General features: G+C 45.8%; 1 protein-coding gene across 1 annotated transcript; it reads right to left on the minus strand.

Moving 5' to 3' along the window:
* Window positions 1-2310: 2310 nt before the first annotated feature.
* On the minus strand, window positions 2311-116284 carry NYAP2 (neuronal tyrosine-phosphorylated phosphoinositide-3-kinase adaptor 2). The gene is made up of 6 exons (XM_086754794.1): window positions 116070-116284; window positions 66558-66856; window positions 46475-47572; window positions 31040-31252; window positions 22625-22728; window positions 2311-2914 (listed from the first exon to the last, which is right to left on the minus strand). The coding sequence occupies exons 1-6, from the start codon at window positions 116273-116275 to the stop codon at window positions 2687-2689; spliced, it is 2148 nt and encodes a 715-aa protein (XP_086610920.1). The 5' UTR covers window positions 116276-116284; the 3' UTR covers window positions 2311-2686.
* Between the last annotated feature and the right edge of the window lie 27895 nt (window positions 116285-144179).

Below are 144179 nucleotides of genomic sequence, written 5' to 3' on the forward strand. Positions count from 1 at the left end.
TTTTTTCAGGTACTGTCGCGCTTTAAAACAAAAAGCCATTGTTTCCACGGGATCCAATGGAGGTCTGGAAGCACATGGGCGATTATTTTGGAACGACAACATGAAGAGCGTTGAGCGATAAAAGCAAAACAAGGAGCGGCTTCACGGTGGGCTGAGTGTACAAGCAAGCCTGCTTAGGCCAAGAATGCTTCAATTCCCTGATCGTTATTCCTACGGTGCATCGATATGGAAAGGACACAGCATGAACAAACACTATCCAACGCGGAACTGTCGACACGAACTTTGCCATCCCCCAACGGGCCCAGCGCCCGCATGCACCCACAGGTCTGGACCGCAGAATGGATGCCTCGGTAGGGTTCCTGGAGAGACTGCTCCACAAAGAGACCAGCGCAGAGAAGGGGTTTTTGTTTCGTCACCAGAGACTTGGTGCGGCTGGGGGAAAGGGCTGAGCCAAGTATTTCACACACAGGTACGAGAACTTCTCTTGCTACACAACAAGGAAGACAAAGTGTAAATGCTTTCTGAAAAACGAACCTGTTATCTCGACCAACAAGTCATCTTCTTTCCAGCAGATTCTGGAACTTTGCAAGATCTCTGGAGTTTTTCTTCTGCCACTTTCTTTCTTTTTTAAAAAAAAAAGAGAATAAGCAGAACATACACTTGGTGTCTTTTGGATGTAACACGCCTTCAAAGATTCCTTCACAGCCTTTGGGTTTTTTCCTGTCTTCTGTTTTTTTTTGGCTGTGAGGGGCTCTTCAAATCTGCGTTTCACTTGCGTACCCCTTCCAGCCACTGTAAATTCGTAACACGCACCAGTATTTAATGTCTGTGGGTAGATACGTATGCACATCTATGAGTATAGAGAGATACATGCATATATACATATATATGTGTGTACACATATGCATATATACATATACAATAATGCCAATATACATACACACATATAAACACACACTTCATCTTTTACAGAAATCTCAGCTTGGACATCAAAATATACATCAGTTAATTGGATATAAAATATTTAAAAACTTTATTTTGGAGGCTGAAAAGAAAGTACTACTGATAAAGCCTTACTCAAACTCAAATTTTAGCAATATAGATTACAAAAACCTTCTAAAATTTGTCATTTTTGGTTTTTTTTTCTGACCAGCAATTACAGCTGTGGCAACGCTGCCGATATAATTTCAAAGAAAAGCCAATACAACAAGAAGTTCCAAACCACACGCCTTTTCCTCTCGGCGAATGTAATATTAAAATGATTGTTTTAAAGAGGGACTTCTGTGCTACCAAACTGTGTAGATAGAAATTTAAATATACAAAATATATGCCATAGATATTTTTTTTTCCCTACTCCACAGCAGGACAAGTTTCCCTCGCTCTGGACAGATCCTTTTGGAAGATATTTCACTGCATGGATTTCACCCTCATAATCAGGATAAGCCTTCTCTTTCTCCTGTTAAAACCAGGAGGTCGTAATTCTTTGGTCATGACATAATATTCTGTTAAACCGGGTGTAACATAATACAGGATCGTGAGCCAATTACGGAAGCAGCCAGGAAGAAGAAACGGCAGAGCCAGGAGAACGCGTTTACGTGGGCCTCTGCTTGGAAACCACGTGAAATCGAGAGGGATTTCCCTACGGGCATTCACCGGGGCGGAATTCCAGCCTTGAAAAACAACACAAGGAGAGCTGACGCAGCGCAAAGTAAGGATGTGCGGCTGGATTCCAAAATGATAAACATGTAAACAGAGTTTGCTGCCTTTATTTTCCGGACCAAAGAGGAAAGTGGGCAGGAACGGTGGGTGCGGTGCCTTGACCTGCTCGGCGAGCGGGTCTCTCCGCCGCGGGCTGTACGATGCTTTGTCACAGTGAACCATGGTCTCCGCTAGTCAGCTCAGGATACCGAAGGAAGAGTTCCTGTCGCAGGCTTTCTGCAGAAAATTTCGTTTCTTGGCCAAATAATTTTAGTAATCGATTAATATAAACGCACGGGCAATTTATCTGATTGACTCTATGAGAAAAATTCCTATTTTAAATGCAACTTGGGCATCCACATGAAGCACGTTGATTCGCATTGCTCGCAGTTTTGGTGTTTCCAACCAAATCTCTCTCCTTTGCCCAGCCCCCTGCCCCGCTCCGAAGCGCAGGACCCCTAAGGAGTACGGCTCCAGGAAACGCCCCCAGCCCTAGCACCGAGACGGTTCGCACACCGTCCCGTTCCACAGAACAGGCAACCGCACGGGAGGCCACGTCCAGGCAGGCAAGAGAAACAAAATGGTGGCGAGGGGAGGGGAGACATTGGAATACCACATAGAAAATACGTAATAAAACAGTGTAACAGTAACATTATATAGTAAAATTCTTCATAAATTTTTGAATTTATATATATATATATATATTTAAACAGTGTACTCGTTTGGGTGTTTTCAATATATTGGCGAAATATTTACATTTTGATATCTTCCGGATCCAAAAAAATCCTGGATAAATACATACGCCTTAATCCAGTCGGAAACTCAGCTCTCCCTGTGGAAGGACAGGCGAGCACTGCGTCCGGGTGGTTTATTCTTAGGAAGTTCACCACCCGCAGGGAAGCCTTAGGCCAGAGCCTCCGCCTTGCTAAGCACGCAGGCTACCTGCGCTCGGTGCAACGCGGTGGAGAGGGCGTCCTCCCCGCGCCTGTCAGATCGCCGTGTCCCAGAAAACAGTCTGCTGTTTGGAATACGGAGGAGGGCTGTATTTCTTGGTGCCGGTATTCTTTTTCCAGCTCGGCAGAATAGGCATGCTGTCCTGTTTGCAGAGTCCCTTCTCCGATTTCTGCCGAGCTTTTATCTCCTTGCAGAGGCACCGTTTTTTCTCAATCATATCCAGCATCGTATGGTCCCCTTGCAACCACTGCATACACGTCACCTATTGCGGGGAGCGGGGGGAAGAAATAAAGGAAGGAAAAAGAAAAGAAGACAAAAAGCACACAAATAATTATTTAGTCACAGATTGAAGATGCTGTTTCTTTGCAAGGTTAGTATTAGTCTCGTTTGAAACACTCTAATTTGTTTGATGAACAAAAAATCTCTATGCCAACGACAGAAACAAAGCCAGTCTTCACGTCTAACTGGTACCTTAAGAAAAAAAACGGGCAATAAAAGGTCCCCTTTTTAACTTCTCCAGGGCGCTGAAAGCTAATAAAGATAAATGGTTCTGGCAAACTGGTTGGATTTGAAGTGATGGAATAGATCTTAAAAGGCACACGGATCTTAACAACGTCCTTCAGTTGTGGAAATAAAAAATTCTATACGCTGAACTCCGTGTTTTATACTGCTTTCCAAATGCAACCTGTCACATTAAAATCATGGGGCTACCACTTCTGAGTATCAAGCTGAATACAACTCTGTTTAATTGTTTAAAAATTATTTAGTGAACTCTGTGCAAATTATATGGATTGCCCTACCCTACTCTGTGACAGCGTTTCGTTAACAGGAAGGCACCAAGAGCTTCGGAACGCCACGTTTTCATGCACATAGAGCATTTGAAAACCTGATCCTGCTCCAAAAAGGGAGGTGAGCGTGTGTTTAGTCCTAAGTCCATGTCCCAGCCCCTCCAAAGCCCGAGAATGTGGATGTGGCTTCATCCGAGCTCGGTGGGGCGCCGACAGGACTGAAAACGCCTGCGTCTTCCGAGGCCTTCGATGGAACCGAAATCCCTCACACCGAACGACCCCGAAAGGGCTCGCTGTGCTCGTGTGACACACCGTGTACCTGCAACTCAGGAACCGTCCTCCCAGCGCTTACTCTGCCAATCTGAAACGACGCCTCGACTCTCCCAACATTTATTTTCCACGTTAGTCACAAATTCAGGATTTGGGTGTCCGTAAACGCGTGCCATACGCTCGCAGGGGCTGTCCAAGCACATTTTTGATCTCGTCAGGAAAACACACGTGTATGGCAATACTTTGGCAGCGTTTTACGATCCATGAGGGAAATGTATGTTTATTATTATTATCTGAGTACATTTAATAACGCCTGCACCTTTCATTCACAAATCTCAGGATGCCAAGCGTGGGCAAACACCAGGTTCCTAGAACTGGGGACCAGTCTTCTTAGAAACTCCCATGGTTCTTGGCTGTTTTTGTGGTTGGCTTGAGGCGTATTTTGCATTTATTGATAAAAAGATAGAGAAAATGTTCAGATTCATAGCAGGAAACAAAGCAAAAGGAATAAACATGAGTAAGCCTACCAGAAGAAGTAATAATAAACAATGTATTCAAACAGAAAAAAATAAACAGAATGCAGAAATTTGCATATTTGTTCAGACATCTTTGTAAAAAAAAGGTTTTTAAGGGATGACAGAGGATAAAAGAACTTCAGGTAGAATTATCTTTCTTTATACCAAACCAAAGCCCTGCTTACCTTATACATTAGACAGTTGAGTAGAACAAGTTTAAAACACAATATTTATTTTGTTCTTCAATATTCTTACAAATTTAGAATTTCAGAGGTAACGGATCTGCAGGGCGTCCTGGGCTAAAAGTCTCCCGGAAGCCTGCCGAGCCTGCTCTTCCTAATCCAATATTTATTTTCCATTTCAGGAGTGATCTACTGCTTACTGCGGTGCAGGGAGGTACGAGGCCACCGCCGTGGGACTTTCTTTGGGTGCCCAGGTCTGGTCAAAAATCCGCAGCTAACCCGGAGATGCTCCCCCCGCTCCCCCGGCTCGACTCCGTGGGTTTTTGGAAGAGGCTCCACCTAGGGAGCCACTCTACTCATCATGGATGGGTCAGTACTTACACAGCAACGTCTTCGTTTTGGCTGGGTCCTCCTACGTGGGGCAGGAGAGGGACACAGCCCGCACACAATTCATTACACAAAATACCCACAACACACAGCCACACCCCAGCCTCTGGGCTGGATTTGACGACAGTGGTGCCTGAGTGTGGGTTTCCTCCTCTGGGTTTGTTATAAACCACCACGTAGGTGAGCAGAGCACGTGCCAGTACCAAATCCCGATGGCACGCCATGCGCTCCAGTTACCATGCATCACAAGCACCATCCGCGGCACGCACAACGCTGTCGCACCCAAGTCATTCCCCCCCCCGGTACTACATGCAGTGCCGCTGCCAACGCAGTGTCCTCTGGGAGCCGATCTCCTTCCCGGGATCCAGGGGGACGGAAGCAGGATTTTGAGATGCTAAGCTCTAAAACACCCTTTGCCGCTTCCCAAACTGGTGTTGCGGGATTTATCAGTGACACAGACACTGCCACCCCCTGCAAAACGACCCCTAAAATAAACCCGTGTGTCAGCACCTCCAAAACCCCTTTTGGTACTGGCCACTGTGTTGTGCTGCAGTCAGTGAATCATTTATCATGGAGAACTGGAATTTTTCCACTTTCCCAGGCACGGATTTTCAAGACTATGGGTGATTTTTCTTTAACGTTATTTTTGTCTGCTGGCTAAGTCCTTCACAGCAGCATCACCTCAGACGTACTGGCCACGCGGGACATTCCTCCCCTGCAACCGCGTCCCGGTAACGGCGCATGCAGCACGAACGCGCGGAACTGGTGTGTGCAAAGTCGTGGGCTAAAATAGTCTGAGTGAACACACGTAATGCTGAAGGGCTTGGGGAAAAAGCTTAAAAGTGAGAACAAATGTCCAAGGGTTCTATTTGACAGTTCTAGTGTTCAGGTGCAAGAAAATAAAAACGCACGGAACAAGGGTGCGTGCCACTTGAAGCTGCGAGAGAGAGTTAAGAGGAGATCTCCAGGTTGTAGATCGATGACCTACAGACATGACAATAACCATGTCGCCAATACAAACGCTGCAGACTTAGGCCTAATCTTTCCTGCGCCTCACGCTTAGTTCCAGTACTAAATTTTTTCACATCCTCCCTCCTTGCTGGCTTCAGCCCGCTCGTCTGGTCATGCACCGGGTTGTTAATATCCCCGCTGTATCACAGCAAGGGATTTGTTCAGTGGGAAAGGCACAAAACCAACGATGTTCCAACTTAATTTACAGCATTCATAACATTATACAGCTCTCCTGTTCCCGAAAGATCCAGTAGCGCATGAGGAATGGTACGCGTACTGCAGATGTGGATGCAGGCAGACGGGCACAAAACGCAGCAGCGCTGGAGATGCAGGAGAAGCCAAGTTGGTTTTGACCAATGAGTCTTGGCCCAGAGCTGGTTCTTACCGAACAGGGAAGGAAGAGCCAGCAGCTCATGTTAGGACTGCAAGGAGGGATCTCCTGGAGATCCCAGGATGTGTATCAGGTATGACGTCACATAATCTCCTTTGGATTGTGAAATTTGCTGATTGTACTCCAATTTTTGTTCTGATGGAATGTTCACTCATTAAATGATCCAGGGTCCAAGACAATCTTTTTTTCAAGGTCAGACCGAGCAAGAGAGTGAAGGCAAACACCAGGCAAAGGCCCAGTTTGGAGGCTCACCCAGGAACTGCTGGAGGCAAGTGCAAACCCTCGCTCCTAAGCAGGCAGCAGAAGCCGCGTGAGAACCTGGCGTGTGGGAACCGCACAGGAACGCGGAGTGTTTGGAGAAATCCTCTCCCCTGGACAGGACTGAGTGCAAGTGTACATGAGGCTGTCTCATGAGTTCCTGCTAAACGCGCTGACCCTTTGAATATGCATTATTCTATAGTTTTTTTTTTCAAAAATCTTCTTTAAAGCAAATGCTCATTCCAAACTTGACATCAACAACAAAAAGTAAGATATTTCTTCCGCTATACAAAGCTGAATTCTTCCACACCGTTTTAATCTCAGCTTTCTTGAAGGCCTTCAGAGAAACCAGTCTAGGTTGCCACTTTACTTTTACTATCTGCCCTTATTTTTCTGATGTTTTTATTCCCAAAAGACTGGAAGTGCGTTTTATTACGACATTACATACTCTCAGGTTCTCCGTTGGCAGTGCCACGGAACAAGAAGCAATATTACAAAACCATCTTGCAACTAGGAAAAAACAACAGCTTTACACATCCTCAAAACAACGCAAAATGTTTTGTCTAAGGAAATTTTCTGAGTAAAAAAAGATCACTTCTGATGAGTGTTTTAATGCTTTATGAAGATCTGAGGAATAAACTAGGCGGTTGTACTTTTGTGTGCAGGTGCCTCCATTAGCGGTGGGCCCGCCTTTGTTTCCTCTCACCTCTCACCTCACAGGACTGACATTTTGAATTATTCCAGAAAGATAAGGAGCAGGCCCGATGGTTTAACAAATATTTGTACTGCTGAAATGAGATTGCCCTGAGGTGGATCACAGAACTGACTCGGAGCAGAGGTCTGGCCAGCAGAACATCTACGGTTCAATCGCCCTTGGAGGACCTGGAGCCAGAGGTCAGTACACGCCGTAGCTCTCCACCACCTCAGAATTTACTGGGAAAATCTCCTAATCCCAGGGAAAATTCCCAACAGGCTTTGGGTAACAATGACTCACGCTGCCAGGAACTCCCTGATGTCCCAGCAGATGATTTCTCTTTTCTCTGCCCTGGCTCGGGCTCTACGCCCACCCCCGGCACCCCTGCTGCTGCCCGCAGAACGATGCCAGCGCAGCTCTTGCTTGTTCAAAGCGAGAAGAAGAAATGTACATGAGCACAGCGCTTCCCCTGTTCTTCACTAAGCAGGATGGTTTGGTTGGACAAAGAGAGGAACAGATGGGAAAAGGGAGAAGAAAATATTCTCCAGTAACCCCATGAAGCAGTGAGTGACGGACAGAACTTTGCACCCTGGCTAGCTCCTGCCTGCGCCACGGCGGGAGGAGAGCACGGTGCTGGGAGCGATGCTGGGGCAGAGTCGGGGCAGAGCAGTGAAGGGTAGGCAGGACAAAGGCATGCCAATTCCTGGTGCTGAGGAGCGTTTCGGGAAACCTGTCATTGAAAGGTGCACTACAACTTTTCACACAAGTGCCCGTGAAAATATGCGCTGCTAAAAATGCCATGGGGGAGAAGAAACGTTTGAAACATTGCAGGCAGCTCTATCACCAGGCACCACCAAGTCAGAAAACGCTGCCAATTTTCATCCGTTTTTGAGGAAGCCTTTCTAACATTTGAACTGACCACCTGGTATTTCATGCTCTGGACACTTCTAAGGCTGGGGAGGGTTTTTGTGCTGTATGAACTTTTAATGACCTGAAAAAATGTTTTCCACTATAGCTTACAGGAGGTCTTTAGACAACACCACATCCCATTGAGCTGTTTCTCCTCAACACATCTTGGCTGCTAAGTTCTTGGTTTACCTTTTTTTTTAATGCTGCTGGTTCGTTTGAGGTGAAATCAGAGTGGCGCTTCCATAATTTTTTCCTGGTACTCTAGGTTCCCACCCACTGTGCTGAAATGGCAGAGGCTACGGGTTTGAGGAAGGTGCTTTTCTCCTCTGGCCCTGGTGAGTCTTCCGTCTCCTGGATGGGCAGAGGGGCTGACTCCTCACTTACAGGAAGGACGGGGAAAACCACGTCACACGCATGCGATCACAGATGCCATGCCCTGACCACTGCCTATCACAGATAAAATGAAAGCCCAGCAGATGATGTGAGGCCACAACGAAGTGATCTGAAACCAATGCAAAATATGATGAAGTGAAAAACACCGGCGGAGGTGTTTATTGTGGAGGAGATTATTAGCAAGGTCTCCGGGATCTGGAAACGACGCGATCTCGAACAGTGCGATCTGTGAGCGGTGCTGGCAGCATTCAGCAGAGCCAAACGTGCTGTTTTGTTTTGGCAGGCTGCAGTGAGTGAAGAAGCAAGGCTTTCCGAGAGCCACTTACCATCCTCCGGGAGGAAAAGGTTCTCCCTCCCTCTTCCCTGTTCTCAGACAGGAGCTCCCAAACTCTTTCCCACCGCAACTCTCGACGGCACTTTCTGGTGCAGACGGATCCCAGCCAGCCGGCCGGGTATAGCATCTCCGCTTGGGAGAGTGCGAAATCCCACTCGTAGAAGGCAGTCGTGTGCCACGGGTGCAAGCAGCGGAGGGCTGTCTTAAGTAGGAACCGACCTGCTATCTGACACTCTCAGCTTGACGTGGAGGTCCTCTTAGCCCATGTTTGCCAAGGTGGGGTGGTCCAAGGCAGGAGTTCAGCTGGAATCGGGTTTCAGAAAATCTGAGTGGCGAGATCCACACCCGTTTGAAGCCAAGAGGAACGTACCAGCTGGCTTCACGGGTCCCAGGATTTGACTACAGTTTGTTCAAACAAGTAGTAAAAAAAAACCTTCAAATTATTTAAAAAGCCTTTGGAAGAGCACTTGGAAAATGACATTGGACAAGATTTCTTTTGCTAACCGTTCGCTCTGCCCATTGCACTGCAGCTGAATGTTTTTATTTCCAAAGGCTGCAGAAGTTGGTGAGGGAGGGCAGAACTACGGGCCAAACCTGCAGTCGTTTCTTTCATTTCAGAAGAGGGATTCTGGAATAATACTGACGTGACAGCGTAATTTGTTAGTCGTTCATACAGCTCTGTCCTGCTAACCCATTCTCCTGTGACTGTTAAATTCAAAACACAATTGGTTATTAGCGCCAAGGTGATGGGATGTAACGGCACACTCAGGACACGCGGGGTGTGCAAGGTGAGCTGTGAAAGCAGACGCTCCCCGTGCCACGTGTACAGCGTGGTCCCGCTCCCCGGGGGAGCCGTCAGCCCTTCCCTAGCAGTGTCCGGGTGCTTTCCTGAAGGTGTCCTGCGATGCCGGCAGCCACGTGAAAACGATCCTGTGCAGTCCCGCACTCGCATCACGAGCGTGCACGCGGTGCTGAGCACTACACAAACGACCCTTTCCGGCCTCCCACAACTTCCTATTTTGAAGGGACAGAAGTAACATCTCCGTTTTCCCTCTAAAGACTTGGGAAGGAATCCTCCCGGCATGCTGCTCTGAATTCTAACAAAGTAGTTGGGTGGGAAGGAGGGAAGGAGCGCAGTGTAATCTTACCCTGTATGTGTGACATAAAGAACTCACCGACACCTGCACTTCAGCTTACGAAACTGCATTTGCATCACATTTCAGGGCTATGGTTACATTCGAATTGCTGCCTTTAATGTTTGGATTTGCATTATTCCAAATTTCTAAACTTCTGGAAATCTGTTTTCTTATAAATGAGACTTCCACAGAAAATAAAGAAAGCCAGAGTCCCTGTAAAAATTGTTCTTAATGTAATTCTATATCATAAAAATATCTGTATCATAAAAAAACTCTGGGCACCTTTTTTTAAACACAGGACTCACTAGAAGACTCATTACATCATCTTGCGCTCTATGGCCTCGCTATTCCACCACTTAAAAACAACTGGCAAGATCTCTGGAGCTCGAGGAACTCCCAAAGATTCCAGATTATGAGCAATTAATACTTATCCTAAAATTAAATTAGCAAATGGTTGGTAAACCTTCCACACCTCTGATTCCAGACCTCCAGTTTCATGATTCATTGCTTCCCATTAGGAAATGTCACAGTTACTTTGCGCAGAGCCAGCCTTGCACACACTCCTGTGCCTCCAGTTCTCCGGTAACCCTCGGATTACTGCTGAGGCTATCAATAAAGCCATTTTAAAACGATAAATTCACCACCCTGCTTCCCATTTTTACGCTGGTAATCAGTTTAGCTATAGATCTTCCTGACCTTGCATTATTATCTTATCTGGAAACATGGACAAAACTCAAGCCACTCACCAGACGTCCCGTCGTTCACTGTAAAACAGAAAGGAGAGTTCAATATTGCGTCAGGTCAATCGCAAGAGGGACAAAGGGCAGAAGACTTCCCCAGCGTTCAGGGGTGCAGAGATCTCCTGCCAACTGCATTTTGCAGGGGAGCGCTCTCCTGGCCTAGAGCAGGGCTCTAGATGATCGCCTCTGGTGACTCTGGAGGCCAAGAAGGACCGAGAAACGGACTATGGAAGAATGAAAATGAGTGGAGACAAGAGCAAGGCTTTGGAAGAACTGAGCGCTATGAGAAAGCGGACATCAAGGCCAATCCTGAAGCTATAAAAATGTGACGTTAACTTGCCCATTTTATCGGACTTCATGTTTTGCACGCTAAAAACTTGCACATGAGCTTCGGCGCTCTTCCTACTGAAGTCAGGACCAGAACATGGGATCTAACCAACCTTTGCTGCTGCGACAGCTGGAGAACCTCACCACATCGGTTTGCCAGCAAAGCCCCCAAGTCATTATACTTCTCTAGCATTTTCAAGAAAATGGCCACAAGAATAATTTTAAAATAATCTATGGAGGGAGAATGCCTTAGCGCCGAAAAGCCTGGTGTCTCCAATCCCTCTTGTTTTGGATTAGGTGATCTCAATACACAAATATCTTGGTTACAGGCTGTGAAGTTGCTTCATAGATGAGAAATTTTGAAATGTGCTCTCACATTTCTCCTTTCTTGATGGTGAAATTGAGTCAGTGATCATTTTCTTAGATTAAATGCCACTTCTCAAGCATTGCACTGATGGTATGGGAGGAAAAATGTTTAGGGAAGCATGACTGAAAACCACACTGAATGTACAGAGATGTAGGTGGTCACATCTTCCTTTTAAAAAATGCATAAAAACATGGAAACATCCCAGGCCAGGTTGGCTGGGGCTCTGAGCAATCTGATCTGGTTGGAGATGTCCCTGCTCCTGGCAGGGGGGTTGGACTGGAGGAGCTTTGAAGATCCCTTCCAACCCAAACCACTGTATGATTAGAAGACAGAGATCTCCATTTATGATTAATTCCTAACTCCAATTTGACATGCAGTCGGTAATTTTAAAAATGCATATCGCTATTGTCTTGTTTCCTTTTTCGTCTTTTCCATGGTGAACTATACAACTGTGATTGTAAACCCCAGACAGTCAACGTGCTTTTCCAGACTAAAAAAAAGAGGTGGCCCAACCCAACCCAAGGGGCCGCTAATTGCCACTGAATTGCAAAGGCGTAAGGTCAGGCTGCTGGCCCACGAGCAGCAAGCTCCATTAGCAGAACGTGGCCTTTCCCCATCCTATTTTTTGTTGAGAAAAAGCATTCCTTGGACATTCCCGTTATAGCTTATGAGTGAAATGGGAATTTGCTGTTGACGTGAGTGAGGTCAGAATTTCACCCTGTCACTTTACATTTAAAAAAATGGAAAGGATGATCTATTTGTGCAATTTTGGTTGGAGTGAAGGCACTTCACAGCAGTGGCTCTGCGATCCCACAAGTTCCTTAGTATTTCTTGCATAAAGATCTGCCGTTCGAGAATTTTCTGAGCAGCTGCTGCCACTCTGCTGCAGGAACTTACTACGCGCTGAGGCTGGTCTGGCCAGACAAGGTAATACAATGATAAAATTAACTGTAAAGGAAGCAAATTTATCACTCCTAGGTCTCAAAGAAACACGTATGCTCATCATTGCACCTTCAATTCAGTGAAGACCTTAAACACGTACTCAACTGGACAACATCCCCTCGATTTACGGGGATAGTTTGCTGTTTAAGACGAACCAGTGCTTTGCTGCGCCAAGGCCAGGTAACTGAGCTACATACAGTTGTGTGGTGATCAAGAATAATTTTTAAAATGATTGTTAGCTGTTTTAATAAATGCCTAACCAATTGGCAATGACATGTTGCAGTGGACTGCGAACCGTAAAAGGTCTGACAAATAGCGCCTGTAACGTTCCCGTAAAATTGACTGATGAAGTATGATAATTTCACCCGTTCCTAAGGCTCACCTGCACTGGAGAAACTTTTCTTTCCAGCCTAAGGCCCTTCTAGATCCAGGATTTCTATGTGCAAGACGTTACAGACATGGGTCACCCTCTAGATTTACTGCAGGTCCCTCAGGTGAATGGAGCTGGGATTAGCAGCACGAGAATCCAGCTGGTTAAGGGCATTTGGGGTAACGGTTTCAAAACAGAGGGAGGTAGATTCAGATTAGATATTAGGAAAAAATTTTTACACTGACGGCAGTGGAACCCTGGCCCAGGTTGCCCAGAGAGGCGGTGGATGCCCCATCCCTGGAAACATTCCAGGCCAGGTTGGCCGGGGCTCTGAGCAACCTGATCTGGTTGGAGATGTCCCTGCTCCTTGCAGGGGGTTGGACTGGACGACCTTTGAAGGTCCCCTCCAACCCAAACCTTTCTGTGATTCAGAAATCTAGGAGCGCTTGACCAGTGTAAGATACAGAGAACAAAAACTACAGAGCGTGGGCTGTTACCAAACATTTGACAATGAGAAACACAAATATGGATTGCAACTTTGGACCTCTTCAAGTGATTTTTCTGAAGAACCCTTTAAACCATCAAAAATAATAATCTTTTGAAGATCTCATTTAAAATACATGGCATTTTTATTTTCATTGTTTAACAAGACAAAATGGGAATAAAAGTAGGTTATCAAAAGTGGGCGCTGGCATTCGTCCCTCTTCATCGTTGGCATACATGTAGTGTCTATGAATAGCCACACAATTCTAGCGAGAGACCGTGAACAAAGACACGTACATATACAGGGACATATAAACATACTGTACATCCGTACATGGGTGGAGATACATATTTCTGTGCATACAGTATACAGACATGTACTATACAGGGACAGGGAGCGCAATACGCTGCGGAGGGCTCTACACACACCAAAACACCCTGGTGAAACGGTGACGAGTGTGAGAACGATGCCGGGATGGTCCGCCACTCAACGCAGACAGCGGGGAGAACCCCCATCGGCACGCATGGTGCGGACAGAAACGTGGTGCGATGCGTTGCGTTCGGACACAAACCCGGTATGATGCGTGGGAGCGCGTGGAGGGACCTGAGATGCGGGTGAGCGGACAGATAAGGTGGTTCTACCTAGAACACAGAACGTTCGGTTCATGTACAGAGAACGCCTATATATAAACCCATGCTTCCATGAACGCATGCCATTTTTATTTCTATTTTTTCCTTTAAGATATTATAAAATTCTTGCCCTGAGTTAAACATAAATACACACAGAAAAGGGGGGGGGGGAGGAAATTGCATGCTTCTGGGGTTTTTTAAAATATTTTTTTAACCAAGGCACAATGTCTTCAGTAGTGGTTGCGAGACCATTTGACATAAACTCAGCAGTTGCTATTGTTCTGGTACTCCATCCTTCTTCATGTGGCTAAACTCATTGTTTGCACGCAAAAGTCTCAGAACAAGTTTTGAAGTGAATTTACAAGTTTTAGAAGGGAATTGATTTATTCTATGAATAAATAAATTTAGGAGAAATGCCTTAAACAGACATTCCCTGAAGAGGAAGGAATGTTACAAAATGAAATTCCTTTATAGCCAACTTGGCCATGCTTGGACTGAAGTAATTTCACATAAATTTCTCGATATATTTGTTTAGGATTACTGTAAATTGTTACCTCTTTTTAGCAGAACCATGTACAACGCTGTAAGAGCAGCTAAAAATGAGATGGAGAACTTCCAAACAACTCTTAGTTTCTTGCTGTAGGCAGGCCAGGACAGCAACCGCACTGATTCGGTGTTTTATCAGCTGAAGAGTAACAGCTTAGTGACGCTTGTTCAACCAGACCATAAGATCTCCCCAACTCCCTGACCTGCGTAAGTCTCTTATTTGGAATATCAGTTATTAGTTTACATGGTGGGACACTGTCCCAGGTTGCCCAGAGAGGTGGTGGATGCCCCATCCCTGGAAACGTTCCAGGCCAGGTTGGCTGGGGCTCTGACCAACCTGATCTGGTTGGAGATGTCCCTGCTCCTTGCAGAAGGGTTGGACTGGATGGGCTTTGAAGCTTCCTTCCCACCCAAACCCACAGATCAGATCTTCTCACGCCTGTCCTATGCCTTTTAAAGAAACTGCCACTCCCAGTCTGAGGCAGGCGTCAAAAGATGTTGAGCATGAACTGAAAACCCTCACAAATGCCGTATTTCATTGTTTGTCAGAATATTGCTGTAATTGAAGAGTTTCAACAACTCCTGTGAGGGAACAGGCCTCCCTCTGTACTCTGCTGGCAAGCTGACAAAGGCTGCGCAAGGACAAAAAAAGATCAGAGTAAGGGGACAGAATATTCTCCCTCCAACTCCCTTCCATCATGGCTGGAACAGTGGCAGCCAAGGATGAGGAAAGTTCTGGGCCTGGTGCTCAGGGACTGCTCACCCTGTTCCCATCCTCGATGTCGTCTTTCTGTGGCGCTACTTTTCCTACAGTCGACCCACTCTCACCCCTCATGGCCTCCCCCACCACACGGTTTTGGTGCCCCAAGCTCATGCTGTTGAGTGGTACGGAGGAGAGCCGCCAAAGCCATGCCCAGGCCTCAGGACCCACCACACGGCAGTGCGTGCTCAGATCCACCTCTGCCTGCCCGACTTCCCCTGCGCCGTGAAGCAGAGGCCGCTTTAGTGGCGCGGGGGCTGTCAAGCACGCACTCTTCTCATGCTCTTAAATCAGCCTTGGCGCAGCAGGACCCAGCAATGCAGTGACCTGCTTCTGCTGCACGACTGGCCTGGCTGAACGCCGAAGAAGAGATGTTGGGACAGCAAGAGCAGGGCCGTCTGCCAACAGAAGACGGCTTTGAGACATTCGCTTCTCATGCCAACCAGTCAGGCGTGCCTTGGAGGTGAGGGATGATGGATGTGGCAATCCCATCCACCTCAAGGCTTGCGTTTCTTTTTCTTTCTTTCTATTTGAGTAAGTGTTCTCGATTTGCAGTTTGTATTTTTAGAAACAATTGGCGCTGGTTACGTAAGCCCAGATTCAGGCCGAAACTCCACACAACACACTGCGGAGTGCTCCCCAACGCGCTCACACTCTTGCTGCTGCTCCCATCCCAGATGTTGACAGCACATTTAGCTGGACTGGCGACAGCTGAGTTTTTGCCTTCTTGTGTGTGCAAGGTATTTGCTCGCAGGAAGGAAAAAAAAGAACCCTGTAAAGTAATCCAACCGCTCCCTCTCGTGGGCACGGGGCTGCGCTGCACCCTATAACGGCACAAAAGCATCCTGGGAAATCCACACTCTCACCGATTTTTGGCTGTGCCAGCACCCCAGAAGGGTTTGTGACACTTCCACAGCCGCAAAATTCAGCCTTACATCTACGTTCGTTCATTTTCACCCACACGGACACTGAAGACTTCTCCACTGGAGGAGCAGGACCTCTCCATGAGAGGCTGTTTGAGAAAGACATCATTTGTATCACGCTCGTAGTAAAATGTACCTGGTTCTCCAGTTTTAGACATCCAAATGCATTTCATGGTGTTAGTGGCACACGAAACTAATTAAAATTGCTGTCAAAGACACAGCAGATTGCGCTCCAAATAGTTTTTGCGCTTTCTGATTTCACATAAACCAAAGCTTAACCAGCTCCTGGCAGTCTCGTACTTACCAACCTACCCCCATCGGCAACTGCTGGCTTTCTCATCCATTACACCCAGCTTACAAATCCTTGGGGTAAGGACAGGCTTTGTTCTGCACACACTTCTACAACACAGGGACCTTATTTCTGATGACTGTGACTCTTCGACACCGCCGCAGACATTACTGTGGTAGATCCCAGCGGCCAACACTCAGCAGGCTTTGGATCCAGTGACCATCCCCAGCCTTATTAAAGGTGACGGTTAAAGACAAGGAGTAATTAAGTCCCTCCAAGGGAACAGCTTCCCAGGCAAAAATAGAAGCTACCACCCAAAGCAATAAATAGCGTATAGAAAGTCCAGACCAAAACCCCACGGGACTCTGATTACAGAGTGAGAGGCGTGGGGCTGTTCCCACACTGCGGAGATGCGTTTTGAATGAAGAAAAAGATCAAGTATCAAAAAGGAACAACCATAATCTTGGCTCCGGGAGCGCAGCGACAGAGATCTCGGAGGCACGGCACTGGCTGGAGGGGAACACTTGGCATTCACACACAGGGAGAAGAAAGAAACAGTTGCCACCATCCCATGAATTGTTTCATATGTTTCGCTGTTCTATGTCCAAAATACACAATAGACTTTCAAAACTTTTGAAAATTAGAGGAGAAAAAAAGGGACAGAGTGGCAATTAGCAGAGCAGTGAGATATTCCTTTGCAACAGGAATGTGGGACAGCATCTCCCCTGGGGTCTCTAACCAGCAGCCCAGAGGGATCTTATCTCCCCTCTGGCCCAGAGAGCCAGTGTGACAGAACCTGGTCCTTCCATTGCAAATCCTCCTGCATTACCAGAACCACAACAGCAGAATCACTAGAGTTTGATGCTCGTTTTCAGTCTGGGGTTCATCAAGGAGCACGTCTAGCAAAGGCTTCCAGTGCTGAGAGATGATTCAGGTTTACGCTATTATGCAACAGACACAAATTCTCCTCCTAGCACCCTTTTTTCGTTACCCTCGTACTCAAACGGGATGAAATGGTACTTCACTCTGCAGAGCTCTCCATCTCCCTGCAGTGACTGCATTTCTCTCATATAACGGAAGTTTAACAAAAGACCGCTGTGACCAGATAGGGAAGAGCGGATCTTGATTTACATTTTCCAGACGCAGAACTCATTGAATGCAGCAGTTGGGAGCCCGGCCTCACCACGACACTCGGCAGCTGCGGGGCGTTCGCTGCACTGAACTCTCGTACGCTATCGCTGGGGAAACCGGCAACTTTATGCCGAGAAGAACACAAGAGCACAGACGCTTTATTTATGCTCACGGAGTAACACAGAGCCCCTATGCTTCCAGTGCATATCTGCCAGATAAAGCATGATCACATCAATTCCTCGGGGAAGGAGTTGGTCTAGGTGCCTTCAAAAATAATTATAGCCACGACAGCAACAGTTTCTTGCATTCATTAATGGCAGGGCGAACACGACGCTTACAAGGCACAGGAGGACGGCCATACGCTCTGTGTACACAGCTAAGGCTGGAAACATTAAGAGCCGGCCTTGGGATACTGCGTTAACCCAGGACAGAGTAGCTCACAAACTCAGGCATGGGACAAATACTTGGCTGTGTTGCTGAAGAGTACTCAGCACTTGTCAAAACTCAACCCTAAATTATTTCTCTAAAATTTTGAAAATTAAACATAAACCAGTGTGCACCATACCTACCTCAGACCAACTGGAAATAAATACGATGACAAACCCCCTTCCAGTCGCACATTTAAAGTAGAAAACCTGCCTTTCACTTCCCTACCCATGTTACTACATTAGAAAATCATGCTGGAAAAATCCTGGTCTCTTGCTTTCGGGACTGCACAAAGCTGGGATTTCCAGTATAAATGTCTATTACCTGGCGATGGAAGTTTTAATGACTGCTATCTGCTCAGTGGTGAGTGTCCAGGAGCCTCCAACGCGCCCAGAGCAGGAATGATCCCAGCTCACTTTCCACAACCGACAGAAGTGGTTAAACTGGGAGGAGAAATCACCAGGCTACCTGAGTTAATGCCTCACAGCTCTGCACGCCACACAGCTCTGCGCGGCGGTGGCGGGTTTAGCTGGGTGAATCCCCTCTGCAGGTGCCTCTCTTTGTATAACCCACGGGGAACCCGTGTTAGACCCTGGTTTAGACATCTCAGAGGTAGGCAGGATAGACACTCGGTCCTTCTACAAGTCTGATTATTTAGCCACCTAAATATGAATTTAAGGAGTCAACTTGGATCTAAAGTTCTTGCCTATTGAGGACACATACTCAAATAAATTATTGATGGAGTCACTTCACTTGGTGCAAGACAATAATTACCTGATCAAATCCATTCTGTGCATGGGAGGCTCCTCCTCTTTGCTATATTATATTCAGATAAATCATAAAACAAGTGAAAGCCCTCCTCAGTTTTGGAAGGTAATGGTTAGGTTGTCCATCACGTGGGCCTTCTGTGTCATCTTCACTGATGGGATCGGATAGGGGAAGGAAAATGCCATCTCAGCTTGCTGAGGGCTTGGGCAGATACCAGGCAAGTAATGAACAGAGCTCTTTTTTTAAAAAAAAAAAAGCCACAAAAAACTTCAGTGTTGATTCTGATGTATTTTCTAGCTTTTCCTTCATTGCTTCAATGCAAGTTTAAACTCTTTAATTCATAGCTGTCCACGTATCTTCATTCCTTCCTCTGAGTTATTCCTTCTCATCTCAGCATGGCTCATGGATTTTACTTTGATCATCACTGTAAAGTTTAAATCTTCTTTCCTTGCTTAAATTGGAGCCAGATATCACACCCGGTCCTCCCCACAAGTTGATACCAGACCTTAAGAGGCATGGAAACCTTCAGAATTGAGATAGCATACCTCACGGAGGCAACAGGAAAGGCCGGAGCTGTCTTCCCGCTGAAGGGCAAGGAACCAAGGGACAGCACGAGGAGAGGCTGCACGTTTGCAGATAAGGTACACAGTTGTGTGGGAATCTGTCTGAAAATAGGCTCTGCTTCATAGAAAAGCTGAAAGACTGCACTGTAACTGTCAGGAGCTTTGTTTTCAAAGGGTGTGTTTGCCTTCAGATTGGGGATCTTCATTATCAACATCTACTGCTGCGCGGCTGAATACACGTGATTTCCCAACAGATGTCAAAATTCATTTGTAGCAAAACATCTAGAGACAGCCACACTGGTTCCTTTTTCCTAAAATGGAAACCAGTGCCTTTTTGGTGTGCTGAGGACTGTTTCCGAAAAGCCCGGCTGTGACCTGGAGATGATTTTCCGTACATTAAAACCTGGGATGCAAGATGCTCCGCTCTCCAGCAGAGGGACTGCCACGGCGCAGGCTGCTCCAAAGGGTTTTGTCCACTCAGTGCACACGTACCCTGTGTGCGAGGGCGATTTCTGAGTCCATCAATAGCGTGTCGTCCTTTGCTACTCTGAGGTGAAGATGTGGAGAATGACGGGATGCACAGCAGCATCGCTGTGTCGCGGTGATACCTGAGACTCCACATCCTGCTTGCTCTCCACCAGCGAACAATTTTGTTCACCCCTGGTACGACCGAGCACTTACCACTGCAGGGCCAAGCACCCGACCACGCCTGCTACAGCACAGAGGCTCCAGAAATGATGAGTTACTTACTGGGGCACCCCTTGAACCACGTTCACCCTACTTCATGAACCCCACGTGGCACAGAATGGCATGCTCTCCATCTGACTCAGCGTGTTGCTGGCTGCCGCTACACCACAGAATTTTCAAGTGTTCTCCATCAGAGACCAGTCACATAATTTATGTCCGCTTGCAAGCTCTTTCTTTTTATTTATAACTGATCACTGTAATGCTTACCATCAATACACCATCAATACGTTCTGCGAATATTAACTGGTTAATCCTCACCACTCCTACACCAATAAACAAACAAGAAAATAAGGCATAGAGGAGTCAAATATCAATAGTTACATAATTGGGCAACATTTGATTGGAATTATAATTTAGGTTTCCTTACATCAGACCTATTTTTAATTACTAAGCATCCTCACCACCCCCTGCACGATTCTGTATTAAAAATGATGGGCCTTGAGAGCTAGGCTGCAAATCTGACTTTTTTTCCCCAAGTTAAACATTTTGAAAAACATCAGTTTGGGATCCAGGAAGTCCTGAGAAAACCGATTAACAGTGAACTGCCCTTTCCCAGATCTTGTACCCCTGCGTGAGCGTCAGCCGTGCCCATCTCGGCAACAAAGAGGTGGATAACGGGATGCACCCTCTTAATCTTCTGGGAAGTCTACCTGCTGATTAGCATGGGGTTAAGGAAACCGGTATCTATCAATACAATCACTAGCCATCGTAATAAATGACAACTTCATAGATGGAGACTAAGAGATTGACAGTTCGAAGGTAAGATTTACAGGGAGAGAAAGCTTTTACCAGTTCTTGTTGTTTTTCAGGAAGCCATGTCCGTACCACACATTATCCAATTAACAAGATCACCCTCTACACTCACTTGAAAATCCCTCTTATCATCTTTGTTCCTTTCTTCTGTATGAAGTGAGGTGGATTTTTCCTCCACAGTTTCAGTGAACCCTGGCTGAAGCTTCTAAGAGGCTCATTATCTCTCCTATCACACCAGCTTCCGCTTTCAAGGCTTATTGTTTAGCTGATAATACGAACTGAGGGACTAAAATCCCTTCCAAACACCCAAGGTGCCTTTGCCACTGAGCAACCAGCAAAGCGGCGTGCCCACTGTAAGACCTATTTAATCAAAAATGAGCACCGGGACGCTCAAACCCTGATTTCTTCCTGAAGGAACACTTGACATGGTATTTAAACGGGCTGTCGTTTTGAACCTCCCATTATGGGTTTGATTTTCTTAAGCAAAACACGGTTTAGAAATGTGCAGGGCTCTGTCCGGCATTGTGTCCAGCACAGCTCAGAAGTAACGCAACAGCTCCAGTTTTGAAGAATTTTAACCTGTACGGACTAGGCTGCCCAAATAACCTTCCCAACAACAGGCTGGCTGGATTGCGTAAAGCAGCCTTACCGTTCCGGCCTCTGCTTTGGTCCAGAGCTCCTAGAAACAACTCGCCAAGCTACAAACAACTTAATAATAATACGTGATTATCGCAAAGCGGTCCTGAGGGAGCGTTCCGCTCCAGCCTCCTTGAAATTCAATAGGATTTTGGGGCCTAATTCCCTGAAAGCCCATGGAAAAGTCACTGTCTCCGTAAGGATGTTTGTGTGTGCGGGTACATATATGTATGTGCACACAGATACATATATGTTCATGTCTCCGTGCACATAGACACCCACAGCGATGCGCAGGCCCGTACAAGCACGGACGAGTGATACAAGGCCGGAGTGCTGCGAGCCTGACGGAAGGCATTCCTGTTAGGTGTCAGTGAAACCTCTCCTCCCAATTGCTGCTCTGTCAACCTAACAATACAGCTCTGCGCAGCAACACCCGACAACGGCAGCATCAGCATATAAAATACAGGTAAGTACAGGTTTCCCATGTCTTTATTTCCTCTCTGTTTTCTCGCTGTTGGAGAAACTTGCAAAACTCAAACGCTTTCGTTTCCTTCTCAAGGGTCTACGCTGCATTTTTGGTTTTGATGAAGGAAAAAAAAAAAGTACCTCTGTGTAAGATAGAAGGAGGTGTTACCTCTTTGATTTGGTTTTTGATTCCTAGCAATATACAATAAATACAACTAGAGTGGACTATTTAATAGTCCTGTAAGCGTGGCGTGGCCAAGAGCTGAAGAGTCTAGCTGCCTCAACTCAACAAAACACCTTGCTGTGAGAGCAGTTTTCAGGACAGTGATAAATCAAGGAATCATACAATCATGCATGAAGCTCCACACAAACGTGAGAGCGGCACAAATATTAAAGTACAACCGGGCAGAAGTCAGATATGTACAAGTCATTGACAAACATAGGTGCAAGTGCTTTAGACAAGACATTGAAAATAAATTTACATAAAAACATCGACAAATTTATCAAAGGTTGATAAATTTTAAAGACAGTAAAAAAGTACAGAAAACACAAAAAAATAAAAACCCCAGCCAATTGGTACAGTTTTACTACATTTATATTACAGAATGAAGACAGAAAAGGATACAAGGACTTAAGAGCAAAGAAAATTCTACTGGCTGCGGCCAGCGGAATTCCATTGCCCATGAGAGATGCGCACACACAGATGCACGCACACGCACAGAAAACAAAGACGAAACCCAAAAAAACCATTTACTGGAACAAATGACAGACAGAGAGGTGAGAAACGTTTGGCATGTTGCAGCACATGGAGTCAGTCACGATGGGCTAACGATGGTACCTGGCTGGGCTGAAGATCGCCGCCTTGCCTCAGCGGGGCGACAGACGCAGGAGGAACACCCGACGTGGACGCAGAGCGACCCAACCTGCAACTCGCTTTCGGCTCTGCGGAGGAAGAGAGGAGAACACGCGGGTGAACAGGAGACAGGTTACTGCAGTAAACCGAAACGCGGTGGGTCCAGGATCCCCTTGGAAAGGAGACTCCAGGCTTGGTTTCCAGTTAAAGCCTTGGGCTGAATCACAAACACAAGCTGAGGTCAGAAGGAGAAGGATTAAGACAGAACCGATCCCATGTCCTGGCCTCTTCCCTCTGCTCAAGCATCTCTGAAGCTGAAGTATAGAGCATAAAACAGGACACATATAAAGGAAACCACCTCATGGCTCCCACCAGCACCTTTTTCTGCTCCCCAGAAAATACGGCAGTGACCAGCGGAGTTACAGCATCTCTCCATCCCACAGCTGAGGGAGATGGCCGCCCAAAGACAGACTGTGCTGAGGGACAGCCCAAAATGCCAGCAAACAACGGAGGGAGTGTGTAACAGTGGCGAGGACAGTGTGGTACTTGGGGATTTGGAATGATACCAAAAGCACGTGGAAATTGTATGTTATGGCAGCGAACTGACAGATAGACAGTAGGAAGAAAGGAGAGACATCAGAACACCAACAGCAGCAAATTCGGAAGTTGATTCTCCAGAACTGAGGCGATTACAGAAGTGGAGGTTGTGCTGAATAAGAAGAGAAAGCTCTATTCCAGAGAAGAACTGCACAGAAATTACAGTTATTTAATTTTCCTTCTGTTGTTGCACATGGAGGCGTTTCCCAGAAGGCTCCCCATCAACTCCCAGTACATGACTACTGTTAACGCGCCACTGCTGGGGTGACCACACAGCCCAGGCGTGCTGGAAGGTTTTGTCTGTGAGCTGTGCTGACACCAGCGGGCTACCCCACAGTATTCAACTTCCCACCTCGTGTCTAGAAGAAATTGTCTTTTCCTGGAAAATTACTCTGCCTGAGAAAAATATTTGTCCCTACGTTTCCTGTTTATGGCCAAGGAAACATCTCCTCTCAACCCATGACTTCTGGCTCAGACGAACGTGTTCACTGTCTTCATGTTTTATAAGCCTTCCTCCCAACCCTGCACCTGCCTCTTCTATTTAGGAGGCAAACACTGAGGCCAAGGACACCCGCACTCAGCAGACACATTTTGTACAAAAACACTCTCAACTTTAGCATTGATAGCAGTGCTCTACCATGAGTAACAAGTAATTGCATCACGCCTCCTTACAATGGGTTTAAAGAACTCCTCCTATTCAATCGGCGTTTCCAAGACGAGGGGAAGGACCTACACCTTGTGCAATCCTGGTTTAGCAAGTTTGCCTTGGAAGCACATGTTTTCTCATGTGTAGAATCACGGAATGGTTTGGGTGGGAAGGGACCTTCAAAGCCCATCCAGTCCAACCCCCCTGCAAGGAGCAGGGACATCTCCAACCAGATCAGGTTGCTCACAGCCCCGGCCAACCTGGCCTGGAATGTTTCCAGGGATGGGGCATCAACCACCTCTCTGGGCAACCTGGGCCTGTGCTCCACCACCCTCAGGGTAAAAAAAAATATCCTAATATCCAATCTAAATCTGCCTCCCTCTATTTTAAACCCATCACCCCTCGTCCTGTCACACCAGGCCCTGCTGAAGAGTTTCTCCCCATCTTTCGTATCAGCCCCCTTTAGGTACTGGCAGGCTGCTCTAAGCAGCCTTTACTTGTGTCTGAAATGTATTTTCTCACCCCTCACTTACACAGCTGCTTTGTCTGTGTTTGTTGTACAGTAGTATCTCTATTTCCTGCGTGGATCTCTGCTATCCTCACTAGCCACCCTAGTATCCTCACTAGCCACCGGCTGGGCGGTCATTTGAAAGCAATAAAGTGTCCATCGCCAGCAGGTCCTTAAGGTCACTGTGCACATCTTGGAAACCTGAGGACAGCTGGCATACGAAGCCACCTACCAGCAACACGCAGAAATGTGTTCTTCTGATCTCCAGTGCTTTTTTATTGTCACCTTACAGGCTTATTTCCCTCGGATGCTTCAGAATTCAACAGGGTACAGAGAAGAGCGATCCACTTAAGCTGGAGCACTCAGACCCGTGAAAGCATCTGTACGGGTGAATATTCATCAACTAAATTTTAATAGCTTGGTTCGCATCCAGCTGGCTGAGTAGCAGAAATACTGATGCTGTTGGACAAACGCATTGTTCAGCTCGCTCCCTCCCAGGCAGGCTGTGAACGCATCGCGCGGCGGCACGGCGGCACGCACGCAGAAGGGAGCAGGCTCGTCTCCCCGGTAACCTTGCATTTTGTACGTAATCTGTTGGTTATGTGCGGTATTTTTTTTGTGACTGTTGATTTCAGCAGTAGAGATATAATAACGGATCTCACGTCTGCTCCCTCCTGGAATTCTGCTGGGGTTTCAGAGGGCAAGAATTGGGGTTTTTCCGGTTGTTTTCCCTTCTGCTAAGCAAAGCCTCTGTTTTTGCTGTGACAAGCAGAATCAGACACCCAGTGCATCAAAAACTCCCAGGCACTGCCTGCCGTCACTTCCCAATTGTTTGCTTTGCTTTGGGAAAGCAGAGAGAAGTGTCCTTATTCCCAATTTGGATATATGTGCAACAACAAGAGATTCCCGTTTCCTTGCCAAAGAGACTCCTTTCATCTGGCATCAAAGAAAGAAAACCTGTCACGCACAGATGAGGTACCAGCTCCTTTATCTCCCTGCAATGTATTTGACAGCATTAAGGAAACAATTGCGATTTCCACGGTGATCCCCACCAAAAGGGTTGCAGAGATGGCTCCATCAAGCTTTTTTTTTTAAGTTCAGGAAGTTGGGTTATGCAGTTTTTATTTTAATAGCCATTTCATTGGTCTCAGTGGGAATATTTTTAAACCAAATAACTCTCTTTTACTGTAATTAGTGCTCGGAGTAACATCTTCACGCTGCACACTACTGTGGGGAACAAACCCTCCACAAATGGTCTGTGGCATCAGTGATGCCCAACTCTGCTCCGTGCTCTGCAGCACATGACTTGTCAGCTGCGGACAGCTCATCCACTGAGCGAGGCTAACTGGATTTTGATTACTTCAAAATAATAATGATCACCTCAAACGGTAACTTCTGCTTTGAGCTATCTAAAAAGTAGTAAGAGCTCTTCCTGCATAATTACGTCCACCATCCAGCCACTTTCAGTATCTTTACCTCTTGATTTTCACGTTTTAAATGGTCACTGCAGCTTATGTGCGTGGTCACCACACCGGTACCGATTCTGCTTCTGGAATGAAAATGGCTTTTCCTGTTTACTGCTGAGAATCTTGGAGGAAGAACAACTGCCAGAGAATCTCAGGGATGGCTTCTAGTGTTTAGTTCATGTTTATCTCACCTGGACGGTATTGAGACAGCTCAGTATGAACATCTGAAATTAGCAGTCTTGAGACTTCTCGAGAAGTTCCTTTACCAGCCAGCCTGATAAGCACACAGAAGAGGCTCCGTCTGACTCTGAGAAGAACCCATCTGCTCAGGGTCCACGATAACGCAAGCTGAAATACATCGAGCTCCACGCTGATGAAGTCAGCACGGCACCCCATCTCTGCACTGTGCATCACCGTGCGGGAGGGTCCAGAGCCCCCACTCCAAGCACAGGGCCCTCTCTGCACCGACAGCTTTCTGACGCTGCTGTAAGCCACCCGAATGCTGACATGGACTAACAGCAGACCAGCAGGCTGGGGAACGCGCAGGCGTGTGTCTAAGTGCTTTACTGGACGGGGGCCAGGGGATGCAGTGCACTTGAGCAGCCATTAGAGACACCCCTTGCAATCAATGGGCTGCATGAGGCTTGGATTCAGCAGATTGTTCAGTGCAGCTATGGACCTGCATAATGTATTTAGAGATGTTATGGTCAAAATGTTCCTAAGATTCAGCTGCGATATTTAACTGATGAAACTTTGGTGGTATGATTTTAGAATCACAGAATCACGGAATGGTTTGGGTGGGAAGGGACCTTCGAAGCCCACCCAGTTCAACCCCCCTGCAAGGAGCAGGGACATCTCCAACCAGATCAGGTTGCTCAGAGCCCCGGCCAACCTGGCCTGGAATGTTTCCAGGGATGGGGCATCCACCACCTCTCTGGGTAACCTGGGGCAGCGTTCCACCACCCTCAGCGTAAAAAAAATTCTTCCTAATATCCAATCTGAATCTGCTTCCTAATATCTAATCTGAATCTACCTCCCTCTGTTTTAAAACCGTTACCCCTTGTCCTGTCACAACAGACCCTGCTGAAGAGTCTCTCCCCACCTTTCCTGCAGCCCCCTTCAGGCACTGGGAGGCCGCTCTAAGGTCTCCCCGGAGCCTCCTCTTCTCCAGGCTGAACAGCCCCAGCTCTCTCAGCCTGGCCTCACAGCAGAGCTCCTCCAGCCCTCTCATCATCTTCGTGGCCTCCTCTGGACCCTCTCCCACAGCTCCACGTCCTTCTGATGTTGGGGGCTCCAGAGCTGGATGCAGCGCTGCAGGTGGGGTCTCACCAGAGTGGAGCAGAGGGGCAGAATCTCCTCCCTCGACCTGCTGGCCATACTCCTCTTGATGCAGCCCAGGATGCATGAACATTTTCCACAGCTTCAAACGACGCATCCCTCATACCGTGCCACGTTACAAAAGACGCGCTGCTCACTCAGCACCTGCACACCTCCGGGAGCCAGGTGTGATGCAGTGTAATGCTGGTGGAGGACAGTGGGTCAGCTGTGTCTCAGTCCCCTGTACGTCACCCACAGCAGCCACACCACCACCCACCATGGCCACCTCAGCATGAAGTAAACCGACACACACGGTCTGCTGCAAGGGGACCAGCGTCACTGGGCTCTCAGGTTTAAGCGGTCGTCATTCGGAAATGTGTAAAGGCTTGGCTGTTGCATTTGGGGCCGGGGCTGCCGCTGGATTCTCCTCAGTAAGTGCTGAAATGCGATAAGATTTTATGGAAATATTTTTTCAATCAGTTTTATACCAGTGTGCTATGTTTTTCTATATTCTCCAGAAATACAACAGCCCTGCACAATTTTTATTTTTGGATCTTAACAGGAAGAGTTCTTTTATTCATCCAAGGCAGCCTTCATTCTGCCTATCCTAATCTTAATTCAAAAAAATACTCTGGCTGTCACTTACATTGGAGAAGCTTCTTATCCTGTCACAGTCTCTTCTTTGCACATGAAAAGAGAAATATTGCTTATTTGCTACAGCTGCCAAGAAGCACGGTTTGAATTAAACAAGGCGAAGTGACAGGCTGAGAGTAATCACATGCAAAAAAAAAAAAAAAGAAAAAAAAAGAAGAAAAAGAAAAAGAAAACATGCATACTGGAAAAATAAATGGCACCTATTATCATTGTACTGGCCTGGCCATGTTGGTGTCCTAAAAAGAGATGAGTAAGCTGAAACATTTCACTTTATGAAAGCTTAAGGTGGAATAAACTAGACAGCCTTCTGTCACTTGAAAATCAGTATTTGGGGCTTCACCTGCAGAAGCTGCTCTGTGCTGAAACAGCACAGCAGCATGTCAAACTGAACTGTTGCACAAAGGGAGCCCCGAACCCATGAAACTTGGCGCTACTGGGCAGTCACAGGACAAAAGTGTAAAAGTTCTCAAACCCACGCCAGGTAACGAGGTGAATCATGTCTGTATTAGATGGGGTATGGTTTAATTTACGATTTGTTCCGAACGTCACGTCTCAGGTCTATGCCAATGACTGGGGTAATGAGGTAAGGAATAATCATGTCCTACTGGCAGTGTTTTTTTCCTTTAAAATCCTTGCTGTTTTTCCCTGAAGCTTCTGGCATGGGCTACTGGCAATCTTGCGGCGCGGGATCAAAAAGACAACTGCGCATTGCTCCATACCGCTGTCACGCTGCTGCGGCAGAGAGCAGCCTGCACCTCCACAGTCGGGCTCTGACTGGTGACGCTACACCTGGGGATCACACACCTGGCTGGACGCCCTCCACGCACAGCTCCCAGTGCCACTCTCGTTTCACTTTCGGCGACAGGGGAGAGCTCGTGTGCGGAGAACACGGATGACCAGCGCAGGCAAGGCCGAGGGGCACTGCATCCTGGGCTGGACCTCATTGGGCAGGCTGCCCAGTAGCATAGACCTTGACTTGGAGAATCCTTGAGGATTTCATAGCACAGTGATACTCTGATATTGCCCGTGAGGAGCAAATTTAGGGGGCACTCAGTCTTCTTCGAGTGAAGCAGCCCTAGCTAGCGTGCACTGGTCCCTCGCTGCTCCTCCATTCTTGTACTGAGGAACGTGTCTCGTACCTTGGGCTTCTCAGGCATTGCTCCACTCCCAAAGAGCTTGAACTTAATTATTCATTAGTTTTGCAAATTCACAACACCAGCCAGTAATTCCAACGAAGGGTGAGCATTTATTCCCTTCCTGATTATCCACAATGTTTTCAGCTAGAATAGTAATGGGCTGGCTGAGGGACAACTGGTGATGACTGAAAACCAGGACACAACAACAGCGGAGTATCTGGGATTTGAAAGGCAGCGCAGTGCCTGACTCTAGCAGCAGGTGGCAATGCTAAATGCTTCATGGCTGCAGTCAGGGAAAAAAGCAGAAACATTCCAGAAAATACTCCTCAGAGCTCCTGGAGTGAGGATATCACAGCCTTCTGTTTCACAGACCTCGCCTGGCTGCTCGCTGCAACTGCACTGCCTGTCGCACACACCCACGGGGAACCCGACAGGCCAGGAGTACGTGAACGAGACGACCAGAAAGCTCAGGATTCTGTTTGGAGATTGCTCGTTCCCCTTCTGGCCTTACTTTGGGAAAATCCACCAAAAACCAGTCCTCTCGCTCAGGTACACGCTGGGACCGCTCTGTTTCCTCGGCAGCCTGTGCTTCCCCACCCTTCCTGTTTTACAACAGAGCCAAATCCCCACACCAGTGTGGAGCCGGAGGTAGGCAGCAAACTGTGGTGTCTCAAGGACATCTCTGCACAAAAAAAAAAAGAAAGGAGCCTTTTTTCTCTTATCGATGATGTTGGAAAGAGAGCAACAGCAACGAGGACGGTACTGGGGACTGCCCTGATTTTACTTGGTCCTGCGGTAAACCTAAGTTCCTCATTCCTAGCACAGAGTATCTTCATCTCCTCGACTCCAGAAAGCATTTGTATCCATACAGATGTACTAAATCTCCCTTCTTGCATTCCGTTAGAGTCCTAATTTAATTGTGCAGAATTAATTGTTACAGTTCAGGTCCGAGTTCATTGAGAACTGCGTACAGCATTTTGAGCGCGATGCCCCCCCAATGAAAGGTAAAACATGTTGCTCAGGCAACAGCTACAGACACAGGGAAAAAATATTCATGGCAGAGGAGAGGCAATATTCATCAAATGGAATGTCATAAAAACTGCAGAGAAAGAAAAATCATAATCAGCTTTCAGATTTTAATCATAAAAGGAGTCAAACTTCAGCCAATAAAATATTCCATAATTTTTCTTTGACAGTCCTAGCTATGTGAGACAAAGTCACAGTTAACTAAATCAAGGCATGATTCAACAACTATTGCAGTTTGCTGATGCCAAAAGAAGACTGAGGCCAACATCTTTTGTCTGCTTCTGGAGATCAAACAACCCTTTAAAATAAAACTGAGGCAGGAAGGCTGGACAGAAGTGCTGTATTTTGCTAGGAACTTACTCTTTGATTTTCCTTTCTCTTCCATTCTGCACTGTACTGTCGTCTCGCAGAACCGAAAAGGCTGGTACACACCTCTGGTCTAACAACCAGATGCCCTGGTGCTTTGATGTGGTACCTTGGAACCCAGCCTTTTAGCACAGGTGACGCTCTAATACGCAGGGAACAGAATTTTTAGCAAATCTATGAGCTAATTTGGAAAATCCCTACCTCCCAGGGTGCTTTGGGAGAACAGACAAGGAAGCAAAAGGCAGCAACACCCAAACAACCTGTGCTAGAGTCACGAGATCTGCAGAAAAACGGACAGGTATGAATCTGAGACTGCTGAAATCCACAGCCTCTTTTCTAGAAATGTATGTGCACGCACAAAGCAAAGGCTGCCCGCGTCTGCTCCTTGCGCACAGCAACGAGGCAGCCTTGTCTCTGCACGGCGCGTTTTTGTTACTGTGTGTGCTGTCTGAATTGACGAACTTCTCTTTGAGGTGCCATCCCGGGGGTGTTCTTGCCATAGCGTCCCTTTCCAATGGCAAGTGGAATTCCTTATTTTAAAACGGATGAACGGGCAGGGCAGATTCCAGAAGATATTTGGAAATCTAAAGAATCCAAATGCTTACCCACATCTGTGTATCTTTAGAGATCCCTCAGCTCACACGGAGGTTCACGAGACTTTCCCTGCTCTGCTACTTGACGTACCTGAGCTGTTGCTTCCGGCCAACATGGTTGGACTGACAGAGGATCTCCCCAGCCGGCTGGACACCACAGGCGGGCCCGGCGTTCCATCCCATTCCTGAGCTTTCCCTGGCTCCCTGGAGGAAGCTGTCCCGTGATGGCCCCCCCTCTCTTTGCTTTCCAGCTTTGGTAGTGGTTCAGTGCTGTGACTTCTGATCTTCAGCTCGTCTAGTGGTTCTACAAAACACAAATGCACATCTCATTACAGAGTGTCTGCTAATTACCCACACCATATAACAACCTTTTGCTCCACATTCCATATACACCACCCATAAATCTTCTAAGGGCTATTTACATCACAATTTAACTGTCTAGGCCTAAAACCCGGAGTTTATGTCGGTTTCCACGCACTTTTTAATTATTAAAACCATATACAATGCAGCAGAAAAGTTGTAACTTTTCTGTTACAACTTTTATACGCCAGGAAGAATGGTATCCTACCAAATTATGTTCGTATTAACAATTTATGGAACTACTTGAAATTTTTTCAGCTGGCATTGCATTGGAAACAAATTCTTCTCCAGGCACTTTCTAAGGAAGCTCTCTCCTACGGCAGTACTGTGCGAGCAACGTAGCCGTACTCCTCAGAAGCTCTAACAACAAGCACAGCATCCACAAAAATCCAGTGTCAGTATTTTGGGTGTGCCCAGCACCATAACCTAGGGAATACAATTTCATTTGGTTGGAAAATTCTTGGAGTCAGAAAAGGACTTTCTGCTTGCAGCGCCGTGAGGCAATATAAGGGAGAGCAATTCGAAGAACAATCAAATGATTTCTCAAGTGAAGCAGGGACGTCTGCCTTCTTCATGGCCGGTGATCTTCTCTTCTTTTCTCGAGACCTTCATTTCTTTTCTTGCAGGTTGAGCAATGCAACGGAGAAACAATTGATTCCTGAACTTTCCCACTGTAGCTGGGCAAAATTTACATTAAAAACTAGATACAGAAGAAACATGAGACTGCTTTCATTTGTAACAGCTAATTACTGCGCTAGTCAGTCAGTCAAAGCTCGCTGAACTGTTTGCCTCCTTTTAGAAATTAAAAAATCCCTCTATATTTGGAATTTTATACCTCATATCTAAGCCCAAAGACATCCTTACGGGCCACTCTCAGTTCATACGAAATCATTCATGTATTTCATTAACTGCTATTAGTTAACAGTAAAAATTAACGCCTAGGGACAGTGGTACCACTCCATGGGAAAACGGTAAAACAACCCCAGTTCAGCGAGCCCCATTAATGGGATTCAGTGACATTTCATGTGACAAAGACCTTCAAAAATCAAACCTCTTCCTTGAACTCTCGGGTCACTTACCTACTGTAATATATGCAAGAAGACGCTGTAACGGAAATCCAAACTGTTTGTCTGTCCTAGCTGGCGACCCCAGCAGGGCAGCAGGCAGAATAACAGTCAGGATCAAGCTAACTGACATCTGCTACGAAATGTCTGCAACGGCTCCGTCCGTGACCGCGCAGAGACTCGCTAACAGAGCCGGGGAGCCCAGATCACAGCGAGATCTGGACCAGTTCCGTTATCATCAAAAACGCTCTTGTATTTTTTCTGAGCGTTGATCTATCAAGAATAACGATGTGTTTATTTCATATAACAGATACGCCCAATCATATCTGAATTTTTCCTTAAACATGCACTTTTCTTACACACTTTTTAACACTTCTTTTAGATACTGCTTATCTGGGAAAGGGAAGATAGGAACAAAGTTTTCACATTCCTTGGAAGCGCGCACAACCCTCTTTCCCACCAATACAGGATGCTGTCTAGTTTGCAGCTCTTCCCTTCCAGCAACACGAAGAGTGCGCCAGAAGAACAGAAATGCTTTAAAAAAAGACAGAACCAAGCCCTACGAGTGCCCCGCTAACTTAACACATCATTCCACATATTTTATTTCCTGTGTCATTCAGCTGCTGTGATTACCTTCATGCAAACCTTCCTGCGTCCCTCAGGGGTCTGTGCTGGGCCCGGCCCTGTTCAACATCTTTGTCTGCAACATGGACAGTGGGATAGAGTGCACCCTCAGCAAGTTCGCCGATGACACCAAGTTGTGTGGTGCCATCGACAGCTGGAAGGGAGGGATGCCATCCAGAGGGACCTTGACAGGCTGGAGAGCTGGGCCCATGCCAACCTCATGGAGTTCAACCAGGCCAAGGGCAAGGTCCTGCACATGGGTCGGGGCAATCCCAGGCACAAATCCAGGCTGGGCGGGGAATGGATGGAGAGCAGCCCTGAGGAGAAGGACTTGGGAGTGCTGGTGGATGAGAAGCTCAACATGAGCCGGCAATGTGCCCTTGCAGCCCAGAAGGCCAACCGCATCCTGGGCTGCATCCCCAGCAGCGTGGCCAGCAGGTCGAGGGAGGGGATTCTGCCCCTCTGCTCCGCTCTGGTGAGACCCCCACCTCCAGCACTGTGTCTAGCTCTGGAGCCCCCAACATCAGAAGGACATGGACCTGTTGGAGAGGGTCTAGAGGAGGCCACGGAGATGATGAGAGGGCTGGAGCAGCTCTGCTGTGAGGCCAGACTGAGAGAGCTGGGGCTGTTCAGCCTGGAGAAGAGGAGGCTCCAAGGAGACCTTAGAGTGGTCTTCCAGTGCCTAAAGGGGGCTGCAGGAAAGGTGGGGAGAGACTGTTCAGCAGGGCCTGGTGTGACAGGACAAGGGGTAATGGTTTCAAAACAGAGGGAGGTAGATTTAGATTGGATATTAGGAAAATATTTTTTCCACTGAGGGTGGTGGAGCACAGGCCCAGGTTGCCCAGATAGGTGGTGGATGCCCCATCCCTGGAAACATTCCAGGCCAGGTTGGCCGGGGCTGTGAGCAACCTGATCTGGTTGGAGATGTCCCTGCTCCTCGCAGGGGGGTTGGACTGGATGGGCTTTGAAGGTCCCTTCCCACCCAAACCCTTCTGTGAGTCTATGATTCTATGAAACCTTCTCCATGCCTCATCGACACTGCCTGAACGCCAGCCCTTAGGTGCAGTCGGCCCCTGCTTGCAGCGGAAACGCTCTGGCTGAGTGCAGAGTTAAGGATTTATCCGCCCCAGTTTACTTAACGGAGAGGCACTAGTGCTTGTTGCCTGATAAAAATGATTTGTGCATCCTTCGTTTTATTATCAGTGGAATCAAAGTACAGCAGTTCTCTGCAACCAGCTGGAAACTGCGGAAATATCCAGAGTAAATAAAGATTTGGCTTACAGTCTGCTTCTTTATAAGGTGTAGAAAATCAGTTTTCAGCTGGCTGTCTAGACTTTGGAAATTTGCATTCTGCTATCCTTTCTTGGGGATTTTCAGTTCTCAGTTTATCTGAAAAGTAATATATCCTAAAAATGAAAAGCAGATTGAACCAGATTATAACGTCATGCAACCCATCACAGAGCCCGAACCATTATTTGCTGATCACTATCAGTAACACCGATACAGTCGGAAAAAAACGCGTCCATGTTTTATACCGTTTTCTGTGATATTACTTTCCTGCTCAGTTGTGAATACATAAAAAATTAAAAGAAAAATTAATGCCTCACTTGAGGCTCAAGTAATTTGGGGAGGGTTTTAGAATAATTTCAGCTTCCTTAATGACTGTCAATGAGAATCATACTCAGATTCAATTGAAAAAAATAAATCACTGTGCTAGCTCTTGCTCGGCTGGCAGAGCACCTCACCTCCCGTGCGCCCGCGGCGGCTCCAGAAATGCCGAACGCTCCCTCCCAGGTCGCACAGCACATTACTGGGACGTGCTGGTGACCGTCCCAGTCCCTCAGATGCCCTCATACCGTCCGCTACTCCCTGCCGCAAAGGCAGCTCCGCGGCACAAACTCCTGTTTCTCGTAGAAACGCGGTCGCTGCTCGGCGTTTTCGCTCCGGCAGCCAGGCACGAGGCGCTGGTGGAACGCAGGACACGCGGGGAGCTGCTGGCTGTGGTTCCTCACGGGGCGGTGACCTCATCATCGACCGAAAATCCAGCCAGTGTATCTTAAACAGCTTTATAAAAGCTACAGCAGCATTTAAACGGCCACTGTATGCACACTGATCCCATACCAAAAACATAAACTCCGGCCTACCAGTCACAGATCTATTCCGGTGAGAGGTAACAGCAGCTGCTGCGTAACATTTTTCGTATTTTTTGAGAAGTGCAGAAGCATGGATGGGATCTAAGTCACCTCACGCTGTTAGAAACCTTAATTTGGAGCCAGGAGATATTACGCGGGGAGTTCACCGAGTCTTGTGATGGCCACAGGCAAATCCTTTCACAGTCAAGGGCTGTGGTTTGAAAGCTGAAATTATTATGGAAAGCATCTTTATTGTTCAATAATTCGTAAGCCAAAACAGTACATAAAAATGTAAATTTCAAGAAATAATTCAGTGCTTTAAATATTTATGGCCACAGTTGGTTGAACTGCCATAAAGGCGTTCAGATGTTTCGAGCACTTCCAGGTGTCACTGCATTTCAGAATTCAAAGATGTGCACATTTCTTATTTTATTTCACTTGAATCTCAGGCTTTTCCATTTCAAGACTAGGACGGTGGCTAAAACCTCTCAGCAGGAACATATTTCACAAATAATTGACAGGTACAATTTCCCCTCTGTGAAAGGTCCCTAATAGAGGCCGCACTAGGCAAGGCTGGCACGTGAGCTGTGCTGCTGGAAAATTCGTAAACGCTAAAAAAAGTGAGAAACGAACGGAGTTAATGAGCTGCAACCTGGACCAAAGCAAACTGAAAAGCACAGCTATGGAAAACATCTAACCTGAGAAGCTATCATTCACATGAACATACACTTGGGCTGCCGTTCCGCTCTTAAGCAGAAATTAATTTTGGGTCCTGGTGGCTTCTTGAGCCCCCAACATCAGAAGGACATGGACCAGTTGGAGAGGGTCCAGAGGAGGCCACGGAGATGATCAGAGGGCTGGAGCAGCTCTGCTGCGAGGACAGGCTGAGAGAGTTGGGGCTGTTCAGCCTGGAGAAGAGGAGGCTCCGGGGAGACCTTAGAGCGGCCTCCCAGTGCCTAAAGGGGGCTGCAGGAAAGATGGGGAGAGACTCTTCAGCAGGGCCTGCTGTGACAGGACGAGGGGTAACGGTTTTAAAATAGAGGGAGGTAGATTTAGATTGGATATTAGGAAAATATTTTTTACACTGAGGGTGGTGGAGCAGTGGCCCAGGTTGCCCAGAGAGGTGGTGGATGCCCCATCCCTGGAAACATTCCAGGCCAGGTTGGCTGGGGCTCTGAGCAACCTGATCTGGTTGGAGATGTCCCTGCTCCTTGCAGGGGGGTTGGGCTGGATGGGCTTTGAAGGTCCCTTCCCACCCAAACCCTTCTGTGATTCTATGATTCTTGGTGCAATGCTGAGCGATAAACAGCAGAACCTTTATCACAGCATGGGGTTTTGGGGGGCAAAAAGAGAAGCAATTGTCTTAAGGAACTTGAAATGAGGGCTGCTCTCTGCCATCGCACAGCCAGGAGCTGAAACGTATAAGCCACTCATTCATGCATTATTCATTTACTCTTTTTTTTCGGTGTGTTTGTTATAAATCTAAATAAATAATACATCACCCTAGGCAGAACTCGCGTGCTGGGGGAAGGGTACTGCTCACAGGGTCTAAAATTCTGCACGTGCATACAGGGGTAGAGCAAGGTAAGGCACTTGGGATGGGCTTAGGATGTCAAGGAGAGCCGCAGGGTAGACAGGTCTGGCGGAGGAGCAGGAGCGCGGAGCATCCCCAGGGGCAGACCCGGCCCTCAGGAGAGGTGGAGATGAGCGCGCAGCGCCTAGGCCTTTTCTCCCGAAAACCAGGAGTACACTGTACAGCCAATGAAAGCCATTGCCTCATCTCTATTAACTATGGTGCTCTGCCTATTCTGACTTCATCTGCTTGCTAATTAAGCAGAAGTTTGCTTTGCATATCAATTTTTAATACCCCTTTTTCAGCTAAGCGAGAGCTGCGGCAGCCAGCTTGTTCAGTTAAGAGCAGCTCTGACCTAGTTCCATGCGAAATCAACAGAAAGCCTGGAAGAGCCTCGCAAACCATCTAACGTTTAAGGAAACACGGCCGAAACGCTTCTCGGTGTTGGCCAAGCGCGTGTTTCTGCGAGTGGCATCGGGGTTGTTCTGTTTTATTCCGTAGGGTGAAATCCAGCGGAGAGCACCAACGACCACCTCTGCCTGCTACACACGGCAACGGGATGGGACACGGAGTGATGAAAAAATGCAGTCGGTTGGTTTTCTGCGGCTATCTCAAAGCTGCCAGGTGGGCAATCCTGGCTAGGAGAGCAAGATAGGGAAAATAAAAAGCCTACACTGCCATTAATTGGAGACTAACAAAAGAAGGGGGGAGATCTATACCAAAAGATCATCTAAATCTTCAGAATAAAAATATTCAATGAAAACTGTAGTGTTGTACTCTGGTTGAAAAAAACTAGAATAGAATTATTTAAGTTGCAGTAAACTTCAGCTGGCGTTATCAGACACTTAAAAGATGAAGTTTTGAAAGTTCTGCATGGCAAGACATACATATTTTCCTTTTATTTTCCTTTCAGAGCCGACGATGTTCGGAACTGGTGACTCGCACTTGGGAGAACCCCAACGGAAGCCTCTGTGTTCCTCAGTGCCTTCTGGAGCACAAACCTAAGTACAGCAAGTCAAAGGGAATTTGCCCGTTGACCTCAACAGAGCAAGGATTTTCCTTCCAGGAATTATTCCCTGGGGCTAGCCAGCCATGCTGAGTCACGAGGATGTACAGCGTAGTAGATACTGGTGCGCTGCAAACACTTCTCTTAAATAGTGTGGCACCCAGACCTCCCGACACCAGCGTGTACTGCCGTGCCCACCCCAAACCCAACGCTGACCACAGCAAACGGTGTTTGATGAACCCTGCAATTAAACCGTGGGAATCAGTGACCGGAAAAGGTTGCCCAGTGGTTACCAGCACTGGACTGGAAGAGAAGGTGGAGCCTGCCCCGCCCTGTTCACTTCACTGCACGCTCATTCCGTTATTCAGGTTCTTACATACACAGCCTTCAGGTCTGGATGAGAAAACAATGGTCTGACGGCAAGAAATCAGAAGGCAAGGATGAGCCAAAAAAGCTAAACTATATAGAGACTTTAAGAAAAATGTTTTTGTGGAGAGATCGTGACCTTAAGTTTCAAAGCTTCACTTCAAAAACACCAATCTTTCACAGAAGTGCTGACTATATTAAACCTGTCAACATCTTTGGGTCCAGTTTTCTGCTGAAAAACAGCCTTTGAACTGTATCAGTTTGAATGTAGAGTTTTTTTCCATTGTTTGACCACTTTTGTTTCTTCTTAAGCGTGTGCCTTCACCCGGGTTCAGCAGAAACGAGAATCTGCTGTTGGTCAGAAAAATGCAGAGCCAGTAATGGGCAGTGGTGGTGAAAAGTGGGGACAGAAACTCTCGTATTTTCACACATAAAATTAGAAAGTTGGAGTGAAAATAAATTCTTTCCTGGCTACTTTGTCTACATTTTGACTGCCTTTATGAAAAACATTTTTATTAACGCATTTCTTTTTATTGACTCCATCAATGAATGAGAAAATTTGCCTTTCACTGTCAGAACACATGTCCCAGTTGCACAGCTCTCCTTCTACCGCAGCACGTCACCGGTACAAGGGAATCCTGACGTTGCCTTAACACTGGCCCTACCTGAGTTTTGCTGCCGGTTTTACAAAGCCAGCCACAGGCGTATGGGCTCTTCTACGCAGCCTCTTGCCTGGTCAGGGTCCCAGGCACGATTTACCCTGCAAGCTGACGCTTGAGGTCTCTCCCACTTGCGGAATGAAATCCATATGTCAGTCATTCTGTAACAGAGTCAATTTGATTTTGTGAACTCTCGTCACTATTATTGCTTTGACAAGTCTGCAGAGCAGCCAGTGCGGCGGGCAGAAGCATCTCCGTCTGTGCTACAGCGCCTATAAATTAAATATCAATTACATAAATATCGCCCAAGCAGTAAAACGGCTATAGATCTCCTGGAAAAAGGTACTTTTTGGGTTATAAATCTAAGTCACACATAAAAATAAAGTCATTCCCATCTCCAGCAAAATCAAACACGCAGCTTCTCATTTCCACGAGTAGTTACAAGAACAATAGCTCTCCTTACTCTTCCTTACATGCCACATAAAGTGCTAATTGCATGTTACCGCTTTAACAAAAAAAAATAATTATTGGGGTGGATAATTCTGTTCAGAGCAGTAACAGTCACCCAAACCATCACACCAAACTGAACGTAAATTAACCTAATTTTTTAATATGCATTATTACCCTGACAATTATTTCCTCAATGTTCCCGTCCTTTTCACCTTACCCGTACCCAGCACGTTTGTACACTCCGCCGCCTTCACGGTTCAATATTGGAATCGATGCTACACGTATAACCCAAACAAAGCTATCTCTGACTCTCTGATTTCTCCTGCTGCTGACAGGCTCCTGGACGGCCCAGAGGAAATGCAAGGAGCAGCATATCCCCTTTTTCTCAGTTAAGAGCCTAAAACTTTTTTATCAGTAAGGTAAAGGCGTTTAAAGAAATATCAAGAGGAGAAATAGTCAGAAGTATCGGACGATTTAGAACTGAGGGAGGAAACTTGGTTCCTTCCTTTATTCCCCTCAAAGTTCTCACTGTCTTCTCGTAAAACCACACCACTTCTACAGCTGGAGCGACGTCACCGTAAGCAGAGATAAGGCGTTTAATTGAACTCCATCTCTTGAAAAGATGCAGTGACAGCAGCTCGAGAGATCATGAAGCCAGGTCTCAGATCACCAGCTGGCACGCAAAAGGCTTTCACTTAACCATGATCTCAAGCAGCTCCTCTGGCTCCAGTTTCTGGGAAAAAAACGTAGATTTTTGTTTGTAAAACTCTTTGCTCATAGTAAATTTTGGGGAACTGTTATGTTCTGCTCTCTTTGAAACTTGAGGAGTATTTCACCTTCCTACAGCTCCTAGTCCTTGGCTTGGTGGTGGTGTGGTCTGGGGAACTTTGGTTATTTTTCCTGAACAAAACTGTGGTGATTTAGTTTAAGCAAACAGACCTAAGGGCTATCTCTACACACCCACCTGTGGAACACAGCAAATCTGGTTCCAAGCGCTTTATGAACATCATGCTTCTTAAAAACAAACACAACAAACGTAGGCCTTCCTACTAATGGTCTCAAGTTTTACTTTTAGGATCTAACAAATAAAAATGCACTTGAAGTCTTATGCAAAGAATCTGACTCTTCACGTAGAAAAAATTCAACTAGGGGGCCGGCACTTGGTTACAAAGAGAAGTTCAGAAAGGCCTAGCAGCTGCCTTGTAAAAGGAGACCTGGACTGCCAAAGTCAAAGGCCAGAGCACCAGCTTGGGCCCTCCCCAAAAGTCATGGCTTCAGCCAGCCAGCCAAGCTGACCCACCAAAACACGCACGGCAGTCCCCAGCCACCGGTTTGATCTACACTGTCAGGAACTTGCTTTCTCCCTTCTTAAAGCTAACATAGAGTCATAGAATCTTTAAGGTTGGAAGAGACCTCCAAGATCATCAAGTCCAACCGTCAACCCAACACCACCATGTCCACTAAACCATGTCCTGAAGTGCCACGTCTACACGTTCTTTGAACACCTCCAGGGACGGCGACTCCACCACTTCCTTGGGCAGCCTGTTCCAGTGCCTGACCAGGGATCTTTTTCACATGCAACATGTGATATGATTTTAGTAAAACATTCTACGGAAGTCCTATAAACCAAAGCTGATGCCAGGCGTTTCCTCCAGCATGAGGCTCCATGTTGTTTTCAAATAAATTATAATCTTCAACTGACACCAGGTTAGAGACAATCAGACAATGCCCTAACAGCTCTATAGGGTGTGAAGGTTAAACATGTCTACGTTCAAGACAACCACCCACTGTTCCGGCAGACAGAAATAAAGCACGGCCTCCTCTCAAGCCCAGAAGCCCCAGGGAGGAGGACACGGATGAGAGCGCAGGGTTGGGACAGTCACTCCCAGGTGCCACCGCTGCCACCCTCTGGGCACATCCTCTCCGTCCTGGCACTGCGGGATGGGATTCAGCGCAGCTGGGCCAACTTCCTCAGCAGAGGCTATGTCATAAAACCGCACCATTCCTTTACATTCAAGTAGTTCGATTCCTACTCTCTATTTTTTTTAGCTTAGGTCTTTCACAAAAGGAGGACCCTGACACCCTACACTGACACCACCTTCCCTAAAAAAAAAGAGAAACGTTAAGAAATGGTGTTTAGCAGCTTCACTGAAGGTAATATACACTTGTGGAAAACATCACATTACTACTGAGCACCCATAAATTGGCCGTAAATCATCCGGCCCTGTTTGAAACAGAAAGGCCATAAACTCCCCGACTCCCCGGCCTGCTGTACCGCTACCCCGTTTTGAACGCAGGCCGTCCCAGTCACAAAGGAGACATTTATTTTCTGGGAGCCAGCGACAGAGGTGGCGTAAACTGGTGGAGCTCTCCCCATTTCAAATAAGAAGTGATGATTTATAAATGCCGAGGATTTGGCCTAAAGGTCAAGATATTTCTCTGGCCTAAAAAGCTCTGCTCAGAAAAAAAAAAAAAAATCAATGGCATTTCAAACTCAGAGGCTATTATCCACACCCTTAAGTGCAGCACGCGTTACTGTGCTTATCACAACACAGTGAAATAGGTGCCGGTAACTGAATTTAAGAGGTTTTTTTTTCCTCAATTTTTACAACTTTCAGACAACTTCCTGTACATTAAACCTAAAGAGAAAAAGTATTTTCCAGTCCTTTACCTGAAACCATCTTTTCCTTGAAACCTAACAAAAAGATAATAGTTTCATGTCTATGAATTTTTCTTTTATTGCCCCTTACAAGTATTTCTTCTTCATAAAAAGAAATAGCAGTTGAACTGATAACCAGAAATGCTATCAAGCAGCAAAGTAACAGAAACAGAAGGAATAAATGAATCCATATACGTCAATCAGAAACAGCAGCTGTTTCCAGAAAACCCTGAGCAATTATTTATGAAATTATGTCTTCTCCAGTGCTTCTGTGTCCCTCCATGATCCCAGGAGGAGCTGATCTTCTGATGAGCTTTAGCTTGCTGAATTAGAAGAGGAGACAATGTCACAATACCAGTTAGCAAAACCAGTGCCTATCATCTCAAAATGTATGTTTTCTATTTTAATAATTGCATGTAACGAAGACATTCCACTGGAAACAAGTCCTCAGACCTGGATTAGCCTTGGTGCCGAGAAAGGGCTGAGCGACCAGCACGCAACGCAAAACCAGCCACGGCGTAGCTATGGCGGGGCACTAGCGCCCAGGACGTACAAGCTGCCGCCGAGCTGCCGTGCACCCTTTCACATGTTTCTTCGTCGTACCTTTGCTCCTCAGCTCGCCCTCTCCCACACAGAGTAAATGGAGGTGAAATGTTGGCTTCCTGCTGTTTGTGCACTTGGCTGGATGACCTGATTGTTACATTATGATTCTTCCCCCCCACCCCCCCCCAATTACTTCCTGTGATTGTTAATTGGGGAACACATCAGATCCAACAAGTCAGAGGCTCCAGCTGATCTGGATACAAATATGCAGTCTAGTGCCCCCGTTTTCGCTGGGGGATCTAAGGATTACTGGTGAAGGACAACAGGTATGGCTGAAGCAGCACTCAAGACCACTTAACTGCAAAATGAATCTTGTTTTTTTCCCAAAAGCTTGGTTCCTGAAGGGTGCTCAGACGGCTGGTGATGAGGGGGCTGGAGCAGCTCTGCTGTGAGGCCAGGCTGAGAGAGCTGGGGCTGTTCAGCCTGGAGAAGAGGAGGCTCCGGGGAGACCTTAGAGCGGCCTCCCAGTGCCTGAAGGGGGCTGCAGGAAAGGTGGGGAGAGACTCTTCAGCAGGTCCTGGTGTGACAGGACGAGGGGTGATGGTTTAACATAGAAGGAAGCAGATTCAGACTGGACCTAAGGAAGAAATTTTTTTACACTGAGGGTGGTAGAGCACTGTTCCAGGTTGCCCAGAGCGGCAGTGGATGCCCCATCCCTGGAAACATTCCAGGCCAGGTTGGCCGGGGCTGTGAGCAACCTGATCTGGTTGGAGATGTCCCTGCTCCTCGCAGGGGGGTTGGGCTGGATGGGCTTTGAAGGTCCCTTCCAACCCTAACGATTCTGTGATTCTATTCTATGATTCTAAAAAACGTACCACCTTGAAGTGAGTGCAGTTCCCATGCGCACCAGCAGCTTCTCTCCTTTGCTTTTTAGGATGTGGGTGTGCCTACAGGCACACGACTTCAGTTCTATATTTTCACAGAGTACAGCGTGTTTCTGTGGTGCAGAAAAGACAGAGGCAGCAAACCCAGCTCCAGAAAACCAGAAGACTATTCCCTCCCTCTCACCCTAATTTCATCTTCGCTGAGGACAGCCTGCAGCAGCCCACGGAGACCAGGCAGCGCTGGGACCCGTTGAACAGTTTCCCTCTGAGACCAACGTTCTGTTTCACAGGGGTCTGCCAACTGTTAGGGCACGCTGCTGTGCCACCCCACACAAGAGCAGAAAGGGTTAAAGAACAGTCACTGCCAGTTAGTAATGTCTGTCTTCCCCACTCTTTCACATTTTTCATGCTCTACATCTTTCTTCAGTTTTCCACAGAGGTTCTCTCCATCTTTCGGCCTTTCTTTGTCATCATCTTCCACCATGTTTTTCATTTCTGACTTGACTGTTCCATTTATTTTCCTTTGTTCCTCTGTCCTCACGTCCATAACCATGCCACAATGCATATTTAAGATGCCAACAGCACACAAGAGGATTTTCAGAAGAACGGAGCACAATAAATGAGCTGCTTACGAAATCCAGATGCACACATCGCAACCGCGGCTGGTGAGCGCCGACTGCATTCACGGGGGCTTTGATGGAAGCTCATATCCTCAGAAAACACGGCCCTGAGGTGACAGTCTCCTTAGTACCACTCATTTATCCCAATTTCCCACTAAGGCAAACCCAGTGAACTCTACAGGAATAAAACGGAGTGGGATAAAAAAAGGAAAAACTGCAAAAGAGCAAAGAAAACAATACGGAAAGGCTACAGGGGCAGCTTTGCTTGTATATTAAAGAGGCTGACTGGAAATAAAGTTTGTGCAGTCCCCCTCCTCAGAAAGAAACCCACTCAGAAACGGCACGCATCAAAAGCCAGAGAATACACTCAGAGTTTGGACCCAGATGCCAAATTCCCACAAAGTCAGCTGCAGCAATAACAATAAAGATGAGAGAGGATTTTCTTTCTAACTGCTGCAATATTTTCCAAATGCACTCAGCTGAATAGAAAATTTAGTATTGTGCTAATTTTTTTTTTTTTTTTTTGAGTAGCATATGGCAGTGAGAGCTTCAAACAAGTCACAGAGGACTGAGTCCTGGAGGACTCCATGGGAAAGTTGCTTGAGATGTGCTCAGAATAATTGTACACTGCAGGAGCAAACAATCTCTGTTTCCCAGCGTGATTTCGTAAGAGACAGATAACTCCTTTTTGTGCGCGTGTGTTTATTACCCTCCAGATTCTGGAAATCTTTCAGGACGCCGAGAGCAAATTACACTGAAGTGACACCTATAAAACCACAGCAGTCCCAGCCAGTCCCGTGCTATGCATTTGCCCTCTCACAGCTGAAATAAAAATAATCTAGAATGGTGTGAGTGCCTCAGGCTGCCAGTGTGATTTGCAGGAGGAAGATTCCTTTAACGGATCGGACATTTAGCCCAGCCTACACTATCTACTGCTGTGTATGACCACGGCATGTCGATGCGACGGTCTGGTCAGATTCTACATGGAAATCCCAGTTTTTATCCTTTGTGGTGGATCATTTTAATGTAGAATTGCAGGACATAAAACACTAGACTTCACTTGTTTTCTATAAATCTTAGAGTGTCTTCTGCCTCTGTAACGTCTGCGCACAAACCCAGTTCTCGGTGAGCGCAGAAATCCCACAGGATGAAGCCACACTGTAAATACCAGACAAATTACAATCAGATTAGATGGGCAGTCTGTTCATTTACTCAGCGCAGCTGCACTCCAGAGTCTTTTCACCACTGGTGTCTACTTATAACAGGAATGTTTTGTTCTTCAAGAACACAGTTCCTGTTTCGTACCTCCCGTGTCTTACCGTTGGTGATCAATACGGAGCGCGTTTCCACCTCCGAAGGAGCAAGCAGGATGCTCCTCGAGAGGCCAAGGGGAAAGCTGTTCTTGGTACAGATCTGCAGGGCAAGACTTATTTTAAATTTAGCAGTGAAAAGTCCCTTGAAAGGTCTGCATTCCATTGCAGTCAAGCGGAACAGAGAGATCTTTCTGGAAGAACGTATGAGATAGCAGCGCAGATTTGCTGAAATTTCCCAGGACTCGTCACCTTCGCTGCAGAAATTTCTGGAGGTTCCAAAGCTGGTACTTCTGCCTACGTCAGTGAGCGTAAATCCGCCCACCTAACGAAGCTCATCGGGTAGATCTGGTGTACCATGGGGCTTCCAGGGATTCCTGCTCACTTACGGACAAGAAGCATGTTGAATGATGTTCAATATTGTCTGCGCTGTGACAGAATCTCCCTGCCACTTCGCCGCAATTGCGTGTAAACATCACATCACATCCCCCTTAATTGTTCCCAGTTACAAGAACTGTCTTATCTTTCAGGTACAAGCCTGCTTCCATCCAGCACACAAATCCGGCGTTCCTGTGTTTTTATCACTGTAACCACTTAGCGAATCCCTGAGTCACGGGGCTAAGGCTTTCACACAACGGTATTTTATGATTGCAGGCCGCAAAAATATTAAGGTGAAATCAAGCAAACTCCTGCACCAACGTGTACCCTCGGTATCTGCTAACTCCGTTCTCACCTTTTGGTTTCAGAGTCGTTATTCCGAATTTGCGCAGAGATAAAGAAGAACACCCAAATGGGTACAACACAGCACTTACACAAACGTAACATCAGCTCTTCTCCACACTGGCCAAGTTAAGGGTGACCAACGGATCCACGCCAAAAAACAGCTACTGGTTATTTTGCTACAAGCCGCTTGGACAACTACTGTGTCCGAGCATCCGTCACAAAAGGAAGGATGTGACACGGTGGGAAGACCCCAGCTCACATGCAATCCTTACCACTGTGGGAAAGTTAACGAGAACGGACTCCTTTCGCAAGACCAAGCAACAAATTGTTCTTCTGCAGTGCACCATGCATACTTAAAAATCTAAAAATATAGCACTATGAAAACTAGAGCAATTTTAACAATAATCACTTTCCTTCCTGTTACAAGAAATTTATAGAAGGAATTCAGACTTCTGAAGTATTCAATTTTTTTGCAAGCGCTTGATTCAGTAAAATACAGTGAAAGATACTATCACACAAGGAAGAATGAGTAAAAATTATATCAAGAACTTACTTTCTGCAGGTTCCTTAGATCTTCTGCCACTGGAGGACTTCCTCAGGAGACTCCGTCCTGAGGTGAAGAGGCTGGTTAGCTCCTCCAGGGGACTGGTGGGTGTCCGAGAACGGGAGCCACTCTGAGATGACGACCCGTAGGTACTGACCGAGGCATTTACCATCTTTCCTCCTTCTTGCAATGTGTTTCTGGCTGTAGAATGAGGCACTGATGGAGAGCTTCTTGAGAGACTTCCTGAATGTACAGAGTCATAAGGTGGAGGTCTTTTGAGGCTTAAGGGGGTGAGAGACCTACCCATACTGACAGGAGAAGGTGAGGCAGAGTGACTTTTAGGATAACCGTGTGGAGACTGTGTTCTGTACAAGGTAGAAGGGTGAGGAGGTGAGGACATGTGCCCAGGGGTGCTAGTTCCATGAGATACCGTCTGATCCTTCTCCAGTTTTTGATGGCCTGGTGTGTGAGGTGGCAGTGAAGATGGAGAAGCTCCAGCTTGCTGTTTGATGTAAGACACATTTTCTAAAACGGGAAGCTTTGTGACCTCCAGCGGAGTTAGAGGAGACTCGTCAGAATTTGGGGAACACTGCACTGGTGCTGGTGGGAACACCAGCAGTGGAGGTCTGTGAGAAAGCAGATTTGGAAACGGCGGGGGTATATCACAAAGCAAGCCCTTGGGAGTAGATGGCACTGAAGACTTGGTGAAATCTAGGTCAGGCACTGTGGGAGTAGCACACTGAGAAGAACATGTGTGATGGTCGTACTCACATTGACACTTTGAATCTTGGCCTACATCATCAAATATAGGGTATTTCATCTCCTCATAGACCGCTTCGCTTTGGTCATCCTCGTCTTTTTTGAAGTCTCTGAGAATATTCCCAACCATTTCAATATAAACGGGCTCTTCTTCCTCCGCGTCCGGGGCAGGACTGCTGACCTGGGACAAAGAGGCATCCCTCGTGAGCGTTGTCTTCATAGGGCCATGCTTTTTGATATACGTTTCATCAAAAGATGTGCTTAGCTGAGTGTTCGGATTTCGTTTCGGCTTGGGAGGTGGAATCTTCTTTGTGTATTCATCGCTGTGAGGTCTTGGTTTGGCCGACACTGAAAACAGAACAAAAATAAATTCATCAGAAGTATGTATGACACTTTGTCAGTCATAGGATCTCTGTTACGGTGTGGTAATTCTGGAGTGGATTTCCTGGGAGCAGCCTGTTGCTGGTTTTCTCTGGTATTATGTCAGCAGACTGCTATAAAAATAACACTTTATGCAAAACACTCCCAATCCTCCCCCAGAACGCTCTGGCACTCCGGTATTAAGCGGCTAGTGAGCCCCTCCCTTCCTCCGAGACACCTGCTCTCTCCCAAACTCTTTGGACAGGTGACTTTCCATTTTTAAATATTATGCTTTTCAAATATCGCTGTGGGATTTTAAAGACCCAAAGAGTTGCCAAAGACATCAAACTAAGTACCCAAACGAACTCCTTATGGCTGCAAGAGAACAGCGAAGATCCTGGACACCCACATCGGAATGACTCAAAACATTTATTCAGAAAATAAGTTTACCACATATACTAAACTTAATTTATAAAATAAATAGTTCCGGCACTGAAAGCCTCACTAATAAGTTTCCCAATTAAAAAATAATCCTAAACCACAGGCCAGTTTCAAATGGCAGCTTTGCTGCCTTACCAAACTGTGCTGCTTGCCCGCAGTTCACTGCCGCAAACTCAGCGCTCGGAGAGACCTCCAGACACCTTCTGCTGAGCCAGCAGAAATCAGCCAGCAAACTTCTCACGTTAAACCAAGCAGGCAGCGCTCACAGAGTTAAAACCCTCTTTCAGAAACACCTCAAACATATTTCTTCACCAGTTGAAGGACATGTATTTGGACAGGCTGCGAGGTCATCGACTCCGGGCTGGAAGACGCCTGTGCTAGAGCATCTCACCAACCTGACCTGGCCAGCAGTAGAGGAGGGCTCAAACACAGCGTTATCACTTTGTCACACTTCTGCTCTGATCTGCTGAGCAACCCCTCTTCACAAGAGACATGTTGAACAAGATTCCAGCTCTGTTCAGGAATAAGGAGACGGGACGGCATGCGTGTGCACATACACGAAGTAACGAGACCACGCTTCGTTGACAGCATCTGTTTAAATGTAAGGTATAACTAAGGTACAACAAAGCAAAAAGAAAATGAAACCTTGCCAGAATTAAACAAAAAAAAAAAACCCTCAAACCTCAAAAAGCAGCATTATGCCTTCACAATGGTTCCAATTAACGTGTTCCACTTTGCAGCAGGCATGGGACACGCAACAGCTACCACAGATAAGAGTATCTGGTACTTGATAGCGTTTCACTATGTGGATATATCCTAATGCACTTCACATTTGTCTTTTTAATTAACCCAAATTAATTTTCTTAAATGTATTAGGATTAGACTTTTGGGAATGAGATGTAGGCTACCAGAATCATTTGGGCTTTGCAGAAAATATTACCCCTGGTGCATTTGACAATATTTGCGGATTTTTCTTGCCGTGCTTTCAGCCAAATCACCGTTTCCGTTCTGTTCTGTCTGTTACCTGCGTATCACCTTCATACACGTTCTGCCGACACAAACCTCATCTCGATCCTCTCCACACCTCTGTTTGTCTGATTTACAGCCCTGGTAAAAGGAATCTCCTTTAGATTGGTGTCATTACAGCGAAGAGACAGTCAATGAGGCTGGCACGAACCGCCTGATCACTTCTGGACACTGTGCCCAGGACCTGAACTCCGCTTCAGCCAGGCTAAAGGATTACAGAGGTCGCTGCATTTGAAAATTGGGTATTTTGACCGCAGAGGCTTCTCGCAGTCTTCAGCTCCCCGCGCATCATGCTGCCATCCTTCACGGATGCCTGAGATACAAACGTTTCCGCTCCTGTGCCTTCCTCAGAGCCCTGTTCCGGTGCTGTCCTCTACAGCTCCTGTGCCACCAGTGTCACACTGGGACACACTCTGTCTCACAGCCACGTCCCACTCTTCCATTTCTTTACAGAGAGATGTTAGTGATGGACAATGTAATGAAAAGATGCTCCTGTGCTGGAGGTCATTCAAGGCTATTTTAACCTAAAAATAGCCAGAAGTGGTTATGGGTACTGCGTTTTCAAACTAATTGCTAGAAATATCGTATTTTCCCTCTTCCCTCCTTCCATTTTCACAGCTTTTATCCAGCCGATGAGGTTCTGCCACGCGGTCTAGACCTGTCCTTAGGTACTGGGGTTTGCATAGACAACATTCATAAGTTGTCATGTTCCGGACAAGGCAATGAGAAATGTCATGGGGAAATGATGGACATTCCGCCATCTATTCTTTCAAGTATTTTTGCACGGGCTGAAATTAAGTACCGCAGCGACACATGCAGCTTTCTCGTCTGCCATCACACGATAGGCAGCATTAGCCTAAAATGTCTCTGTGACATTATCAACTAAAAGGTCAAATGGCCCCGTCCTGCTGCATGATACAGAACGTAAAACATGCCAAGGTGGAAGATTTACTTTCCTTTTTCTATTAAAAGCATTTTTCCTCCACCACAATTTACTATATTAAAGCATCTGTTTCCATGAGGTGGTAAGTTGCTGAAATCTTTTTCCCTCCTTGACAAATTGGATTTTTCAAACAAAAATTTAAAACTGAACGCTTTAAATAAACCTCATAAGGATACAGATGTACCTCCTAGATGCTACGCGGAGCAGGAACATTTGGTGCTGAACTCTACGGCACACTCGAAAACGGACTACGGATCATGAACTACCACTCCAGCCTGGAATAACAGAGAACAAAACCAAACCAGGAATCCAAACAGCGCTGTGCAAAGGCAATGCAAGGAGCTGGGGGTATTTGTACAGTTCCTGTGTTGCCAGCATTCGGCAGGGATCAATGTGCATGAGCGCAGAAGCGCTGGCAAGGTCCCACCGCCAGCGAAAGGAGATTATTTGGGAATCTCTGGAGAGGAACAGGCAAGACTGCTCCATGCACTTGGCATTTATCAGGCAGAGAAAGCAGTCGGTGTGTGCTGGGAACACGCACTCCTCTGAAAAACAAACCACACCGGCACGGTGGTGGCACGCATACTGCCGCGTTGCCTTTCACCACGGATAACCGCATCCTCGGTGCAACCGTCACCAGCAACCCGCCCGGAGACTCCAGAGCGCACGAGGTCTGACTGGAAGCTAAATGGAAGAAATCAGAGTGAGGACCATAAGCTCTAATAAACTGCAGTGAAACAAAACACACAGGCTGCAATAACTTCAGCTCTCATCCAGGAGCAAGAAGCACGGCGCTTAAAATAGCTTCACGACGCCCGACTGAGCAAGCGGAACATGACATTTTTGAAATGAGATATTTGTAGCGCAAAGGTTACGCTCAGCTTGCAGACAGGCCCCCGTAATCCACCTTTCGCAGCTAATTTTGGAAATACAGAAGGCTTCTTGTCATCTCATCCTTCTGAAGCACTTTTTTACTCTTTAAGGAGAGACTGAAATATGAAAATGTGTTATCATATTGGTTTTTATTATTTGCTCACTGTATGAGTGAAAATACCTAAAAACCAAAATGAATTTTGTCAGTTCCTATTGTCCTTTAGGCGTTTATCAGCTTTGCAGTTCAGAGGCCAAACCACTTTGTTGTGGTGCCGTTCACTGTAACAGAATAAAAATACACGCAACGGGAAAATTCCTCCCTTTCTGTTTCTTCAAGAGGCTATAGCATTCAATTTCTTTCTAAATGAAGGAATGATTTGGGGCCTAAAAAAGTTTAAAATTCTTAAAAATGTTCCTTTAAATGCAGAAGGAGTGAATCTTGCTGTATTTTGAGGGGTACCTCTATCAAAAAGAGCCTCCAGGAACGCAAGGAAATAGGATTTCTTTAATTAAACCCTGAACGTGCTAGATACTGACTCAAAGACACACAGGCTCTGATTTCCATCGCACAATCCAACAGGGAAAGCCCAGCTCCAGGGCAGCACAGAACCTACAGAAATGTGTATGTTCAAGGCCAGGATAACCCACCGGCTCTCACGGAACGAGCTGCTCATTCGAAGCCGCACAGGAGCTTCGGTGCGTTCGCACAGCGGTGCTCACGTCGGGCTGGATTTCATCATCTCTGCAGATGAAGTTTGGATATTCGTAGCGAAACTGAGCTTAAAAAGGCACGGTGCTCTGAGCTGCGCAGACGACTGGCACTCGGGAGACCTGAGTTTAATTCCTCTCTGCCACAGGCCCCAGGGCCTGGCCTGCCATTTTGCCCCCGAGTGCCACCTCGCACCATCTGTCTTTTGCCAGGTCAGGCTCCAAGGTGTTTTATCTGAGGTTTTTATCGTAATTTATCATTTATATCAATCCTTGCACAGTGGTTCCCAGCACTGGAAAGGAACAGCAGGAAACAAAAGCAAATTTAAGTGTACCTATTGGAGACAGGCAGCGCTGAACATCCACCTTTCCTTCCCCACGGCATTTCCGAAGGCACACGTCCCTCCGCTGTGGACGGCCATGAGATGTACGCACGAGGATGCGTCTCAGCAAGTACCTACAGAAACGTCATCTCTAGGCTGAAGTCACCTCTGAGAAGGTATCTGTCACAAAACCCACCTGCCTTCCAAAACAGCATCGTCCTCATGGACACAAGGCCTTTCCCTGCGGGTTACCTCTTCCTTTTCCAAACGACGGGAGAAGGGAAGAGGGAAAGAACGGGGAAGGAATAAAAGACAGCAATAGGTGGCTTCAGCATACTGATTGAACGCAGCACAAATTTCTCTCCCCTCCTGAATCTATGAGCTCTTACTGGAAATTATTTGAGATTTAAAGAGGACAAAACTACTGAAAATGAAAGGACAAAAAGACAGCGTCGTGAAATAATACAGACGTGCCGCTCGGATGTCTCAAGGCTGTGATTAAGGAGAGTTCTTCAAAAGTATCCAAGTCCTTTTATTTTGGCTACGACTTCTTTCAGCTGTTAAAATGACCGATTTCTGCTGTAATTCAAAGCGGTGGGGGCCCAGTGGCTTCAGCAGTGATATTCCAGAATTAACCACAGCGTAACAGAGAGGAGAACTGGGCCCCGCAGTTACAGTCAGTTCTGCAGAAACCCAACAACACAACTCCTGCAACCGAGAGGCACCGTGGATGCAGATGTGCTGCTGGCTGATGAAATCAGGGCTGTCTGGCTGGGCCAGGGTGCAGGTCCTTCGCCCTGAGTCATCAAGATGGGAGCAGATCCAGAGATGCCAAGACATTTTCAAAACCCTGGAGTAGAATCACAGAATGGTTTGGGTTGGAAGGGACCTTCAAAGCTCATCTAGTCCAACCCCCCTGCAAGGAGCAGGGACATCTCCAACCAGATCAGGTTGCTCAGAGCCTTCTCCAGGCTGAACAGCCCAGGCTCTCTCAGCCTGGCCTCACAGCAGAGCTGCTCCAGCCCTCTCATCATCTTCGTGGCCTCCTTTGGACTCTCTCCAACTGGTCCATGTCCTTCTGATGTTGGGGGCTCCAGAACTGGACACAGTACTCCAGGTGGGGTCTCACCAGGGCAGAGTAGAGGGGCAGAATCACCTCCCTCGACCTGCTGGCCACACTTCTCTTGATGAAGCCCAGGATGCGGTTGGCTTTCTGGGCTGCAAGGGTGCATTGCCAGCTCATGTTTTGCTTCTCGTCCACCGTCACTCCCAAGTCCTTCTCCTCAGGGCTGCTCTCCATCCATTCCCCGCCCAGCCTGGATTTGTGCCTGGGATTGCCATGACCCAGGTGCAGGACCTTGCATTTGGCCTGGTTGAACTTCATGAGGTTGGCACGAGCCCAGCTCTCCAGCCTGTCAAGGTCCCTCTGGATGGATCCCTCCCATCCAGCGTGTCAACGGCACACAACTTGGTGTCATCAGCAAACTTGCTGAGGGTGCACTCTATCCCACTGTCCATGTCGCCAACAAAGATGTTGAACAGGGCCGGGCCCAGCACGGACCCCTGAGGGACGCCACTTGTGACTGGTCTCCACCTGGACATCGAGCTGTTGACCACCACTCTCTGAGTGCAGCCATCCAGCCAGCTCCTTATCCACCGAGTGGTCCGTCCATCAAACCCATGTCTCTCCAGTTCAGAGAGAAGGATGTCATGTAGGACAGTGTCAAAAGCTTTGCACAAGTCCAGGTAGATGATGTCAGTTGCTCGTCCCTTTTCCACCGATGCCGTCACCCCGTCATAGAAGGCCACCAAATTGGTCAGGCACGATCTGCCCTTGGTGAAGCCATGTTGGCTGTCACCAACCACCTCCTTGCTCTCCATGTGCCTTAGCATGGTTCCCAGGAGGATCTGCTCCATGACCTTGCCAGGCACAGAGGTGAGGCTGTAGCACACAGAGTATCAGGATGCTGGAGAGAGTCCCCTCCAACCTGCCACACTCCGGAGCAGACTGACTTCTAGGTTTTCTCCTCCATAGCCCTCCACTTCTCTGCACATCCCCCTGACATGCTGAGCTCTGCTTTCTACCCTTTCCCACAGTGAAAACATCTCCAAAAGCTTTCGGAAAATGACAAAGTGACTATGTCTCCTCCTGAGCGCCCAGCCTTGTGCTTTCACGTATTTCAAACTTCACATCCTAGCCCTTTTAAAGAATGAGTAATTGATGTCCCTGATTTTTCCAGATAATGTTGAACAGGCAAAGAAAAAAAAGAAAAGAGAGTGTTTGGAAAAATAATTACAAATTATTTGCAATCAAGCCTTTCTGTACTGTTCACTGAAGCGAAAAGTTGCTGTCAGTCGGCACAGCCCTGGAAAGGCAGAGCAAGCAAGGGTTTTGAGAAGGAGGAAAAGAAAAGTCAGTTTGAACTACCCTCCTTTCACAGGATGGATCCGAGGAAAGGATCCTCCCGCCGCCCACACACGCAGCCGACAGCGCTGCCAAAGCGCTGGTTTGCTCTGTTTCAGACCGCCTGCAGCCTGCACACGCAAAACATTCTGCAGCCGGCCCAAGAGCAGCACTAAAAAATTCTGTCACTGCATATAAGCCGAAGGAATTCTAGATTTAAAAATGTAATTGGCACGGGAATTCATCAATCCAAGCATTGTTAGGTGAACAACATGAAGAGTGTGCAAACAGGACTACTGAACCACACTTGTGGAGATGGAGAAATTCATTTACCAAGTGTGTGTGCTTGCTCATTGCTGGCTGCAGAGCTCTCCTGCGGGAAGCTGTACGGAGTTGGGGCACTGAGGAGCGAAACACGGTCACAACACGGCACGGACACCAGCCACAGACCATAACTGAGGAAAGCCCTTTCGTTCTAAAGCAACGTGTATTGACTGAAACATTGGAGATGAAACCTGAACAGCTTTCGCTGTTTTGCTGTGAATTGGCCGTTATCGCTCTGCTCCCGCAGCTACCCACCAACGGACTGCACCTCACACCAAGAGCGATGGGCGACATCAGCCCCTGCCGCCCCCCACCCAGCACTGCCACTGTGGCGCAGCCCGGTTCTCACACGGCTGTCACCCTGTGCTCGCTGCCCCCTCTCCCTCTCTGGAGCCACCCACCTCGCCTTCCCTGAACACCACACAGAAGATGGGGAGGCTCTGCATTTTTGTCTTACTGAGCTTCTACAGGCCGTGCCACATGATGACTGCACTTCTGTTGACCTGCAGAATCATGTAATCTTTAATGTTGGAAGAGACCTCCAAGATCATCAAGTCCAACCATCAACCCAACACCACCATGTCCACTAAACCATGTCCCAAAGTGCCACATCTACACGTCCTTTGAACACCTCCAGGGATGGTGACTCCACCTGTCCCAGTGCCCGACCACTCTTTCAGCAAAGAAGTGTTTCCTAACATCCAACCTAAACCTCCCCTGCTGCAACTTGAGGCCATTTCCTCTCATCCTATCACAAGTTACTTGGGAGACGAGACCAACGCCCACCTCCCTACAGCCTCCATTCAGGCAGCTGTAGAGAGCCCCTCAGCCTCCTCTTCTCCAGATTAAAGGGGGTCTGGCTCTGGGTGATTTCTAAATCCAGTACCTGCACTCAAACACTGAAATGACTCTTGAAATGATTTACAGGGAAAATGGGAAAGAAGGAAACCAATCTAGAGAAAGAGCAAATCATAGAATCATAGAATCATAGAATCGTTAGGGTTGGAAGGGACCTTCAAAGGTCATCTAGTCCAACCCCCTGCCAGGAGCAGGGACATCCCCGACTAGATCAGGTTGCTCAGAGCCTCATCCAGCCTTTCCAGGGATGGGGCCTCCACCACCTTTCTGGGCAACATGTTCCAGTGTTCTATAACTCGCATCGTAAAAAATTTTTTCCTAATTTCCAATCTAAATCTACCCCCCACTATTTTAAAACCATTACCCCTTGTCCTATCGCAACAGGCCCTACTAAACAGCCTCTCCCCATCTTTCTTGTAGGCCCCCTTGAGGTACTGGAAGACCGCTATCAGGTCTCCCTGGAGCCTCCTCTTCTCCAGGCTGAACAGCCCCAGCTCTCTCAGCCTGTCCTCGTAAGAGAGGTGCTCCAGCCCTTTTATCATCTTCGTGGCCCTCCTCTGGACCTTCTCCAACTGGTCCATGTCCTTCTGATGTTGGGGGCTCAGAACTGGACACAGACTGGTGGGGTCTCATCAGGGCAGAGTAGAGGGGGAGAATCACCTCCCTCGACCTGCTGGCCACGCTTAATGCAATAGGAAGTTTAGCTCACCTGCTTCATTTACTAGAGAAATCGCCTGTATTTGCTCACTTCAGTGCTGCTTTGGTTCACAGACATCCCGTCCAGAATGCAAAGAAAGACTTGTGTCACTTGTCCAGAGATGTGAGACTCTTAATTTTTCAGATCCACAGTAACGCCTGTCTGCTACCGACAGACACAATAAGTAGGTCACAGCCATGATTTGCTTACATAAGACGCAATCTGCTTGCCGAGCATCTGAAATAATTGCAGCCCATTAAATCAAGCTGGCAGACCCACCGAGGAGATACCCTGCAGAATACCAACCTCCTGGGGACTCCAACTGAGATGGATTGTATCTGTTGACCCCACAAATACTGCTGCGCCTCCTCAGCATCTCCCACCAGTGACAAGGAGCCAGACTGGAGGGGTCAAACAAGCCACCACGTGAGCCCCAGAGAAGAAGGGTTCATCTACAGGGGCACTTTTGCCTCTCCCGCACGGACAGAAGGTGACCCTGCAGAAGCAGCTCCTGCAGGTTGTCACCGAGCATCTTTTGGGTGAATATAACGATAGCTGACGCGGACAGAGCGCTGTCAGAGCGGCTCACAGGCAGGCAGCGGAGCCTGGAGGTGTAACACCTCTGCGGTCAGAGGCTGAGCGTTACTGAAATACTCACTGCAATTGGCTTTAGGAACAGAGCTCCACAGCTATTCATTGACTTCCATCTCCACGGGGGTGACTCCTCTCTCCTCCTCAACTCTAAATAAAGTATTGACAAAATTACAGACGACCCACGCAGTACCAGCTGCCTCCCACTCGGAGCTTCTCTGTGTGCCTGGCATCCATCATTTCATCTCACATTTATTTGCAGAGTGGTCTAGTGAAACCAGTAGAGCCCTGCAACAGCGTTGATCTAGAAGGGTCATGCAGCCAGGCCTAATCACCCTAAATTCACCTGGTACGGCCGCACTGCCCAGTACCATTTTGACAGTGTTGGACAGACAAGCTCCTGTTTCAAATGCCAGGCTTACCCTCATTGTGCCACCTGAGAAGTGAGATGGAGGATGAAAAGACAAAGATGGAGCACAAAAAGGAAAAGAGGAATCGCTGCCAGGAGCCGTTCCTACCTCACCCACGACTGCAGAACCTGCTCAGTTCAAATCACAGGGAACATGACAGAGACCTGATGAAAAACTAGCACCCTGCAAAAAAGGGGAAGAAAAAAAAAAAAACCAAGAAGCAGGAAACCGAAGATGGAACAATGAGGAAAAGTGGAGCTCTCTATCAGAAATGTTTGGAAAGCTGAGTTTAATGAAAGGCAATTAAAGAAAGAGCAGCATGACAGGCTACAAGATCTTAGCCAGTATCTAAGGGAAGAAACAGGCGTCAACTACCAGAGTATGACCAGAGAGAGCCAAGACCACCACGAGCTCCCCCAAGCCTTTACATCAGTGAACTGCGTTATTATGCCCCCTTCTCTCTCCCACACTGTATTTGCAGTGAGCACACACAGCACTGCCCTCCTCTTCCCCCTTTTCTCCTTCCCTTACATTTTTCCCTTCTCCTTCCCTTGGGTGGACCCACGCAAGCTTACAGCACAGCCCTGAGCCAGCCCTGACGGTTCAACTACGTGCAGAAGGCAAGGCAGGGACAAGCCCATGCTGGTGTCACCACTGAAAAGCCAGTATCTGCTGAAACTGTTACACCAGTCAGCTTTCTCAGATAAATACCTTATCCTTTCCCTTGCCAGGCAACTGTTCATGGCCAGAAATGTTCCTTTTGATCCCATCTTGCAGCTGCGGAAGTTCCCCACGAAGACTGAACGAGCATCTATTCCTGCTGTCACTAGGATGCAGGAAGGCACGCTTACCACACTCAGGCACGGGATCCCAAGACTGGGACCTTACGGCAATTAGTCACTGCAGATATTTATCCACCACAGCTGTAAAAATTCTCTCATCTTTAACAGAAAATAATAAATAATTCAGAACAGTGGAGTAGCTTGAGCTTTCACGCTTTTGTTTGTAAAAAATTTGCATTTAAGAAAATAAACAGGCCAGACACAACATCCAGGTTTTGAATCCACACTAGTGATGTAGCTTCAAGTTTGTGCTTGGTACCCGTTTCTATGCTTGCTTTTTTTGGTTCTGTTCGTTTGCTGGTGTTTTCGTTTTGTTTTGTTCCTTTCTTCTCTTTTAATCAAAGGGTTACTTACCATCTTATTCATCAAAATTAAGAGACTTCCATTGTCACAAGCAAAAATCTATCCCATTAAAACTTTCCCAACTGAAGAGACTTGTGGCATCACCACATCGGTCGCAAAGCAAGATTTACAGCCAAGCCATCCCTCGGTATTCTACCAAGCCAAAAGAGGAGACAGCTTCCTTTACAGCCTTGCACGGAGGGGAGAATGCCAGGAATCTTCTTCATCCCACAAAGCGCTGTCCAGACCCACAACCCAGAGGCTACACTGCTCCCCACAGCGCTGGGCTTTTCGAGGGGCGTTTATGCTCAGAGAGTCCTGTACTTGCAGTACTGGTTTTGCTTTACTACCAGGCATACGAGGAGCTAGAATTACTCAAGCGCTACACGCAAGCTGGTTGTGAATGTGGAGGAAGAGTATTATTCATTATTATCTCAGAGAAATGATGGAAGCCATGGCAAATATTACATCGCTGCACTGGAAATGGCTATTAAGCTATGTCTCTTGATGATACCATGCTCCAGCTTTTAACTTATCACATCTCAGCCTCCCCCCACCCTCAACAAGCAGCCAGCTGCAAATCACTGGCGCTTCTTGTTCGACATGCCAGCAGTTCAAAGTTCCGGTCACTAAAGTTAGCCCAAAAATTGGCGTGTGCTTGCTTTTTTTTTCTCTCGTGCACCTCTGACAAGCCCAGGCTGGTACACTGTGACCTCCAGGCAAGTTGATGGCATTGCAGAAAGGAAGCTGTGCTCCGTGCAGCCGCCGCTGCTGGGCACGTTCTCCCAACACAGCACCATTTGCACACGTACGGACTGCAAAGCATGAAGAGGCAGACAGAGTTGTGGTACGTCAGGCGTACGTTGGTTGATGTCATCCAGGAAGAGACGGAAGCCGCAAACCAGTGCACCCACTGAGACTACGATATTCAGTTATTAGAAAGAAATTACCAACGAAACAGAGGATAGTCAGGACGGGATCTCACCTGGAGCCACATGGAAGTCTCTCAGGACGGGATCCTGCTAAGCACTGTCCCTTCCCAGTAAAACCAACGCGAGTGCAGGGTGCTTGGCCCCTCCAGCATCAACCTCGTGGCAGGAGATGCTTTGAGAGCTCAGTCATGCTTCACTCCGTAAGGATTGGTCTCGTTTGGTTGTTTAAGTGAGAAGAGAATTAGGGCACCAGCGAAAAACAAGGTAAGAGGAAGAGGTGGAAAACCAGTGTATCTGCTGTGGAATAAAAAGCGCAGCTGTTCTGTGTCTTTTCCTTTAATTCCAAATCACAAATGAGCTCTGAGAGTAAACAGGGACTTCAGGATCTCACCCTGACCCCGCAAGCCCTTACTCATTTCTCCGCAACATCTTTAACAGACAATGCCAAAGACAGCATGGAAAAACGAAGCGTAACATGAGGATTTCAAAATCGTTACTTTTGGAGTTTCATTTTGTTTTACTTAACAAATTCTGAAGGGCTGTCAAAACGAGGCAAGAGAATTACCTGGATTTCTCCTCCCCTCCTCTCCTGGCCCTGATTTCAGAGCCATTCAGTGATGCAAAATAATGCAAGGATCTACTGTTCCATAGCATTTCAGCTCACAGGTGGAAATGCTGAGAAGGCCCAGCACTATGCTTCCCTGATGTATAAACGAAATAAAAAAAAAGAAATACAGTCACAAATATGATGACTTAAGTTTTTTTTCTATCAGCATTCCAGGCTTGACAGACAGTGAGCTGATGGTAATGAATGGATTTCTTAACCCCTAACCTCCCAGTTACATGGGGGCTGGCTGTCAGGGCTGCAGATTAACCACGCAGTGGACAAGGGCGCCCACAGAAGGTCCTAGATGATTTGCTAATTCTGGGGCAGAATTGTGCGAATTCACAAGCGCAGTGTGGCCCTGGGGCTGCAACCAGGCTTATAAACTCTCCTGAGCCCTAGAGCGCTGGGTACACCGTGCCGAAAAGCCCACAGGCTCAGCAGGAACCACAGGCTTACTGGTCCCAGTTCAGGGCAGGCAGCCTCCTCCTAGACTGCTGCGTTTGCAGCCAATCTGGTAAATCAGCACAACGCTCCCTAAACTCCCATTATTACGGCTTTTCCATTATCAGGAACATCACAGCTTCCACCGCCCTCGGGAGCAGAGCGATCTGTGCCGCAGGGCGGCCGCGCGTTTAATTCGGTGCGTTCTTCCACAGGTGCAGTCTCTCGGCAAACGAGCAACATCCTAATGCGAAGAGAGAGCTGAGGAATATACGAAGCAACTTGGTTAAATTAAAAAGAAAAAAAAAAAGGATGTACACAGGATGGACTAGCACAACACAGCTAAAGGACCAGCTGCCAAGTCCTGGGCACAATGCAATCCCAAACGCGTAACTGGATCTGCACGGCTTTACCACCGCGTGGTCTATTTTCTGTTCAACGCCTGCAGCCTCCGTTAGCGTTAATGAGTACGCATATGTGCCTCGAGGGTGAGAACATACTCCCTCCGTGGCTTCAAAACTTGTTTATAAATCCCTCCCAAATTCACATTGCGTTCGTTGTTCTGCGCAGAAAGCTATTGTAACGGCTCTGAGAGCTGCCGCTTTCATTACAACCTTCCCCCCCGGCCCTCCCGTATCTGAGGGACCAGAAAACAGACCTGCGAAGACGAAAGGCTGGAGGAGATGGAAAGCAACCCAGCTGTGGGAGCTGCAAACCGACTGGCTGCAGGGAGGGGCAAACCGAAATCTCAGCAAAACCAAAGAAAACCAAACCCTCAAACACCCCCAAAAGCAAAACCTTTGCAAATCTCTACGTTATTAAATACCAGGGGTTAGACCGAAACCTTTGCCGTGGCCTTCCCGCTACAGCGCGGATCAGTGGGACAAGCTGCTTCGGCAACCAAGGGGCCAAACAGCTGCCTTTGCAGGAGCGGAGGCACGGCCCTCCGGCCTTTCGGCCATGGCGAGGGCACGGAGCCCGTCGAGACGCAGGGCTGAACAAAGGGAACGAAGTGATGGATTTCTAGCACAGACTGCAATGCTCCAGCACTGCTGAAGGCACTGTGTCATCCCCGTGCCTCCTGGACACGCTTCTCTGGAGTCAGCTACAGCAGCTAAGAGTCTACTGTACTCCTCCGCACTCTACTGACATTTTTAGGAAAAATTTTTTACACTGAGGGTGGTGGAGCACTGTCCCAGGTTGCCCAGAGAGGTGGTGGATGCCCCATCCCTGGAAACATTCCAGGCCAGGTTGGCCGGGGCTGTGAGCAACCTGATCTGGTCGGAGATGTCCCTGCTCCTGGCAGGAGGGTTGGACTGGGTGGCCTTTGAAGGTCCCTTTCCACCAGGCCCCAGGGCTGGCAGGGGTTCCAGCTGGGCCTGTGCCCTGCGAGGTGGCCGTGGAGGGCAGAACCAGAACACCGCCTCAGCACGGGGTCGTCACGTCTGGCAGAAGGCCAAGCGGAGAGCCCAGAAGTAGTAGCATCTTAAACCGCCCGTAGCTGTACCCACCAGAACGCATCTGTCAGGCCCCGCAGACTCGTTAGGTCCGAACAGGGCTCATTAGTGAGATCTATTCCTTTAGGAGGCACGGATGAAAAGGTCTGGCTATAGGGAAGGACAGGACGCCGTTACTGCAGAGGACACTATTTCAAAGCTCAGGTTAAATACATTATTAGCTAAGGCAGGGAATAAAAGGAAACCAGCACCTTGCAAGAACAGCAGAAGCGCTAAATCCTTTAACCCAAGTTCTGTTTAACGAGGGCAGCAAAAGTTCAAGTTTACAACGCAGAGGCACCAGTCCAGCTGACAGAAAACTAGATTTATGAGAAAGACCAGCTGGGCTGCAGCCCCCGTTACAGTTACCGGAATTGCTTTTCTCCAGAGGAAAATTCTCCTTAGGAGTTGCCCACCTTTGGGATTGCTGAACAACAGCAAGAGGCTTCCGCTCTGCGGGCTCAGAAAGCAGCAAGGAGCACATCTTCCTCCGCACGCGACACCCGGAGGGAAAAGGGGACAAATGGTGTGAGTTTGAGGGGTGGGGAACCCCGCAAGCATTTTCATGTACTAGACCGAAACTTCCCCTGGGCTCTGGCAGGAGCTGAACCACAGCCATGCACAGAGTTTGGAGCTGTAATTCGCGTTTGGGTGCACGCGTGTCGCGTACATGCAAGCGCCTGCAACTGGCGTTTTCGTTATACATCAAGGCGTGTCTTATATACATAAATTATATTATATTATTTTGTGTGCATATATTTATATAACGTAGTCATCATCCATAGTGCTAAACAGAATTTTAACAAAAAGTTCACTTTCAAAACGCAATTCACCTGTACCTCTTCAGTTCCGTCTGCACTGCAGTGGGTCTGGAAACCTTTCTTGTGGACGTGCAGCCATCATATCAAAAACACCGCCTGAGGCTGGCTGCATTCACCAATTAGACTGTTTTATTAATTCCTTTTGCTGCAAGATTGGGCACTGAAAGCACATCAGCTAATTAAACTCCTGCATCTGCTCAATAAAGAGCCTTTCAGGATCAAGATCAGATACGCCTAACGCCGAAATGTTATTTAAAATTACCCTTTTCAGTCCACTTCTCACTTCCAACGTGTGATGCAGGGGGCACGGCTCCATTTGTTTGCTGTTCCTACCAGAGTTTGAAAATTCCGCAGAAAGCCAGCCCACGTTTCTAAGAACAACCTTCCAGAAATCTTGTCACGGAGGAGAAACGCATTGGGTGGAAGGCGTTCGGTGGGTGCCTGTGAGGGGTAGCCGAAGAGTGAAAAAGGAATATTGACACTTAAACTCATATTCAAAACACAGTCTAATGTTATGGTAGCTCTTATGATGGGATGGATTCAATATTTTGCCATTACCATGATCAGAAAAAGAATAAAAGTGACCATCAGCAACTGTGTGTGTTTGCATAAACGGGATTTGCTACCAAAAAGCCAAAAGCAAACATGTTCAATAAAACTGAGTGGTCAGGTTGGCCCTGGTTGCCTGGAAATGCAGCAAACTCCTTCTCAAAGTAGCCCCTGGGTCAGACAATAGACGTTACAGGCTGAATTATTCTGCACTGCCATGAAAAAATGAGCCGGGAACAATTTTGTGACAACTCCTTTGTAGGGATTCCACAATAGTTGATGGAGAAACAATAGAGTTTTTCATCATTGTTCTCCATAGTTCCTGGAAAAAGCTGCAGCCATTCAGCCTGCAAATACCACAAGCACACAAAAATGTGTGAGACACCCGCATAGACAAATATTTGGGTACAATACGGACAACAGTGACTGAAATTCAAACCAATGTCTTCTGGGACTTGAGCTTCCAAAGACCTCCCGAGGAGAACACGAATGTTGTGGACTACTCCACTTAAGGCTGGAAAGACAGAATTTCACAATTTCTGGAGTTCAAAGAATGAGAACTGCTAGATATGGAAAAACCTAACTACCTGCACTTAAAAACCAGACTGGCAGAATCAGAGCTTCACAGGTGTCTTTGAGCTAGGCACAACTTCAGAGACTAAATTTGTTAAGTTGTACAGCAACAGCAATAATTTCATATTCTGGGACAAAGTTGCCTTAATATTTGTATGAAATCAGTCCTGCAGATAATGAACTTTGGATTTCATCTGACATCCTCATCAATGTAGGACCACAGTTTTTATATAAACACTCCTAGTTACCTCGGAGTGCACACGTGACAACAAAGGCTCTCCTGGTGACAGCAAAGCATTTTAGAAATCCGGTCTAATCATCCAAACGCCATGTTGTACCCTCCTTGAGTATATCTCAGACTTGAAAATTTGACTTCTTACTTCAAAGAAACTCTACAATCTGATCTCACTTTCTACGTGTCAGACTCTGGTGAAACCTCTGTAAGTCCGTCACAAATAAACCCAGACACATCCAAACAGGGCAGATATTCTGAACACACGGAAACAACGGTAGGGTTAAAGGGTTCTGTCAATTCAACATCTCCAGGAACTTCTGCATGATAGTCTGGAAGTGCCCGCTGCTCCACTACAGATAAACCAGCAGAATTAACCTAACACAGGTCATATATTAAGCATCATAGAGATTCTCAATATCCCATGAAGGTGTTTAGTCACTCTGAAAGGTAACATTTAGCTATCACCTTTTATGCCAGTGATGGAGTATTGCTCACTCACCACTTCTTTCCAGAGACCTTGCCATGAATATTAAACTCTTGATTATAACAACAAATCCGAGGCGCTCCGCAATACTTGGTACTGTGGTGTAGTGGTACCATACCACACGGATTATCCAAAGCCAACACTGCGCAATCCCACGCGTGCCACTCAAAACCATCATCTGATGGGATAAATCAAGCTCAACTTGCGCAGAGTGGGAGGAGGCAAACTGGTACTTGGTCTTGGAAAGAGAAACAGCAATCAGTTTCCAACTTCGAGATCTGTCAGAAGGGACACGGCTACACACTTCATCCTTGGTGTCAAACATCAGATGAGGCAAAATTTTCAGAACCTTCCATAATAATAATAATGCTGAAGAAGATCTAGTTTCACGAGGACACAGACTGCTTAAGGGGTCTGCCATAACTTCTAGAAGACTCATAAAACACCTGTATGTATTTCAGTTATCACTATCATCATTATTATTGCTGCTCTAAGGCTGTCAGTCTCTGGGGCTGGGGGACAGATGTAAGACAGACCTCACTCCTAATCATCCTAGAGCTAACGCCGAGGTCAGCTGTACCGAAGAGTACCATACCCTGTGTGATCCCATGCACACTTGCATATTTTAAATATTTTTAAACAGAATATTTTTAAAAGCACTTGTGAGTAACCTAAGAGCTCCTGCCTTTCACCTCAGAGCATATCAGACTGAGAAGTCTGTGCCATGCATTCTCTTTTTGTATTAAATGAAAGACTTGACAAAATTTCTGATTTGAGATTTTAGGCCTGTCTGTGGCACGAATCTGAATGCTTTTTATGTGGGCTTTGGCCCAGTAAAACAGCGGTAAGCCGCTTTTATTAACGGCAGCTACTTAACGCTCGGGTTTGTCACGTTAGGCTGGTCAGTGGAACTGAGGTAATGGCCACTGCAGAGGACGAGCTATGGAAGTAACAGCAAATGTCATATGCAAAATAACCGCCACCAGCAGCATAAATAAAGCTACAGTTTCGTTCCCTGTTTGTGTTCAACCTCCCGATCGTAGACATCCATCCCACCAGTTGAATTACACGTTCCTTTGCCTCTTTGTTACCACTGATGACTTTTTAAAACCATATTTGCTTAAGAGAGGTTGTAGCATGAACGTAACTAACAAGTATTTCTGGCCACAACAACAAGCAAAAGGCATGTGCGCTAAGGGCACAGGACACCGCATGGGATGTCAAAACCGATACGTAACGCAGCAGTGGGAAAGACCAGCAATGATCTAAACCATTTGTCCCTGAGGGTGCCTTCTTCCGGTTCACGCCGCGAAGCCGAGTCATCCTGATCTCTCCTAGCAGGGAGTACAGCTGGTCCTACTGCTGCACAAAACAGATTCCAGCATGGAAGAAAGGAAGGAGAAGATCCCTACAGCGTTAGCTCGTCTGCACTAGTTCAGAGTGAGGAAGCGCTACCTTTATTCTCCATGTGTTTATTTTCTTCTGAATGCTGCACTGGCTGAAATGTAACTCGGAGGAATGGGAAGAGAAAATGTAGACTCAAACGCAACCAGAAGCTCTGGGCATTACAACATATCATCTCGGGTACAATTTCTACCCCTGGATGATATTTCCTTGCTGCAGAGTTTCAGGGCCACGCAGAATTCTTTTTAATAATTTCTGCCTTTCCCGTCTTTGCTGAGGAGGACCCTTCCCAATGCCGTGGTTTGCGCAGTGCTAGTGACGTGGCGAGCGGTCCCTGGCTGGCGTGCAGCTACCACTGTCCTACACGCCAGCTGACAGCAAGCTCTTTTTGCCTGCGTCTTGAATAAATTCAGCTCATACTCTGGTATATAATCAGGCCATATACGCGGTACAGTTCTGTGAGAAATGTCAAAGGTTAGCAGTTACCCACTGGTCCAAAATTCAGAGAAGAGGGATCTACAATACCTGTACTTGCACTGTTACACCAATGGGGAAACATACAGGTAATTCCTAAATGCAAGATTATCAACTGGATAATCTTAACACTGGGTCACAAAAAACCCTTTTTCCAGAGGATTCTCACGCTTACCTTCAGTCCTGTCTGGTAGTTTCCCACTTTTGCTTGTTGTTCCAGTGTTGACTGTTTCAGATGAGGTGCTTAGTTTGGTGTTGGGGTCTCGCTTCGGTTTTGGAGGTGGCTGCTTACGAGAGCTACTACTTTCGTCATCGGTTCCTCCGACAGAATGAAGAGACTGGGATCTCACGGCAAAGCCACTGGAGCAAGGATGTGGCAGTCTGTCCTGAGGAGCAGGCATCGTCATAAATCCCATGCGGAAATGTTTCCCCACGTAGCTTCCTTCATTTCCTCTCACTACTTCTCCACCTATGCTGTAAGAGAAAATACGCGTGTGAGTAAAGGATGCACCTTTGCCCGAGCTGTGCCTGGAACCAGGGTCTCAGTGCCTGTGCTGAGCAGATCGTGCTTCTGGCTTTGCAAACAAGCAACGCTCTTTCCTTAAAACAAAGTGACTACTAGAGTGGAGCGGTCTGTCTTTCAACGCAAGCTGTCAATGACGGAAACGCAGGTAGACCGCTACGCACTCACTCAAAATTTTACAAGGAGAAATTGAGAAAAGCTTTTGGTCCGGTTTCACAGCATTGTGACCAGAAATTGTCTACAGAACAAATTTCAAACATCAGAAGTCAAAACTGAGCTTTCAGGAAGACAAGAGATTGCCAGTAGGGCAAAGAACACCGCTTTGGAAAGGCAGTATCGTGTATTGATCGGCACTGCCCTGCGCTCATCTTCGACTACAGACACTCACGTACCGTGGGAAACACAGCTCTTGGGGTCCAATCAACCAGTCCCCTTCAGACTGAAGGACGGTAAGAGAATGAAATACTCTAAAAATTACTCGGATCTAAGAAATTGAATATTGACATCTCATCAAATCCACATGAAACTGCAACATTAGCAGCATCAGACGAGTAAGATCCAAGCGTAGACGAAAAGGCAATGGGCTATGGGGCACCAGGAGAAAAACAATCTCCAACCATTCAGAAACACAGGTACAGAGGGAGGAAACCCAGCTGGAGCAAGTGCTGTCACATCAAGTACTGCATTGTACTGGGGATGGCAGGACTGGGAACCTGGTATCGTTCTGCTACGCTCACGCACGCCTGTCAGTTCTGAACAAACAGCTCTTCACGAGGCTCATACTGCAAACCTACAGCGCGTTTCCATACGGGCAACTCAGTGACCACGCAAACAAACACAGCCACACACAGGTCAGCACGGGCCTGTTTGCGAGGAGATCTGAAACAGTACCGCTGCGGGCACGCAGGAACGCCAGCATGGAGCTGTGAGCTCCCAGACAGCCCCAGTTACCTCCCGTTCCCCTTCACACAGAGGGAAACTGTAAGCAGGGTCAGTCTGCTCCTCTGAGCTCCCTGTTCAACGCTGCCTTGGGCTGCGACAATCTATTCGGTGGCAAACACTTTTCCCTCTTTAAAAGACAGGAATGTTTCTCAACAGTTTCCCAGAGTAAGGTCACTTCATGCCCTGGCACTGTCCCCATTCCATTGCCGGTGATACACAAGCTGTAGCTAATTGCCCTAAAAGCACCAGACTGGCACCATGCCACACACAGCTTCACGCACGACAAAGCGGAACTACCACTTGCTTACCACCCTCCTTGCATCTTTTTTTCACTTCCACCAGCAGAGAGGTCCACTTTCCAAACTGGTGACAACCGAACAAGTCTGACTGAACACGTGCCACTCTCCACGGGCACGGACACCTTGCCGCACACGTGCACACACTGGTCCATGTTCACAACCAAGCTATTACCAAATTCTAACCGGCATCAATTCCAGAGGGATTTTCAGCCAGAAAGATCAAAAGGTAGAAGTCATTAATTTGAAGATTAATAAAAAACCTGTAGCTGATGTAAATGATTAACTATGCCTCTACTAATCTTCCATAAATTGTTCTGAAAATAGAATAATCCTCTGACGCTGGACTAGAAGAAAGGCCTGCCACATAATTTAAAGAAGATTACTATCCAAACACGCGGAAGAACGCAGGTGGGGAGCCTGCTTCCTTCCTGAACTCCATTGGATAAATCACGCTGAGCAAACAGAATTTAAGTTTGCCACGTTTCTGACATTAAAATTCTGGCTGGGGCTAGTGCATGTCCCACCACGGCAAAACAGGCCCAGGAAGATTTATACGCACCTTGCTGCACAAATGACTGCAGAGACAGCGAGGGAAAATAACTGTGGAGATGATCTCACTCCATTATTCCTGACAGGAGAGGGCCTGTGCTCCTCACTGTACTGATAATGAGCTCTATCTCATTTCAAACTGCATTATGTGAGTTGCTGCAAGCATTACACAGTTTATTAATATATATGGAAATAGAGATTTGGATTATTCCTCTGGGAAGTTTCAGTTTGAACTTGGCCAGGTTCAACTGCTTCTCTGACAAGGAATTATGTACAGTGTTCAAATAACCGTTAAAAATGCAAGACGCTCATCTACACAGAGAGACATTAATTACATAACAACAAAATTAATCACACGATGGCTTATGTTGCACACCGAAAGCCAAGCTGACTTCGTGCTGAAAATGCACTTTGGTGTTTGCCCAGGTCTGGCGGGGGACGCCGCAGTGGATGGAGAAAAGGGCGGTGCAGAGAGGTTGGCTCCAGACGCTGGAAAGAAGTGCCCTCTGAAGCGGCTCTGCTTTCAAAATCACTTTACAGGGCTTCTCCACAGCCCACCTGACAGGGCCCATGCAGCTGGTCGAGCGCTGCCAGGTTACGCACGCCTTCCCTGACCTGGACACGTCACAGCTCAGCTCCATCAAGTGGATACCGGAGCACCGACCGAACCACAGCATGGAATAACTGAAATGTTTATGTGTTCGAAGAGCTACAGAGGGGGAAAGTCTTTATATTATTAATTTTATTACACATCACAAGAGGGTAAGTTATAGAGGAAGGCTAAACATTAAAAAGGAACACAGAAAATACTCTAAGTGGACAGAACATGAACAAGGTCATGTCCACCCTGCTTTGCCACGAGTCGTAACGTTCCTATTGACTAGGAACATATTTTCAAATTGTTCAGTTAGAAAATGAAGAACAAGAACTTGTCGTCACATTGCTGAAAAGTACATGGCAAAGCAAAAGTACCCAGAGACTGCCTGTCTCCATCCTTGCAGTCGTTTGAATTTGCATTGTTCCTGCTCAGCATTGCAAATAACCGTTTTACTTTGCTGTGAAGTTTCATTAGTTGGTCCAGGCAGAAATTGAGTTAATTCCTGGAAAACAAAACAATGGTTGTGTGAAAACTTTTGGGTTTACTTGGTGTTACTGCTTTAACTATGGACAATGCGGAATATTAAATCCCTCAGTGCGGTTGTAAAGGAGGAGAATTCTTGGGAACCCCTAAGCCCCACAAAGTCAGAATACCCTGGAGCTACGTTTTCTCCCCAGCTGTCCATCCACCCTTGCTCTTGGTACTCATCCAGAAATTCTCTTATCAGTTCAGACTCTCCATGGATTAGTTTCACGCCTCAGGCACCAAGAACCACTTGGTGGTTTTCCTCATCTTTGTGAGTTTTCTGCTTTTCTTCCTGTGCTCCCTTCCATGAGACTTCCCGACTTTTTATCCACCAGTTCAAACCGGGAGCTACACTGGGTTATAAGACCCGACCTTCTACGGACTCTGCTGGTGACATGGCATCTTTGAAGGTTATTTTGCCATTTCTTTGCTGTTACACACCCCAAACTGGGACTGCAGCGGGTCACCGTCCTTCTCTGAGCGCTGAAATTCCAGACAACCGAGAAAATCCATTTCAACAGCACCTAACCACTCCTCCTGTGCTCAAGGAGGAAGACTCAGCCACAGATACTGGTTTGTTAGCCAGCAGAAACTGGGCTGGGAGTCTCCGCAGACTCCTCTGCAGAAGCGGGGGGAACTCTGAATTACAGGGCAAACAACGCCCGCGGATGGCCAGGCCTCCTCCCTCCAGCGAGCTGCGAGCCCATGCAGCCCTAACCCCCCCGACGCGTATCTGATCCATCGGGGAAGCCGTCTGCAGCAGACACTGAAGAAAAAAGAAGTCACAAAAAAATCAACCGTGGTGACGTAGGAAGATTTTTATAAATCCATCACGAAAGTGACTGATCATCACTAAAAATACAACAGGAATAGAAACACCTAACTCAAGGGTTGTACATGAGCTCGACTGACCAAACAGCAGCTCATCCCTTGGCGCACCCATTTTTAGGTTAAGAGAACGGCTCCTGTTATTATTTTAGGCTTTTTTAACCACTTCCCTCCTCTTACAGCGACGAACACCCAGCTCCGTTGCTCGTATCAAATGTTCTGAGTAGAAAGGGCTGGAATGGCTTTGAAACGTCTACTCCCCATCGGAATAAATTATACACACATATACTAAGGGTGACACGTTTTACTTTGTATCTGAGAAGCGCTTTCAAGATTAGCATAAATTATATTTGTAAATTAGAGGTTGGATGCCAAAAAAAACCCAGAAGATACACTATTTTTATCCCCCTAAACATGATTTCAACAGGCCATGAAATGTAACACTGAAGGAAGAAGGGCAGGATCACAATCACAGATTCGGGAATTGCACTGCGAGGATGGATTTACAGAAAGCTACACCATTTTTATTATAGAAATTAAAGAGAAGAACAAATCAGACACATTTCATTTCCTTTTTTTCAAAAAAAAAAAAATCACACTTCAGAGGTCTCTCTCCATATTCCCAAGTAATACATGTACTTTTTTCTTTTTTCTGCGTTACTTTGCTGGAAGACTCCAAAAGACTGACAATGATCTTACATCAAGATGCAGAGGATAATCATAGAATCACAGAAGGGTTTGGGTGGGAAGAGACCTTCAAAGCCCACCCAGTCCAACCCCCCTGCCAGGAGCAGGGACATCTCCAACCAGATCAGGTTGCTCAGAGCCCCGGCCAACCTGGCCTGGAATGTGTCCAGGGATGGGGCATCCACCACCTCTCTGGGCAACCTGGGACAGTGCTCCACCACCCTCATGGTAAATGCTACTCCCATCCTTTCAGATAGAGGCTGAAGTGCAGGTGAATCATCACAAGGCTCAAATTTAGAGTCACTTTGTGTACCCGGAGGACTATCTACAGTGAGCAAGACATGTCTATGCACATCAAACATCTTACCTCTGCCACAGGCCCCTTCCTTTCAAGGTAGGACATAGATCAGGGGCTGCTTAAGACGTCAGACTTCTCAGGACACAGAATTCGTTAGTGCTATAATGTAAAATTTATTCTTCATTCACATCTGTCACACCCACAGGCCAGGGTTTGATCCTGCAAACGAGCTGACACTCCCTCGCTGGGTACCTGTGTTACTGCACTCGGAAGCCCCGCAGAAATCGCTCGGGAAAGCGTTGTAAGCAACACCACTTACAGAGGCGTGCCCGTGCAGTCCGACACCACACTGTCTCGAGGAAATCCTTTCCTCGGGCCAACTTGCACGTGTAACAGAAGTGGTTCCGGATCCAACCGAGCCAGCACGTGCTGTGGCTGCCCCATGAGATTAGCGCAGTCCCCGGCGAGCAACCAAAGCCAGCTGTAATTCCTAGGCACTGCACAGGGGATGATAAAAGCAAAACCAACCAGGACTGCCCACAGCAGGGTTTCCGTAAGATGCCAGATAACGTAACTGGAAATGATGGTCTGCTGGGCTCCACAGTCAACTATTTTATTTTTTTGGCGGGGGGAGGAATCAAACCAAAACAAACCCAAAACACTTTATAAGAAACGTTGATAAATAAAAACAATGTATGCTATTTTTACAACAAATCTAACATAAGCTACTCAGCTTGGAAAGGAATATCTGAGGAGTAAGAACCTTTCTGATCCACAGAGAGCTGAAAAAAACCCGATTTTCATGACCCTGAACAGAAGCGCAGGCACTGCTTCTTATTTCTACCAGCATTCCTTCCATTTTCAGTAGGCTGCCTCTTAAACCGGAGACTAAGGAGGAGGATGAGGCACTCAACGTCCACGACGTCGCCTTCCTCAGAGGACCAGCGCTTGCCACCAGATCTGGGGCTGAGATCTCCAGTGCTCCAGCCCCGGGTATGAACGGTGACCAACTGATGCCCATGGAAGGGTCTGCGAGTCCTGAATACACAGGATGCTTAGCAGGCAGGAGTGAAAAGCCGCCTGCTTTTATACAACTACGGATATTTTTAATTTTGCACGGGAGATGCAGAGCTAAAAGCCAGTAAGCGAAAGCTCATGTGCTCAGAGTCACCTAGAGTTAGACATCAACCACATGCGACGTTTAAACCGAGTGCAAATGCACGGTCGCGTTGACGGAGCGGGGTTTTGCATCCCGTCAAAAGCGGGTGGAGCCAGGGCACGGCTGGGGTTTTGTCGCATTCGGTGGAAAACCACACGGCGCAGACTCCGCTCTCCCTCAGCAACTGCGCCTAAGTCAGTGCTTCAACGAGCTACGGGGATAAATTAACACAGGAAATCATTTTGGTGGATTTCTGTAATAAAATGCTTCTTGGGTTTTGAGTCGCAAAGTTGCAACGGAAGGAAAATCTGTAAAAATAAAGAATTCTTTTCACGGATCAGATGCTGGGAAAAGTTTAAACTTGGACAGATGAATGAAATGTACAGACGTGCTAAGGACAGCAATTTGTAAACCGACTGCGCTGTGCTGGCTGAGATACGACGCTGTGCCTAACCTTTCCAGACTCAGGCTTACTTCAAACGGCGGTTGTACAGACGTTCTTCTGAGTCCCTCAAGCAAACACGACTCTACTCTCCTTTAAAATCCATGCTCAAACACAAGGAAATTAAGGTTTTAAATACGTGCTTCCTACAGCCTTCAGCCCCAAAGAGAACGGATTTTGATCCTGACCCAGCAGCGAACAGGAAGAACATTTTGTTTTGGAGGAAAAGCCCTCAGAAATCACGACCCACAGCAAAACAAATAAAGAGCTGTTTTGGTTTGAGTTCGGCACACGGCGCCTGGGAGGTCTCAGCGGCACGCTCACAGCAGGGATGCGACAGGGATGCAGGCTCTGCTGAAGAGCAGTTTTATGCAAATGCTTGTCTTTTGGCAGCTCACCACTCCGGATCTGTTACATTCATACAGGGCAATTTTGCTTCCAGACATCTCAGCACACGGCAGAACCCAGGGATTTGCATTCTCTTGTGCAGGCATCTATCCAAATATTCCAGGCACAATTTTAGGTACTGCTTTCATACACAGATATTCAGGGTCAGATTGTAGTTATTAAAAAAAAAAAGCATCTGCACATCAGTAATTTAAATGGGACTAAATCCATTTTAATCTACAAATTGTATTTTAACATTTTTATTTAAAGGGAATGCACAGTGCTAGTTCCTACAAAACAAGGTTTACTTGGGTATTTTCTGTTTCTGTGTGCGGAACTGGTCTTTGCACAGGAAACAAAAAAAAATTTAACTTCCTGCACTTTGCCTCACAAAATGAAATGAAGACTCCAGAACCTAAGTGAAACATTTCTCACAGGTGTGATAAACCCAGAAAACAGGAAAGGGCATCACTCCACACAGGCGTGTGCTCCGGTCTTCCTCTCCGCTCCCTCCCTGTCTCAATCTGGTAAATAAAAACACATGAAATCCTGTGCAGCAGCACTGACAGCTCTCTGCGACACAGCCCAGACAGGCTTCTTCGCCAAGACACAAAGTCACTTTGAAAATCTCTCTGCTGATATCACTTTTTTAATCCACAGCAAAATGACTGTTATTGCCACAACAGAATAGTAACGCGCTTCACACCTGAATTTATAAATAATAATATAAATCAACTCATTCTCTGTCTTGATGGACGGCAGTTTCTCAGCCCAGGTTGTCACAAGCTGGTTATTTGTTCAGAGAAATACATTAAAAAAGGACATTATATTTTCAGAAACACAGTGGATTCAGCGTTGCTTGCTGGAGCACGTGAAAAGCACGTGTGACGGGCGTATAGGCGGTTACGACTGATTTCAGCCAGGGCACTGAAAAATGCTAGCCAGCAAAATTACAGCTTGTCCCATGCATGTGTGTACCCAGAGCGGCCCAGAACCAATTCCACCCGTCTCCCTTCCAATTCTTTCATTGCACACCCACGCACTCCCTCCAGAAACCGAGGTGAATTGTCCAAAAGCAAGGTATAGAAATTCTTTTTCTCCTCTGTATCCACGCACAGAGGTAACGGGCAGATCCAGGAACTCCAGCAGGCTACTGAGAGCTCTCTGCATAGATGGGAATTTAACACCAGAGACAGCTGACCGCGACAAACTGCCAAAGCTTCCAAGCTGTGAAAACCCGTGTGAGGATCTTTGAGGGAGCTAACGCATCAAAACAAAGAGCAAACACCCTCACAACCTGCATTCAGTGGTATAAGGGTAAATGAAGCGGGGAACGCACTGGTTTAGTACCAGTACCCCACGTGAGAGGGGAGCAGCTCGGTGCTGTTCATACTACAAGTGTGTAAACTCCTTGTACTCCTCGGGTAATTCCTTGGAGCTGTCGTTCACGGCGTGGTACGTTCCAAGTGTCTGAGCTTGCAAGAAATGTGGCAGCTGCAGTTACACAAAGCCTGGACCTCATCCTACAGAAAGATGACAAACCAAAAAATAACGTGTTGCTGCTTTGCTTTGCGCTAAGAACTGCTATTAAAATCTTCAAAGCCGCTGGTGGTAAATTTTAGTGGATGTGCATTTCTGCGTCACTTCAGCCTCTCTGAAAAGTCTGATCTAGAAAATATAACCCTGACATCGTATGAACTGTGCTTTTCCATCTCCCAAGGCTACATTGCAGGCAGCAGGCTACTTTAAAACAATTTAAGCAACAAGGGGCTCAGGGACACCCTGTATGCACCTACCAAGCGCTGCAGCCCCCATCAGCCAGTCGGCAGCCCAGGCAGCACCAAGGGTGCCTCCAGTAAGAGCAATTCAACTCTGCTTTTTCTTCTTCCTTAAACAAGAGAATACTGTTGTTCTCCGCTCCAGAACACATGATGTCCCTTTCCCCGCCACGCACAGGACACAGGACACTCCTGCTGTGTGCTCACTGCACTGGCCACCGCAGGATTTCGCGTTTTGTCATGCTAAGCCAAAAACGAAAGCTCTTCAAGATGGTCTCATGATAAAAACCTTAAACCAGAGCAGCCCCAACTCAGACATTTTGGACCATTAGTATGGATCAGGCAGGATTTCAAGTCCTTCAGAGAGCTGAGGGCAGCACATCTTTTCATAGGCGCTGAAAAGCAATTACTAAATGGAGTAAAGGGCTAGTAGTGAGTTCTAGGAAGGATGGACCGCACGGACTTCACACACACGCTTCTGTGAATTTTCCCGGGAAAGGGTTTTCCAGGCTACCCAGAATGGCACGCAGAAATGTTCACATTTCTGGTGGTGACCAGTGCATTATCCTGGTATGTAGAATCTCCTCCTATTTTATTTTTTTTACTCAGTAAGAAATGAAAGATAATGATTGTTAAATAAAGCCTATCAGCACCCAGTTATTTAGCCAGTGAGTGCACTGCTTTACAACAAAAGCAGATGATCAGAGGTAGGAAAAGATAGAAGCAGCACACTTACATTAGCTCAGCTCTAAAACGCGTCCTCTAGAACCTGTGCGGAGGTAGAGGATAAAAGCGACCTATTTCCCACTGGGGGTCTGGAGTTTATACGGGGAACTGTGGTCATGTTCTCAAGGTTTGCTTCACATCCACGAGGAACAGATAGACTCTTAAAACGAGAGCCAAGGCTCCTCTGTAATCCTGCTGCTGGATTCCGGAAGGGAAAACGGAACACAATTGCGAGATTCTAGAGAAAAACGTTGGGAAATCAAAACTACGGAGTTTTGCAGGTGTCTGTGAGTGATCCAGGCTGAAGTTTTTAATCCACTCTCAGAAACGAAAAGGGAGTTCATGCTTTACAGCTACATCCAGTAAAATTTTTAGGACAGCTCTGACTCAAGACCCAGATCCACTTCAAGAGGGTGCGCGAGAGAATAATATCAAAGAAAGAAAAGATCTCCCAGGGAGAGATCCCCCGCTGGGGAGGTGACAAAACTGGGCTGTCTAATAGACACTGGCATCTATGATTCTTGAAATGCAGACAAAAATAAATGCAAATGATCATCTTTCATAACACATACGAGTTCTTTATGCACAGGCTTATTAATCTGTGCTTACTGCCCTTCAAGCTGAATAGAGAACATGGAGGGAACTTATCTGCACACGACCAGCACCACCACAGCTGTATGTCTGTGCTTCTGACAAGGTTTTACAACAGCTGATCTTAATCCAGGGACAGGAGAGCACGAGGAGTATGGGGGGGAAGCAGGGGCCACCCTTGAGACTCCAAACATAGAATCATGGAATGGTTTAGGTGGGAAGGGACCTTCAAAGCCCACCCAGCCCAACCCCCCTGCCAGGAGCAGGGACATCTCCAACCACATCACGTTGCTCAGAGCCCCGGCCACCCTGGCCTGGAATGTTTCCAGGGATGGGGCATCCACCACCCCGCTGGGCAACAGACACAGCTTGTTTTGACAAAGAGGAACTGGGCATGGAAGAAAGATGCCAAGGACTCCAGGAGACCCACTGAGAAAGTGGGGTCCAGTCTGTACAGCAGTCTTGTCCAGTTACATAGTCTCACAGACTTACAGTACCCAAGCTTCTCCTAATCATTGCCTCATCTCTGCTACTGCCCCATTTCAAAGGCTGGCAGATGATGCAGAACACACAGCTGAGCAAAAACCTGAATCCACGCTCCGTAGTTCCCAGGTGGCAACTTCAAACCCAGAATCACCTTCCCCTCTGTCACGCTCCCGCTTTTCTCTGTGTGGTTCGAATTTCACCTCTGAAACACAAACACGGGTCTGAACGCAGCGCGGCACGTCAGAACACAGCCCCAGAGCCTTCAGAGAGGGGTGCGTCACGAGCCATCACCGATCGCTTTAACGCAGAAGGAAGCTGTTGACACTACAAAGACCATCAGCTCGCTCTCTTGTGCCGCTCTTGACAACAGCGGCCTCTCCGGTAAGGCCGAGCCTTTGGCCTGGGAGCACAGAAGGGGTTTGCAGCGAGGCCCCGGACCTGGAAGGCAAGGGCAGAACGGGCTTTTGGCTCACCTACAGCTGTCATCTCATTCCTTCCCACGTCGCTTTCCAAAGCTCCCCAGCAAGCTGGCAGGAGAAGCAAAAGTCTGATAATATGTAAAATACAGGATATATATACGAAAAGGAGAAAATAAAATAAAATACCGCATATTGTTGAAAGGATACAGCCCTCAGCCAGTGACCTGGGAATGGATTTGACTATCTGGGCAACCTGCTCATAACAAAAGGCACGACATGCAGCGTGCAAAAGTGCGTCTAACAAACGCGGTGAAGTGCCCAGGCTGCGGGGACCAGTAACAACTGGAGAAAAGCGGAGGCAAGTTATTCTGCCTTTCAGGAGGCAGACACGCAGGAAGAGGATGATGATGAGAAAGAAGGGGAAGTCCTGCCCTCAGCATGCTAAGGCGCTTCATGGCTGGAGGCGTATTTGCTGCACTGCAGATATACTTACACATAATCAACCTGAATTCATTAATACTAAATATTTACGCTCAGCTTGAAACCGGTCCAAAAAAGCCATTATGATACATCACGTTGACGGAGAGTATAAAGCCATTAAAACTTGGATCACTCACACGGTACGCTGCGTCAACGCGTGGTTAACAATCTCACCCCTTAGTGCCGTGCACGTAAAGGGGGCCAGGCCGATACTTTCTAACAAAGCAACGCAAAATCCGTGTTTTGCTGTGACACATACCCTGCAGTAAGATCCCTTCCGCTGGAAACATGCTACAGAGAAAGCCACGAATACATTTTTTTTCACACTGAGGGTGGTGGAACACTGGCCCAGGTTGCCCAGAGAGGCGGTGGATGCCCCATCCCTGGAAACATTCCAGGCCAGGTTGGCCGGGGCTCTGAGCAACCTGATCTGGTTGGACATGTCCCTGCTCCTTGCAGGGGGGTTAGACTTGGTGGGCTTTGAAGGTCCCTTCCCACCCAAACCATTTTGTGATTCTATGATTCAATTGCCCACCAAATCTAGCACAGTTTTATCTGGTAAACTCAGCAGGAGCTCTTGGGACTGTACCTTGGTTGTCATATTTTCCTAGCAGCCTAATACGTTATAGGTGTCATTCATGGAGGATTTAAAACACGAAGATAAGCCGGCAGCAACAGCATCTTCAGTCTCAAAACGGCATGTGAAGAGAAGCCACGCAAAGAGAGACTGCAGTGCCCATCCTCAGCCTGTTTTCAGTCCACTGGAATCTCTTTGAGAAAGGAATAAACAAGAGTAATTCCCTGGTTGGAAATAAAGAGCAGAGCTGTCAAGAGTCAGACCTCGAGATGTGACATCACGTTCAGTTCTCTCCTCCCTTTCACAAACAGCAGTCTGGAGAGGTTAACCCTGTGTCGTAGTTCAGCCCCGATCGGACCAGACTACGCAGTCTCTCTCTCACTCCCCCCACCCTCCAAGAGAACAGGGAGAGAAAATATAAGGAAAAATGGCTCGAGGTTTGAGATAAGGACAGGGAGAAATCCTTAAAGTTACCGTCACGGGCAAAACAGACTCAACTTGGGGAAAACTATTCATTTATTACTACAAACAGCAGGATAATGAGACAGAGAACAAGATAACCTCCATCCACCCCTCCCTCTTCCCAAGCTTAACATTATCTCTACTACCTTCCCCCCCCCCGAGCGGCACAGGGGGGAAGAGGGAATGGGGTTTGCAGTCAGTTCATCATACGTTGTTTTACGCCGCTGCTTCATGGTCGGGGGAAGAACTCCTCACATTCCTCCCCTGCTCCATTGTGGGGTCCCTCCCACGGGCCACAGTCCTTTGTGGAACTGCTCCGGCGTGGGTCATCTCTTCCACGGGGTGCAGTCTCTCCAGAACAGCTGTCCCAGCGGGCCCTCCACGGGCCACAGCTGCCTTCAGGCATCCACCTCCCCCGGTGCGGGGTCCTTCACGGGCTCCAAGTGGATCTCTGCTCCTCCGTGGACCTCCATGGGCTGCAGGGGGACAACCCGCTCCACCATGGTCGTCACCACAGGCTGCAGGGGAATCTTGGCCAGGAGCCGCATTACTCCTCCCCCTCCTTCTGAACTGACCTTGGTGTCTGCAGCCGTTCCTCACAACAGGCTGGTAGGTGTCTCTCAGGATCTTTTTTACATCACATCTCATTCACTTCTCATCTCCTCTCCACTTCTTGCAGCCGGGCTGGACCGAGTCGGGCCCAGTCGGCTGCCTGGCGAGAGGCCAGAGGGTGAGGCCTGCAAGGCCCATGAGGCCTGCGCCTCCCCCTCTGCGCCTCTGCCCCCGCTCAGCTTCTTCACATCTTCTCTTCTCTCTCTTTTTTCTGTTTTCCCATTCTTAAATACGTTATCGCAGAGGCGTTATCACGAGACATTCTGCTACCAATCGTCTCGGCCTTGGCCAGCAGCGGGTCCGCCCTAGGCCTGGCCAAGTCCCCTGAACAAAGGGGAGCGACTTCTGGCAGTTTCCTACAGAAGCTACCACCTTAAGCCCCCCCTTACTAACAAAACCACGACACCCTGCGGTCCTTCAGCAGCGTCACACTCCCTGCAGATGTTGTCCGCAGAAGTGCTACTGGATATGGCTCCCAGCTCTTCCAACACTGACCTTGGAATCCAAGTCTGGGGAAGTGGAGATGGTAAAAGGTTTTGAAATTGCCAGTAGCTCCTTCAAAAATCTGTAGCCTAAACCACAGTCCAAACACACTGCAGGGAAACGGAAACGCAAGCAGATGAAAGACAGAGGTTTCAGGGGAAGTATCTGCCCGGTTTGGCACTGGGAATACATTACTACCACAACGTGCCCTACACAAGCCACGGGCGTCCCCTCGTTCCATTTACTCTCCTCTCTGGGTGACCCTGCGTATAAACACATGGTGCCACGGGTAAGACAGCAGCTGCCAAGGTACGTGGTAGAAGGCCCAGGATTAAAGCAGCCATTTCCAGGGCCCAGACCCAGAGACACTAATCCTTTCATCAGGATTCAAACTGACAACATTCCATCAAGGAGGACACTTGTTCTCTCTCTGAACTGGATATAAAACCCATCTGCTGAAGAGAGTAAACTCTTCTACTCCCAACTCCAGTACGGAGTGAAGGAGTAAAGCCACGTTTGCTGTCTCTGTGTACCCAGAATCAGAGTCCCGAATTCACAAACAGACCCAAAGTCTGCGTTTAGGTCTGCTGACACAGCTCTCTGTGCCGGCACAGCTGTGGTATAATACTTCAACATTTCCCTTTGGAGTCGGGAAGTCACACCGATGTTGTCGACACCACATCATGTACCTGCTGACTTGTTTGTGGTGACCTGCGTTCCCTCACAAAACTCTCACCTACAGCAAGCAGCTTTCCAAAACAAAAATCGCCATTCGGATGTAGAAGATGATCTGATGATGTAAGTCGAACAACATGTGAAATGAGTCAGAACCACCTCAGAAGATTCAGTCTATGGTCCTTCTCTCGAATTCCAGTTTTGTCATTTTGTTTACTCTCGAGGCTGAGCCTGAGAACTTACATCCGTGCTCCGATCAAACTGTATGTTGCTGCTTTGGGCAACCACACTCCGTAAATGGCATTGTGCTTACAAATCAATAAAGATGTCTTGTGTAGCTCTCTGCTCGAGTCTTATGCACTAGGATGTTTACAAGACGGCCAAAGTCAAACAAATCATTATATTCTGTGGTAGCAATAAAAGTCGGATCATTAACTTGGATGTTCTGTTTCACCCTAAAAACATGGGACGGGAGTGTGATACCACCAGTGAGAACAAAGTAGGGGGGAGTGTTTCAGGGATTCAAACCAAAACGCCAGCTCCAGTTTCCTTAGAAACAGAAGGGTCCAAGGAGGTATTAAGTGAAATGTTAACATTAACATCTACATCTCCCAGGTAATTTATTTAATTACTATAAAGAAATTCCTGCAATTCTGTGTGGCCATCTTATGTAATAAATGAAGAACCTCATCCTGTTAATTCCTGTACGTATAAGCAGAGTATTTTCTGGAGCCCCCAACATCAGAAGGACATGGACCAGTTGGAGAGGGTCCAGAGGAGGCCACGCAGATGATGAGAGGGCTGGAGCAGCTCTGCTGTGAGGCCAGGCTGAGAGAGCTGGGGCCGTTCAGCCTGGAGAAGAGGAGGCTCCGGGGAGACCTGAGAGCGGCCTCCCAGTGCCTAAAGGGGGCTACAGGAAAGGTGGGGAGAGGCTGTTCAGCAGGGCCTGGTGTGACAGGACGAGGGGTAATGGTTTTAAAATAGAGGGAGGCAGATTCAGACTGGATAGAAGGAGGAAACTGTCTATGATGAGGCTGCTGGAGCACTGGCCCAGGTTGCCCAGAGAGGCAGTGGATGCCCCATCCCTGGAAACATTCCACGCCAGGCTGGCCGGAGCTCTGAGCAACCTGATCTGGTTGGAGATGTCCCTGCTCCTGGAAGGGGGGTTGGACTGGGTGGGCTTTGAAGGTCCCTTCCAGCCCAAACCCTTCCATGATTCTATGATTTTCAAGGCCAAGTGTCTCCTGCTAGCACATATTTACACATCTTATAATGTGTGAAACATGGTTCAGGCCATTCAGTGTGAAACCCAGCTCATTTTTGTTATACGCACTTGCCATGTTGACATGGAAAGTTTTTGGATAGCAACCATATTTAAACACAGTTCTCCATAGCTTAAAAATAAAACCAGGGCTTGATAAGCTGTGTTTTACAACTTCTATGCAGAAAACATGATAAATAATATTACTTAGCAGAAACCATCAAGCAACCGTCTATTTCCCAATGCTTTCTAAAGCACTTTTGTGCACAATACATTAAAAAAGTACTTGGCGTTAACATCATGCATTGACAGAACTCCTGGTCCTAGGATACGGTGGAAAGAGCATCAAAATCCACAACCCTTACACGTTTCTAGTCACCAATTTAAGCTCAGAGAGGGGCCACGGCGATATGTTAGAAGAATGTTCTTCACTCTTTTTCCAAAGGCAAGTAACCCCTGGCTTTTCAGTATTTCCTCATGTTGTTGTCTAGACGTCAACAAAGTGTCATCGTATTTCTTTAAAGTACTTAAAAACACTTTCTAAATGCGGTATTTTAGGATAGATTAAAGCATGATAAGCCATTTCAGTGGCTTGGAAAAAAATTATAACCATTTTAAACCTGCCTCAATACCGATTTAAATGCCCGAACAAAGGAACTCTTTTGGATAACCCTAACAAAGGATTGAAAATACCGAACACGTCTGGTCTGCTGGGCAAACACGAGTGTGAAGAATCCATTTCAGTCTCTCAAGCAGCACTTTGCATATTTTATAACTTTCCAGGGAAAACTTTGAAAAGTTCAGTAGTTTATTACATATTTATTATTGCGCTGTACCTAGGGACCCAATTTAAACTCACACCACGTGAGAAGGAATTAAGATTGTCGTTCTCTCCCAAGCTTGGGCTGTGTTTGTCCTGGCTCTGACCACCTTGCACCAGTGATGTCTGTTACCTCCACGTTCAGCAGCACTGGGATTTTACTCTCTGAATTAAGCCTGAATTTTGGCTTCCACCACGGGCTTCCCCTACTGCTCTTGCTTAGGATAGAGTTACCAGTGAAATAGTCCCTCCTCGGTGGAAAGAAGCTGGGGAATAACAACATCCTGGTAATGCTGGCTAAGCAAGCATGAGCAGGGGGTGCCTTCAGGTCAGCCCTGCCTGCACGTGCAGGCAACCAGTAAGCTCCAAGCCAGATCTAGGGCACTGGGTTTTAAAGACCTCCCAGTCTACCACACATCCAGCCCCTGTACTGGGTCTTTGGCAAAGCCAACCTGAAGAGCCGCTGGTCCAGGGATGGGCGGAAGCCGGGTGATCCTGGCGTGAAGCATCCATATTGCTGCTGGCCTAACTGGTCAGGAAGAAGACTGCATTTGTAGAGTATGAGCCAAGGATCAGACTATTTGTTCTGCGTCTACACCACACTGCTGAGCAGGCTTCACAGCACCAACTTAAAAACAGCTCAGCGGGAGAAACAAACCCTCTTTAATAACTATTAATCACCTCACAATTCTCGTGATGGGTATTAACCATCATGAGGCCTTACCATCGAAGGACTGATGCCAAACCAGTGCAAGGCTGGGCTCTTACCCTCTAGCTGGACCTCTCCCTCAAGGCAAGTGGCTTCTGACTCGGGATGAAAAGCAAATTCAGCTGGCCCTATGAAGTGACCGTCCTCCTCATGTCTGAGGCCCCAGCCACCCTGTCAAGCCCAACACATCAATATGAGGTCTGACTGCGTGCTGCAGTGATCAGGGAGGGGATACATCTCATTCGGCCATCTCCAGCAGGAAGGTCAGGAGGACAGCTGGGAGCTACAACTCACTCAAGCCTGCAAACACAAGCCACAGCCCCCATCTTGCTTTTGGACAAACAAGACTCCTTCCTTCCAGCCTGCACAATGCAAGACCCAGGAGAACAAGCCAGTGAGCAATGCCAATGAGAGGAGCCAAACAGGATCTCCAAGGAACGACAAAAATACTTGCTCCATATGAGCAACTACGTTTTGCAAGTTCAGATGCTCTGAAGGAGCTGGGGACTGGTTAGGGAGTAGAGTTCCGTGCAGCCTGGGAAAGGCAGGGCAAGCGATGAAGCAAAAGGTGCTGCAGAGCGGCCGCAGCAGTGTGTGAGACTGCCTCTGCGAGGGGACGGGCTGACAGCACCCTTCTGCTTTTTACTCACTAGACTGGACAGGAAACTTTGCTTTATAACTAGAGGAAATACCTTTGGATCTGTGAATAGCCACCAGTTTTCCTGGATGCAGCCATACACGCTTTGAGCCTTGTCTTCTGCCCAGTTTGAAGTCCTCACGCAACCCAGTCACTTTGTGGAACAGTCTCAGAGATGGGGAGATGACTCATCTCACGAAACAGGAGTTTCCTCTAAGGAGATCAGGGCTTTCCTAGCTCCTTCTCCTCAAACCGATCTCCAGGGGAATTATCTGCCTAATTACTGACTTTTCAAACACTGGAACAATTCCCCTGTCCTTCACAAAGCATCTCTTACTGACCGGCAGATAACCTCAGTAACGAGGCAGAGTCCTGGACGGCAAAGAGCCAAGATTAATCTTTAATCTCATGGGAAATAATTGTGACAGAGCTTTTAAAAGATTTTCAGGTAATTCAGCGAGACGTTACATCCCTCGTTACAGCCATCTTAAATGCAGCAGAATTGACCGAGCTGGAGTTTCTGGGATGAAATGAGATGCACCCCACAGCACGCTGAACCGCCCTTTCCTCGGCGTCTCCCCCGTTCCCTACTCAGCCTCCTCAGACAGGTGACAAATGCAATCTCTCTGTTTACGGGGTGATACGTCACCAAACACCAGTGTATGTGTCACCGTACATCTGTGCACTCCCTAAATGGGATGGTCACACCAGAAACCCAGTACGCTGCCACGCAGGGACTGGGTGCTCATCCTACACACCATGGAAGAGCAGGAACCCAGAGCTGGTCGTGAACCCTGGAAACCAGCTCCTGATCACCCCTGAATTCTGAATAAATCATCAAAATAAATTGTTTATAAACTAATAGCTCAACAATTAGCTACAGAATTATCCAAACAGTTATAACAAATTTATAAATACATTAATAAAATCATAAGCCCCCTTAAGCAATTTATAAAGGAAGAAAATACCATGTCAATTACTTGCTGCAAACGTCTTCTCCTTTAGCTCCTACTTATGTAGCTGCAAAAATAAACAGTTTGCAACTCTGTTGTTTTGGCATAGCTGCATTTGAATTTGACTCTTAACAAAAAGCAGTTACGGTTTTTGAAGTTCACTTACATTTCAGAAAAACAAAGAATATTTACTTTGTTTTGGTCTTTAGGCTTATAAAGCACCTTAGAGAGAACAGCCTACAGCACGGCAAGTCTGGACTGGAGGAGTTGCAGAAGCGCCTCTGGAGATCCCAAGCAGATCACCACGAGTCAGTGGCAGACAACTCAAAAATTCAAGAGTCTCTCGATTCCTTCCTCCTCAATTCAGAAATTCCTTCTTATCAAGGACGAGATCCTTGATAAGGATCATCAAGGATCACATATAGTTCACTATATGTGACCTATTTCAAAGTTCAATGAGGTTCAGATACAAACTTCAACTTTGTTTCAGATGTGAAGACACTGAGCAAAGTACGAAATCCAAACCCATTCTGCATCTGGCTAAACCTACGGAGGCTGGGAAAACGGATGGGGAAGAGCTGAGGAATGACATTGAGATGCAGCTGAGCTTCACGTAAGACAGACAGAGGATGGATTTCCAAGGGTCACAGTGGTAAAGTGAACTCTGTGCGGAGACCACAGAGGACCTGAAGAACATCAAACAGCTATGACTCGGTATCCTGGTCGTGCAGATAAACTCTAACACTTCAGCCATATGAACTGCAACACTCCAGCTAATACAAAGAGGAACCAGTTCATGATCCATGCATATTCACATGGAAATAGATGAGAATGCGCGGTTGTTTTGCTGAGTATGGTCAGACCTACACTTCTTGAATTGCACAGCTGCTAAAATTCCTGCGCTGTAGATACGCAGCAGCAAACCTACAGACTGGTGTTACCTCACCAAACAACTGAAAGTTTGAACCGCTTTCTTATCCAGCCAACGCCACGTACCAACCACAAGAGCAAGCCAGAAAGTTATCTTATTTCCATGAGTATCATACTAATGCCAACAAAAGTATTGCTGATTTACACAGTGGCTGGGGGGAACATCAAGCCCACAGTGCAGAAACATTAAAAAGGCCCTAATTAGGATCAAGTATTTTTGACAATTGTATTTCCAGCTAATTAGCACTGATGTTTTAGTACTAGGGCCTGACTGCCCTGTATTCCACAATAAAGAATGATTCATATCCACATTCAAATAAATAATTCAGCAAAGAAAGATGCACAGAAGCGCTTTTGTTTATGGTGCTGCCAAAATGAAATACTTGGGAAAAAAAAATATTACTCATCATGCACTTTTATCAGGTCGGGACTAGACTGAGCGCTGTTTCCAGGGAAGCAGCAAGCACCCTGCAGACTCAGGATAATCAGTCACCAGAGTAGGTTTCTTGCCGTCTGATACGTGAGGGCCAGTTTCTGGTGTGCGGACACAGTCCCACGTCTAACAGGAGCAACGGTTCTCCACGTGCAACTGGGAGACTGCAGCTACACCACCATAAGTGACAGCACGGGTGGCTTCTGTCCTCCAGACCTCAAAGGGAGCACAGAGGCTGCTGGCACGGTTCTGTGCCTGCACAGCCCCAAACCACAGTCAAGCTCCAGGACCGTGCTCCACCCTGGGGCTCCCACCCCGCTCCCGTGCAGGGCAAACCGCGGCCAGAGTATCACACACCTCCTGTACGAACGTAAGGGTACATCGAATCTGCAGGCACGAACCCGAGAAACCGGGATCACTGCACTGGCAAATATCTATTGCCATGCCTAAAACCTTCCGTACACAGGCAGAACTACAGCTTGCATGTACCAGCCTCAATATTTAATGCAGAATCTGTAGATGAAGCGACCTGGAAATAACACCACCACCAAGAGAGAGAGAGGCTTCACATTCAAAACCCAGAAATCTATTGACTGTAGTAAGCAGAGAAACCTGATGCACTCGTGTGACTCCTGTGCACAAAACAATGACTTTACGCAAGCTGATTTTGAGAAATAAACGATCTCTAGGCAAGGCTGCCATCAGAAACGGCACAGAGGCAGAACAGGACACCCGAACATACTCCATAAGATTGCTGCAAGGGAGAGGACGCTCCTGGAGTCACAGGCCACTCAAAATTTGGAAGACCTCCATTCACCTCTCTGCTTCACCACACGCTGCCGGAGCAGCCTGGCCCAGCCATTCATATCATCATTTATCCAAATATTCCCCCTTTGGAGGCTCTGTCCTTCCACAGCAGATCGTAGTTCTGACGATTCACGCCACGGGACGGATCTAGGGGTTTTGCCCCACTTCACAACCAGACCGTCGAGATCGGGCGCACCGTGGACCAGAAGGTGTTACGACAGGCAACACCCCGGTACTTAAGGCACACGGAGGCGGAGCGGCGCGTTACAGCTCTTGTTTCTTTAGCACGTTAATAAAATCAGTTTAATACCTAACGAGTAGCAACTGCAAAACAGAGCTGGATCCACTTGCTCCTCTGCGAGTGGCAAAGCACTGACTGCAGCCCGAGTAACAACCCTGCACACAAACACCTCGGAGGCGAGGTTCCTCCTCCCTTGTCCCAGCCCCGCTTCGGGCCAGGTGCTCAGCTGGGGCAGGCTAGCAAAACTCCGCAGGACTGAAGGAACGACGCTGACTTACAGCAACCAAGCATCTCTGCTTTGTTAAGCACGGGGAGGGGGGAGAAGGGGAATTTATTGGTGTAGTTACTTTAAAAGGCCAATTACGATTTTATTAGAGGAGAAGCTTCAGCAGTTGCAGTTATTTACAACTTAACAAGCACGCGATGAATTAAATTCATGTGGATTTTTTTTTCCCCACAAAAATAATTAACACTATAAACAATAAAAATGAATTGAGTGTTGATCAAGACAGTTTAGAGTAGACTGGTGGTATTTTCCATTTGGTGAAGCCTTTATTATCACCGCTTTAACGACCTGAGCTTAGACATTCTGCTTCCTTTTACCATATGTCACTTCTGTGCTGCCCCCCTGGACACACCTGTAGGAAGGAGCGGGACTGAGGTATACTGCAAAAGTTAACTCGGCCAATTAATTAAAGCCTTTCTTTTTACACAGCAACATTCACGAAGTGGGAAATAAGAAATTAATTCTAAACCAATAATAAAGAATCCACAGCATTAATTAGACCTTTCATAATGAGTGGCAGTAATAACCCCAGAGAATAAAATCTGGTTTAAGGCTGGTAAATAAAAGCTGATGCAATAGACTCGTGGTGCTGGCTCACCAGCAGAGATCGAAGCCCCTCACCTGAGGACAGGGAAGTCCTGGCTGAAGTCTCAGGCAAGGGGCTGGATCCGCACGCAGTGACAGCTTCTGTTGGATGGAAGCATCCCGCTCCTTCCGTACTCCCAGGGAGCTGACATGAGTAGCCAGACTCTGATTTCACACCAGTTTAACACACCAGTAACACTTCAACAGTGTAATTCAATCTCTGAAACGATGTCTTGACTTACACTGATGGCTGGACAAGGTGAAAAATCAGGGCAAAAGAGCAATTCCAGCGGCAAGGCAGCTATTGCCTGGAGACAGAAAAACGCGTACCTCCCACACAGCCACTGTCTGCTGAGAGAGTCGTTTCAGTCCGTTCACCCAGAACAAGCAAACCCACACAGAGCAGAAACGCAGCATTCTCTGTGCTTGGATCCGCAGCACGACGAGCTGAGATCCGTCCTCTCTGCCACGGGCACATCAGCGAGCAGCTCCTGCTGCGTCAAGGGAAGAAGGAAAGGGGAGACTGACAACCCCACCACACTCACACCAACCTGCTGCAGCAGCAGGGCCAGAGCCAAGAAACGAAACGGTCCTCCTCTATCCAGACAGCTACAACTATTCCTCCTCCCTCCCTTATCTCTGCGGCTGTGACCCTCGCCTCGTGCTTGGGATAACTCCATCGTGGACTGGGAGGGAAGCGGAGGCACCTCTGTTCATGGCTGCAGTTCCTCCTCAAGCAGAGCCCTTCCCCACGCCTCTCCCGGCCTGCGCGGAGCCTTTTCCCTGGCAGTGCTGCCACAAAGTCTAATCCCCGAAGGGAAGAAGAGTTTGCAATCTCCGGCTCTACAAAGAAGGCGTCTTTATTTGAAGCAGGCTCCAGATGCAGCAGAGCTGCGCCCCTTCTCACAGGAACCAGGCAGTCATTAAACCTGAGTGGGCCTGGCTGCCAGATTCTGCTTGCTAGCACTTTACAAAGCAGCCACTGCAGCTCCTCGTTTGCTCCTCTGTGCCAGCGTTGGCAATTACAGCTCACACAGCCACAAAACACAGGTACGTGGGCCTAATTAGAGCTGAAAGGATTGAAGGACAAATATTTTCCTTAGAGAAAACTCATCTGAAACCATACCTTGGACAGGCTCTTTGTGCTAAAAAGAGTAATCCGCATCGCACTGTGCTGGAAATCTTTCAGGAGAGCGAAGGAATGAAGAGCTCAGAGCAAGCACTAATTGCAGATGCACCACTGATGTCTGCATCCCTGTGATCCCCTGACACATTTCTTTAACCAGCCAGCTGGGATCGCAGCCAGGCCAGCCACGGTCAGCTCCAGGCTGCAGGAAAAGCTGTTTGCATGTTCAGCCCTCTATAAGCAGATCAGCACGACCAAGAGTTAGCACTGTTACACGTAACGATGAGTTAGGGCTCAAACACAAACCAGCTTTTAGAAGATGCTTTCCTTAGACCATACCGCAGCAAGTCTGAAACGCTGTCACCTGTCTCGTTTGAGTTGACAGTCACTGTTCCACACAGTCAGCCTACTGTCATTTACAGGAATAGGAAAGATATTTTTAAACACCTTTGATCAGGTTTTTTGTGGAAACGGCTGAAAATAAGGAGTGTCTGGTGCTGTGTCATCCTGTTCCTTCTCCTACCGCTTGCGCTGACTGATTCCAGAGACGCGAATCCCTTGGCTGACGGCAGAAACCCTGTAGCTTCATCAAAACTGGTGGCACAATGAGAGTTTGCGTGCTTGAAAGTTTGGCTCCGTAAGGATTCATCTACCACACCGAAACGTGGTCTTGGATAGCAAATTGCTTCCTCCAGCTAAATTAAAAATCCAAAGTTAACTTTGTTTAAAACACTAAAACAGAAAATCTATTTTGTTCCTGAACAGACCCCATGTGGAAACTTTAGAAGTCTGAATCTTCATAAGCAGATTAACTTTGGCATCTCCCACCATGAAGCAGGAATATTTGAATCTAAAAATAGCACGCTAAAGCCGTTTTAAGTTGGATAATTCAGCCGGAGGTGGCTCTCATTTCATCTAGCACTGCCTAATTCGCTACAGCTCAAACCGATTTGAGACACGCTGAGCAGAAGGGACGAGCAAGGCATCCCCTTGTCCGTAGCTCAAAACTCCACGTTAAATCTTGCAAGTCACTGCACACATCCTACCCTGTATTTAAAAGGTCACGTTTGACCAAGCTATCATTAATCACGCACCCACGCAATTTAATTAATTGACAGAGAGATTGTATGAGCAGCTTCCTACAGCAGCACGCAAATCTCGTTGCCCTAGTTTAGCTGCTTTCCAAAGAGAATCCAGCTTACAGCAGAAAGGTGAAAAGCGAGGAGACAAACACAGAGGATGTCTCTTCTTTTTGTTTCCATACTTCAAGATCAAGGAGAACGTACACGGGTATGGGGAGGTTGTTGTTTAATTATACAATAGCTACGGAGAGAGAACGATCTCTTTGAAGAGCTTTAACTGCTGTGCCGCTTTCTCAAGCGCAAGAGGAAGAAAGCTGCTCATCACTTTGGATGCTGCCAGCTTAGATCCGGGGGAGGAGACACGGGGGAAGAATGTCACATTGAGGGAGATATATATTCAGATGGATTAATAAATGTAAACACATCATTAGATTAAATAGCAGGTTAGTTTCCTGACAGCTAAGTTGTCAGGAGTAGAGCAAAGAAAGAAAGATAGATCATAAAAGCCCCAAACAAGCAGCAGCTAAAATGCTAGAGTTGCTGTGAGCTCGATGCTCTATTTGAGTGGGGGAGAATCCTGCTACCAACTGGTCACAGCAGGAGCTGGCCCTGGGTTGTTCCCTGCATTATTTGTGTCGGTGTCAATTAACCAATTCCTACTTTATTCAGCTTATGCATAATTAGAATCAAATTTTTAGACACATAGTGATTCTCTTTTCCCTCTCCGCGATTAGGACCCAATGCTCTTCCACGAGGGGTCTCTTGTTTTAGGAGGATATTCTGGCCTGGCTATTCTATACCCTCCTGCTAGCTGAACAAATATCACCTTTTCAGCTATGGAAACCCGTAGGAGTAGTTGGGGAGGAGGAAAATTCTGCACGTGTCTTAAACTGCTCAAATCTGGCAAAACAAAACAGGATACGTTTCAGATGGATAGCTTCTTGAACAGGGAAGGCAGAGTACACTGATGGCATTTTTTCCTTCCACTGAAATCCATTAGAAACATGTATTCTCAATATAAACTTTAAACTAAATCTTTAGAAAAGAAAGAAAACCTAGAGTAAGAAGACAGAGGAAAAATTAAATTAATTCCACTGTTATTTACTGACTGACCAAAAACCTCTAGCTGTGAATTTCTCCATTCAAAAAACTCCTATTTTTGTAGACCTAAGGATGGCTGAATTTAGTGAAAACTATGGACTGACAACCTAAGCGATGGAAGTGTTGCCAAGTGAATTACACAGCTGATCAGTGCCCGGTAAAGCAGAGGGAGAAGGGAAGGATGATCATTTAAGCCCAATATCTGAGAAGACATAAGAAGCGATACCTTTTCTGGAGGTCTTGAAACCCGATCAAGTCATCTTCAGCTGCTGCTTACACAATTTTTGCCCTTTCCACGTCATGATATTTATTTAATCTTACACATAAGACAAATGCCTATACATGTTTTTAAATGAAATGTTGCTTAATTAAAGCAAGCAACCTATTTGATTAAACAGTGTATCATTTCTATGTGCCACGTGATGCACACGGTTTGGTTATCGTAGCACTAAGTTACATTTAGCGCTGTGCGCTTGCAAATACTCCCCAGAGACCAATAAAAGGGCATATGGCACAACGGCCTCCCCTGAATGGTAATCATTATTAGTGTACGTTAAAGCATCGAGGGTGAGCTGAGGGCTTGTAAAAGATGAGCCTTTTCATAGAGATGCTTGCTTTTTTGTTTCAAACGAAATCAGTCCTACAAAGGATGGTATCTGACCATTTTACAATGAGGGTGCAGCTTTGGGAAGCACTAGTTTTGGCAGCAAAACCAACTTAAGAAGGTCTGCCCGCCCTGTTGGTCTTTCACAGCCCAGAAGTCCTTCAGCTGGGCTAATATCGCAGTTTGGGTTAAACCCAACCCTTCATTGGGAGGCACAACAGAAATTTCTTCTTGGCAAACATACTGCTCCAAGCGTGCTCTGTTCCTGCCTTGGAAGAATTACTTCTAGACATGCGAAAATATTTCTCCTAACTATCCAGTTCCACTCCAGAAGAACAACAGGTTGCATCTTATTTGGAAAACACATCTTTGTTCCTGTGGCTTAGATGCTCTCATAAAATTTTTCAGGCTCTGACGGGCAATGAAATTTGAATCCAGAATTAGATCTTCAGTTAAATTTTCCCAAATTTTTGAGAGCTGTCTGGATTCAGGGAATTACAACTGAAGGCCAGACACCAAGGTTCAGTGCCTAAACTCACATACGGGATACGTTTTTAATTCAGAAACTAGGCTAACGTCCAACCACGGCAATCGGGACGCTCTTTTCTACTCCCACTCCCAGTGAAGAACCAGTGGCTGTAAATGAGGGAACTATTTCCAAACAGCCCTGCAAAAGTTGCTGTCTGATGCAACAATGATAACAGGCGACCATATTGTGTCTGACACCACGGAGGTATTGTCCTCACAAAATCAGGACGTGCGTCACTGGGTTTCTCATCACAAAGATGCTCATCAGTAACTCCAGGATCTACCACGCGTACCTGTGGGTCTGTACACAAAAGGTGGGGTTTGCTTGCCACTCCAGATGTCTGGTGCACAAGACATCCGATGCCCACAATAACGAAAAACCCGTAACATTAGACTTACAGATGCAACCAGCAGTTTTACACCATGTTCTGTTTCCCCTCACGATAAAACAGCTCAGTATCACCTTAAAACAGACCAAGGCCAACAGTCTGTTAACCCAAACTGCTGGCAAAAAGGTCTGTTTGCCCAAAACGTACATCTCAAGAGGTGCTGAAGGAGCACAATATCCTTCTCATAACTCAACTACTCTCCCTAATGACGAGAAAACTGAGAACTTATTTCCAGTTGTTTTCCTACAGGCTAACAGAATTAAATGGCTTCTGAACTTCAGTGTCTCTCAGAACCCTCAATTAAGGAACGTTATGCCCATTTTACTTCAAGGTTTTCCATTATCAAAAGCAAGCACGGCAAAACGCAAAGGAAGGAAAACATTTTGGGACTCCTAAAGCGACCGATGGCCTCTGAGCCAGCAGCTTTCAGCTTGAGATGATGAAGAAAAAGACAGACAGGAGCACTGCTCAGGAAGTACCCAGCACATCTACGGCACTGGCACAGCGGCCGAGCGGAAGGGCCCGTAGGCAGGATACGCCTCGCCGACGTCTCCGGCATCCCTCGCATGGCACCAGGGCCCCATCGGCCGCACGGCACCGCGGCCGTCAGCCACAGCCCCTCCCCAAGCAGTTCGCAGCCTGAACAGAGGAACCAGGCAACGACCGGAGAAGTAAAGGAAAACAGGTTGAATGATTTTCTCAAGGTCGTATTTCACAGCAGTGGCAGAGACAGGAGAAAAGCCTGCTCTCCACAGCCCTACTTGGGTAACTTTTTGCCCACTACTGCGCTGCTTACGGCATGGGAGACCACACAGGAGTCTCTCCAACCTTCTTCCTCTGGAAAACAGGACACTCCCCACACTTTAACCTCTTCTCTGTCTTAAAAAGGGCTGAGGATTTCTTTACATCAGGTTAAGTCCTCTTATTAGAGACTCTGGAAACACATACATAATTTCCAGGAAATGTTTTTTATTATTATCTCCCTGTTACCATCTCCTACTCCTCACACCTCCTCCCCCACCCAATATTCTGCTGAAGGAAAAAAAAAAGGGAAGAAAAAGGGTCAGTGAGGCATAAAAATATTTACTGAGAAAAATCCGTGCAGAACTGGACAACACTAGGAATTTGGAGTTAGAATTCTTAAGCAGAATAGACTCAACTGAACCACATCTTTGTGGGCTCCTGCTTGAAGATGTAAGCAGCCACAGACTCACCAGTACTGCTCCGCTAAAAGCAGCCGTGGCAAAACACGACATAAATATCCTTTCTCTCATCCAGGAAAGGTATTCCATTTGCTGGGAACTATTCCACGTTATCTGCTAGCCTCCGACGCAAAAGTTGCGGGCAATAAGAGAAGATAACCAGACACCATGATCGCACACCAAGAATAACAAACCCAAAACAACTCACGGGTGCTCCATAGGCTGGAATTTGTTTGCACAAATTATTCAGTGAGCACTTATAAATAATGAACGCGTTGTGGAAATCACGCTCAGCTTATGAATTATTTATGGACTGAAATATGGGCTGAATTTGTCAGATAACCTTATCTTCCACAGATCACTCAACCATCTCTTACATTAAACGGTACCAACTGGTTTCCAAATAGCCCTACCTGCAAAATACAACCTCTGCTTTCTGTGGCACGAGAAGAGCTTTTTCAACCAAATTTCTGGACACCTTCTATAATATTATCTGTCAAAGCTTTGCTCGAAAAACAAGTAATTATCCAGAACCAACCCTAATGCCATCCTGTATTTTAATTTCCAAAGGCTATAACGTGACAGCTTGGCACCTACCCTATCAATCCCGAGTCCGCAAAGAGAATATGAGTGGAAATTACCTATCACAGGATACTTTATAGACTAGGAATAGTCCTGCCAGTCACAGGGCCTTTAAAAGGAGTCATTATTTGTGAGTGAGTTGTCTGGGAGAGAAAGAACATCTAAAACAGCCACGGCAAGCAGATGAACATGACCGGAATTTTAAGATACTTAATTCTGAAGTATTTTTAAATGCTTAGGAAATTAACTCAAACTTGACAGTTTATGACACAGCCTTATTTCTTGCAGATTTTGCTCTGTAGCCAGTGTAACCAAGGAACTGGAAAGTAATTTACTGGTATATACAAAAGATCTCCGCATGGTAGGTAGCACCAGTTCACAGAAACTGTCCTGCTGGATCGGACTCAGTCCAGCCAGCCCGTTCTCTTCATGGCACCCAAAGCTGTGAGAACCCTGCGGTAAGAAGCAAAATCTCCATCACGCTCATAAACACCAGAAGGGCAAGCTGTTCCTCTTGGCCCAGTTCCTCCCTGGTGCTAGAGGCATGTGGAAGGTGCTGTCGCTGCACCCCTCCAATCTCAGACACGGCTTCTCTCACCCTCGCACAGCAGAACCAGACTCCTCAGCGCCCCCTTTTCCCAGGCGTTCCCACAGAGCCAGGAAAAACTCGGCTGAGGGCGAACTGGGGAACATCCTTTCAAAAAGCACTGGGATTTTAAGAGTCATCCCTCTAATGCACAGACAGCAGCGGGTTTCGCACACCATTACTGTCAAACGGCGTGCGGGGCCCACTGCCTTAATTTAACGCTCTTGATTTGCTGAGTGAACACCGGGATGCAGAGAGCCTGCCAGCCGTGGCACGCGATGTCAGCAGTCGCTTCGGTGGCTCCTTCACAGCCCGTCACACCTTCCAGGGACGGAGACGTGAGGCAGCTGGCGCACGCATCACCTTCAGAGGGAACAACCTCTCAGGTGGGATCTCATCTCCCTCGGGGCGGAACAGCTTTCCATAAGCGGTGGAAAGCCGCTAATGATCACGTAGCGCCGAGATGGGAAAGGCAGCTTCCTTGCCCTGTATTTGCGGCTCACTCGTGCAATCGGAAGGCAGGATTGCTGCAGGATTGCTAAAAGACCTGGAGTGCTCACGACCTTTTTTTCGCTTGCTGCAGTCTCCGACAGGTTCAGCAGCACGATGCTTCGCAGCAAGTCCTGAGCTATTTATTTGAAGTACAAATGAATAATGAACAGGAGCTGAATCAGGACCCCTACATCAGCATCCCTACTCTATTAGCGCCAAAATGCATCAGGCTACTCACAAATAAACCACACAGAGATGAAAAAATAGCATATTTGCAATAAATCATTGGGGAAGAAGTTCGGGAATGAGGTCATCCCAAGTGTTACTCCAGTAAACAAAGGAAGCTGCAGTAGATGTGATGTTAGACCTTACACTTCAGGACAAACTGCCGGTTTGGGAAAAGCAGGAGAAGGTATTAATTAAACATTCTTTGGAAACAGACGGAATCAATTTCTGGCTTCTCCTCTGGACACATACAATGAAATCAAAGTGGAAGCAAATGTAACATATTCTGCAGAGTGGCTTCATTCTCCTTCTGTTTAGAACTAGCATCCCAAATCAACAGGTACCCTAACATGGCTGAAGCACGGTTATTGGAACAGGATGTACCATCAGCACGGCCAGGAAATGGCTCCCTGGAGAGAACTAGGAGAGCAGACATACAAGCCTTCGTTATAATCACAAAATTGTGAGGGGTTTTGACCACCCAGTTGGTTTTTTTTCCAGGTTTTTTTCCAGCGTGGGTGTATTACGACCTGAGCACATACTCATCACAGATTCACATTAAAGAGCAACAAAAAGCATATCAAAAGCATCAGTCTGCGAGGAAGAGGATAAAGATTAAACTGCCGCAACTGTGCCCTTCATGAGCAGGCATAAAGGACCCGAATGAACAGCAACACAGCTGCCAGAAGTGGAAACTTCATCTTCTGAAAAATAGTCACAGATCGTGCTTGTTGAGATGGCCTCTCTTCTCCTGGTGCTTTAAGGCACTTCATAAATAAATTTAAAAAAAAATATAATAATAAAAGAGGGAAATGCCAGAGACTGAGAACTCTACTCCAGAAATCTACTTGCTTTAGGCTGAAAACTGTATTTTTAATCACATATGCAAAGAGGTTCTACAACTCCAGTTGGCTGCTTTTAAGCTCCATCCACTCCTGAACACTTCATCAGCTTACAAGAGACATTTGTTCACAAGAGCGCACAAGTGGATCTCCTGTTCCCCTTCTGCATTTGAGTGAGCGGGCTAAGAGCGAGGCCTGAGCGCACGCCGTGACAGCCTCAGCCACCACAGGCTCAAAAACGCGCCGATTAGGATGCGTTTCACTGTTTCCCTGTCACACAGAGAGAAAGCTGGAAAGGGCTGGGAAAAGTGATTTGAGTCACCTTCAGCAGAAAGGATTGCACAGAGACAAATGAGGACATCGCACCGAAAGCAAAGCAACTACAAAGTTTTAGGTGAGGCAATCTGAGAGTATGAATCATCCAAGGAACTCTGCCACTGCTTGTCAAACAAATTATTCATCAAATTACCTCTGCTAGTATTTGACTGGTTGTAATACATATCTCAAGCTTAAAAAAAAAAAAAAAAGAAAAAAACAAAAGTGGTAGAAGAGTAAGATTAGATATTATATCCTCTGGTCTGATAACCACAATGAAGAAACTGAAAACTCTTGCAAATTGAAGACACCACTGAGGCAGCAAGCAACCTGATCTGGTTGGAGATGTCCCTGCTCCTGGCAGGGGGGTGGCACTGGGTGGGCTTTGAAGGTCCCTTCCAACCCAAACCATTCCATGATCCTATGATTTGTTGTAGTTCAAACTAGAAAAGATTCATGTTTTGACTTCATGGAGAAGAAAAGAAAAATAGCAAGTAGTACATCTCTTTCTCTACCTGTTGTTTCGTGCTCAACCTCCTGAACAAGTTCCCCTCACCTCAGCAATCCTAAGGCTACTGCTGCCTTGAAAACCAAAAGCTCTGGCCAGTTGCACCATACCATACTGAAACTTGCACCCCCTTGCATCCCCTAACACCGAGTTACTTACAGCCACACAAAAACGTTCAGGAAACCCTGCTCATCCAGGCACCTTCTGTTACAACTTCCACACCTGGGTCGTAAAGGTAGAGGCATTTGAACTGGGATAGAGTGCAAAACTGAACCTGAAGATGGCTGAATCTGAGCACAGATTCATGTGTACATCTGCTCCCCTGCTGTCATCTACACGGCCAAAACCTGGGAAAAAATAAACAGTCAGGTATGCAAATAATTACAGTAACAGCAACAGTCTAGGACTTAAGTGAGGAAAAAAGGCAAGGCATAGATAATTGAATGTTTTAAGTGAAACAAAGTTCAATTTGCTCTTCCAATGAAATTAAAAGGCCTTCTTCAATGCACAGCCTAGAGCTGTAATTTGGCTAGAGAAAGATTATACTGCAAGAGTACACCTACTTTAATCTTTATGTGTTCCTTTTCTGTGGTGGTGTTGTAAAGACCTTCCCTTCCTTGCTGAAAGCTGACAGAAGTTGCCATATACTACAGAGGACACGGGAGAAAGGACTTCCAGTTCCTCCTCCGAGAAATGGGGAGGGTGGGTTGTGAGTCTGCACATAATTGTATCTGACCACTCCGTTCCTTTGTTTTGGCAGAAAACAGCTAAGATTTAACTTCTTCTGCTGGCTCTCTTTGTGCTGCAGTCTATCAGGTATAAATTAATTCGGGCCCTTTTTACTGCCTCTAGACTTGGCCTGGATTACGCTAAGGAGTGCTGCTCAGTTGCCCCCTTATGCACTTGGCTGAAAGCCTACTGCGGTCCCATCTTCTGGCTGCCCCCAGCGCTGGAACCGCAGCAAACCCAGAGGACAGAACCACACCAGAGGGATCTGGCGGATTCACGGCGCTGCTGCCCTGCGGGGAGAACAGATACAGGTGAGCGTTCTAAGCAGGCAGAACAAACGGTTGCAGTATTTTCTCTGAGGTTTTCTGCATCTCCTGAGTATCACTGCCACATTTATACCAGAGCTTATGTAGAATCTTCTCACAGGACACTTGATGTGAGAAAATTATGAAGGATTTTGCTGCAAGCAAGACTTTCTGCAGCCTGTGTCATTTTGATAGTGTTTTATGTAGATAAACAACAACTTGAAAGTGAGCATATCCAGGGAATCAGTATTCAGCGGTGACATTCGATGTTTTTAACACGTAGATGTTTCAACATGAAGTGACCTTTAATTTCAATATTTTAAAAGTACATACAGGAAAAGAAAAATGCAGACCTTGCCTTTTAAATTCATTTCACAGGGGAAAACAAACAAACAAAAAAAAAAACAAAAAAAAAAAACACCAAAAAAAAAACCCCAAACCCAAACAACTCTGGTTTTGGTTTTAGTTGATAAGAAAAATTTGGAAGAGGTAGAATTTCCTACAGAACAGGATTTTTAAAGTCCACCTAACACTTTTTCAATTGATCACAATTCTTTTGTAGGAGGAAAATGTGACTGTGGAGCTGAGAAAACATTTCTCATGGAGACTTAATTATTAACTAATAATCTCTAGAGTGAGAAAGTACCAAAAGACAATAGATGCTGGGTTATTAATTGCTACATTTGGTGATATTAGAGCGGGAGAAGCAGAGTGGGCATGTTGGCAGGAATGCTCCCTGGCTTTGCCTTCAGAAGAGGCCACGATGGAGAAGCGGAGCTCAATCCAAGGAATCTGCATCTTTGTTCAGCATAGATTTCCTTGAGGTGTTGGCTTCAAAGTGAAATTACCTTCACCTGCAATTTCCTGCTCCGGTATTTGTCTCTGCTTACGACTTGTAAAGTAACTGAACTAATTCAGACACTGCAGTAAGTGTTTCAAGCAGTATTTGTTTTGAAGAACTAAAATACTGCGTCCTTGTGATATCACAGTACTGGAAAACATAATCACATTCCCTAAGATGTTGCTACATTTGGAAAATACTACTGCTACTGTAAAAACCAAGGCCCTGAATCCCTTACTTTGAAATCTACACTAGCCGGAAAGGCCAAATGGATGTGAAATGGAAAGAAAGTGGCACCTGCACTTTTGCTGGTCACCTAGCACTCTACTAGGCAAGCACAAGGGGTGTTTATCTGCCCTCAGCTGGATTCCCTAATGTTCTCATCCTCAGCTTTCCATCAGGTATGAGACTGTGGAAGCGCAGAATTCGAACAAGCCATAACCTCTGTGAATCCCAGTTCTTTATACAGCAAGCAGATCTGAGTTTCTGTTCCTTGTACACGGTCGCTGAATTCTCCAGTGCATTCAAACCACAGCGCTGTTTATATACACACCAGCTACTGCATAAGCTGTAAATCCAAGTACTGAGCAGCTGGTGGCTGCTCTGCCCAGTAAAACTTAACGTACTCCGAAGAAGGACTGTCACACACAGCGAGCGCGACGGCGGAGCTCCGGAAAGCGCCTCTGCAGATCCTGTGGAATCTGACCACAAGCTATAGAAACGCTCGGGGCAGGGGAGTGCAACTGTGAAACCAAACAGATGCAACCGATTACCAGAACAGTCCAGCATGCTGAAGGGCATCAGGTGTACCGACAGCTTTTTCCACCAAAAGCAAAAGCATTCTTTCTGTCTTAACGCAAAACACGGTATAAATGAACATAAGAAAAGTAACGGTAAAATATAGTTTGTTTTAACCAACGCTGAAGATGCACTACATGCCATTTAAACACGGAACTGACCTTGCAGCAGCAGGTTTAGCGTGACTGTATGGCACTGGGGGACACGCTAGGAAAAAAACACCACTGAAATTACGCATTATCTCATGAACTAAACTACTGTAGTTAACACGTGTGCCTGTCAACTAACTGCTAATGTGCATGGAACAATTCTTCATATTTCTTGAATTAAACATAAACAGCCAGTAAACAGCCATAGTCCACAAAAAAAAATTAAAGTCTCTTTCACAAATAAGTATCAACTAAAACCAGTGGTCCTCAGAATAAAATTATAAAAGGCAAGATTACCATCAATATATCAAAACAGAAGACATGCAAGGGAAAGACCCTTTTGCATCAGTCTCTCCAAGAATTTCACTATCAAAGACATTTATTTATTTTTTTAGGTTCTACTTTCGTTACCTCCATATAGCAAGACGAGAGTGGAAAGTTGGTGATTGCAGACAGTAAAATTGGAAATAGCACAGGAAAAGCGGTGTGCCGAAGAAACAGCAAGGTGCACCTAGCATCATCTTATTCAGAGCGTCAACAACATCACCAGAGTGTTTAGCCCAGTCTTTTACAAGCACTTTATAATACGAGGGCTACAATAAATACGCAGCTCTGATGACCTTGCCATTAAGGAGAAAGACTGGAAAAAAAGCTTTTCCTCCCCCTCATTTGCATGAAAGGGGTAAAAAAGGTTGAAAACAACCAACCTCCCTTTCTGCTTTTCGTCATTGCATTTCACTTGCTCTCAAAGAACAGCCTAACGTGATTCTGAAAAATGAAAAAGAAATAAAAGTTAGGTGATTCAGACTGCTGTTCAAAGAGGAGGAAAGTTTCGGGTTCTATTATTTTTCATCTTGACAATTGTCCATCTAGACATTGAAATGTGTAAAGAAATATTATTTCAGTGACACTTTTTTCCCCCTGACTATAGGTTTAATGTGGAGTAGAAAAAAAAAATCATCACATAAAAAAAAAAACAAAAGAGAGAAAAAGTTGCAGCAAACCCCTTCATGGAACGGCATCTCCTTATTCTCGGGGCTTTCTGCCTCCAGACACAGCCCTGGGTGGTGCTGCAGGCAAAACAGATCAGAAGTGACCAGGCTCTGCCCTCTGCCCTTCCCTGAGAGGCTCAGCTCCTTTTCCTAAGGCAGCAGGCCACTGTGTCTGCATGACACATTGCAGCCAACAGCGGACCACCGAGACCCCAAAGAGAAAAGAAGCAATCCCCAGAAAGCCCTTGCTGTGCTCCTGCGGCCTAGGAGCCAGCTTTCCAGAGCAGTCCCAGAGGATAACAGTTTTTCTGGGGAAGCAACCTGCAGTTTGGTTATGCTGAAGCTTGGTGAAAACGTCCACTTGAGTCTGTCCCGACAAACTTCGGTGAACAGCAGGATGCTCGCTGCTTGGGGCAAGGTGCAGAGGGCAAAGACCACTCTCCAGGACAACTCCCTGCCCCAGCCTTCCCAGAGCCGTGTCCCACAAAACAGGGACGCACCGGATGGCCGTGCTTAAGCACTACAATGGCAGAGCTACTGACTGAACACCAGTTCAGATCTGAGCTTACGCTTAGCTGGTCAGAGCTACTTACTCCTTCAGTACTGCTGTGAGTTCTTCAATTTTGCAGCTAGTGGTTCCCATTAGCTAAAAATGAACCTTTATTTCCATTAAAGAAAAAGCAACGGAAGATATCACCATTCTGAAAACAGAGGGAGAAACCTCTGCTTCTCTCTTTTTACTGCCTGCACTTAATTTACTAGATGCGTGCCCTTAAAACCAAGAAAATGAAGAGCTCAGGGCGGCATAAATCTTACACTGTCTACATAATAGCCACAGCGACACAGAGAAACGTAAACTGCACTGTGGCACAGACTGAGTTTGCACTCAAAATAAATTGCAGCACTTATCTCAAAGTGCAACCACAACACAAAGCGTTTTAGGAAAAGAAACACAAGATGAGTCAATGACTTGCGCTGCTCAACCTCAAATTACCATCAGCATACATCAGAAATGGAATCACGACAGAGGAACGCCCAACGCTGCTAGTATTAAAGTAAGAAAGTATTTAAAAAACAAGTGTAGCTGTAAGTCTTCTCCTAGAAAACCTGTATGTTCCTATACATTTCATTTGTTCACATTTTCTGTATTCCGAGTTAAAAAACATGCAACGTATGTAGATTTCAGGAGTGAGAGGGAAATGAAAATAACCGATATTATACATTTAGAAAAAAAAGCCCACAGGTCAAACTTAAAAAGCTCTCCTGTCATTTTCAAATGTCCTTCTTAAAATTGCATTTGACAACAAAATGCACTGGGTTTATTTTGCACGCAGCTTAGGATTCAGTGCAGCCCACAGCTCTCGCCCTTCTAAGTGTTTAGGAATGGTAAACAAACTGGCAGATAATTACATTCTGTCTCTTAGCAACCTTAACTGTCTGCCAATGAAGTTCCCAGGCTTTTTTTTTTCTGATGCATTCTGGTAATGACATGATTTCCACAAATTTTAGACCCAATCTGACAAACCTCTTTTGTAGAGAACCTCCTGGATCAGCCTGTCATCAAGCGACGGGAAAGACCAGCCAGTGAAAGCTACCATCCTGTTTGGAATCTCTGGGGAAGACAATCCACAATAAACATACACTGAGGAAAAACAAATGCCTAAGTAGGAAGGGGCTAGTCAAAATATTTTGTCATGAGCCTTTTCCACTGCCTAACTGCAAACACACACAATAGAAAACCTGTGGTTTAAACACAAACCTTTAGGTAGCACAACTCCCGGTTACTTAACTGAAGAAATGAAATTTGGAATTCCGGAATAGAAGAGAAGTCTGGGCCAGTTTTTCAGAGACGATTTGATTTTGGTAACCTCTTTTGAAAACGCAGTCCCCCTCGTAGGCATGAAGGAATTCTGAGAAGTCAGCTCTTTGCAGATGGAAGGGGAAATATCGCTGCCGCCTCTCTACCTCTGCAGCCCTGGCAGCGTGCAGCAGCTGCCACCTGCTCGGAGCAGCTCCCAAAATCCTCGCTGCGTTTCAGTGGAGCGGGCAGGGCCTTCATGCAGTGCCCTCCTAGGAAAGGAGCGATCTCTACGTCCTCCTTCCCTCTTAATAATATCAGAGCAGGTATTAATATCAAAAGCTGCTGAAAAATCAGTACTGTCACAAAATACAGTAACTAAAATACCTTACCCTGCCAAGAGAGTTTTTATTACAAACCATCTTAAAACGTCTCCTTGCTCAAACACTGACTTGGCATTAGGATCCGTGTACCACTGCTGGTAGAGATGCGTGGATACACGCTTCAGGAGAGAGCACCTTCCTCCTCTGTGTCCCTCATAACAAACACCATCCTGCTTTTCTGTTTAACGGTCAATTTAGGTACAAGGACGTCTCTAAATTAACTCCCAAAGCAGGTTATTGCTCTCTTACCGTGGATCGACTCCAAAATGGTAACCAAACAATAAACTCATTTGAAATGGAACACAAGGAACCAGCAGTCTCTCAGTGAACTACGGTAATTATAAGTATTTGCACCTTGACTGACTGCTTGGGAAGTGAAGAGGAAAACCTGACATACTGGAATGGGAAAGAGAAAACAGATTTTGCTTAAGTTCAAAAGCAACACCATAAATCACAAAAATGATTAATTTCAGCACATGGACCCGGGAGTTGGTCTCTCTCTAATTCTTGGTAAACTGTATGTGCACATCAGACATAGCAGACTACATAACTTAAGTTTTTGTGGGGCTAATTAAGGCTAATACAGTCTTTTCCCAATGTTTTGTTGCTGTGCAGAGTGCGCTTCTCCATTTCAGTCAGGCACCCGGTGATGCATCTGGGCTCACATGAAGTGCCTGCAGACAGACATACCTGCTCAACTCCAGCCCCACCTCTGAACTTCTCCTAGCTTGCTCATTCCGCTGAGCGTGCAGCCCCTCGGGTTTGCTCATCAAGTGCCACACAACTTCTCCTAAACAAGCAACGTTAGGAAAAGCTTCTACCAGGCTACATTTTGTTGGGTGAGGAGTTAGAGATCATTGCTGCCATCATCATCAGGTGTAAGAGAAAGGGTATTAAGTATGTCTGGGGAGTGCATTGTCGATAGTGGAATGGACCAGGGTCGCTTTTTTGGGTTTTTTTTGCTATGGCCTCATTTACACTCCTGAAATCCAGTGAAATCCCACAGGAGGTGAGAGCGGAAAATGTGTCCAGAAAAGCAGTACATTGTCCACTCAACTGCACTAAAGAGCCCCTTAACTTCTAATTAAAAATAATTTTTTAAAAAACCCATTATTTTATCTTTGCACATCAATTTTTTCCAAACGAAAGAGACAGAAGAAAACACCTGTAAGCTGAGTCTTGTCAACCTTCCTCCATTTGTTACAAACTCAGGAGAGAAGCTAAGAGCAGAGGCAGGAACTCGTGCGAGATGATGCTGATGCAAACCCTACGATGCTCACACACAGCTTCCCTTTAACACACTGCCAGGGCCAGCGCAGTCACGCGGCAGGACGGCGCGTGCCCGGCTCTGCGCGTGCCTGTTCAATAAGCCATGAAGCTCTCCGGCTCAATTGGCGCGTGTCATGTGGTACGGGGGTTGCCATGGCAAGCACGTATGCGGGTCTTGATCTGCTTCATCACAGACACAGCCTAATTCAGATTAACACCGCAGGAATATTGTTTCCTAGGGAAAAAAAAAAAAAAAGCTGCATTTGGCTTAACCTAACAGTTCAGTTGTAAAGTGGACACAATTTAAATTATCTCTTAAATGGCATTTGTGATATGCTGATGAAAAACTTTTAATCTCAAAACAATAGCCATGTAACACACGCTGTCAGTTCAGCCTTCGGAAGCAGCTGTGTGTTTGGCATTTGTTGCAGTACATGAATTTCAGTATGCTTTTCCATTTAAATACACCGAGTATTTCTGCTTCGGCCCTCAAAACACAGCTATAAGCGGCAGGGAGAGGAACAGGGGACAACTGTTCCAGTGAAATAACAAAAACCACAGCGAACCAACTCTAAAATGCAATCAGTGCTTTTTTTTTAATCTGGTAATCCACAGGCTGACAGGCAGCACCAGAGATTCCTGTGAAAGGTGTAGAAGAAACATCCTCAGAGTTTTAACATCTGTTACCAAAACTAAGCAGCTTGCTAACACAACAGGCTGACGAAGACCTGCATCGTAGGTGCTGCCATTCCTGCCGTGGTGACAGGAGCTGGAGCTACTCGCAGCCCAAGGCCAGGTTTAGAGAGGGGATTCTGCTCCTGCACCGGCTGTTTGACCTGACTGAGGTCAGCTCCAGCGAGGCGCACTGCTCCTGCACCCGTAGGAACCTCACCGTCACGCCAATATCTACCATGAAATGGCAGAAATACCTTTGGCACACCTTGACCTTCAGCGTTCAGGTGGTTTTCATGTGTGCTACTGTTCCAAGAGAAAAGATATCCAAGTCCTGAACGGGTATGACAGAACAAAAAACGTACAGGAAAAAAATTTACAAGGAGCCTAACCATAAAGAGCAAGTGCCCAAGCTTCTGAGCAACTACATAAAAGCAGGCAGAGCTCAATGCAATTGGAGTTTTTAATAAAAGCTAACCCTTTGTCTCCGTGCTTTTTGTAGAAGTGCTTGAAAATGGATAACCTGTATTTGATTGATTCTCTCAGTGTTTCTTTCCAGTAAGAAAACCACATAAAAATTAAATTTGAGCTAAAGCCAAATGGATTCCCCTCCTCCTCCCACCCTCTGGCTTCCCAACTCCTGCACCCCGTACATGGGGCTGGACTGCATACCCACGGCCCCGTTCACCCCCTTAATTACTGTCAACTCAGGGCATCTGGAAGTGCAGGGCTTTCCCAGCACCTAAAGAACAAGATGTTGCTTTTGTTCTTTACCTTTCTTAGAAGACGCTGCATTAGGGCTTCTTACTCCGCTTACATTCCTCACGTCTCCAAACACATCTCACTTCTGCTGTGTATCACGGGTTTTTCTCCGATAGCAATAAAAGGGAAAATCTCCATTGCCAATCACTTGCTGATTTAACGGAATCGGCATACTGGAACACACAGTGATGCTCCAGGATTTCCTCTCCGTTAGAGTGGGCTGCATTTAGTGTATTGTTATTGTTTTTAATCGGATGTCCACAAAATTGAAGACCTGCATCATCAGTGACCCAATCAAGATGTTTCTCGCATAACAGAATTATAACGGATTGTATGGATTTTTACTGGAAATACCTTGAATCTCTCTGCTTACGGAAGTTTAAGATCAAAATGTAACCACTAAAATACCGGATGCAGTTTCAAGATGCACATAACTGATTTTATTGTGCTACTCGGTTTCATTTATTACAAAATTGCTGACGTCTCCTTCAAGCTCATCTCATTACCAAAAATCAGCAAAGTGAAATCACTAGTCCGAGCTCCTACTAACATTATTTTGGCGTTAGCAGAACAAATTTTTAATGAACCTATCTTTGTTTCCACATTCAGACTTGCACATTGCGGAGGGATGCAGGATTGTCTCACATCAGAGTCACAAAGTGGAGCATAGGAGAAATAATTCCTCCCGTTCCCCAGTACCTCTCTTCCAGCCCTGACCTTTCTGCAGACAGCAGGAACCTGCTTCCCCACAGCTGCACACAGAGAAGCAAAACAAACTTTATGTTTAATTATAGAAGATTATTCTCTAGATGGGCTACATTTTCAAACAAGCTCTTTGACAATACTAAAGGACTCAGCAGCTTCCTTTTGTCTTTAAAGAGTCAATTAAAAGTATGTTTCAGAAATTAAATTACCGCATGAAATTAGCTAAGGGTATGAAATACTGCATGTGCCCTCGCACTCGGGGAACGGCTGTACAAAGCAATTCACTTAATGGCTCCTAGCACGTGAGCTCAACTTAATCACTAAAGTGCCCTCAGCGAGCGGAGGATCTACTGGAGAGATACGCCCTGTATAATCCACCAAAAAGAGAAATTGAATAAACGCAGGTAAATCTTATTAATTTATGGTAAACCCTACAGTGGCTCTCATTTTTGATCTTTCAAAGTATTGCAGTTTTGTCCTGTAACGTGCATGTTGGCAGGAATATTTCTGTGGGCTTTCGCTGGCTGTGGCCCTCTCAATCTCGACACGTTCCAGAAGCCTCTGCCAGAGTCTACCGAAAGCATTTGTTTCTCTCCAGCTTTCAGAGCTGGATGTAATTCATCACAGCCACTGAGGATACACTTTGGTTTATGCGTTGCTGTGCTAATATTGGGAAGGAGATGAGAAGTCCCCTAACTCTCCGGCTGTCCCTTTAGTCACCTGTTGGGTACCATTTCAGCCCACGCTGTGAGCTTCGTGCTGCCTGCGCGCGCTGGGTTAGCATTTCAGAGGAGTCTAATTTCCATCTGGGGTCCTTGGGTACTGTGCGATAAAAAAATAAAATAAAAACCAATTCCCCTTATAACTGCCTTCTGTGGGACCAAACCAGCTCACTGTGCTCGTCGGCAGGCTCCCCCAGCTCGCCCAGGGAGCTGCTGGGTTCGCTCCCAGCACCGCACCGGCGCTGCCGATCCCCGGCTGAGTGGGGGTCTCCCGAGGGTTGAGCAGCGCCCATCCCGCGCCAGCTCCGCCACGGCCTCTCGCTGCAGGAGATGGCTGCCGGCACTATAGTGTTGATGAAGTCCTGGTGCTGAGGACACACTCCACACAGTGGGGTGTCTTTTACAGTCGGTTAATTATGTGGTTTTTGTGGGATGTTTAAAAAATATTTTGAAAACTGATTTCACTTAGGACTTCAAGTCAAATTAGAGCAGAAAGCCAGAAGGAAAAATAAAAGGAGTTTCAAACTAACTATAAATCCTACAGCTACTAATGTCTCTGCAATCCATTTCTTCCCTAAGCTCCCCTTAGTCCCAGTTTAATCCAACTGCATAAAAATCTAATCAGTGCACATGCACATTCCTATTCTCACACAAACTTTAGCCACCGATGTAGCGTTAACTCGGCAACAAGATGCCCATCACCAGACGCTGCTGTGGCAGAGGTGGTCTGTACGGACGTTCTCTGCTTGAAAGCAGAGTAGACCCAAGAGCAGACTCTCTTCGTCAGGCTAAGAAAATAAACATTCCAATTAAATTATCAAGCACCATACTATGTTTGTGCTTTCCTATGGAGGAAAATAAATAAGTAAGCAAACAAAAGCCTGTGTAGCCTGTCAGAAGGGTGCTGAGAAGGAGAACATGCACAGGGAACCACGCCTGCCAGCTGGGTGGGGCATGAGGTAATCTTTGTTATTATTAACGACAGCAAATACAGCCGTGATTTATGGCCCTGGAAAGAGCAACGCACTGAGCTGTTTGCTCAAAGAGCATGTTTGGTTTTCCTCAACTTTATGAACAGATATTGTTAAACAATGGGATTTCCAGAAGGCACAGGAAGATTCGCTGATATTATTCCAATGCCAGCCCAGACCTTCAGCTCTGCTGGGTTCTCAGCCCAGTGCTGCGTGTTCCCTGGGTTTATTCTAGACAGTTCTGGCAGAATTTCCAAAGTGCGTGTGGCTGAACCTGCACGTGTGCACGTCTAGGAGCGTGGCTAGCTGAAGCTTTGCTACTTACGGGCCATGAGACTTCTTTCTGTCTGTCTCCTGCACAAGTATCTGTCCGTCAGGTTGTCACACGAGTTCTCAATTCAGGGCACAGGCAATTACACCACCTGTCAGGTGTCAGTGAACTTCAGCATGGAACTGGAAGCCGTGGACCAGAACAGATCAATGCTTCAATTTTGCCAGCGGTCTTGGGCTAGACGTTATTAATTTTACATGGCATATTAATTGCACTGTTTTAGCAAATGTATTTCTCCATTAATGAAGTCCAATCTAGAGTAGTTATAATGACTATCTGGCCATGCTTGAAAACGATCTTCCTTTTTTTTTTTTAATCCAGTCTTCACAAGAACAGTTTTCATTTATTTCTGCTCTTCTCTATGCACGTCATAACATACTTGAAGACATTTTCCAAGCAAACGTGAACCTTTGACTAGAAATAGCAGCGCCAGCACCCTCCAGGGTTGTGCAAGATACCTACTTCCCCAGAGCTCTACATGCATCTGTCTTGCTAAGGGGGCTTTTTGGTTAGAGGCAGTGCTGGATTATTTTAACTGTCAGGTTAAAATTACAGTCCTACATCCTACAGCTAAAGAGCAATAAAGAGATAGTGAGGAAAAACACCCTAGAAATAAAAGCAGAATGGGAACAAATGTCTGAAAAGTGGACATGGAGATCCACACGCCCCCAAGCATCCTTCAGCAATGGTATGCCTCCTCCCAGACGGAACCGGAGCAAGGCCAGTACCCTCGTTTACACAGGTGCTCAGACAGCCTGAGAACACTGATAGCGTGGAGACTGGATTTTAAGAAGAAAGGCATCTGTAACCCCTTTAGAAGTCCTCTAGGCTCTTTATGACCCCACACTTTTAAACACAGCAAATGAAGCCTGAGCAAAAATGCACCACCTGAGGTGGTGGGAAGGTACATATCTGAGCAACCTGTGCAACGATGAAGGGGAAGAGACCAGTTAACTTCCCCGAAAAAGACCGAAAGTGGTAGGCAGGAGCCCTAAAATCATGGAAGATTTATTGAAAATAACATCAAGATTTAGATACCAATCTCATAATGGTTTGTGTTTATTTCCTTGGCACTTGGGATTACCGCGCAGGCTATCAGCCTCTACGGGAAATTTTAAACGACATTTGTTGCACGGCTGTCCTAAAACAAAACTTCTCAGAATAACAGCGACTGCCATATAATATAGCTTGCATTGTGTCTGTTGTTTACTTTGTGTGGCAGTAACACAGGCGGCCATATGGAAACGAGCATTTGGACGGGAGGATTTGTTGGCTGGATCATCACATCTGTTTACTTACAAACGCCACAAAAATACATTTGGAGGTCACTGGCTGCACAACCATTTTGATGAAAAAAAAAAAACCTATTGATGCTACCTTTTCTACATCCACCCGACTTCAAAAAAGACCCTATGATATTTTCACGAGAAACAGGTTTTGAAATCATACTAAAATTAGTCTCTGTCACACCTCAGCCGCCACTTCCACCATGGAGGAGGTATCACAGCAATAATTTAAGCCAGGATGGAATGAGTACGCAGCATGTCCAGGAGGGAGATACAAAAACAACCAGTGCCACTGGTTGTTAATCTTCCTCATAACACATACCCTTTGGTTAAAAGGAGCACATACAGCTGACCTCACATCCAAACATCACGTTCACCGAGAAAATTCGGATTTGAATTAAATAAAAAAAACAAACCCACAACAAAAACACCCCCACAAAACCCCCACTGACACACCAAATCAGTAACAACAGGTTCCCAAGCTTGCAATTTATAACAGCTCCATAATGTGCTCGCAGGTATTTCAACTGGGCCGTTCGCCGTGATCCGAAATATTCATTGCGCTTCCTCGACATTTTTCTGGAGGTCTGCCTGTAAGCGTATTGTAATCTAGCAAGCATAAGTATTCCTGCAAATTCAGAAATGTACAGCTCACTAGGTAAGACTTCAACTACACACAAATGTTCAGAAAAAGAGGAAACAGTACTTTAAGCATTCTTTTACCCATTTTTCTGATTTCAAGACACGATTATAAACAGTAAGTTCATAATGAAATTACTTAGGTTATTTTTGATTCTGGTGGAAATCTTTTGGTAGAAACACCTCAGCATGTCCATATACTTTAAGATTACACACATTTTCTCAGCTGAACGGAGCTTTTGCCAGTGAATAATGCCATGCACAGAAATATTTTATATTTGTTTGCTGTCGCCCACGCTTGATAACACTTAACTTTCAGCTGAGGGACACATAACGAAGGAACCTAAGGACAGAAACTACAGAAAACTACAGACAGACAGTACCTGAATTCAACTACTTCCACAACTTTAAAAAACAACAGAGCAAGTGAAAAATATGATCTTACTTTTGCCGATGGGGTAGCCTTCAATATTTGATTTGCCAAGGGAAGGAGAGGTTAGGATGACAGCTGTTCGTTACAGTTCCTTCTTTATTAGAAGCGCTTAACTCTGGCACTGGCTGGCTGGCCCATTTCTGCTAGCTTTAGCACACAACACTGCTCCTAAAAGCTCCTCCTCTTGACAGCATCTGTCTGGACACTTCCCTCAACAAGCAGAAACAAGGCTTCCACGGAGCCATTGAGGTGCTGGGAATGAGCTACAACATGGGAAGCAATCAGAAGGAGAAATAAATATTTTGATGGCTAAGTCCAGGGTTTGTCAGGTAGAAATTCGTGACCACTACCAGCTTTACACCAGCACAGTCACATCTTCACAGTGCTACAAATCAAAATGACAACATCCCCGACAGAAACAGCAGCTGAAATGTCACCCGAAAACTAAAAGCCAAAATTTGGAAAGCGTACATCTCCTGTGAAAGCGTACAGCCCCAGCCGCTCCCTACGATTAACGCAACACGCCTCAGCCTTCGGGGGAGGAAGCGGGTTCATTACTTGTTTCTTCCCAAGATTTTGTATTTCTACAATTTGAAAAAGCACTGCTGAAGTCTCCACACCAGATTATGTATAATAAAGTATCTAAATAAATGTATTTAAATTACGGATGAGTCAGAAAGCAACTGCTCATTCTAACTGGTGCCCTACACACACCCAAAATACCCAGCTTTTCCCTGGCACCCCTAAGAGCTGAGGCAAAGCTGCCTCCTGTTCCCAGAAACGCTGCCTGCGGCAGACACGGTGTCACGGCAAACGCGCATCTCGCAGTACTGCGACTTTATTGCCAGGGAAAGCCACGCTACCTCACAACTTTATTTGCAATTTATACGACCTGTGGGCAGTATGCCACTATGTTCTCTTGCGCTGGACGCAGCCGCCTGAACAGACAATGATCGAGCAGTGAGACCAGACGAATGAAAGAGGGAAGGAAAAAGACCTAAAAATGTGTCCTAAAATACACATCCTAGCATATTTATTGTGGCTCACTCAGCGACTGATCAGCGCGTTAACCTTATTTTCTCTGCGTGATCGCTAAGTACCACAGGAAAATTAGGTCAGAAATTCAGATCAGATCAGCTGACTCAGCCCAGCAAGATCAGACAAAGCCTAGTTGCTTTTCTTCCCAATCCAATCCGACATGTTTTATCCCCTGCAATGTACTATAGATCCATACATTTTTCCCCACAATTAACCTACCAGAGCCACAGACAACGAGACAGCAATCACACTGAAGACACATCACTGCTAGTGAAGAAAAGCAACAACACGTGTCCTTAGGAATGCAAAATGTACAATAAAAAGGTTTCTTGTTTTTCTAGGTCATTTTTCAGCTCTTGTTTCCAAACCAACGCATTTCAATGAACTTTTAAGACATTCAGCATGGTTATGAGATGATTTAGGTAAAAACCAGCTGCTTCAAAATAGTGTTGTGCCTGAATTCCACCACTGTACTGGATAATAAATTACTCATTATTATGTTGTTAATATTCCTGATCAGCCTGCTTCTAAAAGAGACCATCTGAACACTAAAATTGAATACCTTCTCAACAAAAGCCAATCATTGCACTAGTAAGTAATTTTCAGTAGGTGCCAAAAGACTTCGAGCTGTTTTATTTTGGTTCCTGCAAGCAAAAGCAGCGTGTTTGCTGGAGCCCCCCCTCCTGTTCCAAACCCACCTGCGTTAATGGCAGGGGACGACTCCCGCGTTGCTAAGGAGATTGTTTGGAGCTGCTGGTCGTCTCCGGACCGGTAGCACTGTTACCACTGCACACGTGCACCGCTCGCTATCTAGGCCACGCTACCAGGAATTAGGGATAACGTAAATACCCACGAAGGCACAAGGAAAATAGTACAGAACAAAGAAGAAATCAATAATCCTACTTCACCTTCCCCGACTGCCATGTTTCAATAGATAGCAGGGTATTGGGATGAATCTCTGGGGGTTACTACAGGGAGCAGACGAAATTGCAATCAGCTAAGTGACTTCAGATACCATGGTTCCTGTAGTCAAACCAGATGTTCTCCCTTGCTCTGCCACTGCTTTGAGATTTCCTAATCAAGGCTTGATCACAAATATCTCGTTTTACATCTCCAAGCTTACACAGGAAAAAGAGAAAAAGACTCAAAGACAGCATTTTCCAAGGTTCCTCAGGGTGTTTTTCCTATTTTGTTTTGTCAGAGGGACACCATTTACCCCCTCAACGTTCCTGAGATAAGCCAGGTGGGGAGGGAGTAGAGTGGACCACCACAATCATGGCTTCCCACAGAAGAGTGCTGTATTTGATAAATTTTGATGCCTCCCATTCACATACAAGCTGTTCCTCCAATAAACCCTCTCTATTGCTGATAATCTTCCTCGTGTCTTCTGCCTCTGTATCTGGGGAGCAGAACTCTGCTCTCAGTGATCTCAGCTTAGTGTGAGCAAGAATTTCATGGTTTGGCTCAGCCCTAAATCATCTGCACTTACCCAGAGCTCTTCTTCAACTCAGTTTGCCAAGATCAATAAATAAAACCACACAAGCCAACCGTAAGGTAGGAAGTACTGTTACCGCCATTCAAATCAGGTAGAGAAGCTTGGGTAGAGGACTATAGCTATTCAGTAATCAAGAGAGTGTTCAACATTAAACAAAGATGGCAAGAATGAAACCAAATGTATATCCAGCAAAAATCAAAAACAAACAAACAAAAAACCCTCCTGTGTTAATCTGCTGCAAGAAAAAAACATTTTCTTCCATGAAGTTGTGCATAGTAGAGTTCCTGCTACAAGCAGCCCATGCTCTTGACTCTCCAATAGTTTGAATCCCCCCAAAAATCACCCAGAGGTTGGGCTAGCAAGGTAATAGTCCAGAAGGTACCAAAATACACATTGCATGGGCTCTCATTATTCCCCCTGGTTTCACATTTTGCTTACCCTCCCAACCAAAATAGTGACAATCCAAAAAGTTCTACTTCCTGGAACATACAGCAGCCATAATCTTGCTTTACGTTGCTTCTTCTCCCTCGTCTGTCAAACTGTATGTGCTGCTCTTTCCCTTTCAACATTCCATCCAAATCACCAGGCTACCGAGGTGTTTCTGGAATGTTCACAGCACAGCACGTCTGTTATACCTGGATGTACAGTACCCAAGACATAGCGTAAAATTTAATCACTTAAACTGAAATACAGAGATTCACGCTGGGGGAAAAAATTCAAACGACCTCCTATCCGTTTGTGCTAAGCCACCCGTTTGCGTGTAGAAGTTTAGCATTTGGATGGATGATTCACCTGTACTACACAATTTGTCCCTCTCCTCAAGAAAACGCAAAGTTTTTATAAGCAAATGAGTCTATAACAAATATTTATATTATCCCATTCAACCTTCTTTTCCTCTCCAAGAGGCTGCAGAGATTTCACTGCTATCCGTTGGCACTAGAGGCCAGGTCATCTGAGTGCTCCTCTCATTAACTGTCAATTAAAATCAATGGCTTTGTTCAAGAAGAGTCATTATAGGGTTCTGCCCAGCAGGGGCTTGATCCATTTTCCTTTAAACGACTGCAATATTTCTCCTGACTTGAGAGCGTGCAGAACAAAATCGTAAATAACAGACGCATTTTTTGGTAAAACCTCAGACTGCAATTAGAGAGCTTTGAAACTTGACCAGATTTAAAACTCAGGGAGAGTCTCTTTTGACCCAGGAGGCTGTCCTTGCCTTGCAAGAGCTCACACACAAATATATCTGTGCACAAAGTACACACTGTGCATCTAAAAGCACTATTTTAGGACCTATTTCCCACTAGATCTACATCTACTGTTCCAAAAACCCAAACTTTCTGTTGCAAATCACATCTGCTGAAGGGGCCACACGTGCTCAAAGTGAATACATTGGGATGGGAATACTCTCTGCCGTTGAGGGAGGCAGAACCAGTCACGTCTACCCAACGTAAAACACACGGGCCAATGGTCTCTACTGCTTTTACCAGCAACCTGCTTGGAAATCAACTGGTCTGCACACATTTACCGCATCCGGGACTGAGCCCCTCACTGTCCATTCACTCTGCCAGACCACGCATTTTTTTTTATCGGAATATTTACCGTTTTATTGCTTCTTCTTGTTTTCGGCGTTTTTCACTCTTTTCTTTCAAGTAAGCCAGGTTTGTTTCATTCCTCATGCGATCATTCTCTCGAGCAATGTCTGATGCATTCTGTATAACCAAGCCATCATAGGCCTTCATCCCCATGTCTTCAATATACTGGAGAAAAGCGCCCAAAGTGACCTCCTCCTGATTAGAACTCATCATCTTGCAGGAGATAATGAACAAAGGAAAGTAACGTTTCCTGCAGGTTGAAAAACACAGAATACCTCAATCAGTAGGAAAATAGCTTATGGTTTATGACAGCAAGATTGTGTCGACTGTAATTAACATCTCTTGCAGAGACAACTTTTTAGACTTTCTCCTGTCTAAAGGATAATAAACAAAGCAATTCAGAACACAGAACAACGTTACTCAAGACAAGAGGAGATAAAACCCAAGAGTCTCTTCTTTCAAGCGATGCAGATCCACCCGGTTACACATTGTTCAAATCCCAAATGGGTTTTCTCCCACCTCTTCCCTTTTCCTAATGCCTTACACGTGCTGTGACACTGACCTCCCTGAATCTCAGGTTGAACTGGACTGAAAACGCTTCCATCCCAGCACAACAGGTCCTTTTTGCAGTTTAGATAAAGCTGCACCAGAGCAGATCACCAGACAAAATTCCTGTTCTGCAGGATATTCCAAAGTTCATGTGGAAAACACTGTTCCATTTTTTGGAACAAGAAAGTTCAACGTTTTCTTCAGGTTCAAAATCTGGAAAGAAATTTTGTGAAATCGTTTCCTATATTTCTTAGTAACATAGATATGAGCCCATAAGCCCTGATCATAGAATCACGGAATAGTTTGGGTGGGAAGGGAGCATTAAAGCCCACCCAGTCCAACCCCCCTGCCAGGAGCAGGGACATCTCCAACCGGATCAGGTTGCTCAGAGCCCCGGCCAACCTGGCCTGGAATGTTTCCAGGGATGGGGCATCCACCACCTCTCTGGGCAACCTGGGACAGTGCTCCACCACTCCCAGTGTAAAAAATTTTTTCCTAAAATTTTTTCCTCTGCTGCCCAACAGCCTGTTAGCGTGAAGCTCCAAGACCAGACAAGAAATCCCAGCTGAGCTGGGACCTTCAGAACTCTGAAGCCCTTGAGTTCTCCAAGCTTCCGCATTTCTTCCACCTGTACGACAGACATGTGGGTTTACAGCCCCTCCGGCTAAGCAGCACGGAGCGCAGACAGGCTTACATCCCCAGGTCACTCCTGGCTCCGTGGCAGGCAGCCTAAAGAGCTCGGAAAAGCCCCAAAGGTTTTCCTCTCAGCAGCAGACGCCCCGGGCATCATGAGAACCCTGGTGTACAGACACACCAGTAAATACTACAGGTGATAAAGGCGAGATACAATCTCAAGAAACATACTGGGTATCTAAATTGTGTACAGCTGCATTAACTGCTTATTAAACAAATAAAACAGAACTTTAATAAAACAGAATTATTCCATCTCCTCATTTTAAATACTGATTACTGCTCGGTCCCGAGACATTATGATCTTGAGTGGCATTATCCTCACACAGCCCTGTGAGGGCGTCCTCACAACCCCCCTCACAGAGGGGTCCTTACGAACGAGGACTCGATGCAGAAAGTGACTGAGCAACGCGCTGGCAGCCCTGGCAGCTGAACGCAGCTCTCTAAGGCAGGCTTGCTTCTCCACAACCAGAGCATCCCTCCCTCCCTTCCCCGAAGAAGGGTGGTGTGACTTCTCGGAATCAGCCTGAGCGTGATGCCAGCACTGCAACTAGAAGCGATCTCACTGCATAGGCAACGAGCATCCTGTCTGCACACAGATTTTTAGGGGCAGAGTCCCTGCACTATCTGTAACAGAAATCTTTCCTTCATTTCCTAATATACCACCATGTGTTTCTTTCTTCGTTACTTCATTATCTTTATTACATTGCTGGACAAGCAAAATTCTGATCAGGGTAAGCACTGATTCTAAAAAAAAAAAAAAAAAAAAAAAAAAAAATTGAAAGCTCTTATAGATTCTAGCAATCCACTAGTGCCTTCAGGCACAGCCCTGAACATGAGAACAAAATGCCTTTACAAGCATTTTGCAGGAGCAAGCAACCTGCAAGGGATGAAAAGAAAAGAGAATTTTTTTCACCCTTTCCCCTCCTCCGTTTTTGATCTCTTAAAGTGGCAATGGCAACAAGCGGCTGGTTTCAGGCAGTTAATACTTTAAAAGCACACTAATGTTTTTTCCCTTGTTCTCCATGTCTCTATGTCAAAATTATTTCTGTACAATGGTAACCTGGCTGTTAAAAATCATGAAGATTCAGAGGATGCAAAGGGTCTGCTCCTGTCACCTCCTCTGCCTCCCAAGACAACCTTTTCCAGCCACTAAGCCTGAACGTGGCTGTAAGGATGACGTTCAGGGTCACTAAACTGATGTTAAAGTATGTTCAGGCATGGGTATAGGTATCTCCCTCTAACCCCTGCTGGGTAAATCCAGTGGAGGAGGTGTCAGTGCACCCCAGCGTGCACGCGTGGCCTCTCACACAGCTTTCATGCCGGATGTGGCTAGAACTCCCCCGGGCTGGAATACGCATGGAGCCTCTCCATGTATTCACCACAAAGGGCACAGCATCTGCAAAGGAGGGCACTGAGAAGCTAACGAGGAGCTAAACACACTCTATCAATGTTACAGATGCTTCAGCAGACATCATTTTAGACCCCTTCCTAAACTTCTGATTAAGAAAAGTAAATCAGGTACCCTAGGCTCTTCCCGGGAGTCTCTGTCTACCTGGTTAAAACCAATGCTAACAGCACAGGCAGCTCTAACTGCACCGCCTCTGAACTTCTGAAATGCTGTCTGATGGTCAAAGTCTGGGCCATTTCCCCAGCAGACAGCTATTTCACTGTATTTTCCATTGGGGACATGTAGTAAAGCCTAGTTTCTACATGTGTTGTTTTAAATTCACATAAACCTGTACAACAGAGAAACCCCGCCCCAGCGACCACGATGGCAATTTTGTCATTGATTTCTCCAGTGACCAGACTTTACTCCTGAAACATAATATCAAATTTTAAACCAAAGATAACTTCAGCAGGCTTTCAATAAATGCAGTTCTGATCCATATTTCCCTGAAACATACAGAACGTGATCTGCTTCACATTCTCTCTCAACAATGCTGCAGGTTTTGGGTTTTTTTTCTAATTGTTTCCCTTTCTTTTTGGAGGTCAAGAATGACCTGACACTTAAAGATACGCTGAATTTCCTTTTATTAAGATATTTATTTTTAAACGAAAGGATAAAGAAATTGCAATTCAGAAAAGACTGAAATAAAAAAGCCCTTATTCTGCTGCAGGCACCGACCATATACTTTATGCGCTGGTTTATCACTGATATTTTCCATTACTAAATTCATGCAGAATGACAAAAATTACACAATATTTAATAAACAGATTGAGATATAGTCTTTGTCCTAACAGGGGTCCAATCCTGCAACAGTGCTGAGCAACTGCAGCTACTGAACTCCTCCTGTGACTGCTGATGCTGCCATGCTCATGACACCAAAACCAGTTTGGGGTACTCCTTGGAGGGGGCTGGGGTCTCCCAGGTATTTCCAGACCTTGAATCAGCTCTGACGGCACTAACTCTGACAAGCAGCAAGCAGTTTCTGGATCAAAACCCTCCTATCTCCTGCATGCATGGTACTTTCCAGCCTCATTGCATTTACTGAGATTGGACAGTTGCGCACGCTACACTTAAACAGAGAAAAAATGCAAACAACTGGGACAAAAAGCTTAATTAATTACTGTAAACATTTTTAGGTTACTAGCATCCCTTGCACAGCACACTGGGCCAAATTTTATTTAGCGGTATTAACGCCACTTCAGGGATGCTACGTTACCTTCATAAATGTGCTTTGTAACTGCAGTAGGCTGCCACCAACACACGTGGCCATGGAGTCCCACGCATCACTTGCTTGTCACCCTCCTCCGAAAAGGCGTGAGCAGCACTAATCAACTTTGGATCAAAGGTTCTGCTGACTGGTAACCTCAGGCAGTGAGCAATTCCTAACCATCTGCCAGGTCTGGTACAAGTACAAGCAAGAGTTCTGTTTGAATACGTTTATATTTGATTAAAAATATGCAAACGCGGGTTGTTAAATAAGTAACGTAAGCTGTAGGTGCGGCACCACCATTTTGGTATCCCTGACACGCACACTGTGGTCCAGTATTTTGGTAGCTGGTAACAAGGAGCATACAGAGTAATCTGTGTCATCGCAATCAAATTGTTTTCAGGGCATTTTGTTTTTGGAAACTAAGCAGCCCTGGAAAATTGTAACTGGGAGTTGCTCTCTTTGGTAAATCCTTTTGACAGTCCTTTCTCTTCCCCTCCTCATTGCGAAGGAACAGAAGGAGACAGCAGGGAGGAGGAAAAGCCCTGGGTTTCAGCAAATGAAGCCAACATTCTGAAAAGTCAACAAAAATAGACTGGAGGAACTTTGTTGTGAGTGCTCACCGAACAGAAACATTTTTGGAAATTCGCCTGAGTGCAAGGACATAAAGGAGGAGCTCTCCAACATGTTCCTTTGCCTCTTAAAGGTTAAACTAACGCTGTGCGAAACCTCACTGAGGAAAAAAAACAACAAAAAAAAACACAACAACAACAAAAAAAAACAAAAAAAAAAAAAAAAAAACAAAAAAAAACCCCACAAAACCCCAGTCACGCTCCCTGGCCGCGGCCCCTCCAGGTATCCCCAAGTCAGAGGGAGTTGGCAAAGGGGCACAGAGCGGCTCGCACTGTCGTGGCCATGCTCTCCGCATGGAAGGACTAAAGCAAGCAAGATTTTATATTTTTTTTTCCTTCCCTGCTAGTGCATCTGGTTTACTGGCAAGGGCAAGCCATCCCCTTACTGGTTTGCCTAGAAATATTTACAGAACTAAATTCAAGACATTTGTATTGATTCGGACACAATTTCTATAGGAGAGTCTTGTGCTTCACAAGACAGTTGCATACCTTACTTCTAATTTAACTATTTGCTCTGGTGCCAAACATCATTCAGCATTCTTGGTCAAACCCCAAACCACCTCCTTTTCATACGATCAATTTGCGAAAATGCCGAATTCAGCATATGAGGAGTAATCAACCCCATATCAGTATCAAAGCAGCGCTATATGTTATTATTCCACATGCAGTTCTCCTTCTTATTCACATGAGGATCCCCAAAATATCAGCTGCTTTTCAGCATGCTCGACAGCCCTAAGCTGCAGCTGTGCTGCACTGAAAATTGGCAATGCTGACGTTAAACTGAAGGAGCTTTTTGAAGTAACAACAAAGGCACTGATTGCCTTCTTCCAAACCAGAGGGATTTTTAATTGTAACATCGAAGAAAAGAGCCTGGAAATGCAAGAGTGGGGTTGCCCAAAGTCCTGAGTGCAACCACACCTCTCCAGTCCTGCCCGTCTCCCTTCCAAATACCGCCTCCTCTCCTTGAAAACACATCTGCTTTCACATTACCTGTCAATTCCCCCACTAAATTCAGTATATCAGAAGGTTTCTACAGAAATCAAGGATGCTAATCAGCCATTCAGCTCTCGAGTTTGAGCTCTTGCATTCTTGTTGCTTCCAATCCAGCAAGAGCAAAGTAGACAGACGAGCCGTATCCAATTTTCACAAACTGCTGACCACAGCAGCACTAATGAGGACCTAATGGTATTGGGTGTACAAAGAACGCTTTCACTGCAACTAAAAAAAAAATCAGCCACGGAAAAAATATACTAGAGACTACCTTGCAGAACTCATATCATAATTGTGCCTCATACCAAGTAAGCTTTGGAACATCCAAACAGTTGAATGTGATGAGACACATTGCTAAGACATGCTCTTTAGAGCTGCATTCCCTGCTCATGCTTAACAATGAGCTGGCATTACTGTTTTCACACATGGTGATGCATTAAATTCTAACGTCAAAGAGGAAAGACCTTCTGAAACAGGTTGCAAGTTTCCTACTATAGATATATATATATCTATAGTAGGAAACTATATATTTTATATATATATATAAAATTTAACGAATTTTAATGCAGATATTTAAAGAGAAAGAACCACTACACTCATGCAGAAATACAAAATACACTTTGTATTTTGAGTGGGATTACAGATTATATACCTTGTCCTCATTACACTGCCCAGCATGAGCTCCAGCACCTGGGTGAAATCACTGAAGCTAAGTAGTGCTAAGCCCTTCACTTAAAGAGGTTAAGAGTGGCTCCTTCAGTAGAAGGAGAGTGCTACTGCCTGCCTTTAAAGAAATAGTCCATACTTATAGGCACCCCACCCTTCACAGGGGAAAGTTATGCCCCCTGTAGTTTTAAGAACTGAAAAAAATACCTTGAGCCTTGCGTTTTGGCTCCCTTGCTAGCCTTGTCAGAAGGGAAAAGGTCTTTGCTAACAATGACTCCTCTATGACTCCAGAATGTCAAGAGCTGTTGTTTACTTTGCAATCCCGCAGCACTTTCATCACTTTACCCGCCCCGAGGAAAATGCTGCTTCCTCCTAGCCACATGGATGTCGGACAATTACAGATCTAGACTCGGAATGGCCAGCACTTAAGTGCAATTATGACATTTTATCATCCCAATATTATGCAGAAGACTTATGAACAACAAAAAGAAATAAAACCACACAACACAGACATACACACACAGACGTTCTGTATGCCAACAGAAGTGCATTTGAACTCAGAAGAAAGAATGAGCTTCTTCCTGATGGATGTATTTTTTTCCTCCTCCTCAAGAAAATGAAATGGAGATTTCACTACCACCAGCATCACGTTAAGATGCTGTAAAATATTAATGGTGCAGCAGGTTCGATCAGTAACTAACATAGATGTTAGAAATTATTTTAATTAATTCATCAGAAAATAGCAAAGCATGTTTTTAATTATTTAACAATGCTTTTTACAAACAAACAAAAAATCCAGCTGCAAAATGTCTCTGTTGCAAGCACAATCAACATGTGTAGTACACAAAACCAGTCAAATAGACTTCAGCTTTTAGTTTAGCAATGGCTTGGTTAATACCTCCTAAAAATACATGCAACTTCATCATTACGCACTCTAACTGCTCATTATTTCATTTTGTAATATTATTTGTTCATTCTCATTAGCACTGTATTTTATTAGCATGCTGATGTAATGTATTAAAATATGTACGTACCAAAATTTAAGTCCACGGGGACTGCTAAGTGCAATAATCAAAGGTGACTTTTGCCTGTAAAAGCCCTTTCCTGTGGTTATCTCAGTGCAGTCGGAAGGGGTATTTCAGCACCATAAGAAACAGATTTGCAGTTAGGCTCAGTTTTTTCTTCAGTTAAAGTGCATTAAATCTTGTTGGCAAAATTGCCCAGATTGTAGTATTCGACATCACTATAAGTCAGCGCGTTACGTTACAGATCTTCTTAAAATGCGATTAAAATAGCATGGAAAGTTTGGCTTTTTTTTAAATGCAGTGGCAAGAGAAGACAGGTGCTTGCTTCTTTAAATCCACATTCAGAGAAGCGAGGGTACAAATAATGGGAAGGTATAAACAACACCCTGCTTTGAGGTCCAGCAGAGAAGAAACTGGATGATTTTTACCCACTTTACAACACAGACGATTACAGCACCATCATATGCACTAACACAGGGACTTCTAAGGTGCCTCATTTGAGTATGTTCTGTGGAGACAAAAAGAAAGGAATATAAGGAATAGAAAGCATCCCATCCAAATGGCTTCTTGCAGCAGGAAAGACGGTCACTCTCTCATTGCCACTTAGATGCGGAAGGTCTGAGGAAGTCTCGCTTGTGGCATCGTGTCTCTCTCTCTCTCTTTCTCTCTCTCTCTCTCCCCCGTGACTACAGGCAGGCGTGCTCTCTCCAGCTGCCTTGGTCCGTCGTTGCTGTTAACCGGGGATTCTCAAACAAAGAGCAAGCCTACCTCCGGGCGCCGGCGGGGCCGCGGGGCTCCTCTCCTGCTGCGGTCCGGCTGCCCCGGCCCCCGGCGCAGCCAGCATCCTAGCACCTCGGACAGCTCCCCCGCGCCCGGCCCATCGGCGGGGAGCGCGGCGGCGGCGGCTCCGCGCCCGGCGCGGGGCTGAGGCTGCGGCTGCGGCTGGGCTGGGCACCGCCGCCCCGCTCCGCACCCGCCCGCCTCTCAGCTGCGCTGCACGGGAGCCCGGTTAGCAAATAATCCAGTCAGGGAGGGGGGAAAAAAAATAATTAAAAAAAAATTAAAAAAAAAAATAAATAATCAATCTGCGTGAACGGCACTCTACGTCACATTTAGGAAAGACTATGCAACAACGCCCTTCCCTCCCTTCCCAAAAAAAAAAAAAAAAAGAAATTGCTCTTCCACGGAGAATGTGCGGGTTGACCTTTAGCCCGTGTTGCGGCTCAAGGAAATGATCAGCCGCTTAAAAGGAACACCTCAGCCTCGGTTTGATACCTCATCTTGATGGATCTTTTGCACTCGCCCTCACTGCAAAGCTGTGCAAGGCACACAATTACCGCTGACGCAGATTAGGCTGCTGCTTGGGGAACGGGGGGAGGAGCTTCTTCACCTCATCAAAACAACCTCCCACCACCTGCTCCCATTGCGCGAGAACAAAACTGCGCGACTCGGCCAGAACCAGCCTGACATTTACGCTCTTTTACTTATACTGATACGAGAGGCGCGCTCTGGAAAGAAGAATTCTGTTTGAAGAGCATTCAGGGTGGAACTACAGTCTTATGCTCACCCAGAATTTGTCAATGTAATGGTCTGGATGAAAACGCTTCCTTTTTTCTGAACCGGATCTGTGTTATAGCTCCTCCTTCCAGAATATGTGCAGTTTTGCTTTCTCTCCTCCAAACCCGCAGCCTGGACACAAAGCAAAAGCTTCAACTCCCTGTGCAGAAAGTAAAAGGGGAGACATCTGAACGCGCGCAGAATGCGTCATCCCATTGTTAAATGCCATTTCGTTCTTCCCCCTTTCTTAAGTTACAGTCATATCTTCCCCTTGTACGAATCTTGATTCTGATTCAGTAACAGTTGAATTTATTTTTAAAACTAATAACAGAAAATATGGTTTCAAAGTACTGCATGTCCACATGAAAGGCAGTGCTAGCACACAAATAAGACCTCAACTACAGAGCACGGGAGAAATTCCTGCAGATTTACTACACCTCAACTGGAATATCACTATTACCTCACATTCAGGAGCACTCACGATAGCCAGCTAGGCACACTGCAAAACACGGCGACCTCGAGGCAGCAGCGGGCAACGCTAACATTGGAACCGTAGCCTGAAAAAAGCCTGCTCCTACAACTCTCTCCCATACTCACTAGTAACTCACTCGCTGCTCGTTGCGATAGCGCACGTCCCAGCACACCTCTTGCAACCCATGAAACGTGGCAGTGAAGCTTCCACATAACACCTCCAAGAGACCATCTCAAAAGGATGCTTTCAGAAGCGTTACAAAGGCAGAAGAACAGGGTCGGAAGATAGGGAGGGTTTTCCTTTTTGTCAGGGAACACGATCTGGGAAGGCAGTACCTGCAGCGGAGAACTGGAGGCAGGCCTGGAAGGAGAGTTTTTCCTCTAGCCCAGAGGCAGCTCTGCTTCTGATCTTCTCCTTCCTTGAAGGATACCTTAAGAGCAGCCGTGACTGTGCAGCAATTGGGAAATTCTCTGATTTTCATCAACGGGAGATTCCTATCACATAATAGCCTCTTATTCCCAACGCTCCTCCAGAACTGAAGACTTTCCCTATGTCTGCCCAAAGTCATGCACCAAAACCAGAGAAACTGCCCAGTCAGATTTCTGTCTGTGTTACTTTCACACGGATGTCACTGAAAAGACATTACAACTTCATAAGAAATTTGAAGAACTACAAGTTTTAATCCACAAGTGGGAAACAGTTGGCTATGTCTTCACTGCATGGCTCATCTCAGTAATTGAACTAACCCAGATACAATCATCTTCCAGACTACCTATGCTATTGCACTTTTTGGCAGTTTCAACATCATTTTCTCGCACCAAGGTTCCTGGGGACCATATCTCCACCAGATGTGGAAGGAAATGTCCATTTTTCCTTCCAGTAGCACTGTGGGAAGGGCACTGGGGGAATATCACAACCTCTGCGAGGCTGGCAGCTCCATTCCTGGCTAAAGCACAGGAAAGTCTCTCATCTGTCTCCAGATTCAGATAGCACCACCCCAGGAAAACGCACCTACAGAATCAATCGTGGAACTGTCTGTGGGGGTGGCAGAACAGCTGGATCAAAACTCAGGCAACCCGTTGGGTTCCCCCCCACCCCCCCATGTTTCTTACAGAACAGTGTTATGATCATCTTTAAACATGTTTAATGTCAACTCTAATGAAGCTGTGACGGGCCTTCACTCCTTAGCTATGAAAAGGGCCTAATCAGTACAAATACATGCACCTCCACAAACTACTACCACCTTGCAGAAGTCTACACCTGGCTTCCTGCTCTCCAGACAGCTAGCAGCGGAGAACTGGTCCTTCCTCATAGGAGCTGGCCATCCCCTCTCCCCATCTCCTTTTCTCCACATCCTTTGTGGAGGTTACAACCACACAGAATTCTGGCAGAAGTAGATTATTTGCACTCACTTTGAGCTTCTTAAAAACTTGTGCAAGGCTTCATTACTTAGCACACAGATGAACACATTTTATTTGTTTACGTGTGCGTACACACTCGCATACACACATGTAATATAAATATACACAAAGACAGGGAGAGATGTCCCTTGACCTGTGTTGGCATTTGAACCCTGGGAAGAGAGGATGAACAATCTGCTGTGGAAATGAACCCTGGCAGCTACTCACTCTTGGAAGAGTTGCCGGGACACCACAGCCCCTGCCTGGCCGTGCTGGAAGCAGGCTGGAGGCACAGCCTGTGTAGCAGGGAGAAGGCAGACCTCTGCAGGAGGCTTCTTTGCCAAGGGGATGACAAGACCTTTCAGGCTCAGAGACAAGTGGATTTGCAAGGCCTGAAGACTGCAGGCAGTGGAGAGACAGAAGGCTTTCAAGAGGAAGAGAATATTCAATTTAAGATGTTAACTGGCCACTTAGTGACTGAGAAAGACTGTCTGCCTCTCTCTGAGGTAAGGGAAGCTTGAGGACAAATGGATTAGAGTTCAGTGCTGTTGACTCCACCTCTGCTTGGTAGGTGAATGGAGGAGGAAGGCTCTCCAAGAAAAGGAAACTCCATTGTTTCCAGGTCTGAACCTACTAACACCTGATAGATGCAGGGACCCTTATGTAATTACTTACAGTTATGATGTTCAAAAAGGACAAGTTTCTTCACTTTGAATGCACCATCCTCCAGGTCATCTGCAGCTTCTCCTGAGAAGGCAGTCCCATGGCAGATTTTTATATCTGACCTCCCGGCCATAGATTAAGAGTTCCATGAACGGAGACTCCAAAACAGCTAAAAAACCTGAAATTAAAACCAGAAATGGAGGACAAACCTGGAAATTTCTAACACCTAACGAAGGGGAGTGTGATATGAATCTACATCCTCGTACCCAAACTCTGCATCCTAGTGAATGGGAAGAGAGAGGCTACTGAACCATGCAGCAACAAAATGAGACATGGTTCCTATCAGCCAGATTTTGCTAAGAGGAAAGCCTCTCCAAGCCAGAGTCACAGGGGAACCTATGGGTTGTCAGTTTACCCACGCTTACAAATAAAAGGCCATCAAGATGCTAACTTTGGCTGATTAACATGTCTCTTAGAAGCAAACCAAGTTTAGCTTAGCTTAGCTTTCTCCTTTACCCTGCCTCCTTAGCTTCAGTTACTTTCTCCTGTCTCTGGTGTGCTTAGACCTGATTCTTAGTTTCTACTGCTGCCAGCCTGCAATCGCTCTAGCCACTTCACAGCCCTTAACCTAGGCCTTGCTACTGTCCTTGACCTTTCCAGCACTTGTATTTGGCTTTTCTTGACTCCAACACTTGGTATCTGTTTCTAATCAGTCCCAACTGTTAGGACCAAGCTAAGTGTCTTATTTTCACGACAAAACAATAGTTTTCTCTAGAAAAGATACTATCGTCCTTCTCATAGGAGCGAGGCAAGACTGATAATCTTACCTACGCTGCATCCTAAGTTTTGGTTTAGCAATCACCACGATGTGCCTTTAGCACTGAGTGTGCATGCCTGAAAAAAAAAAAAAGCTGCTTAGATATTTATTTGGATTTAAACCTGAGTTAACAAATATTTGGGTTAATTCAAGTAAAATGCATAGAAAACAAACTACAACCAAAACCAAGCACAGTGCTCACCATAACCTTGACATTCTCACATTTGGTTCCTTCATGCTCTTAGTAGCCACCTATGATCACGCTAAGCAAAGTGAAAACCTAATGATCTATTTGCAATTAATTTTCTACATGCTATGCTGAAATACTAAGTTGAGCCTTTGAGGCCACTTTTCCTAAATTATTTCATTCCATGCCCTAGATAAAGCTTTAACATTTGTGTCTTTTCCCCTCAAGCATTCTTAGAACTCTGGCATTTCTGCAGTTGCTCCTTCTCCCAGCCGTGCTTGGCTCCTTTTGCCCCTCTCCTCCCTCCTCACACACAGCGCTTCCACGACAAGTTCCAATAACAGCGAAGGAAGCTCTCATTGCTCCATCTCCCTCTCGGCAGATGAGATTTCAGCTATTTCACATCCCTCTGTAGCAGCCTTTCACTTCCCTGGAGCACACTGGCTCTATCCCTCCCAGCAACCGACTACCCACAAACGTCACGTGCGTTTCTCTTTTCAGAGTACCGAGGAGGATTCTTCCAAAGGTACAACAGTAGAGGGGTCCCCACTCATGGAAAAAGCCAATTAAAGTTAAATACTTAACTGCCATCTGTGCCTTTAAGAATAATCTCTTAATTTTCCCCAGTGATCAATTTTTTTCACATGGGACCAATTCTGCTGTTATTGCTTAGGCAAAATCCCCCTTGAAGTCCACGGGGAACTTCGCCTGAATACAAAATGTGGAGCAAAACCTTCCACTTATTTGCATAGACCACAAATCACAAAGATCATGTCCTGCTGCAAGTGATTTATCCTACATGACAGCTGGCGCAACTGGGCTATTTTTAACCATGATTTGTTGCAAAATATTTCATTATATTTACCATTAAAAAAAAAAAAAAAAAAAGAGAGTCAATTGATTCTTTTTTCTTTTTTTCTTAAACTGGATTAGATTGAAAGATTCTGGCTGCTTTCCAAACCCATTAATTACTAAATGGTACATTTTCAACAGAAATGTTAAGCTATAAGAGGTTCCTCTGGAGCCGGTTAGCTGCTAGCTAAAATCAATTAAAGCTGGTGAGGATACATTTCCATGGTCAGGTCCCAAACACAGGCATCTGCATTTATAGCGCTGGCGATGCTGGTGAAATCCAACACAGATGCAGTTGTACTAGCTCAATTCTGCTTTTACTGTACAGCTCACACAGGGGGTAGGAGGTGGTTTTATTTTTCAAGGATAAACCCAGCTGTGTCAGTATGGCTGCACTCACGCTACGCTCGATTTCTGCAACAGCAGCCTCAATTTTCGAGCCCCGCAGCAGCGCTCTTTAGCCCACGGATTATAAAGGCAAGGCGGTCTAAACTTGCTTGTCACCCCCTCACCCTGCTGCTCGTTCCCATTTGTGTGGCCTTGCAGGGAACTGGGTCATGGAAACGATCCAGAACAGAAATAATTTTGGGTGGGAATGAGGAGGAATCCAAGGAAAACAAAGAGGGGGGTGTTCTTTTCAACAAAATCACTTCCTCGCACTACACAATGCAGAGGGCACTTCGCAGCGTGAGAACGGTGCCCCTGCCAAAGCGGTCGGTGACTTTTAAAGCGAAAAGTCCTTACGCTACAGACACCAGCGTGCCCTGAGCTTCCACGGGAATGACTCCCGTGCACAAGCAGCACACGTGCCAACGCTGTTGCACCAAGACTTGGGTCTGAAGTCTACAGGAGCGAAGAATGACTTGAAGGCGGGCAGAGAAGGCTATGTACACAGTATACAAGTGTGATTGTGTACGTCAGTCGCAAAGTGCTTCACCCGCAGCACTTGATAATCCCCAGGCATTTCAAATCTGTGCAAGCCAGCACTGCAGCTAAAAAAAACAGAATCAGGAATGCAGCTCTGCTGTCCCCTCACCCCCAGCTATTCCTCTGGCCTTCTGCTGCCACAAATGCTGCCTGGCCGTGTGGGGAAGCAGATTGGGAAACCGATCAAGCTGAGAACTAGCCTGGGATTTTGGCACCGCGTGGATGTTATTCCTTACGAGAGGACCACCCTGCCTATGCAATCAGCGGGCAGCAGAGAGCCGGCACGGCCCGACAGATGGAAGGCCAGGCCAGTTGGGTCTCATTCAGGAGCAGCCAACTTCTTGCTTTCATCCGAGCTCCTTAGAGACTCAGCTGTGAACAAGGAGCTCCACTGAGCCCCACGGCATTTCTGAACTCTGGGGGAGGAAAAAAAAAAAAAAAAAGAAAAAAAAAAAAAAAAGGTGCCCAGAGAGCACAAAATCTGTAAAAGCGACCCATGAAGCCTAGAGCAAGAGGTCTGGGAATGAGAGCTGAGAAACTGCCTTGAAATTCAAAGTCTCCTATTTGCACTCTTTAATATAACGTGCAGTCCTTTTTCAGTCCTACAGGTAAGTCAGTCCCATCAAGGATGAGGGAAGCCAGGGTTGCTCACTCCACCAAAAAAGCATCTGGGACACTAAAGAAAGGCACAGTAAATACTGAAAGAATGGAAAGACTCAGAATAAATTGCAGTCTGTACTTAGGGATTGACAAATGGGGAGATTCCTCTATTAAATAATGTAGTTGTGCCATGTATGTTAAGATGGTATTTAAGAGTAAATTGTGGCTGTTGGCTAAATTCTTTAAGGTATTAACTTTATAAAGCAACTAAAAGATGCTATTTGTTCAGGAAAAGCTTTATAAAAAATGCATCTATTTAATGTATTTTTCAAATGTGTTTGTTTTCAGTGTTTAATAGAAATCCGCATGATACGTCACTACACACTTCAGGACAAGACAGGAGGGCAAGTGAAGTTTGGAAGAAAAAAGCTGTTAGACCCCTAGAGAGAGCACGTACAGCCCAGTGAAGGCTAGGGCAAAAATGGAGGAGCAAAAGGTAAAAAAAAAAAAAAAAAAAAAAAAAGGAAAGAAATTTGAGATGCAGGCAATGTGACCTCAAGCCAGAGAGGAGATGGCTGCAGCAGAAAAGAAGAAACTGAGGGCATAGATGTGTGTTTGTCCCTTTGTTGGCTTTTCTTAATGAGACAAAGATTGTCTCATTAGCTCTAGAGTTGAAGAAACAATGACCTTTGGTGGAAGAGGAAGGCTTCGTAGGAGGGGATTTAACGTGGCAAGGGAGGCTAGTTACCTCGCGCTGTTCACATCACTCAAATGAGTTCACATCATCCAAATCAAGCTCAGGGAGGCAGGAACTACGTAAGGTACCGCCTGAGCAGGCTCTGCGCTTCCTTATGGTCCACAGGCAAGCAGCACTAGGAGGTCCTCAGCCCCTGGAGCCCAATCTAAGCGTGCAGAGCTGCGGGCAGCCGACGGAGACTGGCTGTGGTGCAGTCAGAAGGCACTGCCGACAGCTTGCCCTGTGGCACGTGGCCAGGCTCCCCGAGCCCTCCTTAGCTGCTCCCAGCTTAAACCCTGCGCAATGATCCCAGGTTAAAAAGCAGGAGGGGAAGACCTTACCGACAGAACAGGCTGGTGACAAGATGAAAGGTAGCCCGGTAGCCTTGGCTGGCACCAGCTGACCAGTTCCTCTGGTCACAGACCAACTAAGCTGCCGTGAGGGCAACAGGGAGCTCCCATCACGTATGGAGATGGGCCTCATTTTAGGTATCTGGGTGTCTAGATACAGGCTGTGCAAACACTTCCTTCACCACCTCAGACTAAGCAGAAGGAAACAGCAGTAGCTTCTCTCTTACAGTCAGAAAACCCTTATCTCCACAGAGCAAAGGCTGAGGTTTGTAACAACATATAAGTCATGGTAAACACTCTGACCAGCGTGAGCTATTTTTTCCATGCTCAGATTTAAAGCAATTTAAAAAAAAAAAATCAAATTCTTCTAATTACTATGGAAACAATAATTTCCTGCAGGCACTCCCTAAATAAACTCTTAGGAAAATCAGTTTTCTCCACAGCTATAGCTGGCTAATCATCATATGTCAGTTAACATATTTCTAGTTTTCCCTCCTGCTTATTCTCTTGGAGAAAATATTGTGATCCTTTATATTCTCTCAGTATAATAGCGATTCCTATCCGCAGATGAGCTTAAATTGCCACCACTCAGGAAGAAAGGAATGCAAATGAGGAATACCAATTAACCCCTTTACAATTAAAAATATCTCTATCTATTATAGCACCCATTAGTGATACTCTAGTTAATGGTCTGTCAACATTTCCATTAGACCTTTTCCCCCTGCTCCGGCACAGAGCTAAATCCTAGCTAATCACCTTGAATACACCTCTATGGATTTACACAACGCATATACACAGCTCAAATGAGGCAAAATACAGATTTCTCCGTTATCTTGAGCCATTACATTCTCCTAAGTACCTGTTTTCTAATGTGTCATTCTAAACGCTCTGTGCTCCAACTACACTGCATAATTTTGCAGGATTTTTTTTTCCACTATTACAAATACCTTATGTACATAAAACCACACGTAATTTTGAGGACCAATCCTAATATACACTGTGAAATTGTAGAGTGGAGCTCTGTTCACACCAGATTCCTTTTGCCCAATATACTTCACGTTATACCTTTTTTTTTTTTTTTTTTAATACTAGATGGGAAACAGTGGGTTTGGTGCCATGTACTGTAGTACCTAGAAGTGACAGGGTGAATTAAGGACAAAGCTTCAGCCTTAATAGCTTAAGATCCCCTGGCATCCTGATGGTCAAACCACATTCACCACGCTCCTGTAATGTATTTTTTTGTGTGTGTCAGGTTCATTACAAATGTATCACATCCATATATATTGCATTTGTTAGTCCTTGCAACTCTTAAAATACACTTAAAGCATGCTCATCATCAACCACCCTTATTTTCACCAGGAGATTTCCTAGTAAATTTATGATGGTATGGTTTGGTATCTCTACGCACCTTGGCACCATCCTGAGCACTGAGCGCACCCAGCAATTCCGCTATGCCAGGTTTTCCTGTCTCATTTGTAATCCTCAAACAGAGCACCCAGAGCTCTGATGGAAACTAATTAAACCCATCTTGTAGACAGCCTGCCCTTCAGAAACAAAAACTGCACTCTGCTCACCAGAGCTAGTGTTTAATACGGTGTGACTGGCTTTTGTTTGCAATTACTGTTTGCAGACGCTAATTAGACCAACGGAAAATGACTCGCGTTTTATGTATTATAGCTGATAAAACACCCCTTGGAAAAATTGTATTTTTCATGCTCGGTCTATAGGCATAGAAACCAACGCCACCACATACATAAGTGCTAGGAATATTATTTTCTGGCAGCCCCGCAAAGATGTCCTCAGTTTTAGAGGCTGGTTGAATTTACAGGTCCTTGAATTCATGGGGCTACTCCAGTTTGTGAAATCAGAAACAGAACGGCTTGGAAGATCCTTTTGTACACTTGCAATACCAAATTTGCTTAATCTGTATTTTAAAATTTCACTATTTGTGGCACATCTTCAACATTACAGTGTTTATCATTAAATTTAATCAAGTACTTGCTAAACTGATCCCATCCAGAAAATAATAAGCAACAGCGCAATGGAAGTTACAGTTCACATCTTCCAGTGTAAAACTGTAAAACGGAATGTCCTCCATTTCCTGGAAAACAGGCCTGGCCTCACGAAAAACCAACCACAAAATTATTCTGTAAAATAATCATCTGTCTCTAGAGCAGCCTGAGACACCAACTAGCTTATTGTGCAGCCATACCAATAAGAAAAGTGAATTGTTTTTTTTCATAAATGCTCAGCATTACACATAGTATCAAGAATGGCACGTCCAGAACGGTTTCAGGGTTAACACAAGAAATAAACGGCAACAACCTTGTCCGCCTTGACTTTTACACATTAAAGGCCAGTTACTCCTATTTTCTGGAAATATTTCAAAGGGAAAACCTACCAAATGACTAAGACACAGGGCAGGGGTGAAAAATAAAAATAATAATAATAAAATAGATGGTTTTATTGGCTCCATCATGCATAGAGCCAATGATAAACTCCAAATGGAATTCAGACTTTTTTCCTGCTATCAGTGGCATTTTATTTGTTGTGGGTGTGAGATTAATAAATCACAGGTGGCACCAAGAATAAAAATTTGCTGCAGCTTCTGTTACCCATCCAGATATGAAGAAACTGCTACATGGCCTTATTTGCAAGAACAAGTCAAAGGACAAGCGGATACTAAGGGGGCACCAAACAGAATCAGATCAATGAGAGATTCCATAGGGGAAACTCATTAAGTGGGAAACGGCCCTGCCTCACTTTCTTTTTGAGCTAAAAAAAAAAAAAAAAAATTAAAATTAAAATTTAAAAAAAAAAAAAAAGGGAGCGAAGTGTAAGAGAGGAGATGCCAACATTTCCAGAAGGAGTGTGCTACCAGGCAGGAACTGAAATGCAGAGTTTCTATTACTGCACACTTGACTCGATTTTCCCACCTTTCCTGATACACAACTGGTAAAAAGGAAGAAGAGATGAAGCCTCTTCCCTGGAAGGGGAGGGGAGAGGGCTGGGAAAGCAGAATTTGGAGTATCTGTGGACTTAAGACAGAACAGATAACCTTGTAGCAAAATAGATCCTGTCACCTAGACACAGCAATGAGACATTTCAAAGACTAAATATTAAACTTAAATAATTAATCCTTTCTGTAAACCCCGGGAAAGAGGATCAAAAGGAAGCACGTAAAGCAGACTTGTCATTCGCCTGAACTTATTTCTGGTTTTTAAGATCCAAAATAGAATCCTTTTTGAAAGCCAGACAGTCGCACTGATGAAAGAAATTACAAAATCAGCACATTTCTCCAAAATGTTTTGGCTTCCATGAATTAACATTTTCTAACTGAGAAAAAGCATTTAATTAAAAATGCAATCAGATCCAACTTAAGTGAGGCACATGAAGCCAAGAAAATCTCTTGAGCAGGATAAAACCACGTCCGAGGGAGATCTTTCACTTACATTAAAGATGGTGACCGTGGAGCAGTGGGCAGAAGTTACGGGCATTTCTGAGCTTTTCATTCTCAGGCGCCATTAACCATTTTGGACCACTAAGAGATCAAAAGCGATGATTAAATAAGCAGCACAGCCCCCAAATTAGACAGTGATATTTAGCCCTTTTATTATCTAGATTAAACATTCAAAAACCTTTCAAAACAGATGGCGTTGCATGCCTCTACCTACATATCTACATAGATAACTCTGATTCACCACTCACAGTATGCTTTTCGTAACAGAAAGTTCATCCTACCTTAACACATTTTGCAGGAATGTAATGGCAATGCTTTTTCCTCCATGATCAGGAGGATCTCATATTAGTACTATTTCAAGGATTTCTAGTGACCAAAAAGAAATTTAAAGAAGTGGATGTTTAGTCAGAATTCTCTTCTAAAAAACAAAACAAAACAAAAAAACACACAAAAAAAGGAGAGGGGAGGGGAAGAGGAAGATCTTGCTTCTACTTTAACCCAAGAACAGCAACAACGGCATAACTCTTAAAAAGGTTCCATTACACAGGCCTCCTATATTCCAGTTACTCAAACTATAACACGCAGTCAAAATTTAAAAAGTCTTCCTGGCATGGAAAATTCAAAAGTCATTGTCCTACTGTAAGCTATGCAAACAAGGTGGCAATGGGCACTGGATTTGTTATTTTCCTTTGGCTTTATAAAGGTGAAAAACGCTTACGGCACAATTCCTTTCTTCCATAAAGTCCTTGAACGACGTCGTTCCTCCCTGCCCAGCACACCTATTCTCAGGATAGTCACCATTTGCCTCTCCCATTATGGGAAAGGCTGTCCTCTAGAGTTATGAGAAAGATAGGTGACTTGGACAAACAGAACTTGGTCCAGGGTGTATTGGATTTGAGGTACTGCCACTGAGACAGCTTTGTGAGAACTGGATTAAACGATCCTGCCGAGATGTGCGAGAGGAACAGAATTGCAAGTTTTCCTTTACATCTTCATCGTATAGTACTGCAAGCAGTTACAATCCTGGGTCAGTGGAAAATTACCTGTGTCAGCTATGTCACCCATCCAACCCAGTAGATCTCTCCAGGAAACCAACACTGCACGCCCTTCTACGATGATGAAGTTGCCACTACAAACCCATTTCCTGAGGAATTAGGCTATTTCCATGGCGTCGGCTGAAGTCTCTCTGGCATGGGCTTCTAGGCGTAGCATGGTTTTTTTCCCACTTGTATAGAATCATTACATTGTAGGTCTCCAACATACCACAGATGGACTCTGCTTTCCCCAGTACAGTATAGAGAACCAATGTGAAGAACTGGCATTGTTTAAAGGCTCCATAGCACACAAGTTGATTACACACACACACACGAAAGAACTATACGATGAAAAACCACTGCAGATTCATTTTATTATCTCTTTTCCACTTGGAATACCTTAGCTAACGCTCACTGCAAGGCTGCTGTAGTGAAAGTTGCTGAAGAGCTGCTCAGAGACGTTCTGACAGAGCATTCTTAAAATCAGAAAACACCAGCTTGTTCAGCTGAAGAGCTTTTGAGGCAATATGAAACTGCAGTAGAAACCTGCAAGCAGGGTTAGTGGCAAGCAACAGGGGAACTCAGATCCTTCAAACATCAGCTTTAGGATCCAGGACAAATTGTCAGGCATGCTGCCACACAATTTAAGGGACTCTTTCAGGGCTCCCATCTCTTCTATTACAAAGATCACCAGAAACCTTCTGGGCTGCTATGTAGCCATTCACAGGAGATACGGCACATGGATCAAACTAAGTCGTGATTATCTCCTCAATCCCACCACGTGCTGTAAAGAAAAAAGACACAACGCTAATCCCATGCCACGCTTAGCTGGTAGCAAGAGGCTGACACTGAGTTTCAGCAGCCTGCAGGACTGATCAGCATTGCGCTACGTCCTTCAAACACCTTGAGGAACTTTTCAAGTGATCACATTCTCCTCTGCCTAAGACTGCTCTGTTGCTTTTGGTCCTTTGCATTACATCTTTAGATTGCTTGTCTTCCAGAAAGTTTTGCTGAACATCTCTGTGCCACCCCAACTGTCCATAGCCTTGAGAAATCAGATCTTATGCCTCCATATTTCTCTCTTACTGCTTCTCTGGCCACATTCACTTATGCAAACCTGCCCCTTCAGCACATCATGCAGAAATATTTAATAGCATTTTTATTCCTGCTTTCCAGATTGTTGAAAACAAGGCTAGGTAAGTAGCACAAAATTATTAACGCCACATACTCATGCACAGGAGCCCCCCAGAAATAGTGGCTAGGATCTTTGTCATCCAGACAAAATAGAGGGAATTTTGTGAGCCTTCATAAGTTGCCAAACACCACAGGACTCAAATTTCTCACAGCAGTGAAAGTGATCAACAAATTTCACTGAGAGCAAAGGGGAGACATCCCTATAAAACTCATGTAAACAAGAAGAGAAATAGATCCACTGAGTTTTATAGCTCCAACATATTTTTATCACATAGAAAGACAATACAAGGGCTAAAAAGTCTGCATGGGAAGTCTGCAGACCCCTGTGATCTCGTACTCATTGTTCACTGAGCTTTGCTTTTATATTTATCACAAACGTACATTATCCATGGACAGAGAACTGTCCCGGGCCAGCATCTGGGAAGAAATAAAAAGAAAGCAGCTTATGATGTTGTGCCAGCTATAATCACGCAGTGCTCAAATAGGCACATCCAAGAAAAATACACGAATGTCCCCCTCTCCCTCCTTTATCCCCACACTTCTCTAAGTTAAAATGCACTGGCAATCTCAGATAGATATTTCTTAATCTTTAGCAAAAGAGGCCTTGAAGTTTCTCGCTTCCATAATTCAAACAAATCTCAGGACTGTTCTCTGGTGGGATTTTTTTTTTCTTAATCATTCCTGGGAGTCATAAATAGGATATGAAAGAGTAAAAGGTGATGTGAACTCTCTGCCAGAACAGGCACTCCAGAATGAACGTGGCATTACTGCTTACCTTCTGCGCCTCATTATTCATCTGTTTCATGCCTCTTCATTGCCAAGATTTTAGTGAGGACAAGTGACAGGACAAGAGGAAACAGCCTCAAGTTGCGCCAGGGGAGGTTTAGATTGGATATTAGGACAAATTTCTTCACTGAAAGGGTTATCGAGCACTGGAACAGGCTGCCCAGGGAAGTGGTGGAGTCACCATCCCTGGAGGGATTTAAAAGACGTGTAGATGTGGAGCTTAGGGACATGGTTTAGGGATGGACTTGGCAGTGCTGGGTTTATGGTTGGATTTGATGATCTTAGAGGTCTTTTTGAACCTAAACAATTCTATGATTCTAAGACAGCTTAACATTTCTGATGTTTCATATTTTACTGAGGTTTAATTTCAAATCACTCCAAGGAAGGAGAAAAAAGGGCAATAAAGACAGACACAGGCTAAGGGATTTTTGTTTAAACAGTAAATGTTGTTGAGTACAATTTAAAACAAATTAACTGTGAGGGTGACACAAAGGACTGAAAACAGACTTGACTGTTTCCTGATCTCTCGCTGATGAAGGTCAGTGTGACAAAGGTTAACGTAACCCGTGCAGACTACGTGTCCAGCTCCCGGTTTTTATGGTGACAAAGATGTCATTCCTAACAGTCAGGGACATGTGCTTTGAAATATATTGACTTTCACATTAAATAAGTCACTGAATACATTTCCATCTGCTAAAGTGGAAGGGTTTTACAAATATAAATGAGAATATAAAAGCATTCCCCAAAAACGGTCTCAACAAATGGAGGAATACAGCAAAAATACTTTGCATCTAGATCAAACCCGAGCAGTGGGAATTAACTGAAAGTTACATGGTGGATTCATGCAGAAATACTGACAGCCAACTCAAGAAAGCCCTTTTTATTCTACTGCTGGTCAGCATGATGTACTCAAGTACTACTACTAGCCACCTAAAAAGCAATACATGGGACGATACATGGACACTGGTGTTTGATGTGGAGTTACTGCCATACTCTGACCCCTAAGGGCAGTAAGCACTCCATTGGGACCAGCCCAAACCAACTTGTACAGATCGTGATAGCCTTGACTCATCTGAAGAGCACAGAAATCCTTTCCCTGCTATGGATTTCCCACTAAGGTGGCTTCCCTCTGAACAATAATGCATGATTTCAATATTCATTACAACATCTTAAACCCCTTTGTAGGCATATCTGATCTTGCAGGCATCCTAACAGGGCTGCAGAAGCGTGTAGATTGGAATACAACTCTCTGCATGACCCTCCACTGCTTATCTTGCAGGTAAACTCCAGTTCTCCTTCACCTGTACGACAAACCAAAACCCAAGGAACAGTGAGACATTCCTAACAACCATCGATTTCCTGGAGATTCCTCACTCTTGTGGAACAAACTGCAGATGCTTGGAAGCAAGGCAGGCTACCACGAGGAAAGTGAGGAGATCTCTGCTGGACCCACATTTTGGTCAGGTTTTTTTTGTGACGGGCTAGGTAGGAAAAATACTTGTCTAGCAGATCCCTCAGGGAAACTCTTAAATCAAGAGAGACAGGGTAAAGGATGAGGCTGCTAGCACAGACACGGTGCTACACCTCACATAGAGTACAAGCACTCATGACGAAGGGCAGTACCATCACTGCTAACATTAGGACTACAACGATTCCTAGAAACTAATCTACTCTGAGCTTGCCTCAGATCAGACAGCTGCTTTTACTGGATTCAAGAAAGGCCTTTCAGAACTGTAACTGGCCATCCCAGAAACAAGACATTAGCTGTGGGACAAACTAATCCCAAATCACTGGCTTCACCCAAGGGGCTTCAGGTTCCTGGGACAAACAGTTGTTTATTATTTGTAGTAGTACTGCTCACAGGGCACCTAATTTAATAATCTACAGAACTTCAAGTATGTATAGTACAGTTTACCTAACCTGTAGTAACATCTCTAGCTTTTGTTTAAGTATCTTCTGTTGTCCCAGTGGCAGACTCCAGTCTTTTTCATTTTAGTTTTATATATTCAAGAACTGTACCTGGCTTCTGCAGCTGGAGGTGTTGAGTAACCAGAACAGATCAAAATATCTAGTGGTTGAATCCAGTCAATCCAGTTTCTAAACACTACCAGTATTTGAACACACTAAATACTTTGTGTCTATTCATCCACAATTCTGCTATTCATTAACATTTCAAACTCCACTTAGGTTTTCTGTAGGTCAGATGTGTGACCTTGTGCCAGATGTTTCTGTCCGTCAGGTGTCAGATAGAAACTTAGACTCTGAACTTCCCACTCATTTAGTGGACAAGTGGCATTTGTGACTACAGGACACTTCTGGAAATCTCTGCTGGGTGCTGCTGCTGGGCAAGACAACTGGCAGCAGGTTAAGAACCAAGGGCTAGAGAAACTCTGTGCCAATTTAAAAGCAGTTTCAAAAGCAAACAATTTTTAATAACCCTTGATCTATTTGAAGCATAAATCTGTTAATGGGCATCTCGCTTTCCTAACATTTTCTCAGAGTTGTGAATCATCCCTGTACTGAAGAACACGAATCAGATCTTGCATGTCTGCACACAGATTTAGCAATTTTACAATAAACCTTAATGCATTTTTCACTCTCCCAATGTTCCTTCAGACCCAAGGCAGCATCTAGCATTGCTGCAATATATAACTGCTCTAAAAATATATTGCTGTAGGCAGCAACTCTGACAGTGAAGACCTGATAGAAAGCCACCAGTCCAGCCCCCGCCACATCTCATTTCTGATCGTGCCTTCTTCGCTCTCTCCATCAACAGGAGCAAGGTACATAGAGCTCCACCCACTCACAGCCTTCCCTAGATTCACAGTGACTTGCCAAAATGGTATTTACACTGTCTCGCATGCCACAAAAGTTCACAGCACTCTTGAGCAGATGGGCCAAAAGATGAGGGTGGTAAGAAAGCTTGAAAGAGACTGTGCAGAGGGACACGCAACAGTAACCCACATCAGTTTTAATTTACAGCATATAATTTTCTTACCACATTTTGAATCTCAAGTGCTAACAGTTTGGTACTTTAAACTCACTTATTAGTCTCAAGTCAGGAAGGAGTGACGAGTTTCTGATAGTAGCAGATGCAAGCAAGTCCAGGCTAGAACTTCACAAAAACCAGAGCTCATAACATCATCTCCAAACTGAGACAAAGATAAGAAAAAAGTAAACAGGCCTGAATGGAGTGAACTGTCATCTCTTCAGCTTTCCCACCCAACTCAGAGAAACACACACCTTGCATATTTTTGTCAAGAGTCTTCTGAACCAAGACTAAGGAAATGGCACGTTCTCTTTCAGCACCATTCATAACACTGGATATCCAACGGACACATTTTTCCAACCTGCATTTTTGGTGGCAGTAATTGATGCTACCTTAGTCTTCAACCACTGTCTTCAAATGTGTGTCCCTGACTATTAAAACAAGAAAGTACAGGAAATATTAAAAGGAAATTTTTCTACCAAAGCAGGAAGTTGACAGTACAGTAACAATACAGTAGTTGTCCTTTTATGTATCAGATGAAAAATGCTGGATACCTGCAGGAAATTTTGTAGATCTCTCCAGGAGCTGGCTGGGCTTCTATAGAAGAACTGAGGTCTCACATGTCTCCGCTGTGGTTTTCAGTTGTTGGTGTATGCTTATCCACACACATGCTGTCCTGAACTGTTGCTCATTTTGCACAACATGGTTCCAGGCAGCAAGGACACCATCACTACAGATGACGCTGAAATATTTTCAGCCTGAGCAGAACTACATGCAACAGCAGTGTTATCAGGAAACGCTGTGACACGTTCGGAAAGTTGCTAATGACATCCCTGTCCACGTTCAGAAATTTAAAAAAAAACCTGCCAGACTGAGGTACCAATACAGAAACAAACTAATTTCTTCTCCTGTCCAAAATAACCTCCACTACTTCAGGGTATGATACCTGGCCAAAACCTGGCCTTGTACCTTTAATTTGAGGCTAGAACCAATAAGCAGAAAAATTTCCTTAACCACATCTTTGCTCAACTTTGATCTACTAAAACATATGCAAAACAAGTTCAAAGCTACCAATGTAAAGCAGTAGAGTCTGGCTCATAAACAAAGGACTACAGCTAAGTGTATTTAAGGCACATATGTATGTCTGAATATTTTATTTTCATTTCAGATGCCAATATTCAGCCATCTGGCTTTCCTTGAGGCATTTCTTTTGTGGCTTTTTTTTTTTGTTTTGTTTTTAATAGACACTCTTCAACAGAAAGGCATTAAAAATATAAAAGAAAAGAAAACCAAGTTCTCTAGTGTGAACCACTGCAGGCTACCAACCACCATTCCATTGTTAAACCTACATGAAACATAACAAAGAAGTGCTTTAGAAAATAGAAACTTTCTTGATGTTATCTAAAATATTCATTCCCCCTTTATCCTACTAAATGTTAGTCTTAATGGCCATATGGCTGGACATTTATAATTAACAGTTTTTATCTAAATAAATACAGTGCTTTGAATATTTAATAGCTTTATCTATTAAGAACTCTCAATGAAAGGCGAAAAAAGCTCTTTCTAAAGTAAGAACAGTAAAGTAAAGAAAGTAAGAACAGTAAGAACATGAACTTCACGAGGTGCCTGCAGGCAGCAGGCAGTATGTGATCCTGACCATCACCCTGAACAAGGGCTGGATACCTGCATGGAAAATTCCATGTAAAGCAGATTAAATGCCAGCCGAATGAAAAGGAGTTCCAGGAGACGCACAAACCACAGACCTACTGCTTCTACAGCGCAGGGGATCCAATAGCTTGAATTGGCCTCGGAGACACCCGCACGCAAACAGTAGCCCACAGCACAGCACCAAGAGACCTTTGTTTTTACGTGACCTTACAATCTAACCACGCTGATTAAACACGCTTTCTGGTTTTGATGTAACGAGTGTGAAAGGCAGAGAAGCGCAGTCATTCCTCCACCCTGGCACAATGTTGTGAGCATTTCCAGTGGGGCACTGCACATTAGCAGCGCCTCATCCCAGCAGGGTCTCTCACTTTTCGCTGTCCATACTGCCACAATGTTTGGTGCTGTACTAACAACCAAATTCTTGTTAGATTTCCACATCCACTCATTATTTCCTTTCCTTGTTTATATAAATTACCACGGCTTGTTATTTGTCAGGATTCATATCTGTGAATTTAATGGAACTGCACTTCTCAAAATCACCCACACTGTCAACAGCTCTAATTTGTTTATGTCAAATCAGTCTTTTTTTCCCCCCATTTACCCTTCTGTTTCATACCATTTATATTAGCTTGTCAGCTGGGATTTTATTTATTTATTTGCTTTGGAAGGTTTGCTTCTGTGAAACCCTGATGGCAGAAGAACTGCACAACTCAAGGGACAAGTAATAAGATCTAAATGCTTTCAACACCAAGCTGTTACTTCCAATTCAGTCCTGGTCAAGAGCAACAGAAGTTCTGGCCAGTTTTTGCACTTACTGGAAAAACAGATATGAGTGGGTTTGTTGTTTTGTTTTTGGGGTTGTTTTTTTTTTTTAACTCTGCAGATTGCTCTTTCTTACTATTTTACTAGCCACCACCCTAGGAAATGCTTAAGAAACACTACGCTTTTAAGTGGAAATGTAGCCATCTAGAGATTTTACAAACTCTTCCAAATATCAACGTTGTAAGAACCTAGAAGACTTGCTAGGTTACTGCTTAGATATCAAAGCACGTATGAAATTTAATATGTACTGAGAAGAAGTGAAAGCCATTGCTCGCACACATGCACAGTACCTGCTTCTCAGCGTCATCCAAGGTGTGACTATTGTACACAGTGTCTGCACAGGGCTCGGTGCTGCAGAAACCCACAGCAGGGACAGTCACAGCTTACGCTGTGA

Source organism: Chlamydotis macqueenii, chromosome 9 (genome assembly GCF_036417535.1).
Source record: "Chlamydotis macqueenii isolate bChlMac1 chromosome 9, bChlMac1.mat, whole genome shotgun sequence".
Classification (NCBI taxonomy): domain Eukaryota; kingdom Metazoa; phylum Chordata; class Aves; order Otidiformes; family Otididae; genus Chlamydotis; species Chlamydotis macqueenii.

Bases quoted from the DNA above. Each gene is read 5' to 3' on its own strand.
- NYAP2 (XM_086754794.1), bottom strand. From the start codon at position 116,275: ATGATGAGTTCTAATCAGGAGGAGGTCACTTTGGGCGCTTTTCTCCAG. The intron at 47,573-66,557 runs GTAAGCGTGAGA...TTCTGTTTTCAG, and splicing joins ACTACCAGACAGGACTGAAG to TGTCGGCCAAACCAAGACCT. The intron at 2,915-22,624 runs GTACCATCGTTA...TCCCCGCAATAG, and splicing joins GCGATCTTCAGCCCAGCCAG to GTGACGTGTATGCAGTGGTT.